The sequence below is a fragment of the Labeo rohita genome, chromosome 15 (genome assembly GCF_022985175.1).
Source record: "Labeo rohita strain BAU-BD-2019 chromosome 15, IGBB_LRoh.1.0, whole genome shotgun sequence".
Taxonomy (NCBI): Eukaryota; Metazoa; Chordata; class Actinopteri; order Cypriniformes; family Cyprinidae; genus Labeo; species Labeo rohita.
Window position 1 is genome coordinate 27,974,199 of NC_066883.1, and position 144,179 is coordinate 28,118,377.

The 144,179-nt window shown below is 35.3% G+C and overlaps 3 protein-coding genes across 12 annotated transcripts in view; all 3 read left to right on the forward strand.

The window, feature by feature from the left end:
• Nucleotides 1-8,825, forward strand: part of rxfp2b (relaxin family peptide receptor 2b) — a 23,586-nt gene extending 14,761 nt beyond the window's left edge. For all 3 annotated transcript variants that reach the window (XM_051130292.1, XM_051130293.1, XM_051130294.1), the window contains 9 exons: nt 559-630; nt 1,399-1,470; nt 1,569-1,640; nt 2,027-2,098; nt 2,411-2,482; nt 3,929-4,158; nt 5,063-5,473; nt 7,215-7,433; nt 7,520-8,825. In XM_051130292.1, coding sequence (XP_050986249.1) covers nt 559-630; nt 1,399-1,470; nt 1,569-1,640; nt 2,027-2,098; nt 2,411-2,482; nt 3,929-4,158; nt 5,063-5,473; nt 7,215-7,433; nt 7,520-7,782 — 1,483 coding nt within the window. In that variant the 3' untranslated portion in view covers nt 7,783-8,825. The remainder of the gene's footprint in view (nt 1-558; nt 631-1,398; nt 1,471-1,568; nt 1,641-2,026; nt 2,099-2,410; nt 2,483-3,928; nt 4,159-5,062; nt 5,474-7,214; nt 7,434-7,519) is intronic.
• Nucleotides 8,826-10,267: 1,442 nt separating this feature from the next.
• Nucleotides 10,268-100,075, forward strand: frya (furry homolog a (Drosophila)). Of its 7 annotated transcripts, none has more exons than XM_051128760.1 (63): nt 10,268-10,365; nt 34,858-35,048; nt 38,813-38,866; nt 41,759-41,898; nt 42,255-42,345; nt 44,417-44,496; nt 44,581-44,661; nt 45,323-45,491; nt 45,631-45,723; nt 45,893-45,991; nt 46,072-46,173; nt 46,251-46,354; nt 49,040-49,148; nt 49,452-49,538; nt 49,621-49,792; nt 50,936-51,068; nt 51,228-51,335; nt 53,838-54,093; nt 54,200-54,382; nt 54,467-54,553; nt 54,881-55,140; nt 56,676-56,865; nt 56,961-57,085; nt 58,956-59,013; nt 59,313-59,404; nt 59,500-59,672; nt 60,243-60,403; nt 61,958-62,068; nt 62,556-62,710; nt 64,117-64,216; nt 64,347-64,518; nt 65,500-65,756; nt 65,854-66,000; nt 66,120-66,288; nt 68,152-68,239; nt 68,517-68,599; nt 69,007-69,157; nt 70,388-70,491; nt 70,997-71,179; nt 73,187-73,388; nt 74,172-74,249; nt 74,991-75,112; nt 75,226-75,413; nt 75,824-75,915; nt 77,195-77,796; nt 77,925-78,022; nt 78,116-78,286; nt 78,605-78,745; nt 80,982-81,161; nt 83,607-83,777; nt 85,114-85,188; nt 85,270-85,440; nt 87,060-87,263; nt 89,393-89,536; nt 90,972-91,141; nt 91,297-91,537; nt 91,945-92,094; nt 93,105-93,203; nt 94,172-94,255; nt 95,121-95,138; nt 95,396-95,506; nt 97,356-97,561; nt 98,850-100,075. In XM_051128760.1, exons 2-63 carry the CDS (start codon nt 34,929-34,931, stop codon nt 99,106-99,108), a joined length of 9,024 nt encoding a protein of 3,007 aa, XP_050984717.1. In that variant the 5' UTR covers nt 10,268-10,365; nt 34,858-34,928; the 3' UTR covers nt 99,109-100,075. The 7 variants fall into 7 exon arrangements, with proteins under 7 accessions (XP_050984717.1, XP_050984712.1, XP_050984713.1 ...); XM_051128755.1 differs by lacking the exon at nt 10,268-10,365 and adding an exon at nt 18,235-18,704; XM_051128758.1 differs by lacking the exon at nt 10,268-10,365 and adding an exon at nt 26,017-26,245.
• Nucleotides 100,076-101,669: 1,594 nt separating this feature from the next.
• brca2 (BRCA2 DNA repair associated) lies at nt 101,670-117,830 on the forward strand. Of its 2 annotated transcripts, none has more exons than XM_051129973.1 (27): nt 101,670-101,780; nt 102,041-102,133; nt 102,234-102,455; nt 102,536-102,608; nt 102,699-102,742; nt 102,849-102,877; nt 103,190-103,301; nt 104,033-104,088; nt 104,221-104,302; nt 104,424-105,119; nt 105,198-108,881; nt 108,972-109,073; nt 109,185-109,254; nt 109,345-109,715; nt 109,855-110,045; nt 110,179-110,366; nt 111,149-111,319; nt 111,413-111,767; nt 111,850-112,005; nt 112,096-112,243; nt 112,334-112,443; nt 112,562-112,763; nt 112,846-113,012; nt 113,101-113,239; nt 113,342-113,595; nt 114,576-114,701; nt 116,063-117,830. In XM_051129973.1, exons 2-27 carry the CDS (start codon nt 102,100-102,102, stop codon nt 116,405-116,407), a joined length of 8,127 nt encoding a protein of 2,708 aa, XP_050985930.1. In that variant the 5' UTR covers nt 101,670-101,780; nt 102,041-102,099; the 3' UTR covers nt 116,408-117,830. The 2 variants fall into 2 exon arrangements, with proteins under 2 accessions (XP_050985930.1, XP_050985929.1); XM_051129972.1 differs by having other exon boundaries at nt 101,680-101,821.
• The last annotated feature ends 26,349 nt before the right edge of the window (nt 117,831-144,179 follow it).

Sequence of the window (144,179 nt, forward strand, 5' to 3'; positions counted from 1 at the left end):
ATTCAGGTCAGTACTAAATAAACAATGCATGCATGAGGTATGATCCCTCTTATTTTGGTAAAATAATTAACGTTTTGCAGATTCTGCAAGGTGTGTGTAAACTTTTTACATATAATGTACATCTTTAGCATTTCTTTTTGCATTACTATTAGATTTTTGGCTGTTTTCAGATTGCACACTGCACCATTAGATTTTTGGCTATTTTCAGATTGCACACTGGTTTGAATGCTACCAGGGGCTCATCCTTCTTTATACCATCTCTGTAGTACAAGAACAGTATGTTCTCAGTTGCTAATGCACTGTTATTCTCTCTTTGGCCATGGTGTCCGTCAGCGACAGCCAAGAGCAACAGAATGATTTGGATTTCACTGATGTGTGGACGTGTTTCTATGAGTAACACCAAATCATCTTAGACCTTCAGCTGTCATGTTATCTTTTAATATTATGTATATATGAAATACATGTCCTTTTGCCTGTATTTACTTAAAAGTTGAATAGCATTTTTATTTGCATTATGAATGTTTACTCATCAATAAACGTTGACATGTTCTTTTAAAGGGATTTCGAGGGGAATCAGATTCAAACTTTGGGCTTGTCGACTTTACTCGGTTGTGAACATCTGACTGTGCTGTGAGTGGTAATATTATTAGTATATTTTTATTAGTATATTAATATTTTTTAGTTGAAGCTAATTATACCATCTGTATGGTAGGCTTTAAAGGGATAGTTCACTGAAAATTTTAAATTCTGTCTTTACTCTACCCTCATGTCATTTCAAACCTGTAAGACCTTTGTTCATCTTCACACAAATTAAGATATTTTTGATGAAATCTGGGAACTTTCTGACCCTGCATAGACAGCAACACAACTGACAAGTTCAAGGCCCAGAAAGGTAGTAAGGACATTGTTAAAATATTCAATTTGACGTCAGTGGTTAAACCTTAATTTTCGGAAGCTACAACAATACTTTTTGTGCACAAAGAAAACAGAAATAACAGCTTTATTCAACATTCCTTCTCTTTCCATGTCAGTCTTTTGGGAACCACAGCTTTAGTTTTATAGTTTTTTTTATAGTTTTTTATTTCACTTTTAGTTTGAGCTATTTTAGTACTTAAAAGAAAATGAAAAATATTGTCTTGGCAACTAGCGGAACTAGCTGAAGTGCAAGCATTTTTTTTGGCAGTGAACTACAATAACCCTAATTGTTGCAAGTAAGAAAAATGAAACTAAATCTCTCCCCCTGCTTGAAAATCAGTTTAGGTTCTTTCTGAGCTCCAGCTGATAACAGATGGTTGTAAAAATGGAAACGATTATAGAGAGCAGATTGAGAAGTACCAAATCAGAACCCCCTTGATTCGCTTTATGATCTTCAGTTTTCTCATCCTTGCTGTCTTCTAGGTCGTTGAGAGCCAATCTCATCAAGAGTCTGCCAGAGAACACCTTCCAGTCTCTGCGCATGATGGGAGACCTGTAAGTGAAACATTGCTGTGAATGAGTGTGAATAGAAACCAAAGAGATTACTTAGTTATTAGTGAGTTTAATTTGACATGTCCTCTTCGCTTTTGCAGGGATCTGTCCAGCAACTTGATAAAGGAACTTCCAATCAGTATATTCAAGGATTTACCCTCATTGCAGATTCTGTGAGTAATAGTGATCAGATGAATAAAACTATTTGAATTTAGAATGATTTCTGAAGGATCATGTGACCAGAGTAATGATGCTGTAAATGTAGCTTTGATCACAGAAAAAAATACATTTTAAAATATTGAATATAAACAGTTGAAAACAGTTATTTTAAATAGTAAAAATATTTCAAAATTTTACTGTTTTTACTGTACTTTGGATCAAATAAATGCAGGCTTGGTGAGTCTTTAAAAAAACATTAAAAACCTTACTGTTCAAAAACTTTTGACTGGTAGTGCATATATCTAATTGTGCTGCTGTCTGTAAGTACACTTCATTATTACGTATAGTTTTTGCATTGAGTTTCACTACAAAATGACCTGCTGTGTTTTCTCATTTGTAGGAATCTGTCCCAAAACCCTCTGGACCACATCCACCCAGGCCAATTTAACCACCTAATTCAGCTCCAGTCTCTGTAAGTAACAGCATTATCTGAGTTTTAATGAGATTTCCAACAATAAATGTTAAAAAAAAATGTAATATGCTGTAGTGACCACACAACAAAGGTAGGTTTCCAAATGAAATGAGTCTCAGATGGAGTTGAGTTAGTGTTTGTGGGCTTGTTTCGGGCTGCAGCGCAGATTGACGATAAAACAAACAAACAAACAGCAGACCAGGCTGTGTTCCAGAATCGGAAATTCTAGTAATCACTGAGGCTCAGAGTTTGTGGACGGTGAGCGGATGGAGGTCAGCGGAATAACCGAAAGCTTGAATACTTTTTCTGCAGTGGCCTGGAGGGAGTGGAGATCCCAAATATCCAGACAAACATGTTCCGCCCCATGGATAACCTCTCCTACATGTGAATATCCCATTCTGCTTTCAATTAGTTTGAATATATAATTAGTTCTCCATTGTGAGGTGACACACTCACACAAAAGTTTTTGAACAGTAAGATTTTTAATGTTTTTTAAAGAAGTCTCTTCTGCTCACCAAGTCTGCATTTATTTGATATTATTAAATATTTTTACTATTTAAAATAACTGTTTTCTATTTAAATATATTTTAAAAATGTAATTTATTCCTGTGATCAAAGCTTAATTTTCAGCATCATTACTCCAGTCTTCAGTGTCACATGATCCTTCAAAAATCATTCTAATATGCTGATTTGCTGTTTAGGAAACATGTATTATTGCTATTATAATAATAATAATTATTGATATTATCAATATCATCAATATTTAAAACAGTTGAGTACATTAAGTACAAGATCAGCATATATATATAGAAATTAATACTTTTATTTAGCAAGGATGCTTTAAATTGATCAAAACTGATGATAAAGACATATTACAATATTATAATATTACAATATTTCTATTTCAGATAAATACTGTTCTTCTGAACTTTCTATTTATCAAAGAAACCTGAAAAAAATTCTATTCAGCTGTTTTCAACATAATAATAATAATAATAATAAATGTTTTTTGAGCAGCAAATCAGAATATTAGAATGATTTCTAAAGGATCATGTGAATGGAGTAATGATGCTAAAAATTGAACTTTGAAATCACAGTATAAACTACATTTTAAAATATATTCAAATAGAAAAGAGTTATTTTAAATAGTAAAAATATTTCAAAATTTTACTGCATTTGCTGTGCTTCGGAACAAATAAATTCAGGCTTGGTGAGCAGAAGAGACTTCTTTAAAATACATTAAAAATCTTACTGTTCAAAAACTTTTGACTAGCAGTGTATATTTGTGTGCTATTATGTGCTAGTTTTACACATTTTTAAATACCATGTATCATAAAATTAGTTATTTTTAAAAGAAAAATATAACAAATATTTTTATTAAATTTTATTAAATTATTAAATAATAATATCATATTTTAAACAGCAGTTTTTTTCTGGTCCTCAAATCTGATTGGCTGAAAGGACTGCAATATTTTAGTTTCACTGTTTATATCACTCTGTTTGCTGTATTTCTCATAGCAAGTGTTATGACAGACGCCCATTTCCATTATAATTTTATAAATATTACTGTTTTTGTGTCACAGAATGTAGTTTTAAGAGTTTTTAGGCGAGAACGTACTTGTTTAGACTTCAAATATGCAGCTACCTGTGCGATATTGCTCATATATAATATAATATAAAATAAAAAATAAATAAATTGAAATATATAAAATAATATTATAATAATAATATTTATTATATAATAAAAATAGCTTAAATTAAATAACTGAAGTATTAATTAAATATTCATTTTAAAATATACATTTATTATTCACATATGTTTTTTCTCAGATATTTCAAGAAGTTCCAGTACTGCTCCTACGCCCCACATGTCCGAAAGTGTAAACCGAACTCAGACGGTCTCTCGTCTTTTGAAGATCTGCTTGCTAATGTGGTTCTTCGTGTGTCGGTGTGGGTCATGGCTTTTATAACCTGCTTTGGAAACCTCTTTGTCATCGGGATGCGGACGGTACTGCGGGCTGAGAACAACCTGCATGCTCTCTGCATCAAGGTTTTGTGCTGTGAGTACCAGAGGTATACATTTTACCTACACCCACATTATACTAAACGCTGAATATGCTTTTAAGCATGCGGCTAAGTCTTTAAAGAGATCAGGGTTAATAACACCACAGGGCACATAGATCTGTTTTTAGAGTTGATTTTTTTTACTATAATTGGCTGACTGTTATGAAACAATTGTGATGCAAGCAAAAGCAGCTGGCAGCTAGCCGTTTTCTAGGGCAGCAAGCTCTCAAATTATAAGTGTTCCTGTACCCATCATGTCCTCTCAATCAATTATGTTGATGATTACATATAGCAAGTCTTTTTTATCTTACAAATGATGTGTATTTTTGTCCCACCCCGTGTGCTTTTAGCAATCAGATACATGTGACAGCAGTTGACAATATTATTTAGCTTTGGACGAGCATGTCTGAGATATCTGAAAACCATTTTCTCCAGGTCCTCTTGCTGTCAGTCGCCTTTAACCAAAGAGTCCCACTGTTGACAGTCTCCCGCCTGACATTCAGCTTGAAAGGCTGTCGTGATTGGACAGGAAATCTATAACCTTGTAACAATTCTATTCACACAGGATTCGCTCTCTATTACAATCACATTCAGTAATCAATTCTAACTCTTGTTGGAGTTCTTGAGCTGGTGCCATTAATCAATGCACCCTGTTTGGCATGGGAAACACTTCCATTTGAACCTGCAGTGTCATTAGCACATGTGCTTCTGTCACGTACCTGTGCTGTGCCTCGTAAAAATTGATTTCTGGCCTGGTTGTGATTTGTCTTTTAAAAATAACATTTTGTATGTGCATAGCTCTAACATTCTGGCGCAAGACCAAACTTGTTCATTAATGAGTTCTGCTACTGGCATCCAGTGAGTAATAGCTATTTACCACGATGCATCATTTGTCCCTAGGTGCAGATTGCCTGATGGGGGTCTATCTGTTTTTCGTGGGGGTTTTTGATGTGAAGTTCCGTGGCGAGTACAACAAGAATGCTAAACTGTGGATGGACAGCATGGAGTGTCGTATCATCGGCTTCCTGGCCATGTTGTCCTCTGAGGTTTCCGTCATGCTGCTCACTTATTTGACCATGGAGAAGTTCCTGGTCATTGTGTTTCCTTTCAGCCACTTGCGACCGAGCAAGTGCCAAACATTCATCGTTTTGACCTCTATATGGCTGCTGGGTATCTCTATAGCTGCAGTGCCTCTGCTTAATGAGGAGATGTTTGGGAATTATTACGGACACAATGGAGTGTGTTTCCCTCTTCACTCTGAACGACTGGAAAAGCCTGCTGCAAAGGGATATTCCACTGGAATTTTCCTTGGTGAGTTCTGAAAAATATTTATGTAGTTATGAAGATTAAAGGAGTCGTATAATAGATTTTCTTGACTTTATGAAATAAAAAAGAGCTACTCCAATGTCAGATACTCCTGATACTCAGATCCCCTCGCCAGTACATAAAAAACATTTATTACAATAAAACTAAGCTGCAAAAAATGGGATGTCACATCCTCAAGCTTATTAACATATGACTAAGTGGACTGATTTAATGGACTGTTATGCTACTGTTCAAAGGTACTGTTTAAGATCGGTTTAATTTTTAATGTTTTTAAAGAAGTCTCTTCTGCTCACAAAGCCTGCATTTTTATTAATCCAAAGTACAGCAAAAACTGTAAAATTTTGAAATATTTTTACTATTTAAAATATCTGTTTTCTATTTGAATATATTTTTAAATGTTATTTATTCCTGTGATTTCAAAACTGAACTTTTTAGCATCATTACTCCAGTCACATGATCCTTCAGAAATAATTCTAACATTCTGATTTTCTGTTACATTTTTTATGATTATTATGTTAAAGCTTGTGGGCTTTTTTAGGTTTCTTTGATGAATAGAAAGTTCAGAAGAACAGCATTTATCTTAAATAGAAATCTTATGAAACATTATAAATGTCTTTATTATCACTTTTGATCAATTTAAAGCATCCTTGCTATATATATATATAAAAAAATATATAATAACTGTTTCTTAAACAGCAAATCAGCATATTATAATAACTTCAGAAGGATCATGTGACACTAAAGACTGGAGTAATGCTAAACATTAAAAAAATAGATTTGATCACAGGAATAAATTACATTTTAAAATATATTCAACCAGAAAGCAGTTATTTTAGATATTTAAAAAAATCACTATATTACTGCTTTTGCTGTATTTTGGATCAAATAAATGCAGACTTGGTGAGCAGAAGAGACTTAAAAAAAAACAAAAAAACATTTAAAATCTTACTGTTCAAAAACTTTTGACTGGTAGTGTATATTTACAAATATTCGTGGGATGGCAAATCTGAATTTTCAGTAGCATTAGTCCAGTCTTCAGTGTCAAATGATCCTTCAGAAATCATTCTAATATGCTGATTTGCTCCTCAACAAACTTTTCCTATTATTATCAATGTGAAAGATGTGCAATATATATTATTTTTGTGTAAACTGGCATTTTTTCAGCATTGTTTGATGAATAGTAAGTTCAAAAGAACTAAAATAGAAATCTTTTGTAACTTAAAATGTCTTTACTGACACTTAATATCATTTTAATGCATCACTGCTGGATAAAATTATTTTAAAATCTTGCTAATACAATTTTTTTTTAAATGTCACATATTCTTAATGATATAATTTGTAAAAATCACCTGTCAGGGTCAGAAACAGAGTGGGATATGATGTGTAAAACTAAATTAGAGCTGTTTTTGATGCACGAAACTAACAAATGTGGACAAAAGTGTGGAATATGGCTCCTTTACAACAGTTAAATGTTGTCTAAGCTTCAATATTCTGAAGAATATCTGTCTTGTATTTGTGCCACATATTGTTAATTGCTACTGATGACAGTCGTTTATTCATGACACCAACCATACTGAACTGATGAAAGCTATTTTCCAGCACATTAAGCCGTACGCTCAGCAGCACACTTAAGAAACCTCTCAGTCACAGTGCAGAGATGGCCTTGACCTGTTTTCATTATACCTTATGCTGTTGTTCAATCAGAGATTTATGTATATGCTTGTAGGACTTAACTTGGTGGCCTTCCTCATCATTGTCGTCTCCTACTCCAGCATGTTTTACTCCATCTATAAGACAGGCATCAATGCCACAGAGCTGCGTGGACAGCTGCACAGGGATGTGGCAATGGCACATCGATTTTTCTTCATCGTGTTCTCTGACGCCCTCTGCTGGATTCCCATATTCCTGGTCAAAATCCTCTCCCTGCTAGAAGTTGAGATACCAGGTTAGTTGGTCCTAAAGTTACATGAAACAAACAATGCACTATATATTCACTAAAGGAAAATATCTTATATTTTATGTCTCTCTCAGGAACAATCACATCTTGGGTGGTGATCTTCATCCTCCCCATCAACAGTGCCTTGAATCCCATCCTATACACATTAACCACCAGTTTCTTCAGAGAGCAGGTTGAACTTTTATGGTGCCATTGGCAAAGACAGCCAAGACTCAAACAGGACCGCAAGAGCCTCACCAGCTCTGTTATCTACACGGACCCCTCAAGGTCTTCTTTCTACCATCGCAGCTACAACCCACAGACATCTATCTTAGACATAGATGGCAGGTATAGATGAAAATGTTCTATATTATGGACATTGCATTTGTCTGTAGTGGATCTACAGTTTTCAGAGTGCTGGAGCACTTAAAGACGATGCCCTGGTTGAGCCTCTGTGCTGGTGAAGAGGCAGAATCATGGACCGCAGTCAGATGCTATAATGAAGGCCTATGTTAGATGATGTATCTAAAGATAATATGGTTGGACAGTAATAAAAAAGCATTAAGAGTAAACATAAAGAGCAAGATATCCTGACACTGCTCTCGCCGTAAGGATTTTAAAATGGCCGAATCTGGTATAGCCTTGCTTTTCAGTAGGTTTTCTGACCTGTTTTTTCGTGAGTTGTGTTTTGACAGAGGATTGGTTGACTTTTAAACTGTGCAACAGCCAACAGTGGGCATATATTTGTATTTTGCATATGTATATGCTGTATTTTGCATATGTACAGAGGGTTTGCACTTACGTCACGATTTGGTCAGTTACACGGATACGTGGCCATATTGGCGATTCTTAAAGTAAACAACAGCATGGATTGCATGGTTGTTCTGCTAATTTAAGATGTCTAAACCACAGAAAAAATGGGTGGAAGCTGCTAAATCATACAGAGAAAGACTAATAGGTTTTAAAGATACTAACGAACAGTATTAATTAAGATATTAGCTTAATATTTCACCTACTTGACCAGAAATGATAAGAACAAACACAAATGTTGTCACGATTCTTGCCCTGGAAATCCCGGTTCAGTTTGGCCAAGCACAAACGCTCTTTGTTTCTCAGTTTTTAACACTTTTCTACTTGATTTGTTATAACTTTTGGCAGTCTATAATAATTCAAATGTTTTTCCAGTCCGACCGATTAGTACAGCCCAAAACATGTCAATAATTGAGCATTTTCAGCAGCAATAATCTGCAAAATATGCGAATTTTGTTCGGTTCAATTGCATTGTTTACATTAAGTTCCGCCAATATGGCCGAAACACGAGGCGTCGTAAAAACACTCTATATGCTAAGTTATTCTTTTTTATAGTGTATATGTGTGTTATATGTCTAAAAAATAAAGATAAATCCCAACAAATGTTTCATGTTGTTTTTCTGGAACAAAAATATTAATTTTGAATTCCTATTTGTTTCTGCTTAGTAAAAAATACTACAGTTTTACTTGGAGTAGCAAGTACACAAAATGGAGCTGGACTTAATTACATCCTACATTTATTCAATCATGACATTCCTCAGCAAGCCATAATAAACATTGTATTAATCACGAATATCTACTCGACGACCATCTTGCTCACGCCACCGGAAGCTGTTCACCGTGACGCAAGTACAGCTCTTATCTCTTTAAACAGGGAAACTTCTGAAACCGTTTGTTAATGTTACGTTTACATACAATATTTCAACTAAGGAATGAACTGACAACAACTGTTGTGAGGAAACTTCTACTTTAGCTTCTCTAGGACATGTGCATGGAAGAGTAAACAAACAGATGCGTCGACGCACAAAAAAACAGAACTCTGGTCTACTTAATTTTAGTCGGTCGATAGCAGAGATATATTTTTGTATGACAACCGCTCATTTCACGATTGTTCATGGCAACATATCCTATTTTCCTGGTATCGCTCAACGATTTCGCTTTTTCATACCAACGAGAACAGGTAAGTGGCGCCATCTTGTGAGTCAAAACGATTACTACTACGGACTGCAGCTGTTTGAAGGCCTCGGATTACATAAACACAACATACACACACAAACAGGTATTCCTATCGTTATGGGGACATTATATAGCCATAATGTTTCATAACTGTATTTTCTATCCCCACCCTACCTACCCTAAACCTACGCCTCACAGAAAACTTTATGCACTTTTAGATTTTCCAGACACTTAATTCTGCATGATTTATAAGCTTGTTTCCACATGGGAACATAAAAATGTCCCCACAAGGTCAGAATTATCTGGTTTTACTATACTTGTGGGGACATTTGGTCCCCATAACGTAGTGAATAGCACACACACACACAAACAAACTCTTCTAAAAACCGCTCAGATGAACACGAATCTGGTAAGAAACGCTAAAATGTTTAATGAGAATTTTAAAAATTAAAAATAACTGTATTAAATGTTATTTAACTAGTCCAAATTTAAACAAGTTACAGTTATTTATAGTAATTAATGTTCGTTGCTTTGCAAATATGTTGTGACGTACGTCACTGTAATAAAAATATTTACACTGAAATCAATATTTACGTTAGCTGAGTAGTCAGCTAGTCATAATATCAAAATATGTGTTTATTTTCTACATTTAACGGCTGACTGGACATAATAATCCATTATTTAACACAGCTTATAACTGTTTAATTTCATCTTCATGGTTGTCCTAACTGTTTGACAAGCAGAAAATTCATAGCCAACTTGTACCACGCTACTTTGAGGGCACGAATGGGAGGGGCTTAACAGATGGGAGGAGCTTGCGTCTTCTCGCTACTTGTTTGATTGACAGTCGTAACGAGGCAGAGGCTCCGCATACCTCGAGGCAAGTGAGAGAATTCACAGCAGCCGCAGCAACTTTAGGATGGTGCAATAGTCGAGAAAACTCGTCTCCTCACAGGTACGTCTATTCGCTTACATTGACGACATGTCATATGGAGCGGTTTAATCTGTCACCTCTGTAAATCCACACTTTGTATTAAATATTCATCACTCGAACCCTATCCTTAACATATTTCCTAAACTCCGTTCTCTGAAATGGTTCTGTACCTGCACGAAGGCTTAGAACAGAAGTTTATTATGGTCGTGGGAAATGTTGCGTGATGAGGCTTACAACATGTTGCGCATGTGTTTATTTGGGATAAACTGGGGCGAATCAAGCACTGACGTCTCTCCATTAACCAGCCCATTTAACACCTTTGAGGGAAATGCAACTATTTACATTATATCTGAATAATATCATATTAGTAATTTGCATTATGTAATCGACCAAACCGTTATTCGCAGGTGACTTATACAGCTGTCTTACCAAAGTAATATTTTTTTATTCCCTTATGTTAAGGGAATAGATCAAAATAAACAAAGGACGGAATGATGCACTATGTCCTTTTAAATAAATAAAAAGCTACCATTAAGTATGTAGGCGTACATATCTATAAATGAGCCTGTTAGAGATAATGAAAAAAGCTGCATGCTAAAATAAGTGGAATTTACTGTGCATGAACTGTAAAAGGGTTAATTTGTACACTGTATAAATAAAAATAAAAGACTGCTGATTTGTTTTAAATATGCTTAAAGTGAAAATAACTATAGGTGAACTATTAAAAGGGTTTCCAGTGTTTTGTATAACACTGTTGTTTGTAAAATATTACTAATAATTTAGTTTATGCCCTAGAACAATCCAGTAATAAGTGTGACATTTTAGGTGTCTTGGTAAAGCTGCTTATATGGAACTGCAAACCTGTTATATAAAGAATAAAAAAGCAATATGCAATTTTATGTAAATGAGATTATGCTGCTGGAGACACTGACAAACCTTAAAATGGAAAATGTAAACGGTTTTTGTTTTAAATAGGTTTAAAGTGGAATTTACTAAGAGTGAACTGTTAGTTACTAATAATTTAGTTTATGACCTAGAATAATCTAGAAAGTGGATGCATTTTAGGTTTCTTGGTGAAGCTGCCTATGTGGAACTGCGAAGTTGGTACATAAATAATACAATAGCAACATGCAACCATTCTGTATGTAGGCGTGCATTTATGTAAATAAATCCAGGCTGCTTGAAGGACTGTAAAATTGAATGTTTTGTTTAAAAAAATGCAATTTACTGTGCATGAACTTTGGTTTTCAGTATGTAGATATGAACATAAAAGTTGTAGCTCGTTCTCTTTAGCTGTCGTTCCAGAGTGTATTGAATCATTCTGACAGAACATTCTCAGACACCTCTTTGAAGTTCATCCTACAGAAGCTTGTTTCTCAGGCAACCGTGCTGGTTTTAGTGCACTACTATAAATATGCGAGTAGGTGGGCAGGAGCTTTATGATCTGGTATCATTTACATAGTCATGTTCCTTTTCTGTTTCTTTAATGTTCTTCATGTTCATCCGCCAACACATATTTCCCTTGCGTTTCATCTGAAGGTGCATGTGAGCATCGTCTAATTAGCCTGGATCGCATTCGCTTGCTGTTCAATTATGACTTGGCATGAACGTCGCCGTTCAGACAATGGCCGAGGCCTAGGGATATTCGCACACCAACGTCTTCATGTGTCACTTGAGACAGAGGGCGTCTTTTGTGAGTGTCAAACGCTTGATTGTTGAACCTGAGCCAGCGGCTGATTTCCTTTTCCCATCTTGAAGGCTGAACAATGAACGTTTGTGTGTATCGATGCTGGCCACAGAAAAAGAACAGAATCACCTGGCCGTAACCAGATATGAGCAGCGTTCCCGGTGTCAGTGGCACCGGTTCTTTGCGATGCAATAGGGTGATGAGATGTAAGCTCCGCCCATTAGGAGTATTTGATCTGTCTGATTGGATGTAAGGCATTAGCCGTGCCTCTGTTTGCTAACAGGCGAGCAGTTAGAGGGACAGGTGCAGGGTGAGGACCCAGATGCCCTGAAAGACCCCATTATCAGTGGAGCGGAAAGATCCGGTACTTTCATACAGCAAACACAGGCCTCAGCCATGAGAATGCTGCATTCATTGGCATGACCTTTGCTGTATTATTTTAATTATTATTAATGAATATTTGTATTGTATTATACATATTTAAATAAATATATATAATTGTAATATTTAAGAAACCTCTAACCCTTACATTAAAAACAAACAAACAAACAAAAAAAAAAAAAAAACGGCGGTTGGGTTAAATGTTTAACCCAAAATTCTGGGAAGTTTTATTTATTTACACTCAAATATTGTTTAAAAATGACTATACGCGTGGCTTAAAATGAACCTAAAATCAGACACATAATTATCATAGACATCAGCAATAATCAAAAGGTAAATATTTAGCAATTTTACAAATGTTCATTTTTTAAATATTATTTATTCAACTTACTAGTAAATGTTAATTTATTGAACATATTCATAAATGTTAATTTTCAACCTATTTTGGGTTCATATTAAGCAATAGTTGATTTTAATAAAACTACTCAATAAGTTGGGTTAAACATTTAACCCAGCTGGGTTTTTCTGTATTTCACCCAGCATTTTTAGAGTGTAGTATTAAACTTCAATTTGTGCTACAGACATAAATGAAACCTCAAGTCATGTGACTTGTTGAGTAGAGGAATGCTATTAATTTTTAAAGTGATCTGACTTATAATTTTTGCTGGGTGGATGATTAAAAAAAGGTGAAAAAAACCTAGGCTGGTAAGGCTTGGATTTTTTTATTTTATTTTATTTTATTTTATTTATTTTATTTTATTTTATTTTATTTTATTTTTTTTATTTTTTAATTTTGCCAGATAAAAACACATATCAAAAACCCAGAACACTGAAATAGAGTTGGAATAAAATATAGTTTGAATGAAAAACTGAAACAAAAATAAATTAATGCTAAATTGAAATTAAAAAATGTAATAAAAATGACAAAACCATAATGTAATTACTAAAACTTAAAAATGAAAACTGAAAATATAATTATATAAGCTATAAGTCATCTATAAAAATCGGGCGGTCAAACGACTAATCGCATGCAAAATAAAAGTTTGTGTTGACATTATATATGTGTACAGTGTATATTAATTATATATATATATATATATATATATATATAAAAATACACACACATTATATATATATATATATATATATATGTGTGTGTGTATATGTATATATATATATATATATATGTATATATATAATTTTATAATATATAAATATAAATATTTTATATATAAATCTTTTTTCTTAAATATAAATATGAATGTTTATATAAACACAAACTTTATTTTGCATAATCACAATTAATCGTTTGACAGCCCTAAAAAAATTATTAATCGTTATATATTTTTTTAAAATTTATAAATACTATAATAGTATAGAAATATTACTAAAATAACACTGCTAGAAACCACAAAGCAAGGCGCTAAAAAAACAGAACATGTTAGTAGCTCAAATACAGTGCTTAAAATCAAGTAAACACACAAACCTAGTAAAAATCAAGTTTTATTTCTAAAGCAGGGTTTAAAATTTGCTTTGAACCCTAGTATAGAGCACTTTAGATTCAGTAGCATTAGGGCAGTAAATTTTATGTTTATCATTATTATTATAATTATTAATATTATTAGTTTAATAAATAATTTATTTCATTATGAACTTCTAAAGCATCTTAATTTTAAAAAAAAAAAGTATCACTTATTGTAATTTGATGTTATGATATTCTCTTGTGTTAATATTGTTATCATTATTATTTTTTAAAATCTTTTTTTGTTTTATTGTAATGGAGGGCTGTAATTTTATGTAACAACATCCTGCACAGGAAAGCTACAGATGCAAATTAGCTAACTTGTGCATCTAAACATCCTAAAACAAAGCAGGGTTTGTAAGTATACAGCAGAAGTTAAATGTACAGTTGAGCTTGATGTTTGGGTTTGTACGTTTCGGTGAAGAGCAGGTATATCTCTCTTAATGTGGTCAGAGTCTCGAAGCTCCAGATGGCAACTGAAGCACTTTGACTGGACGTACGTGAGATCAGGTTGAAAGAGCTTCTTTGATGAGTCACATGATATGTTCTCACCATCCCCAGGCATTAAACTATTGGCTGGCACAGTGTTGTGGCTCAAAACTATTTAAAATGCTTTCTGCGTTTCCGTCTTAGTGGCCTTTACTGCTGGTTTTCCAAAATATAACTTGGGGAATTGATCTTCTAGAGGTCGTGTTGAACTAAAGCACTCTACGCTCAATATGCACATATGCTCCAAAGTGTTTGCACTTGTGCAAATGATTGAGAAATGACATGTTAAGTGGGTCAACAGAGACAAAGTACACACTCATCCAGCTAAGTGTGTCAGGTCGATTATTTGCAGTGCGGCAGATGTTTGTCGCTGTTGCTTACAATCGCTCCCTTTTTTCTCTGGAATTTACAGAATAAAGGCTAATCCAAGTACAGTTAACTTTAAATGAGTTTATTCTAATAATAGGCGTGCATCAATTATTTATAAGGCCCTTCTCTGCGTATGCAAATTCAGATGGCCCTCGCCATGGCAACAGCTTGCTGAATTCTATCAGTGCCCAGAGGTGTTGGCTTCCTTCACCAAACTCTTGCCTACTTCACTCAGCCCACAGAGACCTGCTCTGCATTTCAGAAGCTTGTGAAACGGCTTTGTACATTAAACAGAGTCTGAAAACTCTTTGAAAGCATGCTTTGTGATGATGATGATGAATTTATCACAAGATTGATATATGTACTCCAGTTTTTGATATGATATACTCCATTTTTAGGCCTATGCATGACATTATCAACTATGTCAGTGTCATTATTTTTATGAATTTTAATGGTGTTTTTTAAACATGCACGATTATGGCAAGTTGTGGGAGTTTTGCATATGCTTGTTTATACTTTTAACTCTAGAGGGCGTAGTTGCACCATTTTTTTCCTTCAAGATTCTACAATACACCTTTTAAACAGTCAGATTTGCATTTATGCAACATAATTTACCTTAAAAGTGCTATTGGTTTGTGGCCAAAATTAAAATTAAAATGGGTTTTGGGTTTAAAAAAAAATAAGATTTAACAATCAATTGATCAATCATTCAATAAAAGCATATATAGGACATTCTACAGAATTGGTCGGAGTGTGAAACGTCTTTTTCCAAAAAAAAAAAAAAAATGTATATATGCAAATTGTATAATATTCAAGGTACACATTTCTAGTAATTGAGCAGTTAATTCTCATGCTGAATTTTCAGAAAGTTTTTGAATATTTGTCCTCTCCCCAAATTTGTCACTACTGAAACACTGTGATATATCATTTAATTAGAAGGGTTTTATTGACAGATTCAAATTTTGCGTACATCTACATTGTAAATATATATTTTTGCTATTTTAGTATTTTTTTTTTCAGAGATAAATCAATAACAGTTATAATTTTAACAATATTTCAAGTGTAATTTATGAGAAATATTTGTATTTTGAATCCAATTTTTCTTGTAAAAGGCAAAAAGTTGATCATACTGATTTCAAAGTTAAGGATTCATTAGTTTGAATATATATATTAAACCAAAAACTATCATAACATCTCAGCTGATAATTCAGTATGCTTTATTTTTGACAAAACATCCCATGTTTCTGTAGTGACTGCACATTTTCGGTAGTGACAGTAATGCTTTGGCAGTGACATCACATTACAACTTGCATACTAAAACACTAATATGAGGATTATGTGTTCTGTCACTAACGAAACATGTTTTTGGTCGTGACTGTTTCGGTAGTATAACACCCAAAAAAATCAATGATATCACTACTGAAAGTCCACCAAGTGTTTCGGTAGTGACAATTTTAGATACTTTTGAACCTAGCTCAAAGATGCTGATCAGCACATGGTTAGCCAGCACTGTTCTGAACAGTTGTACAAACATAAAAACTACATTTTATAAAATTACTCCCAAAAAAAGTGCTTAATTCCAGAAAAAAAAATGTTTGGTAGTGACGTTTCTTAAAGTTGCACAGATTTTTCAGACTTTTGAACACATTGACCTCAAAATGTCAGGCCAAACTACTCACCTTGTAGCTATGAGAAAGTGGGACACATGTATATTTCCTGATCATAAATGTTTCATCATTTACAAAGAAAGTTTAAAATAAATATATTTTTTAACTTCACTCTATAAAAGAATCAAAAAGATACTTTTTAAAAACAACAATGGTAAATATATATATATATATATATATATATATATATATATAGACACACATACACAAATACAAATAAATATTTCAATATCATTTTCATAAGTTAAAGTTTAGGGGTTAGGGCCAACTCCTAATTAAAAAAAGTACCCAATAAATTATGATTTTAAATATATTAAGCTTACTAATAGTTTAAATATTATTGTGGGTTTCAACAGATAATAGAAGGATCTTAGTAAAAATCTAAGATTGGTTGTGGGACAGCAGTTTGCACCAATTCTCTAGAATGGTCCATATATACTACAGTTAAAGGTTTTTTTTTCTAGCATTGATAGGTTAAATTTATCAAAAGTGACGGTAAAGACATTTGCAATGTTACAAATTATTTCTAATTCAAATACATGCTGTTCTTTTAAACTTGTATTTGTCAAAGAATTTTGAAAACAAAAAACATTTTCAAATAAAATTTTAAGCAGCAAAACTGGTTAACATCGATAATTATTAGAAAATAGTATTATTTCGAGCAGCAAATCAGAAAATTAAAATGATTTCTGAAGAATCATGTAAGACTGAAGACGGGAGTAATGATGCTAAAAATTCAGCTTTGCCATCACAGAAATAATTACATTTTAAATAATATTAAATAGAAAACAATTATTTTAAAGTGTAAAAATATTTCACAATTTTACTGTATATTTGATGATCGTAAAGAGACTTAACTCTAATATTGCTGTATCTTTAATGCAAAATTAGACATACTAAAGACCTGTAGATCTGTCCCGAAACAAAACCTACCTAGTTCACATAATGTCCTCAAAAGTGCTTTACTCGTCTTCACGAAAAAACACCAACCCTCCTTTCATAACTGTAATTTGATTACTTAAGTGATATTGTGCGGTTGAATTCCTCTTAATTCAATTGTGGTTTTCCATGAGGTGCACAAGCTGACCTTTTTCCCTTTTTCCCTTTTTCCCTCTTTAAATTTGAATAGTATAAATTGTATTAACTCTAGTGTATTATGCAACATTACAGGGTGTGACTGAGCCAGATCGGGGGAAAAAGGCTAATTGTATTTTTCTTGTTGTGGCACACAGTATATCTATTCTTCAGCATGCTAGCTGGCAAAACAGACGTAGTTTTAACAGAAAACGCCTTAAGTGCACACAAAGTTGGTTTGTATTTCTCATGTAGGGTAAGAGTGGAAAAATCCATTCATGTAGGTGTGGACCATTCCTACTGCTATTTAAGTACAAATGAGCTTCAGAAGGTAAGAGTGTATTTTTTTACAAGGACTTCTCATTAAGTCTCTGAGGACTTACACCCATGATGCAACAATTCCCATTACACAGTCTGTGTTGAGCTTGTTTCATTGACTGAATAAGGACAATCCACATCAGAGGCTCCTAATTCAAGTGATTCCTCCATCCCAACGGAGTTGGGGATGCATATCCAAAAACCCAAGACGTGCAAGGATCTGTGTTATCTTCAGGGAATCCCACCCTCTGGACTATCACAGGATGAGGACTAAATGACTCAGACCAGCGGAAGCGGCTTGTTTGTGCTAACTACTCAAAGACGGAGAGCGTTTCCTACTGTATGTCTCTTTCTCTTTCTTTTTCTCCATCTTCCTTTTCCTGTCACTGGGCGGCACAGTAATCTAACACCTGCCTGTTCTCATACGTCGTACTGTAACTGGCTGAACTGCTTTGACAAGTGCGAGGGGGTTAAAACACACTTGCAGCGCAGAGCCAGACTCCTATCTGGCTGCATCTCTCCACGCACACACACCCAAACACACACTGGTATAAGCAACAGCCCAGGATCAAGACTCAGTCCTCTGTGAGAAGAGCAGCAGAAGGAGAGCAAACAAACTGGAAATTGCGAATTCAATGCTGCCGCTGTGGAAAGCCTGACTGGGAGCGGGCCGCTCGCCAACTGGAGATGTCGTACGGCGAGCGTGGCTGCAAGGAGCTGCCGGTGCATCAGGAGAGTGATGGGAGTGAATTGGGGAGCATGGCCAGCTTACCTGAAGACCTGATGCGGAGCGGCGACTTCCGCGGGAAGTTCAAGATGATCCGGACCAGAAAAAGGCCCACCATTCTGACATGTAGGTGATGATTTGCTCAAGCCCGCGTGTTTGTTTGTTGGCACCGTCTGCTAGGAAATTAGAGATTGGAGCAAAATTGAGAAGCCGCTTTGCTAGGGTGGTCAGTAGACATCAGTTCATAAGTCTTTTCGTCAAGTATGTGTGACATGCCTCAGCGTCTGTAGATATTTATTGGTTACCTCAAGAATGTGGCGTCATGTTGGTTAAAATAGGCTGTTTGCTTTCGGTTTATCAAAGCCACAGAATGTGTGTGGTGAAAACAGACATGGTGTGCTGAAATGGGAGGAAATTCAGATTAAAGTGGAAAAAAGCAGTATTCACTCTAATTTTTGGCTGAATTAAGAACTTGTTTAGTTGGTTGGTAAGTTTTTGAGAGAGGTTCTGTATGAATATATTTTAAGATGTAATTGATTCTGGTGATGGTAAAGCTGAATTTACAGCATCCGTTACTCCAGTCTTCAGCGTCACATGATCCTGATGAAATCATTCTAGTATACTGATTTGGTGATCAGGATTTTTTTTTATTGTCAGTGTTGTTTTAATTATTATTTCTTGTAGAAACATCAATTCACCTTTTTTGGTAGTCTTTACTGAATAGAAGTTCAAAAGAACAGCATTCATTTAAAAATCGTTTGTGATATTAGTCTCACTTTCGATGAATATAAGGCCTTATTAATTAAAAAAAAATTGTATGGACCCCAAACTTTTGAATATAGTATACATTAAATGACCTGTAAATGACACAGTCATAACTATATCTAAGTCATCAGGTAAATGTGATAAATATAGTGCCCTATGAAATCCATTTTATTATTTCCCAAATTCCATTAAATTTTTTTTTTTTTTTTTTTTTACAAATTCAGTTTTTTTCCACTGTATTTTTTTTTCCCCAAATTCTATTTTTTCCTTTTAAATTTCTCTGGATTCCATTTTAATTTGTCTGAATTGCGTTTTTTTGTTGTTGTTGTTGTTCTAGATTCAGTTTTAATGTTTATATTAAGAAATATTAATCAAAAAACATGTCTAATTAATTGAAATTATGAATTTTCCCAAATTCTGTTAATTTTTTTTTTCCGAATTCTATTTTTTCCATTTTAATTTTTCTGGATTCTGTTTTATTTTTTCTAGACTCTGTGTTAATGGATAAATAAAGAAATATTAATCCAAAAACATGTTCTAATTAATTAAAATTTTTCCTAAATTCCGTTTAATTTTTTTCCAAATTCCATTTTTTTCATTTTATTTTTTTCCAAAATTCCGTTTAATTTTTTTCCGAATTCCCTTTTTTTTTAGACTTTGTTTTAATGGTTAAATGAAGAAATATTAATAAAAATGTCTAATTAATTGAAAATAATAAAAGGTATACAATTTAACAACAATTTATTAGTAATGTAACAACAAAAATTACATTTTTAAGACCCTATGAAATATGTTTTTTTTTTTTTTCAAATTCAGTTTTATTTTTACCAAATTCTGTTTTCCGTTCATTTTTTGAATTCCTTTTTAATGGTTTCATTACATTTTTAATAATCAAAAGCATCTCTAATTAATTGATTTTATTAAAAAAATTATTATTATTTTTTTTTTCAGAAATGCTGTATTTACATTTTTCTGGTAAATATTCTGTAAAAAAAATAATGTTTTAATAATAAGTAATATTTATGAAATTAAGTAATATTTTCTTCAAGTTAAACCAACAGTAACAGTTTCTTCAAGTTAAACCAAACGTTTATTTTGACGGGTTGCTGTGAAGACCTTTAAGTTTCCATTTGTATATGATTAGACGATAGTTAGAAACTGTAAAATGCTCATGAAGTGACTCCCAGAGCAATTTTATATTTATGCGTTTATGTATTCATATATTGAGGCGGCAGAGGCTGAAAACACTGCAAGTGTCACATGCATTTGCACATTTGTGCCATTCATTCACACAGAGACACACAGAATATACAGGATTTATTTAAAGTGTTTTTGCGGCTTAATATTCACAGACATGCGTTTATTGTACTGACATTTTCAAAATTTAGCAAATTCCGTGACATTTCACATTATACAGTAAATTCCATTTTTATGACTGGATTCCGTGATTCCGTCAGTTTTCCGCTTCGTGGAAATCATAGGGCCCTATAAATTATAATAATCGTGAACTTTGTGCAGAAGTTTTTCTTCATTAACCCACAAGATGCTTTGTGCATCTGTTGTCGTTAAGTAGAACAGAAACATTTTCCCTGGTTGTATCAGACTTCTTGGACCCCACGGTATCTATCCTGCTTGTTTAACTTGATAAACAGTTGAATGTAAATTACAGCAGACACAGAGGCAGCTTAGACTGAGGAGAGACAAATGTTACTTGAGCCCTGTGTGTGTTAGTCTTTGTGTGTGTTTTCTTGAAAGAGTCTGAAAAGGAGGATAAGGTAAGAGTGTAAGGAGAGAAAGAGGGGCCAGAGGGTGGAGAGAGGGAAAATCAGCACAGGGAGGAAAAAAGGAGTGCAGAGCTGGTACTGATATCCACAGTGACGCCTGCATCAGTGAGACATGCTTCACATTCCATCACTTCATCAGAGCTTGAAAATGCTTTTAATAGGCCCTTAATGGGACTCAACCTGCCGAACAACCTGCTCCCACTCTCACAGATGGCTTAAGACTAAATATTTACACTCTATCTCAAAGAGAAGACATGCCAGTGTGATGGGAAAAATGATTTTGTTTGTAAGGTTAGGAAATATCTTAGAGGTCCCAGAATTGTAATATCTATTATTTTATTTTATTTTATTTTATTCAAGTTCTGTTTACGTGATTGATTTGGTAAGGTAAGGTTATGATATAATTTAGAGGTCCCAGAATCATAATAACTATTATTTTATTTTATTTTATTTTATTCAAGTTCTGTTTAAGTGATTCATTTGGCCAGGTAAGGTTATGAAATATCTTAGAGGTCCCAGAATCATAATATCCATTTTCTTTTCTTTTCTTTTCTTTTCTTTTCTTTTCTTTTCTTTTATATTTGTTTTGTTTTATTCAAGTTCTGTTTAAGTGATTGACTTAGTAAGGTAAGGTTATGAAATAATTTAGAGGTCCCAGAATACAAAAATTTATTTTGTTTTATTTTATTTTATTTTATTTTATTTTATTTTATTTTATTTTATTTTATTTTATTTTATTACTATTATTTTTTAATCAAGTTCAGTTTAAGTGATTGACTTAGTAAGGTAAGGTTATGAAATATTTTAGAGGTCCCAGAATCATTATTTTATTTTATTTTATTATTATTTTTTTTTTAATCAAGTTCAGTTTAAGTGATTGACTTAGTAAGGTAAGGTTATGAAATATTTTAGAGGTCCCAGAATCATTTTATTTTATTTTATTTTATTTTAATCAAGTTCTGTTTAAGTGATTGACTTGGTAAAATAAGGTTATAAAATATTTCAGAGGTCCCAGAATCATAATATCCATTTTATTTTATTTATATTTATATTTTATTGACTTTATTCAAGTTCTGTTTGAGTGATTGATTTGGGTTGTTTTGTTTTGTTTTGTTTTATTCAAGTTCTGTTTAAGTGATTGACTTGGTAAGATAAGGTTATGAAATATTTTAGAGTTCCCAGAATCCTAAAATTAATTTTTTTATTTTTATTTTATTTTATTTTATTTTTATTTTTATTTTTATTTTTATTTTTATTTTTATTTTTATTTTTATTTATTTTTATTTTTATTTTATTGACTTCATTCAAGTTCTGTTTGAGTGATTGATTTGGGTTGTTTTCCAATTCAGAGCTTTCAGCTGGGAGTTTTAATAGCTTGTGCCCTTTAGCTTTTTACGTCAGAAAGTTTTCGGACATTTCCACCCATCAAGACCTCCATTTGCACTGCGTGGTGATAATGGTCTGGTTGAAAGGTTGAGCGATAGTTCAGCCAGGACGTTACGTAATAATCTGTCTGGACCTGGCACAGCAAGGGGCTCTCATAACGTTACCGTGTCGGATGTGTGTGGGTTATGTTACTAGGATATCTCATCATTATCACTATAACAACTGTAGCAGTGTTTTACATTTTGACGTTTGAAAGATAAACAAAAACAGGGAAGCAGAAAATCCGTTGTCCCCTGTAGGCAAATTGTAGTTGTGAACACGAAACATGTGGCACTGGTGACATGCATTGCTGTCTGGACTGTCTAGGGTATTTGATTATAAAAATATCTTGTTATCTTTACAGTTGTTTGAATTAGTAGCACTGAAGATGCCACTGTTGTTAAATGTAGTGGATTTGTATTCAACAGAAATGGGCAACTTTGAAACTGACCTGATAAATCAATTGTGAGCATTATGTAATAAAGGGCAAGTTCTTGACATGGGAGGGATAGAGAGGGGTATGATGGGATTATGGAGTGACTCAGGATGTGTAGTGCTTGCCAGCAAATCAGCAGTGTGTAACATCTAAAGCTCAATGCAAAATCTAGCAGAGTTTGTGCTTATTTTTGTATGATATTAAGATCTGACCAGTCCCAGGAATTTAACAGAACGGCTATGCTGGTCTACCAGCTGATACTGTACGCATTTGTGTGGGAGACTTTTGCTTACTAGAAATGTCACGTGTGATCTTGTTTACCGCTGCATTGATTGGACTGGGGTTTGTGCTGTGCTGACCTTTGCTGCCTTCTTGTGAGCTTTGGACTTTGTAAAAAATTCTTATTTAGTCCCTCAGCAAAAACATTAAGAAAATGGTGTGTGAGAATGTGCTTATGCTGATGTTACTGTTGAAATTGCCTTGCACTTGTATCTTTTTAGCTCTCTACTTCATACTTGACTGACACTTGTGATGAATGGGGACTTTAGCATTGGTTCAAGCCAAAACCAACAGTGAGTGTGGAACTGAAGAGTCATGAAAGGTCATTTGTGTCGCACAATGAGTTGGCAAAGGCTTTGCAATATACAGTGGCCGAGCAAGTATTTTGAAACTTGTGACTTAGTTTAAAGTGTATGAATGTATGAAATATTCAAAGCTGATTTTATATAATAATAATAATATATTTTCTAGCTGGAATTGTTGTGCTGGTTAGTTTTTTGTGTAAAGTTTGATACATTTTTAAGGATTCTTTGATGAATAGACAATTAAAAAAATTATATATTTGTTTATTTATTTATTTTCGGGAGAGTATATAAGTATTTGTTGTCACTTTTGATCTATTTAATGTGCCCTTGCTGAATAAAAGTATTTATTTCTTTAAAAAAGTTAAAGGAACAACAATTTACAAATAATTTACTCCAAAATGTAGTTTAAATGCTTCAAAGGGCTCTGAATGATCCCAGCCGAGGAAGAAGGGTCTTATCTAGCAAAACAATTTGTCATTTTTTTCAGAAAATAAAAATTTCTGTATTTTTTAACCACAAAAGCATGTGTAGCACTAGCTCTGGGATGCATGTCCACAACGCTACATACTGTTGAATCACGTCGAAAAGTCATGCTGAACGTAGGCGGAACTACAGACCCAGTGTTTACAAAGAGAACGTGCAAAGACTAAGAAGGTACAACGATTCTGAAGTTGTAGGAGAAAATAAGATAGAGTTTTTTGCCATTCTCTTCCTTTTTGAGCCGGAGTACCCAGACAATGAACATAGATGTGATTCGTAGCGTCATGGATGCGCATCCCAGAGCCTGTGCTACATGAGCTTTTGTGCTTAAAAAGCATTTAAACTACATTTTGGAAGTTCAAAGTTCGGGGCACCAATGAAGTCCATTATATGGAGAAAAATCCTTTCCTCAAAAACCATAATTTCTTTACGACTGAAGACAGAAAGACATGAACATCTTGGATGACAAGGGGGTAAGTAAATTATTTGTAAATTGTTGTTCTGAAAGTGGACTTCTCCTTTAATGTGATGGACTACACCTCTGTGGTATTTATTTTATTTTATTTAGATTTTTTTTTTAGATTTTACTTTTCAAGCAAAATATTTAATACAAAAAAAGACATTTATTGGGTTTTATACATATTATTATTATTATTATTATTATTATTACTAGTAGTAGTAGTAGTATTTTTAGGATTGAAAAGGTTGTGCTGGTTATTATTTTTGTGTAAAATATAATACATTTTTTTAAGGATTCTTTGATGAATAGAGAGTTTAAAAGAATAGCATTTAGGCGAAATTGGATTTATTTATTTATGGAACAATATATGAGTATTTGCTGTCACTTTTGATCTATTTAATGTGCCCTTGCTAATATATATATATATATATATATATATATATATATATATATATATATATATATATATATATATATATATATATATATATATATATTTCTTTAAAAAAAAGTTAATGTGATGGATTACACCTCTGTGATTTATTTTATTTTATTATTTTATTTTATTTTATATAGAGAAATAATTTTAAAGCACAAAAAAAGACATTCATTGGTTTTTAAATTAGAAAAGTAATACATACACTACTGTATACTGCTATATTTCTTTAAAATTTTGAGGTCAGTAAGTCTCTTATGCTCCAAGTCTGCATTTAAAGTGTAATGCTTTTTTTAAGGATTCTTTGATGAATAGACAGTTTAGAATATAAATAGAAATTTCATTAATTAATTAAAAAACATTTTTTTGGACAATATGTAAGTATTTACTGTCAGTTTTGATCTATTATGTGCCCTTGCTGAATAAAAGTATTAATTTCTTAAAAAAAATGTTAATGGGATCTACTACACATTTGTGATCTTGAAGAAAACTGACTTCAATATCCATTAAAAGCCAGCTTGAGATGAGTTTGTTGAAAGTAATTGCAAAAGAGAAATAAAGCTCTGTCATTTGTTTGCTACTTGCATTTGTATCTAATGCAATGACATTCAGGCATATTTAGATGTGATTTCAGTGTTCAACACCTCCAATCTTTCTGGGGTGACTGCATCAAGGTAATATTTAGGAAATAAATCAGCCTTTGTTTTTCTTTTTCATGCCACAGCATTGGCTGCTAACTACCACCATTTGAAACATGTGCAGGTACATAAACTAAACCTACCAAATAGCAACCTACCAGATGCCCATTTCCTGGCTGTTCTCACATGCTCAAGCTGAGGAGGACAGTTAGGAGAGTCTCTTTCACTTGGGATGCAAGTAAACAGAGGTTATAATTAACCACGCGGGGCTAAGAGGATTTCTTTCCTGCTCTCCCTGCACTGCTTGCAGCCTCTGACTCTGGGTTATTTAAAGTGAACCTGCCTAGAGAGAGAGAGAGAGAGAGAGAGAGAGGGGAGGGTGGGTTGGACACACATAGAGGAAAGAGGAGGGGGAGAGCTTAGCGGATCTGTGGCGCTCTGTTCTGGCTCAGTCTGTGGCGGCAACATCTCTGTTTAGCATCACTTTCCCAAAGCAGCCGATTCCACCTGCCTGCTCCGGCCGCTGCTGCAGGCAGGGGGTGGAAGCGTTCAGGACCTCAGCATCCTCCGGCTTCACCGATCCGCAGATATGGCCAGCCAGCAGGACTCGGGTTTCTTTGAGATCAGCATCAAGTCCCTGCTGAAGTCCTGGAGCAGCAGTGAGTATCTTGGCGCTCGGAGCTGCGGGATCGCAGCCAGGGCTGGCGGGATGGATCCAGAATTAGTTTGCATGTGAGAGGGCGAGTTTGTTGATCTGTTGCACGTGCTCTGGTGTTGCTGTCCTCTTTTGTTTATTTAATATTCTGGGCATTTTATTAGGTCAGCATGCATTGCTATCTCTGTTTTACTTTTATGCTCATGAATCGGGCTTAAAGATACTTCATCGTTTAATCATCTTTATGTCATTACAAAATTTCTGTATGACTGACTTTGAAACTTTTGGAGTCCAAAACAACATTGAACCCCGTTTTTTAAAAATATCTTTGTTTGTGTTCTGCAGAAAAAATAAAGTCATACAGGTTTGGAATGACGTGTGATTTTGATCTCTTAAAGAACATATTGCTGTCTGTGGACAATATATAGGTCTTGTAAATGAAGATGGAGCTCTTCAAACATGTTTTTCATTTTTTATTGGATGCCATAACTTTGATATCAGTAAGTGAATAAAACAACAGCAAGTGGATCTGTTATGTTATGTCAACACTACTTTTATAAGATCTTTTTGTACAGAATTGACTGTTTGTTGCACATTTGTCATGAGTTATGAGGAGGAGGTGGCTGACATTTTTCTCTATATTGCTTTGTAATCCCTGTCCGGGTGTTCTGGTACACAGTATGCTCCCTAGAGCAGTGTGCATCAGGTGCCTGTTCTCACCAGCCTGACTGACCAATCAGCTGTGAGGGATGGTCAGCCCTCAGCCAATCAGCTTGCAGCAAGAGTGGCAGTGAGATTCTGTGCTGTTTTCTGATAACCTAGAAGTTGTTCTGATAACCTAGAAGAAATCAGTGGTGATTTACTTACAGTATAATAGTTTTAAATGTATTTTTTTTAAGAAATTAATGTTTATATAACATGGATGCATTAAATTGACAGTAAAGCTTTATAATTTTTATAATGTTATATAAGATTTTGATTTCAAATAAATGCTGTTTCTTTTGAACTTTCTGTTAATCAAAGAATTCTGAACAGAAAATGTTTGACACACTACCAGTCAAAAGTTTTTGAACAGTAAGAAGTCCCTTCTGCTCATCAAGCCTGTGTTTATTTGATCCAAAGTACAGCAAAAACAGTACAATTTTGAAATATTTTTACTATTTAAAAGAACTGTTTTCAATTTGAATATATTTTAAAATGTAATTTATTCCTGTGATTTCAAAACTAAATTTTCAGCATCGTTAGTCCAGTTTTCAGTGTCACATGATACTTCAGAAATCATTCTGATTTGCTGCTCAAGAAACATTTATTATTTTTATCAATATTTAAAACAGTTAAGTAATTTTTTTTCAAGATTCTTTGATTAATAAAAAGATCCAAAAGATCAGCATTTATCTAAAATAAAAGCTTTTTTTAACATTATGCACTATACCATTCAAAAGCTTGGAGTCAGTATAATTTTAAATTAAATTAAGAAATGATTTCTTTTATTTTACAAGGATGCTTTAAATTGATCAAAAGTGATGATAAAGACATTTATAATGTTACAAAAGGTTTCTGTTTCAGATAAATGCTGTGCTTTTGAACTTTATATTCATCAGAGAAACCTGAAAAAATTCTACTCAGATGTTTTTAACATAATAATAATAATAATAAAAATTTGAGCAGCAAATCAGCACACTTGAATGATTTCTGAAGGATCGTGTGACTGGAGTAATGATGCTAAAAATTCAGCTTTGAAATCACAGGAATAAATTATATTTTAATATATATTAAAATAGAAAACGATTATTTTAAATAGTAAAAATATTACCGTTTTTGCTGTACTTCGAATCAAATAAATGCAGGCTTGGTGAGCAAAAGAGACTTTAAAAACATTAAAAAGCTTACTGTTCAAAAACTTTTGACTATAGTGTAAGTATTTGTTTATACCATGTACGTTGCATATAGTTTTGTTTTTCCAGATCTTTTTGGAATTATGAAATATCGTCTTTTCAAGCCAGAGTGGTATCAAATATTAATAAAAACAATAAATTTTAAATATTTCAGCTTGACAATTTAATCCTCTGTTTTTAGACCAAATCATAATCTCTCTCTCTCTCTCTTTCTGCCTCAGAGTAAATGGGTGAAACGTTCTTATCACTAAATCAAATGTGCTTTGCACAGTGTACCAAATATATTTTTAGCACTGGCTCAGAGGTTTAGAGCTGCGAGTGTCTTTAGGCCTAATGGCTAAATCCAAGAAAAATGTCCTTGTTTTTTTAGCTGTCACAATCAGCACGTCTCAAATATCTGCAAACATATCTCATCTTTCATTTTTGTGTGTGTATCTTCCTGACCTTTCTGTATGACTCAAGGATAGCCAACTCTCATCAAATGGTACAGTGTGTTCGGGCAGTTACACAACCTGATCCTGTTACTCTGGGTTATAGTATACTATAGGTGTGGATGCCCATGGGCGTCCGATATGCCACCTTTGGATGGCTTTTATTCTTGAAAGGCCTGCAAGTCTTATTCTGTATGTCTAAAAAGTACTTTTAGTCATTGCTTATGTCAGTATCTTGTTTAGGGCACAAAGTGAGTCTTGACGCCCTTGGACTTTCATGTGAAATATCGACCGTTTAGGATTGTACATCATGGTTTTGAGTTTCAGCTAGATTCCACATCCATTCTTGCTGTGAACTTCGTTTTTTCTGTTCGCTGATGAAAGTAACCAGTGGGATATGAGTGGGCTTTGTATGCTAACTGTCTGATAACCATCTGAAAATGGATGGACTTTTATAGGTTCCGTTTATTTAGAATTATGGCGGTCATCCCCAGGGGCCTTTTGTACACAGTTGGGGTCTATGAATGTAAAAAGCTCACATTATTTACATCAGAGGGGGATTTTGTTAGATGTATGTTGTTCCCGTGCTTGTTTTCCACTCCCTGAACAAGAAAAATGTTGGGAGGACACAACGGGATTTGTTTTAGAAAGAAAAAAGTGGTGTAATAAATGTCTGCGTCTGTGTTTATGTGTGTGTCCCTGTCCCATGTCAATGTGTGTGTGAAATAGAGAGGCGTTGTTCTGGGTCTTGTATTGTCCCTGGGAGCAGCTCAATGCTCAGAGGCTCCTCTGCAGAGCGCTGATGTAATGTTCCGTCTGAGCCCATCTCTTGTTTGCAGAGTCACATGTAACGCATCAGGCTGCCGTCGTAATCATCCAGACTGGCACTGGAGCGCAGACTGTTTGCTATCACTGTTATAAACTGGTTTTCTGAAGAAAATGAGAGTGGTGCTTGGAAAATGCCATGATGGTAGTATGTTAGCTAGAGTGTTGCTGTCTGGTTGCTGGGGTGCTCTGAGTAGTGAGTCGCAGGGGGTAGTAAAAGTATTCTCTTGCTAGTTGGTTACACTTACAGTATTATGACAGTCATCTTGTAGCAACCTGATTGAATCGCATTTATTCACTAGAAACCAATTTTTTTTAGTTTCAAGACAGAATTATTGCTTTGTCTGAAGTCATCAGTCAGTGTAGTTTCAACTTTTTTAATAAAAAAAAATCAATCCCTGAATTTCAGTTGAAGTTACACTACTCGAACTGACCGTTCATAAAGACCTGCCCCCCTTCGTTGCAGTTGCAATGTCCAACAAACTATCCGCTATACGCCACACAGTGAAAAATACACAGCAAAGCAAAGAGAAAACTTTCAACGCGCCAACAGAGCAGGTTACTTTAAGTATGAAACAAAGTCTCAGGGCCCTATTTTAAGGATCTAAGCAGATGGTCTAAAGTGCACGGTGCATTTAGTGTGTTTCCGAATCCACTTTCACTGTTTTAAGGATGGGAAAAATGGTCGGCGCGCCCGGTGCATGGTCTAAAAGGGTTGTCCGTATTCTCTTAATGAGTCATGGGTGGGTTTTGGGCATAACGTGGATTAAACCAATCAGATTCTCATCTCCCATTCCCTTTAAGAGCCAGTTGCGTTTGCGCCATGGCGGATTTGCTATTTACACGGCGGAAGAGAGCAGGGCTGCCGTTAAGGGGGGGCATTCACAAACCGAGCCCCCTAAAATGAGTTATTGTTCACCCTTTGCATCCTCTCCCCTCCTTGCTGAACGTGATCGTTTTTGAAAGTGAAACCAAAAAAACAGCTTGAAATAATAAAGTGATTGACTATCCATTATGACATGTAGGCATTTTTATATTTCTGTAGACAATAATCATCTTTTACATTGTAATCCTTTCATTTTTAATATTTGGCATGTTTGTGTGCTGCTGCATGTCCCTGTGTGTGTAATTAGCAGAGTGTATGTGCGTTGTGCACCTGCCTAAAGGTGCATGTTACTAACATGCTCTTTCAATAACAAAAAAACATTGCGCCATTGACTTTCAGTTGTTCAATGGAGCAGTCTATTTCAGTTGCCTCAAAATAACAACACGCCAACAATGCACCTGAACACACCCCGTTTTCAGACCAGCACGCCCGTGGGCGCACAAATGGGCACAAATGCATTTGCTATTTGAAGAATGTGGCGCAGGACGTGAAAATGATAACTACGTCAGGCTGAAACTAGCAATAAACACTTTTTTTTTTTTATAGTGTGCCATTTTGTGGCTCTTTAGTGTGTCATGACAGATCACTATAGCGCCTCAGTTCAACCAGCATGTTAACCGATGATCTCTTCATCTTTACTAGTTATAGGATGAAATAAACATGAAGGAACATCAAAAGGTATTTAAACTGCTGAAAGACTTAAAACACACCATTTTCAAGTTCAAGTGTACCGATGTTAATCTAGCCTCCTGTCTGGTTTGTTTGTCGGACAAAAATGTTAGATTTGATGTTATGATTGATCAAACACCCTGCGAAGGGTCAATTACAAGGGTCAACAATCTGAGCGAAAGACCTCAGCAACAACCAAGTCTTTAAACTATGTTGATGTTTTTACACTACCTTTCAAAAGTTTTTGAACAGTAAGATTTTTAATGTTTTTAAAGCCGTTGCTTCTGCTCACCAACCCTGCATTTATTTGATCCAAAGTACAGCAAAAACAGTAAAATTCTGAAATATTTACTATTTAAAAGAACTGTTTTCTATCTGAATATATTTAAAAATGTAATGTATTCCTGTGATTTCAAAGCTGAATTTTTAATAAATAATAATAATAATAAAAAATGTCTCTTGAACAGCAAATCAGCATATTAGAATGATTTCTGAAGGATCATGTGACACTGAACACTGGAGTAATGATGCAGAAAATTTAGCATTTTAAAATATATTCAAATAGAAAGCAGTTGTTTTTAAATAGTAAAAATATTTCACAATATTACTACTTTTGCTGTATTTTGGATCAAATAAATGCAGGCTTGTTGAGCAGAAGAGACTTCTTTAAATAAACATTAAAAATCTCAAAAGTTCAAAAACTTTTGGCTGGCAGTGTCAAAACGCATATAGTATGAATATTTAGCAGTAAATGTAAAATGAATAGTTTTATATTAAAGTGTCATTTTTTATTTTGATTACACAAAATGCAATGCTTCAGGAAATTGTAGTTTGTTCATCTTTATTTACTGACATTTTAATGCTTGAGATCTGTTTGTGCATTTTGTTTATGCAATGTTTTTATTGCATTTACCAAACCTTGTTGGCATCTCATTTGCTCCCAATGGTGGTTTTCCCATGGGAAGCTTGTGTAATAGAGTCATTCGGTGGAATTCAGAAGCTAGATAGTTTATCTCACTTTACGCCGTCTGTGTTTCTACGTATGTGCAAACAAGGGGGTGAGAGAGAGTGAGTGGGTGAGTGAGTGAGTCTGTGCCCAATCGAATGATGTTTACACTGTTGGTTAGTGGCGGAGGGGAGATCAGGACGTATAGTGTGTACTCAGGGATAAATATAGCCCTGCAGCTATGCCACTGTAGCATGTCAGTCCTCCACACTTGCCCAGGCCTCAGCTAAAAATTCCAGCCTGACCTTCAGTCTCGAGAGGCACTGGACGTTTACACTGCAATAGAGAGCCTTCAGAAGAGGCGAGCACACGTGTGGATTTGTTATCACCTCATTTTCGGACTTTTGTTTCGACTCGTGCCGGGACCGTTACAGTATGGGGCAAGTGGAGGTTGGGAGAAGGTCTCGCTATCACTGAAGTGACTGATAAGGACGTGTGAGGTTTGGAAAACTGGATCCCGTATGCTGCTCTCCTACTATGGACAGCACTGTCATGTGCTGGAATAAAACCAGCATGGTGAACTTCATGAAAGGTCTAGGTAGGTGCTACAAAACAGAGCAGTGAATGAAGATGAACGTGTTAAATTAATAATAGAATTAATAAAATGTGAGTTGAACGAGTGCAAGGCAAGCTTCAAACTTATCTAAATGCATTTATTGGTTTTTAGATATTGTCATATATTGATGGGTCGATGACATTAGGACAGAACAATAAAGTTCATGAACAATAAATATTTGTTGCAGAGTTTTTGAGGTGCGGTGTGTATTAATGAATGATTGTGCGGGTAGGTATAATGCAGTTAAATAAAATTAAAAAATAATACAATTATTATTAGCATAGTATATTATTAACAAACTCCATTATTATTCAATATTTATGAATTAATCAATTTATTATTAAATAATATGTGATCCTGGACCAAAAAAACAGTAGCTCGGGTATATTTGTAACAATAGCTAACAAGACATGATTCAAAATTATCGATTTTTCTTTTATGCCAAAAGTCATTAGGATATTAAGTACAGATTGTGTTCCATGAAAATACTTAGTAAATTTCCTACCGTAAATATATCAAAACTTAATTTTTGCATTAGCAGTATGTATTGCTAAGAACTTGATTTGGACAACTTTACAGGCGATTTTCTCAATATTTTTTTACACCCTTAGATTAGCTATTTTCAAATAGTTGTATCTCAGCCAAATATCGTCCTATCCTAACAAGCAATACATGAATGGAAAGTGTATTTATTCAGCATTCAGTTTAACTTATGACTGGTTTTGTGGTCAAGGGTCACGTGTTACTTAATAACATTTAGTTTTAGCATTTGTGCTAGTATTTACTTCAAGAATATGCTATTTAACCATTAACAGGCATGTAGTGGTGGATATATTTTACATTTATGATTAATTTCTGAATCCTTATTAAATATATTACACTTTAGTTTGAAAAAAAAAAGTAGATTAAAAAAGTTTAAACACTAGTAAAAGTAAAAATGAACTTTTAGACTTGTTTTTAGAGGTGAAATACTGTAGGTGGCAAAGATCTTTTGTTCTATTCAAAGGAAAGCAAAACCCAGTTTAAGCTGTGTGGAACGAAGTCCGTTTTCATCAACATATGATAAGACTGTGTCTAAAACTAGATCCAAATTTGTTGTCAAAATTATCACCGCTGTGACTGTCACATGCCCCCTCTGCAACTCGACCACTGTTACTTACAGTACAGTCCAGTAAGTAGTTTGTGTGTGCGTGTGTGTTTGTGAGCTCTGGGAAGGAGTATTACAACCCCTTGATATGTAGTTGCACCTTCTGCTTCTAGAGTGTTGAAGAAAGCTGGGCGTTACTTTGTGTACACAGGTTGCAGTCGCTGGCAAGCTGCAGAATGAGAAGGAATGAGAAGGATTGGGAAATTCTGAAATGGATTTCACTGTCTGGATTAGGAAACGGTCATTGTCTGGAATACAGTAATGGAGTGTATTCATTCAAATAGTGTTTGACCTCTAAACTAGAACACTAGAAAATCCCTGTGATGTACAGTATCATGCAAAAGTTTGAGAACCCCTCACAGAATCTGTGAAAATGAGTAATTTTAACTAAATAAGAGAGAGCATATAAAATGCATGTTATTTTTTATGTAGTACTGTCCTGAGTAAGATATTTTACATAAAAGATGTTTACATATAGTCTACAAGACCAAAAAAAACAAGAATGTTCTTGGTTCTTAATACTGTGTGTGGTTACCTGGATGATCTACGACAGTAGATCAGAAATTCTCCAGGTCCTGCAGATTCTTGTTTTCCAGCATCTTTTGCATATTTGAATCCTTTCCAGCAGTGACTGTATGATTTTGAGATCCATCTTTTCACACTGAGGACAATTGTGGGACTCAAACACAGCTATTAAAAAAGGTTTAAACATACACTGATGCTGAAAAGAAAATCTGCATTATTTCAGAATACAGTTTAAAGTTTGGAAACCCCTTGCAGAATCTGTACAGAGGGAAACATGACGCATTAAGAGCCAGGGGTGAAAACTTTTGGAATTTAAAGATCAGAGTAAATTGTACTTAATCTGTCTTCCAGGAAACATGCAAGTATTTTCTGTTGTTTCCGAAGAGCAGTACTAAATGGAAAAAAATGATACTTCATTACAAGATAAGAAAAATTTGGACATTCATTCTGTTCAAAAGTTTTCACCCCCCAGCTCCTAATGTATCATGTTTCCTTCTGTACAGATTCTGCAAGGGTTTCCCAAACTTTTGCATTAAACTGTATTCTGAAATAATGCAGATATTTTTTTTATTGAGTTTAGGTATTTTAGGCACAGTAAGAACACCTCATTTCCACATACATGTTTATTTATAATGTTAATGTTTTTTATTTATCTATTTTTGTTTTTTATCTAAAGCTTCACCAGGGTACAGCAAGCCTCCTGTCCCGCCGGTTTGCTGCTCACAGGGTGAGAAGGGGCCTCCCGCCATGATGCCCGTCAGCGTGGACCCTGAGAGCCGGCCGGGCGAATATGTGCTCAAAAGCCTCTTCGCCAACTTCACAACCATCTCTGAGCGCAAAATACGGATCGTCATGGCCGAACCTTTGGTGAGTTACAGTTCTAAATTGTTGAAGGTCTAATTATTCCAGTAACAATACTCACCTGTCTCTGAGGACTGTGGAGATGGTTAACTATATGGACTGTGGGAATGGCTTTTTCAGACTGAATTTATCAAAGAAATATAAGATAATCTGGCTAATCCTTGTTGTAGCTCAGCAAAGGACATCGAACAGGGGTGTTTCCTCTGAGGAGGCAAGGGAGGCAGTGTCTCCTCAAAATATTGGATGAAAACAATTGTGTAGTACAAAAATAAAACAATGCCAATATTACACAACATAACATTAAAAAGTGTATAATTCACTCATTTTTCTAAAGAAACATTGTCCAGCGTCACAGGTAAAGTTAAAATGGAATTCCACATCTCTCTTGCCCCCCCTGAGCCCACTGAGTTTTAACAGACCATATAAAGCGTGCAGCAAGTTTCATGGGTGTAATTGAGAATTAATGGGGGAAAGTCACGTGAGAGGAGGCAGTGACTCCATCGCAATATGATTGGATATGACTGGTTGTGTTTGGCTGTGATTGGTTCATGCGATAAATCCCGCCTCTTGTGTTTGTGCACATTCCGCGTTCACAAATCAGTCAGAATGAACAATATAACGGCATTAATGGGAAGACTAATTTAACAAGTAAGATATAACCACTTTGTTATGTCAAAGTAAGACATAAAATGGTATGAAAACATAATCTGTGGGATTTTTTAGTGAGTAATCAGCTTGGTGAAATTTAAAGTAAATATAATAGTTAAAAGTTAACTATTAAAAAGAATAACTAAACAAGTTCACAAATAAAATATATTGTTAGCTGAAACCCTATTGTAATTGTTAGAATGGTCACAGATCAGCAATCTCCATGTAAAACTGCTTGTGCAGACCAAACAGTAAGTCGTAGAGACTTGAAACTTGGAGGCATGGTAGTACTCGCAATGTGACAACATGATCCAGGCTCGCCCCAATCTGCCTCATGGGTGCGTTACAGCAATCAAAAGTACGAAATCACTTATAACTCCTAAAACGTCAGTCGCAGGCTCAAGTTTCTTATGTCCTCAAGTGTCAGATTCCATTGTGAGCCTGGCGTAATTTTCAGGTATTTTGCATTTTTCTGAAAAACTACTTTTGTGAGCTAGTCTCAGGTTTTCCACCCAATCGGAACTAAACCAGTGCAGAAATATTCTCTGAAGAGTGAATATCAATAATTATTATCACTCACTGTCGCAAACGTTCAAAAGGGGCAAGGCCACTTTTAGTAAAATACCTATAAGTTCTGAACAGAATGAGATATCTCTGCCAAACACTTATGTAAGAGCTCAATCTGAGGTCACAGGCAGAAAGTGGCAGAGCTTGGCCACTTGGTGGCGCTATAAGATATAAAAATGACTATAACTGTGCAACCTTTTGTCCTATTAACACGAAAAATCGGTGTGTGCTGTCTTGGTCTGAAGTGCAACAGGTGTCTACAAGGACATTTGCGTATCTCAAAAAACATATTTAGAGTACCTGTTAGACAAGGTTAACGGAGGCCGATCAGAACGAAACTCTGTAAGTTGTAAGTTAGATGTAAGTTAGACAAGAATATCTCAGATTGAGGTGTTGTGTTGCTGGATGTAATAATGAACATCATCATTTACTCCCGACATCTGAGCCACTGAAGATGCAGTGGATTATGTTTGTTTGTGTAGGGAATGCAGCTCCTGATGTACATATATCCGTCTATGTCCACGCGAATCATTCGTGATCCAGCTTCACTTACAGCAGAAGTGAGTGTAAGGGTTTTTTTATGAATCTTTGCGTTCGCCTTTCCTAATAACGTGCTAATTAGCAAGTTTAGACACTAAACGCGGCTACATGCGGCTAAAGTAAACAGGCTCGTCACTCCACAGAGAGAAGAGGGGGCGGGGTGAGCAGAGCTCATTTGCATTTAAAGGAATAATCCCCTCAGAATGGGATGATTTTTGCAGAGCTGATTTTGACAAGGTAAAAAAGGATGTTGTTTTACATAACCATTGAGATTTTTTTAACCAAAGTATATTATAGACTTTTCATTAAGACCCTAAAGAATCATATCAACTTGTGGAAAATGGGCATCTGATGACCCCTTTAATGAAACCTGCTGAGCACATGAGACAGATGATTCTAAACAAACATGCAAAGTTTTAAGAGGATCAGACCACAGCTGGCACTTTAACAGTCATAAACATAAAAAAACCATATATTTTTATGGTAAATTACGTGGATCTGCCAAAAATGCTTTTTTAAATGACTGATTTAGGTGGTTACATGCTTGCTAGGTAATTTCCTTTTTTATATGTGCTTAAATGCCTTATAGTGCTTGATCGCTCCTTGCATCCTCTGGCTTCAGTTATTATGTTTGAATAAATGTAAAATGCTTAAAAAACTAACTTTCATACTTGGCTTTAATAAACAGAATATTGATTACATTGTTAATGTAAAAATATAAAATCGATTTTTTTTTCAGATAGGGTAAGTAATGTTTATTTAAACACAAAAATGCGAATAGGACATGAATTTTTATTTGATTAAAAAAAACTTTCAGTTCACTTTCCCTTCTCCTTTCAGAACACCACCGCACACCACTGACGTCTATGTATGGTTCTTGTCAATAGAAATTAAATTTATACTTGCCAGGCATGGAAAATACAGATGATGTTTGTGTTACAATACTTGCTCTTTACAAAGGAGATTGTTTATCTCTAAAGACCTTGTACACTTACCAGGCTTGTTAGTATTTCCCAGACAACAGGCAGATTTACCTGCATGCGTGTTTAACAGCGAGCTGCTAGTTTCATGGCCGACAGTCAGGCTAGTGTTAATTAACCTTTCCCAGGACAGATATATTGTATCCCCAAAACAGCTGCCAAAAGGATGAGCTCATCGTCTTTTAATTTTTAGTGAAATAAACAGAGATCAGTTTGTTTGATAACTGGTATATACTTATATAAAGAATAATATGACCTGGAGTATCTGCAATTTATTTGCACAACAACATCCCTGTGACTGACCGTATTTGAACCGTAAATAGAGCAATTCATAAATGCAGTATCTTTTTTTTTTTGTTTCTGAATATTATTTACTTTTCTGTTTCTTCGGATGCAAATGTTTTTATGGGTTGGACATGTCTGGAAATACCCCAGTCCTTTGATTCAGAAGTGGAGAAAGGTCCTGCAAGAGCATAAGGCGGTCCATTAACCTCTTATAAAAGCCTTGAGGGATATTGCCCTGTCCTTGTCTGCCCTCTCATCTGTTTCTCCCTCAAATGACTCAAGCAACTGAAATATTTATTAACCTAAGACAAAAGAGGTGCTTCAGTGGGTTGAATGAGCTCAAATTAAATTTAACACAGTCTGAAAGTGTTATGTCTGACAAGCCTAGTAGGGTCAGAGAAGGCCTAGAATCCGCATAACAAAATGATAATACTATTTGAATATCCAAATCACTTATTAGCATTGCTGTCACCTGAAAAGAAACCACACATAATTCTTAATTGTAGTATTTTATGTTACCTAAGTAGGAGAACGAAATCAGTTTCGTTTTTTATACAAGCTGTGTTGTTTAATCAGCACGTCTGATCTGTGATAGTTGCTAAGATTAGCTTATTCACATTGTAAGATTCTGCAGGTTGTCCTGTTTGTATATACACACTGTTGTTTAAACGTTTGGCGTCAGGAATATTTTTTCTCCTCAGAAAAAAAGTACTTTAAGAATGCATTAAATTCATATTGTTGTTTTTACAGGAAAAACCTCTGGTAAAGTCTCTTCAGAGAGGTGAGGATCCGCAGTTTGACCAAGTAAGTACTGTTTGCTTTCTGCCCCCCTGAACATATGCACAAGTCCCCACGTCCAGTATGTGGACAGATGTCCTAGCGGAAAGACAAGAGACTGCCTTTTAGCTTCCCGGCTGAGCCAAAAAATTAATCTGACTTTTTGAATTATTAAAAGAGATTCATGGATCTGTCTGGCCTTTAAAACATTCAAAGTGACCTCGGTAAAAGCCTGATGTGGTTTTTGGCTTGTCTGGCTGTCTGGGAGTGAACAAGTCCATTTGCATCTCTGATAGATTAGATAAGAAAGTTTTATGCCTCAAATTCGCAATACGTAGGAGACATTGCATGCTCCATCACATCAGTACACGAGGCATTACTTCTCTGTAATTTAAGCATAATTGCTTAAGATTATTTTATATAGGGCTCAACAAAAAGAACTATACATAATTTTCATTACAGACTTCTAGTTTTTTTTTGTTTTGTTTTGTTTTTTTGCCGTTTGATCCAAAAATGTGAGAACATAATTATATGAAATAAATATATAAATACTAGTGCTGTCAAACAATTAATCGTGATTAATCGCCATTAATCGCATCAAAAATAAAAGTTTGTGTTTACAAAATATATTTATGTGTACTTTGTATATTTATATATTTAAGAAAAGTATGTCGAAAGTATGTCGTTTATATATTAAATATATTTATTAGTACTGTCAAATGATTAATCGTGATTAATCGCATCTAAAATAATTTTTTGTTTGCACGATATGTGTGTGTACTGTGCACTTTTATAATATGTATATATAAATACACAAACATGCATGTATATACTTAAGAAAAACATGTTTATATATTAAAATATATTTATATATAATATAAATTATATGAATCTAAATATATACATGTAAATATTTTCAAAATATGTACTGTATATGTGTGTTGTTATATATACATAATGAGTATAGACAGTACACACACTTATATTAGGTAAACAAAAACTTACTTTGGATGCAATTAATTGCGATTAATCCTTTGACAGCACTAATAAATATAAATATATATACATGTAAATACATATAAATATTTTCAAAATATATACTGTATGTGTGTGTATTTGTACATACATAATAAATATACACAGTACACACATATTAGACAAACAAAAAACTTATATTTTGGATGCAGTTATTCACGATTAATCGATTGACAGTGCTAATAAATACATACATATATATAGAAAGAGAGACAGGCAAAAGAGGCAAAATTTGAATTTTTAAATTTCTAAATGTAAATGAAGAGTTCATTAGCAAAAACAGATAATTCCGTTTTTAAAATTTTCTAAAATCAAGTTTTTTCATTGTGCATTCCAACTAATCTCGATCAAACTGCATTTGGGATATTTTAATTAAGTAACACAATAAAACACGATAAACACATGATAACATTAAAAAAACATGATTTTTTAAAATAAAAAAGGAGTTATCTATTTTTGCAAATAAATTCTTCAAATATGGAATTAAATTAATTTTAAATTTTGCATTGTTGGGGTATGAGCAACCAGAAAAAAATCTTTATTGTTGAGCTTTGTTATGTGAATTTCAAACTCTATTTTTACAGTTAACTCATTTGTAAATGAATGACAAATGACAAATGTGTAAAAATATAAATATTATGTAAAATTAATGTAAATATAACAAAAACAGAATTATGCATATATTTAAAATATGATAAACATATAATAAAATGTAAATACGGAATTTTTAATTTAAATGCGTAAGAAGTATATATAATTCTAATAGGGCTGTCAAATGATTAATCGCGATTAATCTCACACAAAATAAAAGTTTGAGTTTGTCTAATATATGTGTGTGTACCGTGTGTAATTATTATGTATATATAAATACAAGCACATTCAAGTATATATTTAAGAAATATTTACAAGTATATGTATTTATTATAATTTTTATAGAATTTATAGTATAAATAAAAATATTTTGTACATAACATATTTCTCTTAAATATATACATTAATTTGTGTGTATTTTTATATACATATTAATTACACACAGTACACACGTATATAAGGCAAACTCAAACTTTTATTTTGTATGCGATTAATTGCAATTAATCGTTTGACATTCCTAAATTTTAAACTTGCAGCCAGTCAGGGCAAGTAAAAAATCTGAATCAAAAGCCAGACTAAGCAATCAGAAAAAAAACGTATTGTTTGCTATGTTATTTGAATATTATTCCTAAACTTTATCATTGCAATTAACTAATGTGTAAATGAATAACAAAAGTATCTACAATAAACAATAAATAGACAAAATGTCTAAAATACTGAGTTTATTTTCATATAACCTTGAGTAAATGTATTAAGAGCCCAGAATGAAAGGTCTTTTTATTGCTGGCTTGGGTGGAGTGTGTGTTCCCTACCCTGAGTTTGTAAGTTTGTTTCTGTATGCACGTATATGTGTGTGTGTTGAAGGCAGGTGAATAGCAGCCTCATTCAGAACTCACAGGGCTGCGTTTGTACCCATGATCCCCTGGGCTTTTCAGCAGCCTCTGTGAGAGGGGATTCTTCTCCCAGGATTCATCAGGGAATGAAGGGCTCGCTGTGTTCACCCTCGGCCCCTGAACACCACCCTTTCTCCCTCCCTTTCCTATGTGTTGAGTCCTCACGAGGGACCGCCTTTCCTTCCTGCACTCATTACCCAAACTCCCTCCTCTTTTCTCGCTTTCTTTGCATCTTGGATGCACATTTAAAACACATGTTTGCACAAAGTCCCTGCTTTCACCAACACCACACTCAAAATAACTTTCTCCTGAATATGCACTATGAAATACATGGCCTACATAGGTGTATTTTTAGTTTGTTTATGTGGAGATTAATACATGATCTCTTTTTTTTTTTCAGTTGATCAGCACAATGAGCTCCTTGGCTGAATATTGCCTACCATCGATCTTGCGCACCCTGTTCGACTGGTACAAAAGACAGAATGGAGTTGACGATGAATCCCACGAGTATAGACCGCGATCAAATACAAAGTCCAAAAAGTAAGTCCTTTTTGTAGATAAGGCAGATCATTTAAGCTTAAAGTATTGATTTCTTTCAAAAAATGTATTAAAAAGTCTTTCTGTGAGACTGCAATGCAATATTATCGCTTGACCTGATAATTTCAATGAAAACTGGATGATTTGACACAATAGTGCCAGAATAGCTCAGTGACATCAGATAGCCAAGTGGGTGTTGAGTGACTCAGATGTTTCTGTGACTTCTGCTTCCTGTAGCCAGAGTGCAAAACTCCATTTCATCATTGAGAAATGATATTTTAGTCTGTGAATGTGTGAGAGGGTGGGAGCAAAATTGGCTTACATAATCTGTTTACATTCTCTCTCTCTGTTTTTCCCAGTGATGAGCAGCAGAAAGATTATCTGCTGGAGAGGAGAGACCTAGCCATCGACTTTATCTTCTCTCTTGTGCTCATAGAGGTTCTCAAACAGGTAATGCGCACTTTGATTTGCATCTAAATAAGTTTGGATGCAAATGTAACTAACAGATGTTAAAGATGTAACCAAATATTCAAGAATAAGGAGAACTAAATATACAAGTTTTTCTGTGAATCATAGATTCAGTGATCTATGGTGGTTACTGACTTGCCAGACCATCAAAATTGTCCCAGTCATCTTTTAATTTTTATTTAAAACCAAAGCAGTACTGCTTATTGTTTCCAACAAAATGGCAAATTGAGATTTTTCTTGGCAAGTTTTATGCCGTTTGTGCCATTTTCAGGTGTTGTATTTAAACAAACTCCTCCTAGAGACTTAAATAGATCAACTTCAAATTTGGTCAGTCTAATCGAAAGTCCTTTGTGACATTAAATTGCGAAGATCTTGAGTGTTTGTTGAAGGGCGTGTCCGTGGCGGCCTGGCGAACTTTGATGTTTCGCCATGAAACGGAAAGTTTATTTAAATTCAGGCATACTATGTCCTATCTGCACCAAAATTAACGTTTGATAAGAGTCATGTCCTGAACACGTCCATGCCCATATTCAATTATAGACATAGCGCCACCTGCTGGCAACATAAAATGGCATGTTTAATGCTCCAACAAACTCCTAGAGATTTAATGACTTCAACATTATATTCGGTCAGTCTAATCTAGTGGCCTTTGCCATGTTAAATTGCGAAGATCTTGAGTTTTCGTTAAAGGGTGTGTCCGTGGCGGCCTGACAAAGTTCGATGTTTCGCCATGTAAAAGGAACTTTTTATAACTCAGCCATACAATGTCCGATCTGCCCCAAACTTCACCAGTTCGATAAAAGTGCTGGCCTGAACACATCTAAAAGCCAGTATTCTGTTCTCAAACAGGTAACGCACACTTTGATATGCATCTAAATAAGTTTGGATGCAAATGTAACTAACAGATGTTAAAGATGCAACCAAATATGTACTAAATGTACAAGTTTGTCTATGGATCATGGATCACCAGTGACCATCAAAATTGTCCCAATCAATTTAAAATTGTGTAAAACCAAAGCAGTACTGTTTATTGTTTCCTTTGGCAACAAAATGGCAAATTTAGCCATAGATTCGGCTTTTTCTCAGTAAGTTTTGTGTCGTTTTTGCCATTTTCAGGTGTTGTATTTAAACAAACTCCTCCTAGAAATTGAAACAGATCAACATCAGATTTGGTCTGTGTAATCTAAAGCCCTTTGTGACGTTAAATTGCGAAGATCTTGAGTTTTCGTTAAAGGGCGTGTCCGTGGCGGTCTGACAAACTTCAATGTTTTGTCATGAAACAGGAAGTTGTTATAATTCAGTCATACAATGTCTGATCTGTACCAAAATTAACGTTTGATAAGAGTCATGTCCTGAACACGTCCATGCCCGTTTTCAGTTATAGACGTAGCACCACCTGCTGGCAAAAGGAAGTGGCATGTTTAATGCTCCAACAAACTCCTCCTAGAGATTTAATGACTTAATTTAATCTAGAGGCCTTTGCCATATTAAATTTCGAAGATCTTGAGTTTTCATGGTGGCCTGACAAAGTTTGATGTTTCACCATGTAAAAGGAAGTTGTTGTAACTTAGTAATACAATGTCCAACCTGCTGCAAACTTCACCTGTTTGATTAGAGTGCTGGCTTGAACACATCTAAAGGCCAATTTTCTGTTTTCAAACAGGTGACACACATTTTGATTTGCATCTAAATATGTTTGGATGCAAATATAGCTAACAGATGTAACCAAATATTCGGAAGTGAGAAGAACTAAATGTACAAGTTTGTCTATGGACCATGGATCACCAATGATCTATGTTGGTTACTGCCTTGCCAGACCATCAGAATTGTCCTATTCATCTTAAAATTGTGTAAAACCATAGAAGTACGGTTTATTGTTTCCTTTGGCAACAAAATTGGCAAATTTAGACATGGATTTAGTTTCTGATATACAATTTAGTGATTATAATACAAAGATATTTGAGATCACAGAAAACCATAATTGGCCAATCAGAATGAAATATTCAAGAGAGCCATGTTATAAAAAGTGATATTGTTTGTGTTTTTTGGCCAGATGCCTCTCCACCCGGTTGTGGATGGTTTGGTCCATGAAGTCATTAACTTGGCTTTTAAGCACTTTAAGTATAAAGAGGGGTAAGAGACTTTTTCCTCCTTTGAATTCTCTATTGTATATGATTAATAAGACATAGAAATTAATCATTTGTTTTTTATGACCAGGTATCATGGTCCCAACACTGCCAACATGCATATTGTAGCTGATCTCTATGCAGAAGTAATCGGAGTCTTAGCACAAGCAAAGTAAGTACTTAATCCAACAATGACAACAGTGTTTTTATTTAATAGTGTCGAGCTGTGTTTTTGAAATGTGCAATAAACATACTTGGTCTGGAAATCTGCCTTTGAGTTTCTAGATCTTCAGAAGCACATGCTTTCAAGTGGTTTGGATGCTTAGCATCCTCCAAGTGTCATTCCTATAATCTGTATGCTACTCTACAAAACAACTCTGCCTTTCTTGTTGTTGCAGAACAGTTGCTTCTGTGTGTCTGTTTTATTTCCTCCTGGGTGAAATATTCTGGGAAACTGTTGTCTGTTGGTCCTTGCTTGGCGTAAGACATGTTACCAGGCCTCTGGTTGTCTTATTTGATAGCGCAGGGTCTAACTTGTGATGCTGTGCATTTTAACCTGCATTTTATTTGATTTTATTTTATATTTCTAATTTAAGGGTTCCCACAATCATGGAAAACCTGAAAGTTTACTTTTGTAAAACTTTTTTTTACCTTTTTAAAACTTCAAAGCCACAGAAATGAAAAAAAAAATCTTAAAAGGTCTAAAAGTTTTTTCCTGCCTTACATTTCATCTAACATATAATCACCTCGATTACTCTCTGTAAGTGCTTGTGAAGAATAAGGCTTGCCCTCAAGCCACTGATTTATCTGTCAATCATAATTTCTTTTTGTAGATTTCCTGCTGTCAAAAAGAGGTTCATGAGTGAGCTGAAGGAGCTCCGTCAAAAAGAGCAGAGCCCATACGTTGTCCAAAGCACCATTAGCCTCATCATGGGCGTAAAGTTCTTCAGAGTCAAAATGTACCCCGTAGAAGAGTTTGAAGCCTCCTTTCAGTTCATGCAGGTAAATGTAGAATATAAAGACATTTAATGATCTTCCTTTCCTAGTTTATCCTGAATATAGAGACTCAGTCCAGTGATATTAGCTCTCAGGAATATGAAAGCTAGACATTTTTCACTGCCGTACTCTTTTTTTGTTACAGGAGTGTGCGCAGTATTTCCTGGAAGTGAAGGACAAAGACATCAAACATGCTTTGGCGGGACTCTTTGTGGAAATTCTAGTTCCCGTAGCAGCGGTTAGATAAATGTTATAAAGATCTGTCAAACTGGATGTTATTTTCATGTGTTTTGCACATTACAAACCACTCACACACCGCCTTATGTGACCAGTTGGTAAAGTAATTGTTTTAAGAAAATTTCACCCTTTTTAATCATTATTTGTCATTTTGATCCTTTCTTTGATAGGCTGTCAAGAATGAGGTGAATGTTCCTTGTTTAAGAAACTTCGTGGAGAGCTTGTATGACACCACTTTGGACCTTTCAACAAGAAAGAAGCATTCTCTGGTCAGTCTGGTTTTCGTAAGTGTTTCATACTGTTTAAGAGCACTTTGAACACTGTGTACCCTTCTCGCTGTTTTTTTTAGGCTCTGTACCCTCTAGTGACATGCCTGCTGTGTGTCAGCCAAAAGCAGTTCTTCCTCAACAGATGGCATGTCTTCCTCAACAACTGCCTCTCTAATTTGAAGGTATGTAGTTTCATGGTGTTCTATTTGTTTTTATTCATTTTTGATTCAGCTCACTACATACCGCTTCATCATTACAGAGCAAGGACCCTAAAATGGCAAGGGTAGCGCTGGAGTCCCTCTACCGACTTCTGTGGGTCTACATGATTCGCATTAAATGCGAGAGCAACACTGCAACACAGGGGTAAGCACAGCCACTTGGCTACTTGTATTAAATCATATATTTAAAGCCACCAAAACGCCCATTCGAGACCCCCAGGGACCAGCCAGCTTTCTTGGTGGAGCTCTAGAGGGCTGAAAAACAAAAAAATAAAAACAAGTCTGTACCCTACCCCTCCCATGGCCATCAGTCCGGTGAACCCGGGGTGTGACCGCACCCCTCAGCCCTTCTTAGTGGCAGCGAGTAAACAAGCAATCCATTACAGACGTCGACGTGCCTCAGGCGGAGGGGTAATTACTGACAGTGCTGCCAGAAATGGGTGGAGAAAGGACAGAACCAGAAGGGAGGCTGGTGGTCATGGGTGATGGCTGTTGGAACGCCAAGATCGTCCACAGGGAGTCGAAAAATTGGCAAACTAAACCATATACACACCCATGTTTGATCCTCAGGGCAAGAGATTAACACTGAACAAGTGTAGATGTCTTATGCAGCTAATCCGTAATAGATTAATGTAATAAATGGTTGACGCTGTTTGGGAAAGGCTGTACATGCCCTTAGAGGATTTCAACACAAGAAGGGGAAGTTGTGGTGATAGTAGTATAAACTGAACAGAGATTTCACTTAGTAGTATGCTACCTAAAAAGTAATGTAAAATGGTATTTGGCATTTCATTTAGCTTTTAATTCTTTATACACTACTAGTCAAAAGTTTTTAAGATTTGTAATGTTTTTTTTAAAAGAAGTCTCTTCTGCTCACCAAGCCTGCGTTTATTTAATCCAGAGTACAACAAAAACAGTAAAATTTATAATATTTTTACTATTTAAAATAACAGATTTCTATTTGAATATATTTTAAAATGTAATTTATTTCTGTGATTAGAAAGTTGAATTTTTAACATCATTACTCAGGTCTCATGATCCTTCAGAAATCATTCCAATATTCTGATTTGTTGCTTAAAAACATTTATCATTATTATTATGTTGAAAACAGCTGAGTAGTATTTTTTCAGGTTTCTTTGATAAATAGGAAGTTCAGAAGAACAGCATTTATCTGAAGTAGAAATCTTTTGTAACATTATAAATGTCTTAATCATCACTTTTGATCAATTTAATGCAAAAAAAGGTATAGTAATGTTACAAAATCTTTGGATCTTTCTATTCATCAAAGAATCCTGAAAAATGTGCTCAACTGTTTTAAATATTGATAATAATAATAATAATAATTCTTGAACAGCAAATCGGCATATTAGAATGATTTCTGAAGGATCATGTGACACTGAAGACTGGAGTAATGATGATGAAAATTTAGCTTTGATCACAGGAATAAATTACAATTTAAAATATATTCAAATAGAAAGCAGTTATTTTAAATAGTAAAACTATTTCACAATATTACTGCTTTTGCTGTATTTTGGATCAAATAAATGCAAATTGGTAAATGCATAAAAAATCGTACTGTTCAAAAACTTTTGACTGGTAGTGTATTTCAACTTTTGGCAGTTTGTTTAAATAAAGAAAATAAAAAATCAAAAATATTATATTTAATTCCAATGAAACCTAAACTAGTTTGTTTAGTTTGGTGTGATTTTCTTTTTTTTAAATTCAGCAATGATGAATTAAATAGATCAAAATGACTTTCAGATTTTTATGTTTAATGTTAATGTTTATAATGTTACGAAAGTTTTCTTTTTGAATTAAATGTGTTTTTTAATGTTTTATTTATAAAAGAATCCTAAAAATGTATCAAGTTTCCTCCATTGATAATAATAACATTGATAATAATAAGTAATGTTTCTTGTACACCAAATTGGCATATTAGAATGATTTCTGAAGGATTGTGTAATAATATTTCACAATATTACTGTTTTACTGTATTTTTGATCATGTAAATGCAGCCTTGTTGAGCATAAGAGACTTCTTTCAAAAACATTAAAATAACTTACCGAACTTACTTAAGAAAACATATTAAATATCTAAAGCATGGGAGGGGAGGTTAGTTCTGGAACCACAAGGATCATAAAATGCTCAAATTAGGCAGGAAAATTGGTGTTGGGTCAATTTGCTGTTCTTGCGATGTATTTGGAGATGGATTGCATTATAGCAGGTCATAAATATCATAAACCTTGGATTTGCATGCCATATACCACGCTGTGATTTAGAGGTTTACAAACACTATGAATAAGCCCAAAGAGGACAAACCTCACTTAAAGGGATAGTTCACCCAAAAATTAACATTCTGCCATTAATTGTGTACTTCCAAACCAGTATAACTTTCGTTCATCTTCGGATCACACATTAGTATATTTTTATGAAATCTGAGAGCTTTCTAACCCTGCATAGACAGCAACTACCTCATTCAAGGCTACCTTAATACCTTTCTGGGCCTTGAATGTTTCAATTGCGTTGTTTTCTATGCAGTGTCAGAAAGCTCTTGGATTTCATAAAAAATATCTTAATTTGTGTTTCAAGGATGAACAAAGGTCTTACGGGTTTGGAACGACATGAGGGTGAATAATTAATGACAGAATTTTCATTTCTAGGTGAACTAAACTTTTAAAAATAAAATTTCACAAATAGGCTGGGCTCAGGCTTGCCGCTATAATGGAATGCTAATTATAACAAGCTCACAGTGTCACTATGATTTGACCTTCTTTTTGTGTATGTCAGTGCCTGATTCTAATCGGTAAACACTGTGATCTTGTCCCATCAGCCGCCTCAACTCTATTGTGACGAACCTGTTCCCGAAAGGATCCCGCAGCGTAGTTCCTAAAGACATGCCTCTCAATATATTTGTTAAAATTATCCAGTTTATTGCACAGGTAAGTCTATGTTTACATGACAGACAGATCTAAAACTGAAACCTGAATGATAATCGGTTGTTAGCTGTTAAATAATTATACAAGACCTAATTCTCGTTTGTTGTGAAAACAGAGCATGTGTCTAAGGACAAAGGATTTAGTGTTGTTGCTGAAACAAATGTGCAATGACAGCTAGATTCCCATAATAATTTGCAAGACTACACATATTTAGTATTCCTGATGCAGCTTGTGTTAAAATATTTACATTTTGCATACTGCATTGTTGCGGCTGTGAGTTGCATTTCCTCATTCTTCTTCTTACAGGAAAGACTTGACTTTGCAATGAAAGAAGTCATTTTTGATCTACTGTGTGTTGGGAAACCTGCAAAAGCCTTTAGTCTTAATCCAGAGGTACAGTATTGTCAATTTACAATAGATGTAGTAGCTTTATCTCAGCGTTATGGCACTCATATCTTGGTTTTTTGTTCTATAGAGAATGAATATAGGTCTCAGAGCATTCCTGGTCATTGCTGATAAGCTGCAGCAGAAAGATGGTGATCCCCCCATGCCGAACACAGGGGCCACGCTTCCTTCTGGAAACACACTACGAGTCAAAAAGACGTTCCTGAGCAAGCCTCTGACTGAAGAAGAGGCCAAAGTCATAGGTGAGTTCATCTGTTGTACTTCTAGGGGAATAATTCAATCAAAATTGAGTGATATAAACTCACAATTGTGAGTTACAAAGTCAGAATTGTGAGACATAAACTCGCTATTCTGAGAAATAAACTTGCAATTCTGAAACTCTGCCATGAGTTTATATCTCACAATTCAGATTTTTTTTTCTCAGAATTGCGTGATTAAACTGAGTTATAAACTCGCTATTCCGAGAAATAAACTTGCAATTCTGAAAAATAAATTTAGTGGAATTGTTTTTATATCTCACAGTTCTGACTTTATAACATTCAATTGCAAGTTCTTATGTCAGAATTGTAAAATATAATTTCTCATTTCTGAGAACATATCAGTCCTTTTTTCCCCCTCAAAGTTGGACTTTCTTTGTATCTCGCAATTCTGAGAAAAGCCATCATGATTGTGAGATATTTCACAGTTTATATCTCGCAATTCTGACTTTATAACTCGCAATTGCGAGTTCAGTTCAATTCTGAGGAAAAAAGTCTGAATTCTGAGTTTGTATCATGCAGTTCTGTGAGAAAAAAAGTCAGGATTGCAAGAACATGGAAACTTTTTAAGCATTTAGTTTCAATTATATAACAAAGGTGAAGGTACTTCATTTTCTTTGCTGTTTCTGCTGATTTTGTTGTATAATGCAATGAAATCCATACACTTTTTGTTTATTTATGGATAATTTTGGCAAAATTGAGGTGCATAAGCTCAGACCGATAAGGCCTACGATCAGTTAGTTCCAAAACGAAATACAAAATCTCGGCTAAATTAGAAAAGAAAACAATTTGTTAAAAACATTGAATCCAAGACTTGATAATAATACAGCACAACAAGAAATTTGCAAGCTATTTTGGTCCCAAAAAATTTCCAAAAAGTATTAAAAAAACAAAATTGAGAAGTTATGTGTTAGCATAGTCAGTGTTTTAGTCCAATGCATTAACATTAGCGAGCATTTTGGGGAGAAAGAAAATTCTCTCCGGGTCAAAATGACTAGAACACAACATGAGAGAAATGCAAGGTTTGACGAAAAACATAAAGATGAGAAACTGACATTATTTCCTTAAACTCTATTACTATTAAAGAACATACCAGCCTTTTACAGTTTTGCATGTTTCAACCATCAGGAATGTCCCTATATTACCCCCAAGTGCGGAAAGCTTTAGACAACATACTCAGACACTTGGATAAGGAAGTTGGCCGCTGTATGATGCTGAGTAACGCACAGATGCTGAACAAGGAACCCGAGGATATGATCACGTATGTCACACACAACACTTCGTCCAATAATCTTTCCTCTTCTGTGTCTGATACTCTGCACGCACCTGTCTGACCCATCAACCCAAATCCAACTAAGCTTGAGCTTGTCAGTGTACTCAGTTCTGTTTAAGCTTATATGACCTGTCTCTATACTGACAGGGGCGAGAGGAAACCCAAGATTGACCTCTTTAGGACTTGCATGGCCGCCATTCCACGCATCCTTCCCGATGGCATGTCCAAGTCAGAGCTCATAGACCTTTTGGCACGGTGAGTGTGTGTATAAGTTCAATGTAGGAGTGGGCGTGTAAGCAGGAAGCATTTGCATGCACGAATCGCCCCATGGGCCGGTTTCCTGAAGGCTTCAGTAATATGATCCCTCCCAGCCCCCAGCTTGAATAGGATGTCCCAGTGCAATCTGAGTCAGGGCTGGTCTAATCAGATTTAATTCTTCATGTTCAAGCCATTAAGTCAGCCAGCTAGGTGATCTCTCTGTGAACTTCCTTCACTGGAACTGGAGGGACTTCTGGTTTGTAATGGAGTATCTTGGAAAGTACGCAGATTATTTATGAGCATTGTGTATGATGCTGTTTTGACATGTATAAGAACATTTTATGAACACACACATCAAGTTACTATAATTAAAACCAAAACCATTAAACAACATTTTTGCTACTTAAATATGCAACTGGAATAAAATATGTTTTTATTTAGTTTTTATTTCAGCTATTTGTCAAGGCATCATTTCTCATTTTCTTTTAGTTTAACTTGAAGTACTAAAATAACTAATACTAAAACTGTAATTAAAAATGAATAAAAATACTGTATATAGACACATTTGGAAAAAAACGTAATAAAAATGACAAAACACAACAAAATTCGTAAAACTGGACCTAAAAAAAAAAAAAAATACTGAAGTAATATCAGTGAGACTAAAATAATAATTTCATATACATAGAAAACATTAAATGCAGGTAAAGTGTCTACTTTTATACAGTACTGTGCAAAAGTTTTAGGCCACTAGTATTTTCACCAGCTAAAAAATGGTTTAAAGTAAGTTATTTCTTATAGTTATTTATAAATATCTTTTGCTGTAGTGTGTCAGTAAAAAATATCGGTTTACATTTCCAGACATTCTGTTTGCCACAAGGAGTCTGACAACAGCCAGTGCTCCACACTGATCTAATCTCTTCATCATCCAGTCTTCCTGGAACGACATGAAGACACAGAACAAACTGAAACAGAGTAAATCCAGAAGAACTGTGGCAACGTCTCCAAGATGCTTCAAGAGACCTACCTGCAAAGCTACCTGAAAAATTTTGTGCAAGTGCACCTAGGGCAAAAGCTGCTGTAAACGCAAAGAATGGTCGCACCAAATGTTGATTTCATTTAATTAATAGAAGGTAATTGATAAAGAAAATCTATTTATCACAGCATCCTCATTTTACAGCATTTTTACACAAGTGCCTAAAACTTTTAACAGTGCTGCAGCTTTGCAGGTAGGTTTCTTGAAGCATCCTGGAGACTTTGTCACAGTTCTTCTGGATTTAGTCTGTCTGAGTTTGTTCTGTTTCTTCATGTCATTCCGGACAGACTGGATGATGATGAGATCAGATCTCTGTGCAGAGCACTCGCAGCTGTCAGACTCCTTGTGCAAACAAAAATCTCACTGGATTATTACGATTAATGGCAAAATGAATGTTTGGAAATGTAATCTGATATTTCCTACTGACACACTACAGCAAAAGACCGACTTTAACTGACTTTCAACCATTTTTTAGCTGATGAAAATACTAGTGGCCTAAGACTTTTGCACAGTACTGTATTTAAAATAACTTTCGTGAAAATAAAATGTCAAAATATGGATGAAATAATATTCTATCATCATTCAGCATAACAAATTGGCTTGTACATTTTAAAATATATACAAGAATAAGTGATCATACTACAGTACATTATATTTTAAATTATTAAAAACCTTTATTGCTAACAAAAGTGTATAACGTAGTGGTTAGAAGGATAGTGGCAAAGATTGGTAAAAATGTCAAAATAATATTAATTAGTTTATTTGGGGCTGCAATGTGTCTTTTCATATCATCTAATAAGTCTTTTAATATCATTTAATGATTCTTGTTCTAAATGTCAGATTTTGTGATATATAAAGCTCTTTTTGTCTTTGACCAATGGTTAGATATATATATATATATATATATATATATATATTAAAAAAGACAAATTACATTAAAATTCCTAAAACTGGACCTAAAATAAAAATAATACTGAAATAATATCAATGATACTAAAATAATACTTTTATATGCATACAAAACATTAAATGCAGGTAAAGTGTCTACTTTTATATTTCAAATAACTTTTGTGAAAATAAAATGTCAAAATATGATGAAATAATGTTCCATCAAAAATGTCTTGTATCAAATTGTCTTTTACTTTTTAAAACATATAAAAGAATATGTGATCATTCTATATTTTATTATGTTTTAAATTATTAAAAACCTTTTTTGCTATCAAAAGGGTATAACGTAGTGGTTGGAAGGATAGTGGCAAAGATTGGTAAAAATGTCAAATTAAAATTAATTTGTTTATTTGGGGCTGCACTGTGTCTTTTAATATCATCTAATGATTCTTGTTCTAAATATACATAGACTCGATTTTTTTGGTATATAAACCCCTTTTGTCTTTGACCGATTTTTAGATATTTCTATACTTTTTATGCACATATATATACATGTTTTTCTGTTTTTCAACTGCCAGGTTGACCATCCATATGGATGATGAATTGCGTCTGATAGCCCAGAATTCCCTGCAGAGTCTGCTGGTGGACTTTTCAGACTGGCGGGAGGAGGTGCTCCTGGGCTACTGCAGCTTCCTGCTCCGAGAGGTTCAGGACACACACCAAACCCTGCTTGACTCCTCACTTAAACTACTGCTTCAGTTGCTCACACAGTGGAAACTAGCCCTTCTCAGCACCAGCAAGAGTCTGGACACATCAAAGATCTGCTCCACTGAAGTAAGTGGCAAGAAAAAACTAGTCACAGTGTCAAAAAACAAAAAGATCTCTAATATCTGAGTTGTTTCTTCTAGAGAGCAAATTAAAAATGTTTTGTGCGCTTTAGTTGTTACAGAGTAGCTCTGGCTCCAGGCTGCCTGCCGAACGGACGCCTCACTCCACAGTCCTGCATGCTGTTGAAGGTCTCGCTTTAGTGCTGCTGTGCTCCTGCCAGACAGGCACACGCAAACTAGCTGTATCCATCCTTCGAGAAGTCCGCCAAATCTTCCTCACCATCGGGCAGACTGAGGTAAGAGCCTGACTTGATCAGATACAGGCATTTGAGTATACATCCGCTCATTTATGGTTGAATATGGTCTTTTTTTCCACACAGGAAGATGAAAGGCCTATGATAGATGTACTGGACCAGCTGAGCCCAGTGGTGCTCGAGAGCTTTGCCCACGTGGCGGTGGCTGACTCGGTGAGTGCCTCTCTGTTCGGTCCTTTGCGGTCTCACTCACATGTGAGTCTCGGAAGACATCTACAAAGTGCCTTCTGTTCTGAGTTTATAAGAAAGTCTGTTTTACTTCTCTGAGCTTGGAGTTTAGAGACTTAGGTGATGACTTGCTGTAGCCAAACAATGATCACATAGATAAACTGGCAGGTTCAAGAGCTGAATTTAGCATAGCTATAATCTATAATGTCATTATTGTCCAAAAAATCATGTTATTTGACCAATTTCCTTCATTTCACTGCTGAGTTCTCTATAAGTAGCCACAATGATCTCTTCCCTTCCACTTCCCCAAAGGCGTCCCTCCCCGCTGGGCAGCAAGCGGACCTGCAGTGGCTAGTGGAGTGGAACGGATCTCTGGTCGGCAGCCACTATGACGTGCGGAGCCCGTCTCGCGTGTGGATCTTGGCACAGTCTCTGAAGGAACCCTGGGCTCTGTGCCTTTTCAGCCTTCTGAGACAGGAGTACCTGCCCAAGCACAGTCCCACAGCACTCAGCTACGCCTGGCCCTACGCCTTTACCCGTCTGCAGCTCCTCATGCCTTTACTAGAGCCCAGGTGAGGGATGGATAAAACATTTACTGTAAGGCTGTATTTGACCTTTCAAACATTCTCCCATATCTGTATGTCAAATCTGAGGTCAGTGGTTTGATTTGATTGATCTGCATTGTAGCTTTAATTATTGCAGCAGCGTAATAGGTTATGCAAGCATTTAAATCTAGCTGACCAGGCTTTAACCTCAAAGTGCAGGATGTGTTTTTTAAGCATTAACTTTATCTTTAAGTTTAAGCTCTTAATGGCTTCCTGTAGCCACTTTTTATTATGTTACTGCACTTGTTTAAGTGGTTCTGCTTCTGATAGCAGACTCTGCTATCCGCAGTCCTCTTCTATTTATGTACAGTACATTCATAATACGTTAACTCAGCATAATGTCAAGTCCTGTTCAGATATAATACACAACTGATCAAATGTTTGAGGTCAGTAATTAATTAATACAAAAATAATTAGTTCTTTTATTCAGCAAAGAGGCGTTAAATTGTTTAGAAGTGACAGTAAAGACATTTATAATGTTACAAACAATTTCTATTTCAAGTAAATGCTGTTCTTTAGAATTTTCTATTCATCAAAGAATCAATTTTCAACAATAATATTAACGGAGTGTCTATTTACACTAAGTGCAAATAGCCTGATTGTTGGCAGAGACTATTTACACTAACTCCGCCCATAAACGTGTGATTGGACTAGTAAACACTACAAAAGACGGTAACAACAGTTCCAGTGGCGCAGATGGTAAAACGTGTGCCGTAGTCACTTTTGATGCAATCGACCCAGGTTCAAATCCAACTTCTACCAAACTTTTTTTCTTTAAATGCCAAGTTCTGTCATGAAACTCTAGGCAGGCGGATCGTTAACGCAAACTGATAATATTCACAGTGTTAAACTAATTGGCGCAAGCTGATTGGTTCATGTTGTATATGCAGCCAGTGAGCTTGCTGGTTTACATTTAAATGGCATTTACTAGAGCATTTCGCAGCACGCTTTCAGAGTTCCTCTGAAACCCTCCACCTCCCCAGCTCCACCTGTATAGATCTGCTTTGGGTTACTATATATAGCAGCAGCAGTATGTTTTACAGTAAATACTCACAGCAATGTATTGGTGTATGTACTGGCAATAGCAAGTTCCTGTACTTGCTTTACAGCAGCAGCAGCAATAATCTACAACAACAGCAATAACCAACAGCAGCAGCAGTTCAGCAGTGTAGCAGATCTGTTCTGCCAAGACCAAATGCATTAACATTGTCATATCCATTACATGCTAAAACCTTCAGAGAGTTGTCATGATTGAACTGTATTTTTAATCAAATAAATGCAGCTTAGTTGAGACTTCTTTATATATAACTGACTCCAAACTAGGGTTGCAAAAAGAACATTTTTCTGGATTTTTTGAAAAGTTTCTGGAAATTTACCAGACATTTTCTACTCCTTTGCAACCATACTCCAAACTATTTAATTTGGTCAATATTTGACTAGTTTTAGTATGCTTATTTTTGACTTTACGTCAGTCAGTTCATTCGAATGTTTTCATCTCTTAGCAACCCAGTTAATGCCAAGAAGACGAGCTCGGCTGGTTCAGCAGACACTTACGTGTCTCTCTGGAGGAACTATCTGATTCTGTGTTTTGGTGTGGCCAAACCCAGCATCATGAGCCCGGGTCATCTACGAGCTTCCACCCCTGAGATCATCACTCCCAGTACAGACAGCAACAGCAGCTATGACAACAAGGTGGGTGGGGCTTCTCATGCATTACGCACAAGTCATGTCTACAGTCATACGCCCATTGACTAGATGGAACTACTGATTAACATCTGACTCATTAGATCCTGGGCACCCCATCCGTGGCCTGGCTTCTGAAGCAGTTGGTCCCTCTGATGCGTTCAGAAAGCATTGAGATCACAGAGTCTTTGGTGCTCGGATTTGGACGCACAAACTCACTTGTTTTCAGGTACTGTTCAGCATAAACATTTAAGATCTGTAATGATGTAACATTTAAAAGGGTCAAGCATGACATTATGCAAACAGCTTGAACCAAAGTGCACTCATTTTGGGTTATCACACATCACATCATACTGTGTTTTATTGTTTTTAATGTGTCATGTAAGTTCAGCAAGATTTTTTTCAGATAAGGTGTGAGGAGCATCTGATGTTCACATTCTAGTCATACCTCTGTTTTGCACTTGTCAGTGTTTTTGAATTCCTTACCTTTGATAAGGCGATGCACAAACACTGTATACATATAATTATGAAACCATAAATGGCCTAAGAAAACATTTAAATGTAAAACTGATTGTGCAGACCAAGCCATAAGTTGTAGAGACTTGAAACTTGGAGGGATGGTAGTACTCACACCGCTTACAACTTGACCGAGACTTGCTAGTGCGAACTAGTCCTAGGTTTTTCGCACAATCGTAACCAAACCAGTGCAGAAAGATTCTCTGGAGAGTGAATATCAATAATTATTTTAAAAAAATTACTTTTGACTCATCGTCTCAAAGGGACGACAGAGCGTTTGAAAGGGCCGTGGCCAGTTTTAGTAAAATGCCTATAACTCTTGAACAGAATGACATATTTTCACAAAACTCAGAACACTTATGTAAGAGTTCAATCTGATATCACAGGACAAAAATCGCAGAGCTCGATGGCGCTATTAGAGGGAAAAAACACTGCCTTTAACTGTGCAACCATTTGTCCTTTCAACATGAAAATTGGTGCGCATGGTCTTAATGCCATAAGTGTTTTTAAGGACATTTGCGTATCTCAAAAAACATGGCCACCATTGGCTTAAGAATTTTGAGCACCTGTTAGACAAGGTTAATGGAGGCTGATCAGAACGGAACTTGGCGGGCCAGTTCGACTCACGGCAAAGGTCTGAAAGAAATTTGGGGAGCGATATTGCATTTTTCAAGTGCGTAAACAATTGTACATTGCACAATTTTTCACACATACATGCAATATTCATATCATATGATAGAACTCTTCATTCCCAATAACTTTGCCTCTAAACCTGCTGTCAGTCAAATCGTTTGTTAAGTGATTGAGAAGACATCAAAAACCTACTTTTGCGAAGTAGTCTTAGGTTTTTCGCTCAATCTGGAAAACACCACTGCAGTACAATTCTCTGGACTCTCTAGGTCAATAATTATCAAAAAATGTTGAAATCTACCCTTTGGGAATCTATACCAGGCTTTTTTAGAAAAGGGGCCTGACCAAATTTACCAAAAATCCTATAAAGCCTAAGGAAAAACTCAAAACTTCACAAAACCTGCTGAGCACATACGACAGGTTATTCTAAACAAGCATGCAAAGTTTTAAGGAGATCAGACCACAGCTGGCACTATAAAAGTCATAAATGTTAAAAAACGTTATATTTCTATGGTAAATTGCCTGGATTTGCCAAAAATGCTTGTTTAAATGATTGATTTAGGTGGTTACAGTCTTGCTACATAGCGTCTTTTTTCATATGTGCTTAAATGCCTTAAAGCCCTTGAACCCCGCTAATCGCTTTGTGTATATATATTTCTTTTGTTGTTGTTGTTTTGTTTTGTTTTTCCTTTTTTTTCTGGGGGTGCTTCATTTGGCTCCTTTTTGTTTTTTCCTGAGCAACAAAATTTTGACATCATCTCTAGACAAACCTCTTTTCCAAAGCAGTGATCAGATGTCATATTACATTAGTTATGTCTTCTAAATTCCAGTTCTTGGAAACATAAAAAAAAGTATTTATGGGAATAGGGCAATTATTGCTCTATAAACACTGGCAGCACGGTATTGATTCTTCTTTAGCCCTATTGATTTTGTATTTGATGTGTCTCGTACAGAGAGCTGGTTGAGGAACTGCATCCTTTGATGAAGGAAGCTTTGGAAAGAAGACCTGAGGTCAGTTATATACAGTTGTACTTTTTTAGGGGGGGATTTTTCAGTCACATCAGCTGGTATGTGTCATAACTTGTATTGTAAATTGCCCGCTTAAGCAATGCATACATGACTTATCTTGCACTGACAAAAAGCAACAACAAAGAGCAAAAAAAAATACCAAAGTAGAGTTATTACTAACACAGAAAACATTAAAAATATCAGGGATTTTTAAACTGTGATTTTCAGACTTGTAAATTTATAAAATATTTAAAAAATTGTGGAAGTTTCCATAGTCATTTTTCTCTTAATATGTCTTCTAGAATAAGAAACGGCGAGAGCGAAGAGATCTGCTGAGACTCCAGCTCCTCAGGATCTTTGAGCTGCTGGCGGATGCCGGTGTCATCAGTGACAGGTGAGAGGGATGTTATTATTATGGATTCTGTTCTTTGGACTCCTCCATTGCGGTGGGCGAGAAAACATGAAATGATCCCCGTCTCTGTCTCTCAGCACTAATGGAGCTCTGGAACGTGATACGCTGGCCCTGGGCGCTCTCTTTCTTGAGTATGTGGACCTGACCCGGATGCTTCTGGAAGCTGAGAATGACAAAGACATGGAGATTCTCAAAGACATCCGAGCTCACTTTAGCGCCATGGTGGCCAACCTCATACAGTGTGTCCCAGGTGAAGAGAAAGACATCTCACAAACTCAGTATACGATGTCAACACAAAATCAAAATTTAGCTCATTTACCTTAATGCACATTCACGTTAGTACACAACATGTTTAATTCATAATTAGTCATAATGTTGTTCTATATACTTTAAATATTTATTCCTCACATCATACTGATGGTCATGAAGTTATATTTCAGTCTGGGAAGCGCTCCACATGTTCTTTGTTTAGGAAATGGAATTCATTGCTAGGTTACAGTGTATTCGGTCACAGGACTTCTGACGTCAGTCTTGATTTAGACTCCACAGTGGAGACACTGCTCAAAATAGCAGTAGATTAGATGAAGAGACACTTCGTGGGCAAATGATGAGTTGCAAAATGGCCAGTCACCTGGCCTTTTCTTTCCTATAAAAAAATGAAAGTAAAACCATTAGGTTTTAAGGCATTTAATGATGAAGGTGTTCCTGTAGCCCAACTTGCTTTGCTAAAATTTGTGGCCTTGGATATAAAATGTATGTTTTTAAAGTTTTTTTAAAGGCCTAATATCTCTCTTCTCTCCTTGTTTTGTTTGGTTCATAGTGCATCATCGACGTTTCCTCTTCCCTCAGCAAAGCCTTCGGCACCATCTCTTCATCCTTTTCAGCCAATGGGCTGGACCCTTCAGTATCATGTTCACGCCCCTGGATCGCTATAGTGACCGGAACCATCAGATTACTCGATACCAGTATTGTGCTCTTAAGGTAGTACCGACTACGTTGATATAATGTATATTTATATATCATTGTGATATTTTCATACTGTGTAATCTTCATGTTTTGTTTTACAGTTGAGGTCAAAAGTTTACATCCCCCTTGCAGAATCTGCAAAATTAAATATAACTTATTCTGTCTTTTGGGAAACATGCAAGTATCTTCTGTAGCAAAGTCTGTGGGACCTGAAGGATTTTTCTGAAGAACAGTGGGCAGTTTAACTGTTCAGGACAAACAAGGGACTCATAACCAACTATCACTAAACAAAAAAAAACACAGCTGTGGATCAATCAGGGAACAACACAGTATTAAGAATCAAGGGGATGTAAACTTTTGAACAGAGTCATTTTATGACATATTATTTTCTCTTGTGACTATATGTAAACGTATTTTGGGTGAAATATTATATATACAGGTCAGTACTAAATAAACAATAACATGCATTTTGTATGATCCCTCTTACTTTGGTAAAAGATTTAACATTTTGCAGATTCTGAAAGGGGGATGTAAACTTTTGACCTTTTGATGAGTTTTTATTCAATAAAAAAAAAATGTGTATTATTCATAACAGCCAGTTTTTCACAAAGGCTTCATTAATTTGATCAAAAATACAGTAAAGGCATTAATAGTGTTGCAATTTAAAATAGCGGTATTATATTTTAATATGTTTTAAACAAAAATACAGTAAAAACCCATTAATTTTATCAAAGATACAGTAAAAATAATCTTGTGAAATGATATTATAATTTATAATAACTGTCACATAATCCTTAAAGTGATAGTTCATCAAAAATATGTTCATTTGTGTTCTGAAGATGTTCCTTACAGGTTAGGAACGACATGAGGGTGAATAATTAATGACAGAATTTTCTTTTTGGGGTGAACTATCCCTTTAAATCAGGCTCTATTTTAAAACATTGCTTGTGTTGCTAATTCAGACCGCAGACATATACTGCTCTACTTTTATCTCCAGAGGTCTACTTATAGCTTAGGAAGCGCTGTAGTCATTTACAGTACAAGACCTAAATGTGGACACACATGCCAAAGAGACAAAAGTGGGTCCACTAGGTGACGAATGAGTAATGTTTGTGATGACAGCGCATGTGTGATTTGTTTTGTCTGTGGGAACCCCGTACACATAATGTCAGCTCTCCGTAAACATACAGTTCACGTCAGGTTTGTTCAGGTTAGGATTTCTGGAAAAATGACACCCACCTCTAAAGCTGTATTGTTTGTGTGTGTACGTATAGCTTCTTGTGTTGCCGTAAACCCCTTCCTCATAATGGAAAGGCGGGTGTTGTAAGACGATCATATATAATGTTGTAGCATTTGTAAAAGGTGTGTAATTTCAAGACCCTGGCGTCATTAAAACACACAAACTTTCAGAACATGATATGAACCCTGTGAGCCTGTTTCTTTGAAGTATTTTTTGGTTTTGTTTTGTTTTGCTGGACACGATAGGACGTGATTTCCTCAAAACAGGAAATTCCAAGTTTTGCATGAAAGCTTTGCATGAAAGAATGTTGTTTTCTCTTCCTTTCATAGGCCATGTCGACTGTGCTTTGTTGTGGCCCCGTGTTCGACAACGTTGGGCTCTCTCCTGATGGCTACCTCTATAAGTGGCTGGATAACATCCTTGGCTGTCAGGATCTGCGGGTATGCGGCCGAATGCTCTGAAACAACATGACCCACATTCGTTCTCAGTCGCTCCTTTAGTGTTGATAGCACTAAACCAACATAACAATCTTTGAAATGATTCTCAAACTGTGCCTTTTAACCCAGTGCAAATTTGCTCAGGGACTTGTCATGAGACTTTTCTGAGATGTCTCTCTCACTCTCTCTTTCTCAGCTTGTGAATGAGGGATGTTTTCATTGTTCTGCAAATGTTGGTTCTTGAAGTGAAAGTCTGGCTTTGTGCCCTGAGTTAAAACAAGACACAACCATTCAAAAGTTTTGGGTTTAGTAAGATGTTTTTAATGTCTTTGTTGAATAGAAAGCTCAAAAGGACAGTATTTATTTGAAATAGAAATACTGTGTAACATTATAAATGTCTTTGTTACCTTGTTCCTCCATCAAGGTGGTTTTGAAACACCATTCACATCAGTGGATAACATATGTGATCCTCTTATCTGATCCTCCTCAGGTGCATCAGCTGGGTTGTGAGGTTGTGGTTCTTCTGCTGGAACTTAACCCAGATCAGGTGAATCTGTTTAATTGGGCCGTGGACCGATGTTACACCGGCTCCTGCCAGCTGGCCTCTGGTTGCTTCAAAGCCATCGCCACTGTCTGTGGTAGCAGGTACGCTGGGACCTGAAAATCTAAATTTTGAAATCAGGAAGATGTTTTGAAAGTTTTTTAAAGAATTCTCCATTGTTCACCAAAAATATATATTTTTATTTCTAGTTTATATACTTTATATATAGTATTATATTAAATGTAAATAATATATGTAAAATATTTTAACTAATTAAAAAAAGAAAGTTAAATTTTAAATATATTATATAATTTTAAATATTTTAATTAGTTCATTTTGATTTTACATTTTTTATTTTTTTGAGTTTTTTAAAGAATTCACTTGTGCTCACCAAGCCTGCATTTATTTGATCCAAATAAATACATTTTATTTTATTTCATTTCATTTCATTTTATTATTTTATTTTAAAGTGGGACCCTCTTATTCAGCAGTCACATTAAAATGTTTTTGAATTTTAAAAAAAGTATGCACTATACCATTCAAAAGCTTGGAGTCAGTATAAACATTCTTTCTTTTTTTTTTAAAGAAAGAAATGATAGAAATTGATACTTTTATTTAACAAGGATGCTTTGATCAAAAGTGATGATAAAGACATTTATAATGTTACAAAATATTTCTATTTCAGATAAAAGCTGTTCTTCTGAACTTTCTGTTCATTAAAGAAACCTGAAAAAATTCTAGTCAGCTGTTTTCAACATAATAATAATAATAATAATAATAATAATAAATGTTTTCAAACAGCAGCTCAGAATATTAGAATGACTTCTGAAGAATCATGTGACTGGAGTAATGATACTAAAAATTCAGCTTTGAAATTACAGGAATAAATTATTTTTAAAATATATTAAAATAGAAACAAGTTACTTAAAATAGTAAAAAAAAATCAGAATTTTACTGTTTTTGCTGTACTTTGGATCAAATAAATGCAGACTTGGTGAGCATAAGAGACTTCTTTAAGAAACATTAAAAATTTCACAGTTCAAAAACTTTTGACTGGAGTTGTGTGTATTTAAATAATATAATAAACTGTATTTAAAAAATTGTAACAAATTAAAAAAAAAAAAAATTGTGATTTTAAATAGAAATGTCAAAAGAACAGCATTTATTTTAAATAAAAATTTTTGTAACATTCTAAATGCAATTATGCCACTTTTGATTAATTTCATGAGTCCTCAAGGAATTTTGTAACTGTAAATTTCACTTAGTATGACATACAATACAATTTTTTGTATCATCAGACTTCTCTTGCCAGATTTCCCACAGCAAATAAAACCCTATTCAATAGAGCTTTGGCAGCACTTATCAGTTTCCTTTCTCATCATAATTTGTTTACAATATATAGTGCCAAGACTCGATATGTCTGGACTGAAGCCCCTCTTTTACAAATTTAACAAAACCAATCTACGTGTAACTTGTATTTATGTATGCGATCTTTTGTTTTCTGTCACAGAAACTACTCCAGCGATATTGTGACTCTGCTGAACCTGGTTCTCTTCAAAGCGTCCGACACAAACAGGGAAATCTACGAGATCGCTATGCAATTAATGCAGGTCAGAGAGAGAACAATGTCTGCCAAAGACGTGTTGCAATAATAGAAAGTGTACTGGATTAAATGGTGTGTTTGTGGGCTAATCTGTTTATGTGTGTGTGTGTGTGTGTGTGTGTTTTCTGGTTGAATAGATTCTGGAGGCCAAGCTGTCTGTGTATTCTAAGAGGATTGTGGAACAGAAAAGTGGTGCTATCCTGAATGGGACACACGGGCCACTTCCACCTCTCTATAGTCTCTCTGTAACCCAGCTTTCAAAACAACTTGCCAGGATGTACCCTGAACTCACCCTGCCCCTTTTCTCAGGTATAAAATGGAAGGAGATAAAACGAGATGAACATAGTGTATATGTGTGTTAATGCCACTGCTTCTCTTATAGGTGAAAATGTGATCTAGTTGGAAAAAATCACTTCCAAAACAAAAATTTTGAAATAAGGTACAGTACTCACCCCCTTGTCATCCAAGATATTCATGTCTTTCTTTCTTCAGTCGTAAAGAAATGATGTTTTTCGAGGAAATTTCAGGATTTCTCTCCATGTAGTGGACTTCTATGGTGCCCCCAAATTTAAACTTCCAAAATGCAGTTTAAATGCAGCTTCAAAGGGGCTTTAAATGATCCCAACCGAGGAATGAGGGAAACAATATGTTATTTTCTAAAAAAAAATTACAATTGGTATACTTTTTAATCTCAAACTCTCGTTTTTTCCCAGTCGTGACAGTTAGGGTATGTCTAAAAACTCACATCTCATTTTCTCCTCTAACTTCAAAATCAACCTACATCGCTGTTTTTACCTTTTTATATAAAGGGTGTTTGATATAGGATGATTTTGAAGTTGGAGGAGAAAATGAGATGGGAGTTTTTAGACGTACCCTAACTGTCATGACTGGAAGAAAATGGAGTTCACACAGAGATGGGCGAGACAAGCGTTTGAGGTTAAAAAGTTATATAAATTGTAATAAAAAAAATAAAATAACCGATTGTTTCGCTATGATAAGACATTTTTTCCTTGGTTGGGATGGTTTAGAGACCTTTGAAACTACATTTAAACTGCATTTTGAAAGTTCAACCTCGGGGACACCATAGAAGTCAATTACATGGAAAGAAATCCTTAAATGTTTTCCTCTAAAAACATAATTTCTTTACGACTGAAGAAAGAAAGACATGAACATCTTGGATGACAAGGGGGTGAGTACATTATCTGTAAATTTTTGTTCTGGAAGTGGACTTCTCCTTTAAGTTCTATCAACAGTCATAAAGATCTATCTTTTTGTATCTCTCATCTTTAGAGGTGAGTCAGAGGTTTCCCACCACTCATCCAAACGGGCGTCAGGTCATGTTGACCTATCTGCTCCCTTGGCTTAGTAACATCGAGTTGGTAGATGGAGGCCTGCTCCCCACGGTTTTGAGTCCGAGCAGCTCTGGGGACAGCAGGAAGGGATACACTCACAATACCTCAGCACCTCACCTGCTCCGAGGCACAGGCTGGGGGTCACTGCAGGCCTCCTCTCTGGTTCTAAACAACCTCATGTTCATGACTGCGAAGGTATGACTATGAATTTATTTTTCTTTAGTCTTTGGTAAACTATAAAGCTATGGATACCAAAACACCATATTGAGTTGTGTGTCTCTGTGTGAGTTAGTATGGGGATGACGTCCCAGGTGCAGAAATGGAGAACGCTTGGAACGCTCTGGTCAGTAATGAACGGTGGACTAATAACTTACGGACCACCCTGCAGTTCCTCATCAGTTTATGTGGAGTCAGCAGCGATACCTCTCTGCTGCCTCATGTAAGTTGTGCATTTATTTAGTTCATTATATTTTGGTTTGGTGTCAGATTTGATCAGATTTTATTGATAAAGCAGGTTAAAGAATGAGGGCTAGGTTGTAAAGTTGTGTTTGTTCTCAGATTAAGAAAGTGGTGATCTATCTGTGTCGAAACAACACCATTCAAACCATGGAGGAGCTGCTTTATGAACTTCAGCAGACAGATCCCGTGAACCCTGTAGTGGTGCACTGTGACAATCCTCCGTTCTACCGCTTTTCAGCAACAAGCAAAATTACCACCACTGCTTCAGGTATGCATGGTAGTGAATTTGTGTGAATATATACATTACAGTGCTGTTCAAAAGTGTGGGGTCAGTAGGGACAGTAAGTTTAAGATTAATGTTACAAAAGATTCTATTTTAAATAAATGCTGTTCTTTTGAACTTTCTATTCATGTTTTGTTTTATTTTATTTTATTTTTATTTATTTAATTTTATTTTATAAGTGGGACCCTTTGTTCAGCACGGTCACATTAAATTGACCAAATTTGACAGTAAAGGCATTTATAATGTCTCAGAAGGTTCTATTTAATACAAAATAATGTCACAAAATATTCTATTTCAAAAAAATGCTGTTCTTTTGAACTTTCTATTTATAATTTATTTTATTTTGTATTTTATATTGTATTATATTTTTTTATTTTATTTTATAATATAAAGTAGGACCTTTTTATTCAGCATAATCACATTAAATTGATGAAACTTGACAGTAAAGGCATTTATAATGTTACAAAAGGTTCTATTTGTTACAAAATAATGTTACAAAAGATTCTATTTCAAATAAATGGTGTTCTTTTGAACTTTCTATTCATGTTTTATTTTATTTTATTTTATTATTTGATTTGTATTTCATTTTGTATTATATTTTTCCATGTTTTTTATAATATAAAGTAGGACCCTTTTATTCAGACAGTCACATTAAATTGATTTAATTTGACAGTAAAGGCATTTGTAGTGTTCTATTTGTAGCAAAATAATGTTACAAAAGTACTATTTCAAATAAATGCTATTATTTTGAACTTTCTATTTATATTTAATTAATTAATTAATTTAATTATTTTGTATTATATTTTGTATTTATTTTATATTATATTTTTTAATTTAATTTAATTTAATTATTATTTTATTTTATTTTATTAAGTGGGACCCTTTTTTCAGCACGATAACTTTTTAAATTGATAAAACTTGACACTAAAGGCATTTGTAGTGTTCTATTTGTAGCAAAATAATGTTACAAAAGTACTATTTCAAATAAATGCTATTATTTTGAACTTTCTATTTATATTTAATTAATTAATTAATTTAATTATTTTGTATTATATTTTGTATTTATTTTATATTATATTTTTTAATTTAATTTAATTTAATTATTATTTTATTTTATTTTATTAAGTGGGACCCTTTTTTCAGCACGATAACTTTTTAAATTGATAAAACTTGACACTAAAGGCATTTATAATGCCTCAAAAGGTTCTATTCATATTTTATTTTATTGTATTATTTTGTATTTTATTTTGTAGTATATTTTAATTTTTTTTTTTTTTTTTTTTTTTTATTTTATAAAATAGGACCCTTTTATTCAGCATGGCCGCATTGATCAAATTTGATAGTGAATGCATTTATAATGTTACAAATGGTTCTGTTTTGTTACAAAATAATGTTACAAAATAAGTAAATGCAAAAAAAATCACAAAACAAATAAATGCTGTTCTTCTGAATTTTCTATTCAACAAAGAATCCTGATACCATATGATACCATTTTTTTTAGCACCAGATCAGTGCATGATTTCTGATGGATCATGTGACACTGAAGTCTGAAATAATGGCTGCTGAAAATATTTTAACATTTAAAAATATATTAAAATAGTAAACAGGCTTTTAAATTTGTAGCGGTGTTTCACAATATTACTGTTTTTACTGTATTTTTGATAGACTTATTTTAAAAAAATGGGGAAAAAAAATCATACCAACCCCAAACTTTTGAATGGTAGAGTATATGCATATAGAAACTGTCTGTCATAAATACACAACATCAAATGTCTAAAACAGCATTCATGTGTTGCATGCATATCACATGATGTATTAATAAATACTGTATGTCTCTAAACCTTCCAGTACCTTCCAGTGGCAAAACATTAGTATGTGGCCAGGAAAACATCCCTGACACAGATGACTCACCAATCACAAAGGAGTGTGATGACAGGTATATGCCACAAACCACACAATTTACATATGTACCTTAACACTCTTTCTATTAATGTCATTTTTCCTGGGTCACGTCTGATGACAGTTTGAGTTACACCCAACAGAAGCATGACTAGCATAACTCATTAAAATTCATCATAAAGCAGACACCTTTATCCAAAGCAACTTGCCGTACACTTCCCCTGAAGCAAAACAAAGATTAATTGTCTGAATCAAGGGCATGTTTATATTTAATACATGCAGTGACAAAAGTCATTTTTTTATGTCTACCAAAGGCTAAGCAACATCTTACGAGCACATAACCGCTTGGAGTCTCGCTACAGCAGCAGTTCTGGAGGTTCCTATGATGAGGAAAAGAGTAAGTTAAGTTTCTAACAGTTCAGATTGATTGATATTTACTGTTTGCAGCTTCTGAACTGGAAGTCTGAAATGCTTCCCTTTTGGCCATGAATGTCGAGACAGTTCTGGTCCGAGAATGTTAAACAGTATCAGTAGCTTTAAAGCAGAAAAATAGTTCAGACTTCACTTGAATTTGAGATGATATTTCTGATAGCCTACTCAGGTAATACATTTCAGCTTGAAATAGCTTAAGCTTAATGGTTTTTGAACATGATTGCATTAGACAGGAAGTATGGCAGTAATGGAGTTTGTCTGTCTACATACCACTCATACTTTGAAGGTAAATTCCAGTTTTATTGAAAGTCTCACGGATGAAAGGCACATATGTTAGGGATGTTGTTTTGACCCTTTTTGCTTTGTCTGCAGGTGAGCCGCTCCCACCGTATGCCATGTGGCTTATGAGCGTGCTGGAAACCAATCAGCCGCTTCCTCTTCCTATGCCAGTTAATGGAGGCTGCTGGGCGCCGCTGGTCGACTATCTACCTGAAACTGTCACCCCACGAGGACCCCTTCACAGGTCAAACTTCTGGAGTTTCAGAAAGTTTTAATTTTATTTAATTTTATTTAATTTTTTTATTTAATTTAATTTTATTTTATTTTTTTATTTAATTTAATTTAATTTAATTTAATTTAATTTAATTTTATTATTTTATTTCATTTCATTTCATTTCATTTTATTTTTGGTAAACCTGCACAAACAAACCAAGAAATGAAATTATGTATTATTTTATTTTATTTTATTTTTGGTAAACCCGCACAAACAAACCAAGAAATGACATTTTTTAAATTTGTTTTATTTATTTATTTTTTGTTTTGTTTATTTTTATGTTATATTTTATTTTACTTTTTTATTTTATTATTTTATTTATTAGTTCATTTTTTTGTTTTATTTTTTACTTTTTTATTAAATTTATATTAATTTTGTATTTTATTTTATTTTGTATTTTATTTCATCTTTGGTAAATGTGCACAAACAAACCAGAAAATTACAATATTTTATTTTATTTTATTTTATTTTATCAAAATTTACTCAGGAAATTGTCACATAGAAAAGTAATTCCACCTCAGGCAGACAATTTTGTATACTATTTTATAGCAAATATCAAATATTTGATAGTGTAGAATTAATAAAATAAAATTATACAATTAAAATAAAATTATATATATATATATATATATATATATATATATATATATAAATTATTGAAATAAATTACATTATTTATGTGTTAAAATAAAACAGCCATTAAGTAACAAAAATAAATCTATACTTTATATTATGTAAAAACCTTTCATTCAGATTTGGATTAAATTTCAAAGTCTGTCGGGTCACCCAGACTAGAATTACATACTAGCCTTAAAGCACTGTAACTTGATGCTTTAAATTTAATCTCTCATCATACGAACAACATTCTTATCAACCCAATGGATTATGCAATTCTAAAATCTTAAAGCACGTCACTCAGCAATTATCAGACAGATGGAAAATAGATGATCAGAAGCTGCAGTGCTGTCGTCAGAGTCCCTTTGACCCGAAAAAAAGATAACATTTTACCAGTGTTCTTCTTAACATCTACCTGGGAACTATGATAACAATGGCCATCATCAACGAAATGACAAAACTAACATACTCCCTTTAAAAAATTAGTTTTGTCACTCAGTCACAGCTGTAAATATGTTCTGTTCTTTTTGAAAGGTCAACACTGGTATGTGTTTTTTCGTGTACTGAAATGTGTTTTGTCTGCAGGTGTAACATAGCAGTTATTTTCATGACGGAGCTGGTGGTGGATCACAGCGTGAAGGAGGACTGGGCCCTACACCTCCCTCTACTGCTCCATGCCTGTTTCCTAGGTCAGTAGAGCCTCCGTGTGTAGTTCTCATCACAATTAGGGTATTTTATCAGGGATTACACCCTAGATTAAGGCTGCAATGCTTGCAATGCAGTTAAAAAGTGCTGCTTTTACTGCAGTTCATGGTATTTTTGTCCAAAATAGATTTACTTTTGACATATCTTTTTTATCTAATCTCATCTAAACCAGTGCATCCCTAAATGTGTCTTATGACTACAACTATGTGGCTTGCTATGAGAACAATGTTCTCAGCGAAAGCAGTTGCTGTTATCTCCTGAACATGTAGGATGGACCGACCTTATCATTTTTAGAAATATGTGAAATACTTGCATCCATGCAGTGTGAGAACGTTATTCACTTCAAATCAAAACAGGTGTTGAAAGACTCAAAAATAAAGGCTAGAACCAGATATCACCACTTATCCCTTTCACAAACCCCCCCAAATGGATCTAAACAATAATGAATGAGTGTAAGTATAAATGTAAACCTTTAACTTTTTTTGTTAGGTATGGACCACTACCGCCCAGAGGTGTTTGAACACTGTAAAAGGCTCCTCTTGCACCTTCTCATCACGTTATCTTGCAACAACAATTTCAGCCTCATTGCCTCTGTTCTGCTAAACACCAGAGATGCCAACAGCAACAAGAGCTTGACTTTCAAACCCATCTACCAGCCTGAGTTCTACACAGGTACTAGATTAAAAGGAATAGTTCACCCAAAAGGTCCAAACCTGTATGAGTTTTTTCTTATGTTAAACACAAAAGAGAATATTTTGAAGAATTCTGTAGAATCAAACTGTTGTTGGACCCCATTGACTTGAATAGTAGGGAAAGATATAGTATGGAAGTCAATGGGGACCAGCATTCTTTAAAATATTCTCTTTTGTGTTCAACATCCACGAGACAAAGTAGTTGAATTTATAAAAATGACCCCGTTCAAAGGTTTACATACACTTGATTCTTAATGCTGTCTTGTTACCTGAATGATCCACAGCTGTTTTTTTGTTTAGTGATAGTTGTTCATGAGACTTGTTTGTCCTGAACAGTTAAACTGCCTGCTGTTCTTTAGAAAAATCTTTCAGGTGTCACAAATTCTGTGGTTTTTCAGCATTTTTGTGTATTTTAATCCTTTCCAGCAATAACTGGATGACTGTCAGATCCATCTTTTCACACTGAGGACAACTGAGAGACTCATATGCAACTATTACAGAAGGTTCAAACGCTTACTGATGCTTCAGAAAGAAACATGATGCATTAAGAGCCGTGGGGGTGAAAACTTTTTGAATTTGAAGATCAGGCTAAATTTAACTTATTTTGTCTTCTGGGAAACATGTAAGTATCTTCTGTAGCTTCTGAAGGGCAGTGCTAAATGAAAAAAAAACATGATATTTAGGCAAAATAAGAAAAATGTACACATCTTCATTCTGTTCAAAAGTTTTCACCCCCCAGCTCTTAATGCATCGTGTTTCCTTCTGAAGCATCAGTGAGCGTTTGAACCTTCTGTAATAGTTGCATATGAATCCCTCAGTTGTGTGAAAAGATGGATCTTATAATCATATAACCATTGTTGGAAAGGGTTCAAATACATAAAAATGCTGAAAAACCACAGAATTTGTGGAACCTGAAGGATTTTCTGAAGAACAGCAGGCAGTTTAACTGTTCAGGACAAACAAGGGACTCATGAACAACTATCACTAAACAAAAAAACACAACTGTGGGTCATTCAAGTAACAACATAGTATTAGGAATCAATTGTATGTCACTTTTATAGATTCAGCTATTATTTTCTCTTGTGGACTATATGTAATTTTCTTTTATGTGAAATATTCAGGTCAGTACTACATAAAAAATAACATGCATTTTGTATGATCCGTCTTATTTTGGTAAAATATTTAACATTTTGCAGATTCTGCAAGGTGTAAACTTTTGACTTTAACTGTAAATATACTAAACATACTTTGTAAGTCTACTTACTGAAGAGCAGGTATAAGAGCACCAGGGAACAGAACTTTAGAATGTTCAAATAAGTACATTGAAACCATTTTGCAGCTGCATTAATTTTGCAACTATGTTTTTATACAGCTGTTCGAGCTGGAAATGAAGGGCAAATTCAATGATGAATGCTTGGACATTTTGTGAAGCTCTACATTTTATTAAATGTTGTGAAATTCCGCCTTCAATAAGACAAATTTAGCAACTTTTCATGAATCTTGTTTATCACACCCTCCTTGCATGAACACTTACTCATTGGCTTTGGTATTTGACACATAGCTTCGGAGAGTGCAGTCATGTTGAAATCCCATCGAGGGGTGGAGGGTGAGAATTCTTATCTGTGCAAGAACAACTTCTGGAAGTGCAGCCAAAAACAATTATACGTACACAGAGCATCTAAAGGTCTGATTAGAGCATTCCTATGGACTATTTTTATCTTCTTGAACCGAACGGACGGTGGTCTCAATGTTTATATGCTGTTAAAGCATGTCTAGGCAAAGTCAAAACGATGCTGATAAGATGTCATTCGCCAGCCCCTGTCATAACAGCATAGTGATTGAAGTATTGTTCTTTAATGTTCTCGATTTGGCTCATATAGGAATGTTATCAAACTGTTTGGTTCTCTTGCCCAGCCCAAATATTTCAGTTGAGAAAGTTAAAATGAGGGTTCATCTTCAGAGCTTGTTCCTTCCCAAACATGTTCAGGTGGTGTGGACTTCCTGCGGAATGGCCAGGCATCTCCGGTTCCAGATTCTGGCCTTAGTTCCTCCTCTACCTCATCCAGCCTGAGCCTCGGAGGCAGCAGCTCTAACCTGCCTCACCTTGCCCAGGAAGAGGTGGAGCAGATGGAGAGCAGCACTGAAGATGATGAGAAGAGCAGCAAACTCATTGAGTTTCTCACTACCAGGTACAAGAACCTACAGTCAGTCACGCAAGTTTGGGGTCATGTTTGTTTTTGTTAATTTTAAATTAATATTTTTATTCTTTATTCTTTACATTTTTTATTTATCAAAGAATCATCAACAAAACTTTGTTTCAGTGGTTTCCACAAAAAGGTTCAAAACGCTCATTGATGCTCCAGAAGGAAAAAACATGCATTAAGAGCCAGGGGGTTGAAATCGTTTCAAATTCGAAGATCAGGGTAAATTTCACTTAATTCGTCTTGTGGGAAACATGAAAGTATCTTCTGTAGCATCTGAAGGGCAGTACCAAATGAAAAAAAATATGATATTTAGGCAAACTTAAAAAAAAAAGTACACATCTTCATCCTGTTCAGAAGTTTTCACCCCCTGGCTCTTAATGCATCATTTCACTTTTGAAGCAAGTGAGCGTTTGTAATAGTTGCATATGAGTCCCTTATGTGAAATATCTAATTCAGGTCAGTACTAAATAAAAAAACAACATGCATTTTGTTTAATCCCTCTTATTTGGTAAAATAATTAACATTTTGCGGATCCTGCAAGGTGTATGTAAACTTTTGACCTCTACTGTATATATTATGATAGGTACTATAGATACAATGTTTTTATTATATTAAATGTGTAATATTGAACTTAACAAATAAAGTGTTCAAATATTAAATATATTTAAATAGGGGCTAGATAACTTCAAAGTGTGAAATCTGCAGTGTTACTTGTTCTTTACTTGTTATGTAACTAAAATGAAAGGTCATTTCATGTGAATATTCCAGAGCTGTTCAGGAACTGATTCAGGAAATGACACATCTGACACGTCTTACATCTGACATCACTCAAGATATTACAAACTTGTATGTTGCATTTCATCAGTCTACATCAGAGCGGTTCTCACTGGGGTGTTATTTAAAAGGGCGTCCGTCTGATGTTGGTGCTGGTGTTGGTTCTTTCAGACTATGTTCACACTGCAGACAATTCCAGATAGGTTTTCAAATGCCATCTTTAAAACTGGAAACACTGTTATTTGCCCATGATCAGTACTGTATTTCCAGTACGGTTATTTTCTGCCATCATCTTTGATTGCCATAGTAATAACAAAGGCATTTTCACACTACCAAGTGACTTTCTTCTACAATAACTGGAAATACTGAAGCTTTTGAAGCTATGGTTAACAGAAAAAAGCAGTCGGATTTGAATTGGATATGGAAAGAACTGGATTTGAGCTGCTAGTGTGAACATGTTTATAGTATGTATACTACACTATGGGAAAACATTTTTTCCAGTTAAATTTTGATTCAAACTATTTCTCATCTCATCTCTAAAAGGTTTCATGCATGTTAATCATGCATGTTTAAAATATTTAATATACAGCAGTCTGATTAATAGAAACTTTCAAGAAACACAGTAACAGGTTTGGTGGTTTGAAGGTAATAGCATCTTTTGGCCTAGTCTGCCATCTAGTGGCAGTTTTGGCCACAACCAAGTAATAAACAAACGTATGACACTGCTTTCAAGGCGAAAGTAGCTTTTCCTGTCATTTACAATTTATATTGTATGTGTGAGAGATTATATAAATAAGTGTGTGGTTTGTTTAGGCCTTTTGGACCATTGTGGAGCCACGAAGACATCACTCCCAAGAATCAACACTCAAAGAGCACCGAACAGCTCACCAACTTTCTGCGACATGTAGTTTCTGTGTTCAAAGAGTCCAAATCAGGTAAGTCACATTTGTCTTTAGTCATTCCAGTCATTCATCTTAACAGGGTGCAGCTGATTACTTTTTATTGCTGTTTTTAATTTTTGCACGTCACACGTTCTGTATGCTTGTAGACATTAGGCTTGAGCAGCAGTTGAGTGAAGTGGCGTTGCAGTTGGCTCTGTGCAGCTCCTCCAGACATTACGCTGGACGTTCCTTCCAGGTCTTCAGAGCTCTGCGGCAGCCCCTCTCAGCTCTGGCTGTGTCCGACCTGCTTTCACGCTTGGTGGAGGTGGTCGGGGAACCCGGGGAGGAGGTTCAGGTGAGCTTCTGGTTCCTTAAAGGGATAGTTCAGCCAAAAATTAAAATTCTGTCATGGATTACTCATTCTCATGTTGTTCCAAACCTGTAAGACCTTCGTTCATCTTCAGAACACAGATTAAGATATTTTTGATGAAATCCGAGATCTTACAATGTCCTTACTACATTTCGTGGCCTTGAACGTAGTACTGTAGATGTGTTGCTGTCCATGCAGGGTCAGAAAGCTCTTGGATTTCGTCAAAAATATCATAATTTGTGTTCCGAAGACAAATGATAAAGGTCTTTTTGATTTGGAACGACATGAGGGTGATAATCAATGACAGAATTTTCATTTTTGGATGAACTAGCCCTTTAATGACAGTTCTGACTTATTCATTGAGTGAATAAACTTAAAATGCATCTTCTCCACAGGGTTATGTAATGGAGCTTCTCCTCACTCTTGAGTCAGTGGTGGATAATCTAGCTGACTGCTTGAAGAACAATGACTTCTTTGTCATACTACGGTAAGTTTCTGCCTGAGATATGAAATAATCATGAAAAATCTAGAACTTTGCATGCTTGATTAGAATCATCTTTTGCATGTGCTCAGCAGGTTTTGTGAAGTTTTGAGTTTTCCCTTTGGGCTTTATTGGATTTTGGGTAAATTTGGAAAATCCTCTTTTCTAAACGACCCCGTTATAGCTTCCCAAAGGGTAAATTTCATAGGTTTTTTTTTGATAATTATTGACCTAGAGAGTCTAGAGAATTGTACTGCAGTTTTTTTCCAGAATGAGCAAAAAACCTAGGACTAGTTTTCAAAAGTAGAATTTTTTTTTTTTGACATTTTCTCAATGATTTAAAAAACTATTTGATTGATAGGATTGGTTCTAGAGGTTGTCCAGAATGAGGAGTTCTATCATATGATACAAATATTGCGTATATGTGCGAAGAAATGCACAATGTACAATCGTTTACACTCTCGAAAAATACGATAATGCCCCCCCGTGGCCGATTTCTTTCAAATTTCTCACAGACCTTTGGGGCCATGAGTCAAATGGGCCCACTTAGATAGCCTTGTCTAATAGGTGCTCAAACTTCATCGGCCAATGGTGGCCATGTTTTTTTTTTTGAGATTTACAAATGTCCTTATAGACATTTGTGGCACTTTGGACCAAGACCGTGCACAGCGATGTTGATAGGACAAATGGTTACGGAGGCATAGCCATTTGAATGTTTTTTCACTCTAATAGCACCACCAAGTGGCCAAACTTCACAATTTTTGTGCTGTGAACTCAGATTGAGCTCTTACAATAGAGCTCTGAGTTTGGTGGCGATATCTCGTTCCGTTCAGGAGTTATAGACATTTTACTAATAGCCCCTCCGCTTTCGAACGTTTTGGCGTCCCTTTGCGACGGTGAGTCGAAAAATCCAAAATACTCAAAAGTTTTGCCAGGCTCACGATCGAATCTGTAGGCTGTAGCGCCCCCGTCAGGCCGATTGGGGCGAGCTTTGGTGGCGTTGTTGCCAAATTTCAGGTCTCTACGACTTTCGGTTTGGTCTGCACGATCAGTTTTACATGGCGATTGCTGATCCTTGGCCATTTTTACAATTTTTTAGTTTCAGTGCTTGAACCCTTAAAAAAATCGAATACGTTTGCATATGTATGTAGTAGTTTGTGTACAAGTTTTTTCAAATTTTGATAATAGTTGATTATTTTAAAGCTTTAGAAGTTTGCGTATGAAATATGACAGGGTAGGCTTTGTAAGGTTAAGGGCTCTTTTAACTTAGTCCGTGTTCCTGCAGAGCATCTTCGCCAGATCTTCCATCCAGCGGCAAGTTAACACTAAACCGTAAAAGCACCAGTCAGCTGGACCTGATCCCAGGAACAGGCACTGCTTCTGAGCGAATACGCCACCAGCGTAGCTACTCCGTACCTAAGCGCTTCGGCGAGCCTGAGCGTTCCTCCGAGGTTCCCCGGAGTGCCACCTTGGACCGCATCCACCATCATCAGAGCAATATCTCCAAGCTCCGATCCCTGTCCTCATCATCCTCCAGAGACAACGTGGTCTCTACTGACCCATCCAACGCCAACCATCCTCGCAACTTGCTGGCCACCATCTTTTGGGCGGTGGTGTCACTCATGGAGTCAGACTTTGAGTTTGAGTACCAGATGTCCCTCAGGTTATTAGGGAAGCTGCTAAGCCACATTTCACTGGATAAGCAGGAATACAGAGAAAAGCTGGAGAAGATCCAGATCCAGCTGAAATGGAAGGAGTTCTCTGGGCTTCAGCAGCTGCTTCTGAAGAGCTTCACCTCTGCAAGCACTACAGAACTCACCTTGGAGATTTTCAGCCAGCTCACGGCCGTCTCACGCCTTCCTGTGGTGGACACCTCACAAGTCATTGGTAGAACTTTTCATTTCTACTTCCAGTGAATATGTCATTCTAACATAATTCTCCACTAATCCACCAAAATTCATTTTTATCGTCATTTTAAGTGGGATTATTAAAGTAATTCTGCTATTACCTTTCAGGTTTTCCATTGAACGTGCTCTGCCTCATCCCCCATCTTGTGTTACACTTTGACTCACCTACTCAATTCTGTAAGGATGTGGCTGAGAGAATTTCCCAGGTCTGTTTCTTGCACTTTTATAGCTAATCAAAGAATCTGAATCACATTTGTTGGCTGAAAATCACTCATTTTGATGGACATTTTGATTGACAGGTTTGCCTTGAGGAAAAGAACTCGAAGCTGTCCAACCTTGCCCATGTGATGACACTGTACAAAACGCACTCCTATACCCGTGACTGCTTCTCTTGGGTCAATGTGGTGTGCCGCTACCTACATGAAGCGTTCAGCGACAGCACACTCAGCATGGTTACTTACATGGCAGAGGTAGGAAGACCACAAACTGTTACAGTGTCATTATATATTTAAGTACTGAGTAATGTTAATTAACTACATGTACTTACTGTATGGTTAAAGTTAGGATTCGGGTTTAGTTTAGGGATACTTGCATGTAATTATACATAATTTGTTATTTTAATAGTAAGTACATGTAACTTTTGTAACAAAGACACCTTAAAATAAAGTGCTACCAAAGTTAATTTTACAACATTTGAAATTTTAACTGTTTTGTTATGATAAACAAGACAAGAATGTGAACATACGCATACTTTGCGATCAGTAATACTTTCTGTGTTTTGTAAACAGTTGTTGGAGAAAGGATTACCCAGCATGCAACAAACTCTTCTGCAAATCATCTACAGTCTACTGAGTCACATGGACCTGAGTGGTATTCAAGCCAAACTCTTCAACATGGAGGTTCTAACTACCATAGAGAAGTTTGTGCAGGTGTGACTCTTTTAATTTATCATATGCAGAATTTATTTATGGGATTTGTTCCACAACTTGCATTAAAATTTAGTCATTTGCAGATGCTTTTGACCATAATGACCTACAATGCAATGTTATTTTATATACTATTATATAAAAATAGTAACTAGTGTTTTTTGTAGTATTGTAGTTAGTGCTGTCAAATCGATTAATCGCAATTAATCACATCCAAAATAACATTTTGCGTTTACACAATATATTTGTGTGTTCTGTGTATATGTATGTACATATAAATATACACAGCACACACACATATATTATGTAAACAAACTTTTATTTTGGATGTGATTAATCGCGATTAATCGATTCGACAGTATTCATTTTAGTATTTATTCATATTTTGAATGAGCTTGAATTAGCATTTTCAGTTATCTTTTAAATGTAATTTCCTATTTAACTTTAATTTATCTTTTTCAGTTTTTGTGATTATAGTACCCTAAATTTAACTTATATTATTTCGGTTAGTGGCCAAAGCAATATTTCTTTTATTTTATTTTATGTACAAAAATCAATTTTAATAGTTCAATTTTTATTTAACAACACCAGAGTGCATTTGAAAAATGTGTATATTGTAACAATGTATATTTACACATACACAAAGTATATTATGTAAACACAGACTTTAATTATGAATGCGATTAATCGTGATTAATTTATTCGACAGCACTAATTTTATTAATATTTAAATGAGCCTGAATTAGCGTTTTCAGGTATCATTTAAATTTTATTTTAATTTTGTAGTGTGCTTTGATCATTTTTATTATTATTATTTTTATTTTTTTTTTAACTTTATTTATCTTTTACAGTTTTTGTAATTTGAATACTTTAAACTCAAAAGCTATTTTTTTTTTTATTTAAGCCTAGGTTTTTTTCAGTTAATATATATATTTTATTTTATTTTATTTCTAATTTTTATATTTTATTTATTTTATATGCAAAAAATTATTTTAATAGTTCAATATTTAGTTAACAATACCAACACTGCTAGAGGGCATAAAAAAAGTATATTTATATTGTATGTATGTATATTTCTACATAGTGTACGGTGTAAATATACATAGTACGCACACATATATTATGTAAACACAAACTTTTATTTTGGCTGCTTTAATTGATTCGACAACACTGATTTTTAGTTATATTTTGAATGAGCTTAAATTAGCATTTTCAGTTATCATTTAAATTTAATTTGTAGTTTTGTAATGTGCTTTGATAATATTTTTTTATTAATTTGTATTAATTTTTTTAAATGTTTTTCAGTTTCTGTTTAACTTTGGTCTTTTTCAGTTTTTGTAATTATAATACTTTAAATTCAGCTTATTTTATTTCAGTTAGTTGACTATTTTTTTTATTTATATTTATTCTAATATTATATTAATATTTAATAATATTTTATTTCTATATTTTATCTTATTTTATATACGAAAACCAATTTTAATAGTTCAAGTTTTAGTAAATAATACAAACACTTTTTTTGCAGTGTCTATTGAATGTGATACAATAAAAAGACTTTACTGCAAGATAATAGTAAGAATATGTCAAAATGGACATCATAAAATATAGCCAAAATGAATCAGAATCCAATTTGGAATCAAGAGCTTCTGAATCTGAATCCAACTGAAGGAAAATTAAATGGTTAAAGGAAACACAACTTAAAGACACAACTAATCTGTAATCATTTTTGTAGCTTTTCACAAAATATTTATTGTGAGCGCTTCTAAAATTATCCTCAGTGATCGCATTTAACTGGCTCAGGTCATTCAGCCTAAATTTACTCATGACATAATAGTGTTTTATAGCATTTCTGCTGTAAAACTTCAAGCTGTCTTACATCCTTGGTAATACCACTAGTTTTCCATCTCTCAGCCCTTCCTTCTGAAGGAGTAAAAAAGAGAATTAAAAAACACGTCCTTGTGCCAGGGCTATAAATCTAAAGGCACACCCAGCAGCAGTCTATAAACAGTCAGTCCTATTGGCTGCTGTCCACATTACTGAGGCCTTCAGTGTGGCCTCACAGCAAAGACGCTCTTCTGAACTACTGCTTCTCTCGCCGGGCTCTTGTGTTTATTCCAGCAGAGGAAGAGACTGCTACTGCTCGTGAAGATGGATTGACTGTGTGTAATGCTTTGTGAGGTGAGCAAGTTTCTAAATGCGTTTGTTGAGGAATAACTTTTGTTTGTTTCTGTGACTTTAGACTGCACACTGGAAGGAAGCCTTGAACATATTGAAGTTGGTGGTCTCCCGCTCGGCGAGTCTAGTTTCGCCTTCGTCCCCACTGAGTAACGCATCCACTGTGGATGTCAGGCGTGTTTGGGACACACCCTCTAAAGCCCTGCCTGGAAAGACCCTTGACTTTCACTTTGACATTTCAGAGGTATGACATGTCTGTATCTGTTTTACTTTCTTTGTTGTCATTAAACAGTTCAAGTCAAAAGTTTGGACACTGGATTTATGTTTCCTTAAATGCTTGAAATCAGTTTTACAGCAACCAAAAAGTATCCAGCATGCATGCAAACTCTTCAGTACTGTTTAAAAACCATCCCAGGATGCGCCTCATAAAGTTGGTTAACAAAATGAGTGTGCAGAACTGGAATGTAGGGAAAGGGTGGTGACTGTGAAGGAGCTAAAAATGGTTTTGAACATTTTTTGGTCACCATATAATTCCCATACTTCCATTTGCATTATTTTTAGTGTTGTCAAAACTTTTCCAGGTTAACGGCGTTAAAAATGCTGTATTTCTGAAGGGGCGGAGCTAGGGTTGGCAACCCCACTCACAACTGCTGCTTGTCTCTTTTTTTCTTGACAAGAATTGCATTTATTTAGATGCAGAATGTCTTTATGACCACATCAAACGGGGGACTTTTCAGACGCGCACTACGGCGGCTATTTGTGTTAAACTACAAGCATGTGTGTCAGCAGCAGCAGCTTTTAAAGTAATACCAGCCAAAAAAACCCAGCTGCTGTAATGTCTTTTAATCAAGGAACAAAAGAAAAAAGAATAAATCAATAACTTTTGTAGCTTTAAGGATTCGTCTATATTTAATTTAGAATTTAGTGTTTGAAAACTATTCAATTTCTGTATATTTCCTACTTGCTGAAGGGCACAGGTAAATATGACATTTATTATAATGGGTTTATGTGTAGATTGTTTTAAGTTTGCTTAAATTAGAAGTTTATTTTAGTAGTTTAATTACAAAAAAATTGATAGCTCTCAATTATACTTTAATGTTGAATGGCTATAGTCAATGGTTAAATATTAGGGAAAAAAAGAGCAATTTCGTAGAGGCATCAGTAATATTGGTATCATTGATAACCTTTAGTCATAAAAAAGATGCCATTAAACAAATATTTAAAAAAAATGTATTTATGTTGTTTCAACAATAATTTGAAGATTGAATGTGAAATTAATGCAATATAAAAGTATAATGTTAATATTAGATTGGATTAATCACAGTTAATTTAAGAAAAAGTGTGTGAATAATTTGTAATTTTTTTTTTATCAGTTTACCACACTAGTTATTTCATAATATGATTATTTAAAAATACATATTATATTGTATTATATTATATTATATTATTTGATTTTATATAGTACTTTTTAATGCACAACACATGAAAAAATAAGACTGAAAAATCACTAAATATTATTTTTATATGAGCAATATCACACTCGTAGACGTGAGATATGGCTGTATATTGGCACGGCTGTGATTTGGCTATAGGTAGGTAATCACAGCGTGCCGATATACAGCCATATCTCATGTCTGCGAGTGTGATATTGCATTTATACAACAGTTCGTCGGCACGAGTGTGTAAATACATAAGAAACAACAGCGGGGTGCCTTTAGAAACCCTCTTTTGTGCAGAACTACTTCCTTCTGCCACAGATTCAAATCTCATTTTGACAGTTGAACAGCTGAGCCCAAGCCTCCATCTTTTATTATTAGTATTATTATAAAAATGATAACGTTGTTCTTTTAGTGGTGGTGTACATTTAAGCATTAAGTCAGTGAAGATGAGTTGGTACATAGTGTGTAAAAGTGAGCCATGCCCGCAAACCACCTAATGCTGACATCCTCTATGGATTTGTTCACATTTTCCAAGGTGGAGTCATGCTTTTTTCATGTTGTTGTTTTTTTAAAATCATTATTTTACAGTAACATTTGTTTTAATGCAACTCTAAAGGTTAGGTTCTCTGTTTAAAACTTGCTGGAAATATGAACAACCTGGTCTCATTAAAGTGTGGGAACCAAACAGGGAGCTATTTGTGTAGTGCATGAATTCCAGGAAATGATGTCAGTCCGGCTGTGGCGCTTTGCATCCAGAGCAGCGAGTGCTGGACAGCCCTTCCAGAGTCTCCAAGCAGACTCCTCTGCCCTCTGTCAAATACCTCTGGGACGCATTTAGCCTCTAGCAAATGGGCGAGACAGCAGGAAAAAAACCTCAAAACTGACAGGGAACTCAAAACATGCTTGATTCCATCCCTGCAGAAAGGATTTCACAGGAATTAAGAGCAGGTGAACCCAATAAGGGAAATCCTGACATTCCCCCAAGCTTTGTTTGGCTCACTTTATTGAAGTTCTGTTTTTCAAAGCTCCGCTACGAGACACAAAGGAATAGGACCATTGAAAAAAGACGTCCACTTTTTCCAGCAGGTTCTGGATTGTTGCTCGGGATCTGAGGCAACTTGACGTTAGCGAAGGGAATGTGTTGGAATAAAGACTTTTGGGCTGAGAGCCACAAGCTCATGACATGAAAAGAAAAGAGCAGACGTGAAATCCCTGGGATTAAATGGTGCGTGATGTTGTGTGTGTTTTAGACACCGGTGATTGGCCGGCGGTATGACGAGCTTCACGGTTCTCCGAGGCAAGATGGGAAGAATGGAGGAGGGGTTACCGTGACACGCAGTACCTCCTCTACATCCTCGGGCTCCTACCAAAACAACCACGTGCTGGTGCCTGTCAGCTGGAAACGACCACAGTCCTCACAGGTGAGCGCTCACAAATTTGACACACTCTTTGAAGTTCTTTTATTTGCTGGAGAACAGTGCATAAGTAATATTTGCTTTTAAATATCTCCTATATTTTAATATACAGTTGAAGTCAAAAGTTTACATACACCTTGCAGAATCTGTAAAATGTTAATTATCATATAAAATGCATGTTATATTTTTTATGTAGTCCTGACCTGAATAAGGTATTTTACATAAAAGACATTTACACATAGTCCACAATAGAAATAATAGTTGAATTTATAAAAATGACACTGTTCAAAAGTTTTCATACACTTGATTCTTAACACTGTGTTGTTACCTGAATGATCCACAGCAGATTTTTTTAGTGATAGTTGTTCATGAGTCCCTTGTTTGTCCTGAACAGTTAAACTGTCCGCTGTTCTTCAGAAAAATCCTTCAGGTCCCAAAAATTCTTTGGCTTCCAGTATTTTTGTGCATTTGAGCACTTTCCAATGACTGTATGATTTTGAAATGCATATTTTTATGCTGAGGGACTCATATGCAACTATTATCAAAGGTTCAAACACTCACTGATGCTTCAGAGGCAAACACAATGCATTAAGAGCCAGGGTGAAAACTTTTGAACAAAGTGAAGATGTGTACATTTGTGTTATTTTGCCTAAATGTAATATTTTTTCATTTAGTACTGCCCTTCAGAAGCTACAGAGATACTTACATGTTTCCCAGAAGACAAAATAAGATAAATTTACCCTGATCTTCAAATTTAAAAAGTTTTCACCCCCGGCTCTTAATGCATCATGTTTCCTTCTGAAGCATCAGTGAGCGTTTGAACCTTCTGTAATAGTTTCATATGAGTCTCTCAGTGTGAAAAGATGAATCTCAAAATCATACAGTCATTGTTGGAAAGGGTTCAAATACACAAAAATGCTGAAAAACCAAAGAATTTGTGGGACCTGAAGGATTTTTCTGAAGAACAGCGGGCAGTTTAACTGTTCAGGACAAATAAGGGACTCATTAACAACTATCACTAAACAACAACATCATTCTGGTAACAACACAGTATTAAGAATCAAGCGTATGTATACATTTGAACCGTGTCATTTTTATAAATTCATTTTCTCTTGTCAATAACATAACATGCATTTTGTATGCTCCCTCTTATTTTGTTAAAATAATTAACATTCTGCAGATTCTCCAAGGTGTATGTAAACTTTTGACTTCAACTGTATATATATTTATTTTTTATTTAATTACATTTTTATCAGTTACATTTAAATATTTTTTAAATGTAATATTATTAAGTTTATTTATGTTTTTTTTTTTTTTTTGTGTCATTTTTCTCCCAATTTAGAAAAGAACTCGTGAGAAGCTGGTGAATGTATTAACTTTGTGTGGCCAAGAAGTTGGACTCACCAAAAACCCATCTGTAAGTGAAGCATATATGTTATCCATCCACTATTAAATATTTAAAAACATGTCAGAAATCATTCCAAAGCACTTCCTACAGGTGATTTTCTCATCCTGTGGAGAACTGGACCTGATTGAACACCAGCCCAGTCTGGTGTCCTCTGAGGACAGCACCCGGGACATTGAAAACATGGATGACACCACTTCAGAACAGCAGTTCCGTGTATTCAGGGACTTTGACTTCCTGGACGTAGAACTGGAAGATGGAGAGGTGAGCAGATATTTAAAAAATGAAACCAAAATGATCAGTGCTTGTGAAATCTTTTGACTTCCAAATTACTTGGGCGAACTTTGTTTTGACTGCAGTAAAGTGGACCTTTGGGGCTAAGCATTAAACTTTCGCAAAGTAGTCAGAGATAAAGTGTTGCACTGTTTGCGCAATACCGCTGTAACTTTCTTTAACTCTTTGTAACACATTCTCCTCTCCTTGTTTATGTCTGTGCCATCAAGGAGATGCAGGTAAGCCCAGGAATCCACCAGTGTTGTGCTGTGTGCAGTATGTATGTGCATTGTGATGCATGTTCATAACTCTGCCTGGAAACATAATTTGGGTTTAAGCAAGTTCACAGTGGCATGTCAAAACGGAATAATCTAAATTTGCACAATTAGATTGGATAGATGAAATTGAAATATAAGTTATTTTGACATTTCCTCATTGCTGAAATGTGCGAACGTTACCACAGAATTTGTTTTACATTGTTTTAAATGCAAATACATTTTTTTTTCATGTTGTTATATTTTTAAGTGTTATAAACTTTTATTTAATTGATTATTTTTTACATTTATTTATTTTAAAATCACACTATTGTTTGTGATTTTTTTTTAAATGGTTTGAAAGACGTTTATAATGCTGCAGAAGGTTTTTTTTTTTTTTTTTTTAATTAAGTAGCATTACTGACAATTATAAGAAATTATAAGGGAATAAGGAATCACGTGACACCCATGACTGAAAAGTTCAGCTTTGCCATCACAGGAATAAATTACATTTGAAAAGATATTAGTGTAGAAAACTGCTCGAATCGTAAGAATATTTCACAATATTATTTTATAATATTGGTGGGCATAAGAGACTTCGAAAATCTTGCCAGCCCTAAACTTTTGAACTGCAGTGTACACTTATGCAGTTTTATTATATTTCAGTATGTCTGCATTTTAATAGCCTGGCCGTCTTAGTTTGCACTCTCTTACGAAATCATTAGAGTCAGTTCATTGAGGTCATTCCTCAAATTTGCTGAAGCTGCAATGCCACAGAGACATTTAAAAGGGCAGATTCAGCCTTTCAAATAAATTCTTCCTTCTGGATAAATTTGAAGTGTGTTTTTATAAAGCCATATTCTCATATGGAATGAAGGTCATATTTTCATTCCAACCTTCCATGTAACAGTATCAAAGAGTTTTTGCTTCTTTACCACTTTGTTTTGGTCAAGTATGATTATAAAAAATAATTAAAGCACAGTAAAAGTACATTTTTGCATTCAGTGTTTAAGTAAACTGCCAGGGGAAAGCAGTTTCTAAACTGCAGAGCTGGATCCGTGTAGGAATGTGGATGTTGACTCTTGACTGTTGATGTCAAGGCATGTGGCTGCAGTGAGAAGTTGAACTTGAGCCTCCTCCAAAAGAAATGGCCTTCAGGCACTTTATTACTTACTCTACAAGAATGTTTTAGAATGTGTTCCTGTACTGCGGTTTCCCTACTGTGTTAATCCTTTATATAACTCACAGACTGAGCACCTTCACATATAGAGCATGACTGTGTGAGTTTTGAAATGTGGTTGTGTGTCATATACCAATTGAGAGGGCTCTGTGTTTCTCTCGCTCTTTCTCTGACAGGGTGAGACAGTTGACAGCTTTAACTGGGGTGCGCGGAGGCGTTCCATTGACAGTCTGGACCAGGCTGAAGCCCAACCAATGGAGGAGGACAGCCAGCTCTCAGGAAGTTCGCCAAGCCTGTGTCCAATCGTCCATGATGATTCTGATGAGTCTTCTGAGGAAGAATCCCTCACAGCCAGCCAGATCCTCTCAGCCTCACAACTAGTAATGTCGAATTCGTCCTTCTTTTTGTTTTGTACACTAACTTAAAGGCTTAGTTCACTTCCAGACTAAATGATGTTCAGTCTTTCTTTCTTCAGTTGAAAAGAAGGTTTTTTTAGGAAAACATTCTAGGATTTTTCTCCATATACTGGACTTCAATGGGGATCAGCGGTTTGAAGGTCCAAATTGCAGTTTCAGTCCAGCTTCAAATGACTCTACATGATCCCTGCCATGGAGGAAGGGTCTTATTTTGTGAAACAATCTGTCATTTTCTAGAAAAATCAAAATGTATATACTTTTCAAACACAAATGTTTGTCTTGCAGTAGATCGACCCAGTGTTTACAAAGCGAACGTGCAAAGACAGTCAGACGCCGTTTACAAAAAATTGTCCAACAACGATGTTAGACAATTTTGAAGTTGGAGGAGAAAATGAGATTGTTGAGAGTTTTTTGGCCAATCGTACCTTTCTAAACCAGAATACACAGACAAAGAACTAACTGCGCATGACCTTTCCAACATGGTTAAGTAATGCGTGAAGTCGAAAAAAATGCAAATGATAAAAAAAACTCAAAAAGAGAAACAATTCTCAGTGTGAAGAGTTTTAGCTTTGAAAGGTTAGTGAATATTTTTTTATAAATATATGTGGATTTTTTGGGTTGTTTGTTTTTTTTATTATTATAGTATTATAGTATTATAGTATTATTTTTATTTCTTTATTTTATTTTATTTTATTTATGTACATATATTTTAAATTAATATATGTAACATTTTTATTAAAAAATATAGAGTTGTATGAGTTTTATGAGACCAATATGATTGTTTTGTTTTGTTTTGTTTTTTGTTTTATTTTAATATATGTAATATTTTTATTAGAAAATACAGAGTTCTTTGACCAAAATGATTATTTTATTTTATTTTATTTCTTTTATTTTAATATATGTAATATTATTATTAGAAAATACAGAGCTGGTTGACCAATATGATTATTTTATTTTATTTTTATTTATTTTAATATATGTAATATTATTATTAGAAAATACAGAGTTGGTTGACCAATATAATTATTTTATTTATTTATTTATTTTTTTTTAATATATGTGATATTTTGATTAGAAAATACAGAGTTGGTTGACCAATATGATTATTTTATTTTATTTTATTGTAATATATGTAATATTTTTATTAGAAAATACAGAGTTGGTCGACCAATATGATTATTTTATTTTATTTTATTTTATTTTATTTTATTTTATTTTATTTTATTTTATTTTATTTTATTTTATTTTATTTTATTTTATTAAATTTTTGTAAAAAATCGTTTCAACCACAAATGCTCATCTTGCAGTAGATTGACCCAGCGTTTACAATGCAAACATGCAAAGAAAGTCAAACGCCCTGAACAAAAAAAGGTAAAACAATGGACAATTTTGAAGTTGGAGTAGAAAATGAGTTCCTGTCATTTATTTTATTTTATTTTATTTTATTTTATTTTATTTTATTATTTATATACATATGTTTTAAATTAATATATGTAATATTTTTATTAGAAAATACAAGAGTTGGTTGACAAATATATTTATTTTATTTTATTTTATTGAATTCGAATTTGAATTCAGATTTAACTAGCTTTCTGAACTGAAGTACACAGACAAAAAACTAACACGCATGACCTTTGCAACGTGGTTACATAATACGTGGGTCGTGGGTTGCGGGTCGAGGTCAGCTGGGATCGTGTAGAGTCCTTTGAAGCTGCATTGAAACTGCAATTTGGACCTTCAACCCGCTGACCCCCATTGAAATCCACTATATGGAGAAAAATCCTTTTTCTCAAAACATTCAGTTTCTTTCCTGCTGAAGAAAGAAATACATGAACATCTTGGATGACATGGGGGTGAGTAAATTATTAGAAAACTTTTATTCTGAAAGTGAACTAATCCTTTAATGTGATGTATGAAATAGGATGTTCACAGTAGGGAGGATTTCTTCATTAGAATTTGTTCGGGTCATGAAAAGAAAACTTTCGATCAAAGATTAGAAAAACTTCTCTTTTATGGTATTTTTTATAATCTGTTTTATAGGAAACTATATTTTATGTCTATAATGTCTAATCAAGCTCTATTTCTTATTTCAGAATGTCAGCCTGTCTCCTACTGAGGAACTAAACCCCATGGACTCCCCACCCATCTCCTTTGACAACTCTCAAGCTGATCCACTTCCTCTTTCCACCCCAACGCCCAGCTTTGAGATCTCAGTACCCGAGGGCTCGAACCATCGGGTGAATAAGAGCTTCAAAATGGCTGATCTTTGGGGGCAGACACATTCCTACTCATACCGCACTTCAGTTCTTGAGTTTTTCCATTAACACGGTTGAAAAATAACTCTTTTTCTGCGCTTGCTTTATCTGTCTGGCTCTGCTTTTAGCATGGGTAGATTTTAGGTAGTTGGCTGATGTTATTTTCATGGGTGCATTAAATTAATCTGCAAAACGGCATGGAATTGCAAGTATTTCTTGCTCTTCAAGAAGCTGCCCGTTTCTATATGCTAACCATTTCTCTGCTAACCGCTTTTTGTCTTTGAGGCCTACCACTGCCTACCACAGTCTCAGAAAGAGGCTCTGGATGAGCCACTAGGGCAATGTGTATGGCTTCTCTGTGGGTGGCAAGGCTGTAACATCACTCACATGCTAAATGCTAGGGGTGCAAATAAAGAGAGTGTACCCATTGCCTGTGGCCGTAAATATGAGACCAGACCAGATTTTGGTCCTGCAATTTTTTTAAAGGTCTCTTAATATATGAATTTGACATTATTGAAAATTATTTAAATTTTTTTTAATTGTAAATATTTTTGAAAAAAAATTAAATGATTAAAAAGCACTTGAAAAAGAAACGATGTTCAGCGTGAAGAGTTTTAGTTTTGAAAGGTTAGTGAATATTTATTTATAAATATATGCATTTTTAATTTTTATTTATATGCATATATTTTAAATTAATACAGAGTTGGTTGACCAGTATGATTTATTTTATTTTAATTTATTTTAATACATGCAGTGTGTTTATTTTAGAAAATACTGAGTTGGTTGACCAAAATTATATTATTTTATTTTATTTTATTTTATTATTTTATTTTAAACTAATACATGCAATATTTCTATTTAAAAAAAATACGGAGTTGGTTGACCAAAATTATTTTATTTTAGTTTATTTGAAATTAATATATGCAATATTTTTATTTAAAAAAAATACGGAGTTGGTTGACCAAAATTAATTTGATTTTATTTTAGTTTATTTGAAATTAATATATTGCAATATTTTTATTTTAAAAAATACAGAGTTCGTTGACCAAAATTATTTTATTTTATTTTATTTTATTTTATTTTATTTTATTTTATTGTCTGCTGTCTAAATATCAGTATACATTTTCAAAATATTTGATGACAGAAAATGTTTAGCAGCTAGTAAATTATGGAATATTTGGAATTATCTGTATTTTAGCCACAGACGTGTCAGTCTGTCACTAATATCATCTTACTGCTCAGAATGAGAAAGTCAGCCACACAATCTGTTCTTTTCTTAATAATATATATTTTTTTATAATAATAGTTTTCGTTGCCACAGCGGTTTCCATTGTATAACTAATGTGTAATGCATTTGCATTGGCGATAAATACTTACCAAGCTTTTCTTACTTTTTGTGAATCCTGTCCAAAACTAGACTGAGGATTCAGCTGATGAAGAAGAAGAAGCCAGCGTTAATGAGAACGATATCTCGCTCTGCATTTGCGAGTCGCCGCCAGTCTTTAATTGTTCTGACATCCTAACAGCAGACACACCCCAGAGGGAAAACAACTTCTTTACTGACATCGAGACAAACTGTGTACCCAGGTACTGCATATGAGTTTCAAACTCTCAACATACACACTTCTGTTCTAGTTTTAGTAGAAAAGTCTGTAAAAGTCAGACGTATCTCAAGTTTCTCATAGCTTCTGTTTGAAACTTTTTTTCCCTCCCCACATAATTCTATCCCTCACTTCCTCCAGTGGGTTTGGAGACCAGCAGATCTCTGTGGCACAGGCAGAGGAGGAAAAGGAAGAGCTGTTGCTAGAATCCCGTTCCTCCCCTCCGCCTTCTCCTTTTTTCTCTGCCATCCTGGCCGCCTTCCAGCCGACTGTGTGCGACGATGCCGAGGAGGCTTGGCGCAGTCATCTCAACCAGTTGGTGGCCGACTCGGATGGTTCCTGCGCAGTTTACACCTTCCAAGTCTTCTCCTCACTGTTTCAGGTAACTCATAGATTTATATCAAGCAGTTTCAATAAATATAAAGTGAAATTAAATGGATAGTTCACCCAAAAATGAAAATTCTGTCATTCATTACTCACCCTCATGTCATTCCAAACCCGTAAGACCTTCGTTCATCAACACAAATTAACGCATTTTTGATGAAATCTGAAGGTGTTAAGGGTTTGGAACCACGTGTCTAAGTTGTCTAAGTGTTGCAGGCTGTATTATTGATGTCAAATGATGTTGATTTTATTCATTAACTTGGATTTTCTTTGGTTCATCACACAAAGCTGACAACTCAGTAGTGCCAGAGTTTTAGAAGACGTGCAGCGTCTTTGAATATATTCTGTTGGCACTGACAACATGCTGGGACAAATTAAACTGGATATGTTGTTTCTGACCTCCAGAGCATACAGACCAAGTTCTGCACCTTGACCTGTGACGCTGCTGGTTATCTTGGTGACGGCCTTCGTGGAATTGGAGCCAAGTTTGTAAGGTCATCCCAGATGCTGACATCCTGCTCCGAATGTCCCACGTTGTTTGTCGATGCGGACACTGTGAGTTTCTAGTTTGAATACGAATTATGTCAATGCTATATCCAGAATACAAATTAGTAAAGAGCCAGCCTTAAAGGAGAAGTTCACTTCCAGAACAAAAACAGATAATTTACTCACCCCCTTGTCATCCAAGATGTTCATGTCTTTCTTCAGTCATAAAGAAATTATGTTTTTTGAGAAAAACGTTTCAGGATTTTACTCCGTAATGTTGACTTTAATGGTGCCAAATGAAGTTCAACTTTCAAAATGCAATTGAAATGAAGCTCCAAAGGGCTATAAAGGGTGTTATCTAGCGCAACGATCAGTTATTTTCTAAAAAAAATTACTATTTATATACTTTTTTAACCTCAGTCGCTCGTCTTGTCTAGATCTGCCTGAGCTCTGTTTTTTTTACGGTTCATGACAGTTAGTTATGTCTCAAAACTCCCATCTCATTTTCTCCTCCAACTTCAAAATCGTCCTACATCGGTGTTTTACCTTTTTTGTAAAGAGTGTTTGATCTTCTTTGTATGTTCACTTTGTAAACACTGGGTCGGTACTTCTGCAGCAATGTAGAATGATTTTAAAGTTGAAGGAGAAAATAAGATGGGAAGTTCAGGCAGACTTAGACAAGACAAGCATTTGAGGTTAAAAACTAAATAAATAGTATATTTAAAAAAAAAAAATAAAACTTCGTTTTGCTAGATAAGACCCTTCATCCTAGGCTGGGATCATTTAGAGCCCTTTGAAGCTGCATTTAAACTGCATTTTTGGAAGTTCAAACTCGCGGCCACCATAAAAATCCACAAACTGAGAACATTCCTGAAATGTTTTCCTCAAGAAACATAATTTCTTTACGACTGAAGAAAGAAAGACATGAACATCTTGGATGACAAGGGGGTGAGTACATTATCTGTAAATTTTTGTTCTGGAAGTGAACTTCTCCTGTGATGTTCTAATCAGTTTCTCGTTCAATGTGTATGTGTGCAATGTAAGTATTATAAAATGTATGTCTTAAATATGTGTTTCAGATTGTGTCCTATGGGCTCTTGGAGAAGATGAAATTCAGTGTGTTAGAGATTCAAGAGTATCTAGAGACCTACAACAACAAAAAGGAGGCAGTCATATCAGTATGTACAGTAAAACAATATAATTAATTTCTTAAAGGGATCCCGGTATGGCTTAATTTAACATAGATTATGTCTGAAATAGGTAGTAGAAAACTCATGAAATATTTACGTTATTTTAAAAATCCACATTGTTGTATACATATTTTGTACTATGGGGGGTGCCATTGTTTTGATTATGTAAAATGGTTGCACTCGGTGAACTACCGGCACTAACTGTTGCTATTTTTACCATGGAATGAGCAACTTGGAAAATAAAAAACTGATACAATGACCACAGCTCCTGAAAGAGTTTTCAGCTGGCAGTGAGGCTTAAACCAGATGCCGTACCATTGATTTTCCCCACAAGGAAGTCTAAACGCTCCCAGATATTAAGTGAAATCCACACTGAAAAACTCTGCAGCGTCACAAGCAGCTTCGGCATGTTTACATCCTGCCAGGATGGCATCTGGCATTTCTTGTCTCTGTTGTTTGTAAGCTCTTTCAGTAGCTGTGGTCTACTAAAAGCCCCAAAGGCATCAAATCTGAAATGGAGAGAACAAAGATGCGGGTCTTTAGGAAGTTTTATTCATCCACAGGCATCTTCCCATTCTTTTCTCTTCTTATTATCACTAGGAAAGCAGTGAAGACTTGTATCGCTACTCTTGTTGCCCTCTGACTGAAAATTAAAACCAAAAGCTGCACAATGAGACAAAGTATCAGTATTTTATTTTCTGAGTTGCTTATTCTGAGTTGCGTAGCAGCAGTAGCTCAACGAGTGCAATCATTTTACATCAATGAAATAATGGATATAGTGGATTTGAAAGTGAAAGTGACAATGTATTGTCAAGTATGTTGACCCATACTCGAAATTGGTCCTCTGCTTCCACCACGAGTGCACACAGACAGCAGTGAGAAGTGAACACACACGCACACACACACTGTGAACACACACTGTGTGTTAACTTACTTTTATGCCTGTGATCTAACAGTGGCTACGCAACTGCAAGGCCAGTTTCCCCAAATGCACTGGAGATGGCGTGATCACCTATCAGCCTGCTGAAACGGAAGAGAAGGTACAGTATTAAACTTCAGCTTTTTAACATAACAGTTAAATAGTCAGTCATTCTGGAGAAAGGAGTGTCATTATTATTAAAAGTACATTATCAAAATTTCAACATTTTGCAGACTGGAGCTTTAATTAACAGTTCTGATGTCTAACACTTTGATGCACCTTATAAACTACGGTGTACCACAAATAGTGCATGAGTTTCTTTATTCCCTAGTTCAAAAATATTACTCTGTGTGAATGTTTCAGTATGGCTGCATTGTCCACTGATTGATGCCACTGTAATGTCAGTTGTGTCTTGAGATATGAGTGAGATTAGTTGACCAAAATGTCTTTCAGATTCCATTTCAATGTTCCTCTTATATTTTCTGCATTTCGATTGTTCTGTGATAGCTCTGTGAGTGACATCTCTTTTCTATCTGTCTGCTCTTTAAGCCTGTTACAAACGCAAGCTGTGTTACTTCACAACAGCGCTTCCTGTTTTTATGTTTGATATGAGGGTCTTTCTCTGCTGGGCTTTGAAGAAGTTTAAAGAAACCCTAAAACGTTTTTTTCCTCATTCTGAAATATAATCTAAAATATTCCTTCAACCCTTTAAGATCCCTTCGAGACGTAACCAGTTAAAGCAATATGAAAAAGCATTTTTTTGCCCAGCATAGTCCTCATGCAAAAATAAAAGTAAGAGGGCATTGTGAACATGTTTTTCTTTCTGTGCTGGTCTATTCACTTTTTATGCTCATGCATGATGGAGCCATTGTTTGCTCATGCTTTATATATTGCTTGTGCCACTGGGCTGCATGATTTCACACTATATTCAAGACTTTTCTTCCTTCTCACTTCTCACCTTTTGTCTTGCAATGCCTGCTTTATAGCAAATGGAATCTCTTGCAGTAAGTTTTATCAAATCTTTTTAATCTCATGTCTTTGTTTTCACTTGTTCCAAATGCCCATATTGTCAGAACAACGTCAAATATGAAAAAGCATGTCAGATTTTTTTTTCACAGGCCTCATGTGTTTTTTTAAAACGAAAGCACTGTTTTAACACGCTTGTATCCTTGTTAAAGATTTCTTTGGTTTTCTATGCTGTAACTGAAAATTTGAAAAACAAGATTTTGGTGTTAATTTACATTTATGTGTTTCTTCACAGCAACTGGAGCTTTGTCAAAGACTCTACAAACTCCACTTTCAACTGCTGCTGCTTTTTCAGTCTTACTGTAAACTGATTGGCCAAGTTCACGCTATAAACTCAGTACCAGAGGTATGTTGACATCATTGTTTCATTTTTGAATTTAAGACATTTTTTACTGAAATAGAAAAACAAATGAAGAATTTATTCCCACAACTTATTAATTTGCTTGTTTTAGTTAAATTGTGGTCATTGCTAATTTATTCCCTTGTTAAAGGGATAGTTCATCCAAAAATGAAAGTTCTGTCATTAATTACTCACCCTCACCCTCATCAAATCTGTAAGACCTTTGTTCATCTTCAGAACACAAATTCAGACATTTTGATGAGGTTCAAGAGCTTTCTGAGCCTGCAGAGACAGCAATGCAACTACCACATTTAAGGCCTAAAAAGGTAGTAAGGTCATTGTTAAAGTAGTCCATGTGACATCAGTGGTTCAACCTTAATTTTATGAAGCAACAAATGTCTATGCAGCGTCAAAAAGCTCACAGATTTAGTCAAAAACATCTTAATTTGTGCTCCAAAGATGAACGAAAGTCTTACAGGTTTGGAATGACATGAGGGTGAGTAATTAATGGTAGAATTTTCGTTTTGAGTGGACTATCTCTTTAAGGTGTGGCCAACTTAGAGCTATTTTATTTCAATTTTATGGGCCAAAAATGTCAATAATGTAGTGATGTATGAAGCTCTGCTCAGACAGAACATACTTTAAAACCAACCAGCTTTCTGTTGGTCTGCCTGATCAACTTAAACATGAGCGAAATCTTTGTGGGCAACTTTTCCACACTAATGCAAAACTACTGAATGAACAGATTCCTTCTCCTGTACTTATGGTACCACCACTCGATCTTTTTGGAATGATTCAGTCTTTCTCAGAAAAGAAATAACACATGTACATGTTCAATAGAGGTGTAACGGTACACAGATGTCACGGTTTGGTCGTACCTCAGTTCGGGGGCCACAATTCGCTACGATTTCGGTACAACAGGAAAAAACAACAAATCTACTATGCAAGGTTTCTTTTCATGTATTTTGAACAGACAGTAGTACAAATTACAATTTTTTTCACCTAGATGTCAATATTATATCAAATTATAATGTTATATATAAAATCTGCAGTATGTATATACATACAAGGAATAAATACTATATATACTAAATATATATACTATATATATACACTAAATATATTTTATTTAGTTAACAGATAAACAAGGGAAAAAAACACGTAAGAGCCTATATATGCTGAGTTTTAGTTCATTTTTGAGATAGAAAGGAAACTCGAATGGCAGAAAGCGACATCCTATTTGTTTTCTGTATTTTACAAAAGAATTTTACAGTGATTACTTATAAGACAATAAACAATAGTGATTTTGCTGGTACAAGAAAACAGTTGTGCCGGCGCACACACACACAAAAACATCAGTTTCAGTCTTCCAGCATTGCTAACTTGACAGCGCAGTTGGTACTTTATCAAAATTAAAAATACTGTGAACCAAACATCAGCACGCCCGCCTCATTGTGTCTCCGTTGGAATGCGACGGAAGTACAAAGTCTATAATTTATATAATGCATAATAGTTTAGCATTTGGATGCGTCGCAAATATGGAAATATTAAGGAATATTTGGATTTGTGCCGAATGAGAGAGGTAGGGATACAAGAGTACAAAGCTCCATTTCGTCCACAGTTGAGTGTGCAAGCCTTTACTCCTTTGTCAGTGAAAGATTCGTTCAGAATCATAACTGCATTACTGCGAGCACCCCCTTCTGGATTGAGGGTGAATTGTGTGTATTCGTTGTAAGGCCTCATGCACCAAACCGAGATTTCCTTACCGTGACGGTTCGATACGAATACATGTATCGTTAAACCCTTAATTTTCACATATATGTTCATGCGTGTGTGTAAATGTTCTCTTTTCTAGCTGCAGAACATGTCCAGGGAGTTGAGTGATTTGAGGAGTAACCTGCGGGCAGCAGCAGCTTCAGTAGCCGATGAGACAGCAGCCGAGCGGAGAGATGCCATCGCTGAATCCCCCTACAGCTCCTCTGAAGCTGCTGTTCAAGCTATTCTAGAGAGCCTAAAAACCAACGAGTTCTCCAGAGCCATCCGTTACATACAGGAATGCAGGTACACTTCCCACCAAGAGAAATGACAGTAGTTTTTTATTTTGTACAAAAAGTTTATTAAGTTTTAAAAATTTAATTTACTTTAATGAAGGGATAGTCCTCACAGAAATGAAACTTCTGTCATCATTTACTCAAAAAACTGTATTCGTACTGTGGCATGCGAAAGTTTGGGAACCCCTTGCAGAATCTGTGAAAATGTGAATTTAACAACATGAAAGAGATATTACACAAAACGGATGTTATTTTTCATTTAGTACAGTCCTGAGAAATATATTTTACATTTAAGATGTTTACATATAGTCCACAAGACAAAAAAAATAGCTGAAATGGTTAAAATAACCCCTTTCAAAAGTTTGGGAACCCTTGGTTCTTAATACTGTGTCCCTTGTTTGTTCTGAACAGTTAAACTGAGCACTGTTCTTCACAAAAATATTTCAGGTCCTTCAGATTCTTTAGTTTTCCAGGATCTTTTGCATTTTTGAACCCTTCCAGCAGTGATTGTATTATTGTGAGATCCATTTTTGCACACTGAGGACACCTGAGGGACTCAAACACAACTGTTAAAAAAAGTTCAACCATTCACTGATGCCTCAGAAGAAAACACGATGCATTAAGAGCCGGGGAGTGAAAACTTTTTGAATTTGAAGATCAAGGTAAATTGTACTTAATTTGTCTTCCGGGAAACATTCAAGTATCTTCTGTTGCTTCCGAAGGGCAGTACTAAATGGAAAAAAATAAAAATTTAGACATCTTCATCCTGTTCAAAAGTTTTCACCCCCTGGCTCTTAATGCATCATGTTTCCTTCTGGAGCATCAGTGAGCATTTGAACCTTTTGTAATAGTTGTGTTTGGGTCCCTCAATTGTTCTCAATGTGAAAAGATGGATACTAAATAAAAAATAACATGCATTTCGTATTATCTCTCTTATTTTGTTAAAATTGTTCACGTTTTCACAGATTCTGCAAGGGGTTCCCAAACTTTCGCATGCCACTGTATCTTTCTAGGGAACACAGAAGACAATATTCTGAAGAATGTTAGTAAACTAACAGGTTCAGTTTCCACTGACTTATATTGTTTGGACAAAAAAATACAATTGAAGTCGATGGAAAATGAAACTGGTTACTAACATTCTTCAAGAATGTCTGCTTTGTGTTCCACAGAAGAAAGAAATCGACATGGAATGACGTGAGAGTAAACAATGATGGAATTTTCATTTTTGATTTACTGATAAACTGTTATATGTGAATAGAAAATGAATGCATTTGAAGTAACATGGAAAAATGTTTCAGGAAAATGTGGCCAAGTGACATCTTCGGCAGCAACTCAGAGAATGAGATTCAGACTCTGCTCAACATCTATTTCCGGCACCAGACTCTGGGTCAGACGGGAACCTTTGCCCTGGTCGGTTCCAAACAAGACCTATCGGAGATATGCAACCGACTCACTGAGCTCAACTGCGAGATCCGAGACATGATTCGACGGGCACAGGGCTACCGGGCCATCACTGCCTTCCTTCCTGACTCCAGCGTGACTGGTATCAGCCTTTGAGTCGAACTTTATGGGATTGGGCTGCTGGCCTTCTTTCCACCACTCCTGTCTGAAGTTGCTGCTGCCTTCATTGTTCTCCCCTAGTGCACTCATTACTGACCAGCCTCAAGAGCTTACAGGATGCTAACACAGCTTGGAAAAATGCAACACGGGACAGAAAAAGAAGTCGAAACCTTGGCTTTTTTGCACTACTGTATGTAAGGGGCCGCCCCCCGCCTCTGAAATGGGGCCTCTACTACTGCAGGCATCAAAGGTATACCAAAGCTCCACGAATGGCTCCTCCTGCCCACATCTACCATTATACGTTACGGGAAAATGTGCAATGCCTCACACCAAGTGAAACTTTTCATCTTAGAGAGAATGTTTTGAAACGTCAGTGCTCTCAGCTACTTGATGATACGTAAATGTTCTTGTTTTTTTTTAAGTTCAAATAAAGCTGAAAGCTATTGTTGATGTGGCTTTTTAAGATATGTTTAACAAAATCAGTTCACAGTGCGCACCCCTGCCTCAGCTTTTATCCGTACAGACAGAATGTCTCTAACACAATGCAATGCTACTGTCGGAGAGACCTGGATGCGTAAAGAGGTCATCCAGCACTTATTTATGAATGGGGGTGTTTGATTTTACTAATGTCTTTCTACTGTTTAGTTGCTCCTAGAAGGTTTATTTATATTCTTAAAAGAAAGATCATCATAAAATGGTATAGTTTTATAGGATGGAATTATGTCTTTTCTGTCTGTTGAAATGGCCAAGCATGCAAACGTATGTACCATAAGACGAAATAGAGATATTTATGGAATAAGAAATTATTTTAAATGAAAGATACATTTGTATATAGTAGTGGGAGTGTAGCCCATACTTGTAAGATTTTATTTTTATGGTTTTATTTTGCTGTCTGCTGTATGAAAGTGTGCATGCAATAAATAGATCAATAAATAATATTAATAAAAAAAATGTGCATAGTCAATGGGTGTGTTTTTTAATGTGAATACTTGTGTTTCCATGTTTTTAATTAAATTTAGATTTTGGTCTGTAATGAAAATTATTTTTATTGCTGGACTAAATTATGCAATTTATATTACTTTTCCCCCAAAGGAAATCTTTAAAGAGAGGATCTGAAATGAAATTAAGCTGTGCAGATGTTTTATTTTTATGGCAGTGCGCCCTCTAGTGCCACAACAATGGAAATTTTAAAGATACTCAAAGTCAAAAGTTGTATTTGTAAAAAAAGCAGTGCTTGTTGATAGTGAAATGGCACAATATTCAAATATGTATATTACTTTACAAACACAATTCAAATTCTTTAGCTATAATGTGTCAGAACTGTTATGTAACATAAATATATCTAAAAAAAATGTTTGCAAATGACCTAATATTATATATATATATATATATATATATATATATATATATATATACTACTACCGTTCAAAAGTTTGGGGTCAGTAAGACTTGTAATAGTCTTTAAAGAAGTCTCTTATGCTCATCAAGGCTGTATTTATTTGATTAAAAAAAAAAAAACTGTAATATTGCAAAATGATTTTAAAATATAAAATAATGTTTTTTATTTTAACATACTTTAAAATAGAATTTATTCCTGTGATGAAAAGCTGAATTTTTATCAGCTGTTACTCCAGTCTTAAGTGTCACATGATCCTTCAGAAATCATTCTAATATGCGGATTTATTATTAGAATGATCAATGTTGGATAATATCAACAGTTGTGCTGCCAAATATTTTTTGGAACCTGTAATTTTTTTTTCAGGATTCTTTCATGAATAACAAGTTTAAAAAGTACAGTGTATGTTCAAAATATAAATATTTTATAACAATGTAAATTATTTATTATTAACTTTTAAGAAACTTTTAATTATTAACATAAGTACATCCTTGGTGAATAAAAGTATTAATTTCTTGAAAAAAAAAAAAAAAAAACAATAAAAATGTACTGACCCCAAACTTTTGAACGGTAGTGTGTATATATATATATACATACATATATATATATATATATATATATAATTTTTTAAGAAATCTCTTATGCTCATGAAGACAGTATTTATTTTATCTAATTCTTTATCTAAATCTAATCTAATTTATTCTAATTCTTTGATGAATAAAAAGTTGAAAATAACAGCATTTATTCAAAATATAAATATTTTCTAACAATGTAAATCTATGCTATCACTTTTTTATTAATTTAACACATTCACCTTGGTGTGAAACAGAAAGAATAAAAATTTACTGACCCCAAACTTTTGAACAGTTTTTTGTTATTTTGTTAGAAAAGATTTCTATTTTAAATAAATGCTATTCTTTTAAACTTTTTATTCATCAAAGAATCCTGAAAAAAAGTATCACAACTTTATAATACGGATCAGAGTAGATCATATGCAAAGAAATACGGCTCTCTCATTGTTATAGATCTGTAATGAACTATTAACAGTTTCGATTTAGTGGTTCACGTAAGTCCGCCCCCTGAACTGACGCTCGCGTTTTGATTGGTCGACACAACTTCTCTTCCGTTGACGACACGGCGCTTATTGGCGGGCTGTGTTAAACCAGCTTTATCCACGCGTAGGATGAACACATCCTCACAGAAGTCTTCAGGAAATAAAACATCCTAAATCGGAGATGAGGAAGACATTTCAATGAACTTCGAAAACTTAGAAGTAACAAAAACCTTTCATTTGTGCCAACACGTTCATTTACGGTAACTTCCAGTCGTGTTTTCCTGTTTGTAAGTTAACGTTAGCTAGTTCAGATAGCTGAGTAAACAGTGATATTCATGACATTGAATAGTTACCTAATTACAGTTGCTTAAATCTCGATGACAAACTGTTCCTTGATAACTACACAATGTAATCCAGACACATTATTGTCAGAGATACAAGATACACCGAATTATGGTTTTATGTTTGTTTATGTGTAGGTCCAATGACAACATAATTGTGCTTGGTTCAGATTTAACCCTGTCAGACTCATGGCAGCATGTTTGACAATTTCCTTCATCGAATTGACAAAGGTAGACATTTAAAATAATATAAATGATTTAAAAAATAAAAATATATATTGCGTTAGCATATTTCATGTCTTTGAAACCATCTGATTTATTGTCAATTAAGAACTTGGACCTCTTTATCCTGACTGGTTTGAGGAGTTGACTGCAAAAGTTTCCAGAGATGAAGGACGTCCTGACATTTCAAAAGTTGAGGAGGAGGAGGCGGCTGTCAAAGTACCAGAGACATCAGCCCTGGCCAGTCAGCTGTTTTCTACACCCAAAATATTTAAGCAACAACGCTTTCAGTCCCCTGCCTCCATTCCTAATGAAGAGTCCCCTTGTGAAGGTATCATACTTGTTGTGTGATCAATGAAGTATGTGTATGTAAAGAACATAGTTGTGTATAATTGTTTTGCTTCCACCCAGTGGCGAATGGAGACTTGTCAGCTTTTCCCTGGACAGAATCAAGCCCTTGTTTGTTTGATTCAGCCAAAGACAGGTAATTATGTTTATGAGTATGAGAATATGAATTTCATGTGTAATATAGAAGTCAGGCAGAAGGTTAATGAATCTCTCCTCTCCTTCGTAGTCAAAGGTTTGACAGATCCTGTGAAAAAACTAGAGATTGCTTTGGTAAGCAAGTCCTAGACTGCCTTTCATTTTTCTTTCTTTTAAAAGTTTAAAAAATAAGCTTGTTTTCTATTCTGTTTTTTAACAACATCCGTATGTGACATCAAAGGCATTCTGGATACACCAAAAAGGACTTTGGTAAGTCAACACAGTTTTACAAAACTGGTCTTGTCATATTTTTAAAATGAATTTATGTTGTTGGTTTTGTTTTTTGCATGACTCATTCGTGGCGTGTAAGTAAAATCTTTCAGCATAATTTTAAAACATTTTAATTTTGGCTAATGTCACTCTTATTAAAGCAGTAAAGCCTCTTATTTATTAACTCTCCTCTTCAACCATCCTGTTTCAGGATCATGTTCAATTATGTAAATTGGTTGCAAACACTGTTTCACATTAAGTTCATATGGCATTCTGGACATTAATCATAATACTGAGTTTGTTCTGTTACAGGCACGTTCGGCAAAACAGATATCGGAGAGTCTTGGGGCACAAATCAACCCTGACCTGTCCTGGACCAGCTCCTTTAACACACCGTCATCTTTGACTCCCACTGTGATATTACGTATGTATAAAAAAAATGAACTTAAATCCCGTCTCTTTGATGAATTTATACTACCAGTCACAAGATTTTTAATGTTTTTAAAGAAGTCTCTTCTGCTTACCAGGCCTGCATTTATTTGATCTAAAATACAGCAAAAACAGTAAAATTTTGAAATATTTTTACTATTTAAAATAACTGTTTTCTATTTGAAAATAAAATAGTTTTAGAAATTATTACTTATATTTAGCAACAATGCTTTAAATTGACCAAACGTGATAATGAAGACATTTATAATGTTACAATCGGAATATCAGCAAATCAGAATATTAGAATAATTTCTTTGAAATCACAGGAATAAATTACATTTTAAAATATATTAAAATAGAAAACAGTTATTTTAAATTTTACAAATATTTCAAAATTGTACTGTTTTTGCTGTACTTTGGATCAAATAAATGAAGCCTTGGTGAGCAGAAGAGACCTCTTTAAAAAACATTGAAAATCTTACTGTTCAAAAACTTATGGATGGCGGTGTAGTAGAGGAGAATGTAAAATGTAATGTGATGAAAATAAAAAAAATTGAAACAATGAAAACATCAATGTCGAATACAAGTCAGAGTGTTAAAGTCATTAAAAATCAATTTTATTAATCCATTGTATCTTGAATCCATTGAATCGCATGTGTTGCAATTCCCTTGGTCTCCTGATCAGATATGGGATATTCAGCAAGAGTTATTCTTATTTCTCTTTAGCCAAAACGGAGGACCGCGCTCCATCATCAAGTGGCCTCAAAGACAAGGAAGCAATTGTAAGTGCAAATCTAAATTTCTGTATATATAATGTAAATAAGTTTGGATTATAGTGCCTGATATGCTGACAGCTTGTTTTAACCAACATGTAATTAATGGTGATTGCTTGTTCTTACTCTTATACACACTAGTTTGTGCGGAAACTATTTCCATCTCTCTCGAAAGACTCTGCAAGCAATGCAACATTGAGTGATGCAGCACTAAAACAAAATGGTGAGTTTGACTCTGTATATTTAAAAAATTGTACAAGAAATAAGTAAAATGGCTAATTTGAAATGTATACACATCAGTAACGATAATGCAAATTATTTTGTACTTTTCTCTTCAATGATAGTCAAAAGTGAGACACTTCAGGCTGATGACCTGGTAGAAAAGTCTGTTTGCTCTCCAAATACATCTTTCGATACAAGTGGACTATGGAAGCAGAAGGTTCCCAGCGCTATAGAGGATGGGGATGTTCGCAGCACAGTGCAGAATGTTCTTGATGGTGCTGAGGACGTGTTGTCAATATTCTTCAGCAACAGCACTTCAACTCTGCGAAAAATCAAAACCAAAGAGAGGATCAGAAAGAGAATAACAGATTGCTCAAAGGATGTCAGATCAGTTGTTCTCACTTCAGAGCCAGAAGAGATATTACAGGATGACGTAGAAACAAAAAGCCCAAGCAAAAATAAAGACATCATTCAGTGGACCCCACTAAGTTTATCAGAATCCATTCTCAACGATTGTTCAGACGCATCTTTGATAAACAGTCACAACATTGAAGCATCCAGTGAAACTAATGGCGGTACTGTTTTCAACTGCATTGCAGAAAGTAGCCAAACATTTTCACAGAGTGTAAAACTTCTTATCCCTGGATCTTATCCAGAAGGAGCTGAGTGTCAGAAGACTTTGTTAGAGAAATCATCTGCTTTCATGCCTACTAGAAAGACTAGAAAGTTTGTGTATCAAGTGCCAAGTTCAGATCTGTCAAAGACAGTAATTGGACACAAAGAAACTCAGCCAGTATGTTTGGACCAAACGCTCAAAGGTAAGATTGTTCTTGTGTTAAATTCTTATGAATATTGTGTGCGTATTTTAAACAACATTTTTGCATTGCATTTTACAGAAGATCCCTCAATAGAAGAAGTGTGTAGTGACCTTACTGAGTCCAGAATCACCAATGAAAATGCTGTCAATAATCATCCACAGCCACAAGATGTCAAAGAGTTATCTATAGAACCCCATGATCTTGACCATGGACTGGATATGACGCAGCTTTCCAAAGCATTTGCGGAGGATTTCACACAAGAAAAGATGCTAGGAGCACTGCCTGTACAGAGTGATCAAAATATCCAAGTGCAATATAAAGCAGAACTTGAGGAGAAGAATGAAGATGTTAGTCACAATGACGTCTCTAATTTAGCAGACGTGACTGTGGACTCTTCAAACAAGTCTACAGTCATGCTTAAAACTTCTGAAATCAGTCACGACAGTGGTTGCCCCACCACCTTTCCAGATTTGGATGGTATGACAGCCTCTTGCACAGACATCAAAGAGCTTTTTCCTTCTTTTAAAACGGCAAACAATAAGTCCATTTCCATATCAAATGAGGCTATAATGAAGGCCAGAGCATCGTTAGATGAAGTTGCAGGGGATGTTTTGATCAGCACCTTAAATGGAACTAGTCCAAAAGATTATCAGACAATAGAAACATTGTGCAAATCCATTTCAGGAAGCACTAATGCAAACAGACCACCCTTGGGACAGTCCAGCTTTCCTACCCATGCATCAAGAGTGCGTGTTAGTGATGCTCCGAAGAGTGACAGTCCAAAGAGCTTTAAAATTAATATTTCAAGTTGCTCTTCACCACAGTCAAATGAATCTGATTATAAAACTGGTTCAAAGAGGAACATTACAGTTTCAGATGTTGGCTTTAAAACAGAGACTCTTTTGAAAGAGAAAGTGGGGAGAGGTTCAGATTCATCAAAGTGCATTCATCAAAAACTGGATTTCAAAAGTAGTGCTGAAAGACAGACTGTGTTCGAAAAACCCACCGCAGTGGACTCCAGCCGTGACGATGATGAGAAGAATGGCACTTTGACAGCATCTCAAAAGGCTGATGTTACAGAATTGTGCAATCTTTTAGAGGAAGCAAATAGTCAACATGAATTTACACAGTTCAAACCGACAAATCCTGGCTTAGACAACCACACTACAGAAAAAGAGTGGGATCCAGATATACTCAATGGCATCGACTTTGACGATAGTTTTAACTGCGATGGTGTGAAAGGAAAGCATCCCATCAAGATGGATGCTTCTTCAGTAAACAGTTCTGATCATATTCAAATTGCTGACAAATTAACGTGTACCATGTCAAAGGAAACACAAAATGGCACTGTGCCTTTGTCAGTGGCTGAGGACAGGCAGAAGAGTGCTCCAATCCATTGTTTTGGTTTTAAAACTGCTAAAGGGGAAGCTATAAGCATCTCAGAAAAGAGTTTAAACGATGCGAGGCACTTTTTTGAAGAGGATGATCAAAAAGCCATATATAATAAAGACGTCAAGATTGGCATAATAAAACCAGACTGTGCGGAAATAGTGCCTTCAGTCAATACTTCTGACAGTACGAACACAGAAAATAAAACCTATGTTCAAACTGCAAATGATGGAAATTTCAGCTGTGGAGATGTAAATGCAGCTTGTAAAGAGATAAATAAGCAGCTGGCAGGAAATGAAGGAATGGAGCAGAATTGTTTAGGTGGAAAAACAGATGTTGTTTGTGTTGACTCCAATAGTCATTTTGGATTTAGTACAGCTAGGGGAGCAAAGCTGAAAGTGTCTGAAAAGGCTCTTCTGCAAGCAAGAAGACTTCTTAATGATGTTGACAGCGTGGAGTCGCAAACTCACAAACCCGCTCTCCATGAATCTGGAAAACTTGATGCCTCTATGTCAACAAAAACAAAAGCTGTTTCTAGGAGTAAAACCTCCATGAAAATAAGTCAACCACACTTAGTAACTGAAATATCTGATAGTGTGGATAATCCTTCCTTCAGCAGTGAGAAGGTCTTCCAAGAATGGAAATCTAGCAATGATTCCAAGGAAGTTTTTGCAAAGATTTGTCCCTCAGAAACTTTTTTGCCTCAGTCAGAGGAAAGCTATGGCTTTCAGACTGCCAGTGGGAAAGGAGTTTCCATTTCTGCCAGTGCCCTTAAGAAGGCAAAGAACATATTTAAAGACTGTGATGAAAATATTGACTTGGAATCTGTGAAAATGGAGGGAAAGAATGAGAAACTGGATGTTAAAAGTGCATTTACTCCAAATTCTAAAAGTGTGACATTTTCAAATATGTCTCTCATTGAGGCCAACACTGTTTTTAGAGACTCTGACCTGACTAATGCCTTCTCACTGCAGCCTTCTTCAGTCCAGCAACCTCCTCAGGAAGAACTATTTAAGGAGAAAAGCCTTCAAAGTGAATTTAAGCATCCTTCTGAGTTGCTTCCTCCTAATGGCAACTGTGGTTTCAGTACTGCCAGTGGTAAGAAGGTGTCCGTCTCAGCTGGAGCACTGCAGAGAGCTAAGGACCTGTTATCTGAGTCTGTTGATGGTTTCTCATGTGCTGATGGATCTCCTAAAACAAAGCCGGTTGTTGATATCCAAACGGACACTAGTTCTATAGGAATACACAAAGGATTCTCAACAGCAGGTGGAAAGAAGGTGGCTGTCTCTGCTGTTGGGCTGCAGAAAGCAAAGAATCTCTTCAGAGATTGTGAAGAGGAAAGTTTATCATCTGAAGATCCTCAACACCAAAACTTTAAAGGTTTCAGTGATGTCTCAGAAAAGCCACTGACGGCATTTGCAGGTTGCAGTCATAAGCATGAGACTGGGGATTCTTCAGGAAGAAGTATAGGATTCAGTACAGCCGGTGGGAAGAAGGTTGCCTTCTCTGCTGCTGCCCTGCAAAGGGCAAAAAATCTTTTTAAAGATTGTGAGGAGGAGAGTTTAGCTTCTGGGAGTCTTCAGCACCAAGGCTGTCACGGTTTCACCACTGCCAGTGGCAAAGATGTTACTGTCTCTGAAAAGGCACTGAGTGAGGTTAGAGCGGCTTTTGCAGGATGTGATGACACCTTCTTCCGTCATGGACCTGAAAATTCTTTAGGAAACAACACTGGTTTCTCTACAGCAGGTGGGAAGAAGGTGGCCGTCTCTGCTACCGCACTTGAGAGGGCCACGAGTATCCTTAAGGATTGTGAAGAGGAAAATGTGTCATCTGAGGACGTTCCACCTCAAACTAATAGTTCTCATAAAAGCAGTGAGGACGTAGTGGATGGAAACCTACTGTTTGAACATCTAAACAAGAATAATTATGGTTTCAGCACCGCAAGTGGGAAAGGTGTGTCTGTATCAAAAGTTGCCCTTGAGGAAGCTTCTAAATTATTCAGAGATTGTGATGCCCAAATTACTGCTACTGATAGCCAGCTTCTACAGGGTGATTCCTCAAAATGCCATCCTAAAGACAGACAAACCAAAACCACTGTACATCCTTTGCCATCTAAAGCAACTCAGAATGAACCTGCACAGCTAGACTTGCACTCTTTGGATTTTAACAGTTGCACGGACACCCAGCAGAAGTACTTTGAGCAGGAAGCAATGGCTTGCACTAAGGCTTTACTGGCAGATGATGACCTAAATGAATCAGCCAGTTTGGCAATGACAGAGGACAAAAAAAGTCCATCTGTTCATGATCTTCAGGCTCAGGGATCTTTTGGCCATAACAGAAGGAAGCGTCCGTTTGATGCCAGAAATGCAGCAGGTATGGGCAACAGAATGTTTCATGTTTTGAACCATGTTATTCATGTTATTCTTTAACCTCTTATTTTATATAATACTTTGATCTGTTTAGATTCAGGTCAGCCTCCTTTGAAAAGACAACTTCTCTCAGAGTTTGACCGGACGTTAGATGCAAGGACCTCAGGCCTCACACCACTGAAAAGCTGTCCAAATGGTTAGATCTTTTATTTATAAATAAATAAATAAAAATTAAACACTTAAGCTTTTTATTTTATTACGAGGTGCTATATTTAACTTATGCATGTTCATGTAATTCCTGTTGTAGGAACTCTAAGAGACAGGCGTGTCTTCAGTTACAATGTCCACCTCAAGCCAAATGTCACTGGTCCAGATTGGTAGGTTGTTTTATTGTTTTAATAGTCAACTCTTTACCATTTAATATCACAAGATATCATTAATTCTTACAAATTCTTTTAAATATGCAGGTATCCTGTGAACCAAAAGTCAAATGACCTCAAGCAACAGTGTTCAACTGTGTCTGTCCAAAACAGATGCAACTCAGACCCTAAAGGAGGTGTGTTTGTGCCCCCTTTCCAAAAGGGTATAAAGACTAGGACATCAAACTGTCAAGATGTCTCTAAAGTGTCCACTGGTTTTGTCCCACCTTTCAAGAAGGACAACAAAGAAACAACTGAACATAGCAATCAAATAGACCAAAATATGACAATTTCTACATCACATAGTGACAGTGTTGCACAATATTGTGATGAGAAGAAGCTACTTGAGGGTTCTAACCCTAAACCAACCACTTCAGTGGAAAGCGTGCCTTTGAAAATCATGGACTCTGAAGAGAAAGGTAGCCATTTATTCTGTTTTAATTTTGTATTTTAAATATATATTGTCTCATCATTGGGGTTGTAATTGAAAATTAATGATTCTGTGAATAGAGCAATGAATCCTGATTTTTTTTTTTTTTTTTTTTCTTGGGATGTTAGACACAGAGCCTTGCCAGGAGACCTTGAGCCTAGCCAGGGATATGCAAGACATGAGACTCCGAAAGAAGAAAAGGCAGACTATTCGTCCTCTCCCTGGCAGGCTTTACCTTGCCAAAACTTCTGGTAATCCCAGAATAGGTCTGAGAGATGCTGTGGGATGCAAATGTCCTGGTCAATACACACAGGAGGAGGTACATTTTGATAACTTTTTGTGATCGTTCCACTGTGTTTTAAGTCATTGCAGTACTATACTTTGGAGAAGGTACATTTCACTTATTATTATTATTATTATTATTTTTTTTTTTTAATCTTTCTCCATCTCAGCTGCATCAGCATGGAGTACCTCACAAGATCTTACAAATAACAAGTGAAAATGCTGAATCATTCAGATTTGACTGTAATGACTTCTTCAAACGTGAACTCCTCAATGAGTCTGGTGCTGTCCAGCTGGCAGATGGAGGCTGGTTGGTTTCAGACAATAAGGGTACTGTGGGCAAAGACGAATTTTATAGGTAAACATATGGTGCATTTTAACACTGCGTGACTCTACATGATGTACAACTAGTGCATCTAGGAAAAACAATGCATTAAGAGCCAGGGAAAACTTAATTTGAAGATCAGGGTAAATTTCACTTATTTTGTCTTCTGGGAAACATGTAAGTAGCTTCTGAAGGGCAGTACTAAATCAAAAAATAAATATGGTATTTAGGCAAAAATGCATCGTTTTTTCTTCTGAAGCATCAGCGAGCATTTGAACCTTCTGTAATAGTTGCATATGAGTCCCTCAGTCGTCCTCAGTGTAAAAAGATGGATCTCAAAATCATACAGTCATTGTTGGAAAGGGTTCAAAGACCCAAAAATGCTGTGGGACCTGAAGGATTTTTCTGAAGAACAGTGGTCAGTTTAACTGTTCAGGACAAACAGGGGACTCATGAAAAACTATCACTAAACAAAGCAAATAAAATAATCACAGCTGTGGATCATTCTGTTAACAACACATTATTAAGAATCAAGTGTATGTAAACTTTTGAGCAAGGGTAATTTTTTATAGATTCAAGTATTATTTTGTCTTGTGGACTATATGTAGATGTCTTTTATGTGAAATATCTTATTCAGGTCTGTACTAAATAAAAAATAATATGCATTTTGGTAAAAGAATTAACATTTTGCTGATCCTGCAAGGTGTATATAAACTTCTGACTTCAACTGTACATGCTAAAAGGTACTGTTATCTTGCAGAACAACAGTTTTCATTAAGTTATTTGGATAATGTACCTTTTTTTTTTTTTGTCAGAGCATTGTGTGACACGCCTGGTGTTGATCCCAAACTGATCAGTGATGCCTGGGTGTTCAACCATTACCGATGGATTGTATGGAAACGGGCCTCCATGGAAAGAACATTTCCAGATTTGATGGGTGGCCTATGTTTGACTCCAGAGCAAGTACTTTTGCAGCTAAAATTCAGGTATTCTTAGAAACTCTTCAGGAAATCTTAGAAATACTTTTTCAGACAATATTTCTCAAACATAACTCATAACTGTTTGGTATTTGCAATTAGATATGATGTGGAAGTGGACCACAGCCAGAGATCCGCTCTCAGGAGGATCATGGAGAGGGATGACACTCCAGCTAAGACATTAGTGCTCTGTGTATGTGGTGTTGCTCAAACTCCTCAAAATCCAGAAAAGCCAATGAAAGATGACAAAACTCCTAATGCAAAGATGGAGTCCTGTGTGGTCTGGCTCACAGATGGCTGGTACTCCATCAAAGGCTTGTTAGACCCTCCACTCTCTGCCATGCTGAACAAGGGCCGTCTCAGAATCGGTGATAAGATTGTGACCAGTGGAGCCGAGTTGGTTGGTTCCCAAGAAGCCTGTCCTCCACTGGAAGCTCCTGAATCTCTGATGCTAAAGGTGAAGTTGGAGTTTAACTAAGGTGATACATGTGATCTATATCCTATCAGACTTGATTTGATTTGTCATTTCTGAATTTCAGATTTCAGCCAACAGCACAAGACGAGCTCGATGGGACACTAAGTTGGGGTACTACCGTGACCCTCGGCCCATCAGCCTCACACTATCATCACTGTTCACTGCTGGAGGTGTTGTGAGCTGTGTGAACATTGTGGTGTTGAGAAGTTACCCCACTCAGGTCTGCTCCACCTCAACAGCTCTTTGATGTGTAAAAGCTGAGTAATTTTGCTTTTGTACCAAACAAATGTCTGGTTTTGTCATCAAACAGTGGATGGAGAAGAAGCCCAATGGTGTCTTTATATTTCGCAACGATCGTGCTGAAGATCGAGAGGCCAGAAAACACAGCAACTCCAAGCACAAATCCATGGATCTTCTTATTTCCAAAATACAGACTCAATTTGAAAAAGAAATGGAAGGTAGGTAGTTTTTCTTTTACATTAAGCTTTATAAGGTTTGTATGTAAGCATTTAAGGATTGATGAACATTTTTTTTCCTCCGTGTATAAGGTAAAAAGAAAAGTCGAGGACAAAGGAGGACATTTGGTCGACATGAGATTGAAGCTCTGCAGGATGGGGAAGATTTGTATGAGGCAATGGAGAGGGATCCTGCTGTTGAGGTTCCTCTTTGTTAACACTTTAATGGATTTTTTTTTTTTTTTTTTTTTACAAATAGTAGTAAATATAAAGAAGTGGTCAATAAATCAAAATTTTAAACTTTTTGTACCTTTCGAGTAGACCCATCTAAGTGCAAGGCAGATGGATGCAGTGAGTAAGTACAGACGCTCTTTGGAGGAAAGGAGGCAGGCAGAGCTACAGGAGCGTGTGCAGAAGGCTGTGATGGAAGCCCAGGAGGCCGAGGGTGGGTGTCCCAATCGAGATGTCACTCCTGTTTGGAAGCTCAGCATTACTGATGCCAATGACCTGCAGAGCAACTGTGGTGAGCCAAGTGGATATCATCTTTACTATTTGTTTAGGTGTTGAAGTAGCCAGTTTAACCTGGGTGCTATTTCATTTCCTAGTGTACACCCTGAATATCTGGCGCCCGTCACAGGACTTGTATGGCTTGTTAAGAGAGGGCCACAGATATAGGGCGTATCACCTTGCCACATCAGAGGGGAAGAAACGCTCAGGCATTGCTCACATCCAGCTCACTGCCACCAAAAAAACACTCTTCAAGGATATTGAGGTAAAGTAAATATTTAGCAACTCAGATTACTTCCCTGTTTTCATTACAAGGATGTGAAATGGTCATACATAAAATGTGATTGAGCCAGGTGTCTCCAGAATGGTTGCATCAGCATTTCCATGCTCGAGAATGCGTACGATTCAAAGATCTTCAAAACCCTCAATTCAGCTCACCTTGTGGGGAGGTGGACATTGTGGGATGTATTGTCTCCATAGAAGGCAAACAAGGTAAGTTTTGTTAATTCATCATTTACCCAACGAGTCTAACACTTAGTTTCCTCAATCCTTAATATCTTCAAATGCATTGTGACTGTTTGCATATCTTCTCAGGCCATTGCCCATTACTGCATCTTGTGGATGAGAACTTTGACCTGGTCTCTGTGAGAACCTACTGTAGTCTAGAGCAGTTATCTGTAGAAGAGCTAGTAAAGCCACGAGCACTGGTCGCTCTTGGTAATCTTCAGGTGAAACCGCTCTCTGGACCTGTGCCAAGCCTTTATGCAGGAGAACAAGCAGTATTCTCTGTAAACCCCAAAGAATCCCATCTGCAAGAAGCTATGACCCGTCTGAAGACTTTTGTCCAGGTTAATGAATCAGCTTTTAAACTTTTGTTTTTAAAGAATCAGTTCACTTCTGGGATAAAAAATTCCTGATAATTTACTCACCCCCATGTCATCCAAGATGTTCAAGTCTTTCTTCAGTTGAAAAGAAATTAAGTGTTTTGAAGAAAACAATCTGGGATTTTTCTCCATATACTGTAGTGGACTTCAATGGGGATCAACGGGTTAAAGGTCCAAATTGCAGTGTCAGTGCAACTTCAAAGGGCTCTACACGATCGCAGCTGAGGAAAAAGGGTCTTATCTAGCAAAACGATTAGTCATTTTTTAAAAAAAACAAATGTATATTCTTTTAACCACAAATGCTCGTCTTGCACTAGCTCGACTTCACTCATTACAGTCATGTTGGAAAGGTGTGTACGATATAGGCGGAAGCACTGAACCAATGTTTATAAAGCAAACGTGAAAAGAAAGTCAAATGCTTGTTACATTAAAAGATAAAACAACGTTAAACGATTTTTGAAGTTGGAGGAGAAAATGAGATGGAGTTTTTCGCCCTACCCTATCTTTTTAAACCGGAGTACACGGACAAAGAACTAACCATGCGTGGCTATGTAAAGCATGAAGTCAATGTAGTGCAAATATGCTTTTTGTTTTGTTTTTTCAAGAAAATGACCAATCGTTTCACTTGATAAGACCCTTATGTCTCAGCTGGGATCGTGTAGAGCCCTTAAAAGCTGCTTTGAAACTGCAATTTGGACCTTCAACCCATTGGCTCCCATTGAAGTCCACTATATGGAGAAAAATCTTGGAATGTTTTCCTCAAAAACCTTAATTTCTTTTAGATTAAAGAAAGACGGACATGAACGTCTTGGATGACATGGGGGTGAGTAAATTATCAGGAAATTGTTATTCTGGAAGTGAACTAATCCTTTAAGTATGTAGAATCAAAGGGTGATTCCTCGTGTCTTTCGTTATTGCTTATTAGACGCGTTCGTTGTTTACAGACTTGTGAGCGGTTTTTCAGCATTGCGGAGGAGAAGCTCTCAGATGTGGTTCCTTCAGGTGTCTTGGGTTCTTTTCAGTCTCCAAGAACTCCTGGTGTGCAGTCTAATCCAAAAATTAACGGCTGGGTTAGTATGAGTTTTCTTTTTATGTGGTGAAAGATTGGTTTTATTAGTGGTGCTCGTTAAGGCAACCATCACTGTAATTATTAACTCCAAACCGTTTTTCTTCTATAGACATGAAAGCACCTACTTCTTAAGAAAAATAAAAAAAAAATGTAGCTGTAACTGTTATTGTTTCAGTTACTAATTGTATACAGATGTTCGCACTAGGGCTGCCCCCCTATTAGTCGACAAACCTTTAGTCTATTAGAAGTTGCTTAGTCGCAAAAATTCCACAGGAAGTGGTGAAGTCATCCTGCAGTTCGTGACGGACAGATCATTAACAGTTGGTAATATAGTACATCGGACAGGACATCCAAACACTCAGCTATCATTCATCGACATCAAATATGGATTTTCATTTAGAAAGTGGATGTAGTAGCAGCTTTACATAGCAGCTCAATCTAATGTTAACCTAGCAAAATGTGTGTGGATTGTGGAAGCTGAATAGTAGCCTCTCACTGCATGACCGATGGAGGTGCCGGTGTGGTCACTTGCTCTTAAAATACTCCGTCATTTTTGGTCATACTGATAAAGTAATACATCTTTCGAATCTGTAAAGACTCTTTTTATCTGTTTAGACTCTTAAGTTTATTTGTGCACACTCAGAATAACAAAACGTTGCGCTTTTGTAAAATAATGAAAGCAAACAGATGTGCTTTATGCCGTCTCACTCCCTGTGAACTTGAGTGCAAAACTTCAAAAACACTACAGACATGAAAAATATATAGGAGTGAAATGTCTACTTTTAAAAAAAATTATTTAAAAAAGACAACAAATGTTCTGCGATTATGTAATCTGTATGAAACATGCATGCATGCGCATACACTACTGTGAAGAATACGAATTGGTGTCACCGACTTGATCTCTTAAGACAAAAACAAGGTTTATCAATAAATTGTTAAAAAGTTAGAGAACAGACAATACAATTAAAACTAAACGTGGCTGCTCAGTGCAGTGTGCCGAACGACAGTCGCATCACAGATCAGATTTCATGTCAAGCTGACTGACAAGAAGAGAGAGGAGAGAAAGAAGACCATGACGGAACAGTTTCAAAACGAAATGCAAAAGCGCCTGTTTTAAAAATATTTTGGATTTTGAAAAGCCTGTTGACTTCTGCTATTTATCTAAGGTGATAGTGGAAGTTTCATGTTTATTTGGTTCCACAGTGTTTGCTGATTTTTATTTATGTAAACTGTGTATTTTTTTTTTTTTTTAAATATATATTACATCTATGTGCCTTAATGGTCCGTTCATTCTTACTTTACATTTATGCATGTTCACTAGATCCAGTATCCATTTATTATGCCTTGTGTTGAAATTCCCAGGTAACCCCACAGCAGAAAACCAGCATGTTTTCGCCTTTCACTCCACTAAATAGGAGAGCTCCTGCACCTGCATGTAACAGCGAGGGAAAAGACCCCAAAAGTTTGAAAAGAAGACGCGGTTTGGACTACCTGTCACGTATCCCATCTCCTCCACCCATCAATCCTCTGAAAACCACTGCTTCTCCCTGCGTTAACAGGACCTTTAATCCCCCAAGGAGATCTGTGACTCCCAAACCTCCGCAGAATGAATCACCTCGAGCCTCACGTCCCCCACCAGGAGAGGAGAAGTGGGTGAACGATGAAGAGCTGGCGATGATAGACACCCAGGCGTTACTGGAAGGCTGAAGGGGAAACTTACGACTCTCATGGTGAAACACTAAATGTGAGTTGAAACTCAAGAATGAATTCCATCATTCAAGGCTTTGACAACTATGGGTAATGAAAGCACCGTTTCTACTGTTGAGAGAGAAAGCAAATGGCTCGGTTGTGTCTTTGCTTTCTAGTTGCCTGGTTTACTGTGGTTCTCGGATGGTAAATGCACCTTTTTACAACTACTGTAATCATTTTTAAACCTTTTTTCTTGTTGTATGTAATTGTACTACAATAGTACGAAAGCTAGCAATGTTCAGGGGGGTAAAAAAGTGAAGTATATGTAAAAAGTATATGTAAAATATGTTTATATATTTTAATTTTTATTAAAAGATGGAAAGTAATTTTGTGCGAAGGTGACATTAGCTGCATTGCTAAGACAAGCATTGCTTACTAATATTGCTATACTTGAAATATTAAACTTTTGCACTTAACATGCACTGTTTGTGCTACAGACATTAGTAGATCAAATTGTGCAGTTTACTGAGAAGAGGTGTTATTTTTACGTTTACACTCGACATTTGCTTTCTTTTTCAAGAAATATAAAAATTTAAAAACTGAAATCACAATCTGTTATTTCAAAATGCTTTTTTTATTAATGAACAGCAGGTGGCGCTTTAACACTTGCATTTGGCTTGCAGCAAACTGTTCAACTCTGTAGGAAGATTGTGAAATCCTGTCTGCAATTTTCATATTAAATCTAAAGAAATGAGAATGGAACAAGTAATGTGAATATATTGCTTAATAACCACCAAATATTGGCAGCGAGGAAGAAATGGGCATGACAAACACAAGTCTGGCATACTTTTCTTCATCTCGCTGGCAAACTCACCGTCAGAGCTTATTTAACAGACCGCAAATGCAGACAAAGGGATTTCTTCTCTTCCAAACAGAACATTGTCATATTTAATAATCTGCGTTCCTAATATTACAATTCCAATCATTCACTCTAGAGAAAATATAGAATGTGGTCGTTTGCTCTTCAGATCAGTTTTAAGGATTTTTGAAATTTAGAAGCAACCCCATAATCTGTTTGCTCGTCAAGGAATGCTTCAGAAAACCACAGACATGCCAGATTTGCAGTTAGCTGCCATCAGTGGCTTTCCTCCACAGTGTTCAGTTTTACATCTATCATCTCGTCATTGAGAATGCGCTGACTCAGCACATATCCAGCTCTATTTTAAGATCTCTGGCCCACAATGATAAAGATAGCTGACACTCCTGTTGTGTAGCAAAAGAGGCACTGAAGATGATATCTGTTAGTGGTTGACAGAGAATAGCATTATTGTGGCCAAAAATGTTTCCATGAGTCCAGTCTGAAAATACTTGTGGTAGAATAAATTGTAAAGACTACAGCTTTTTTAGTTTTTCTTGAACTAGTATTAAGTACTAAACTGGAATGGAAGGTAATTGTGACTTATTTCATATTTTTGCCTCTATTATTTTTCTCACAACTGTGAGTTTACATTTCGCAATTCTGACTTGTTTTTCTCAGAACTGTGTGAGACAAATTCGCAATTCTGATTTTTTTTTTTTCTCAATTGCGAAAAAGTCAGTACTGCAGGAAATTAACTCAATTCTGAGAAATAGCCACATTTTTGAGAAATAAAGTCAGAACTGAGACAAACTCAAAAATCGGACTTGTTTTTGTCAGAATTGTGTGGCAAACTTGCGATTCTGGCTTTTTTTTTTTTTTTTTTCAATTGCGAGATATAAAGTCAGTATTGCATGAAATTAACTCGATTCTAAGAAATAAAGTCACAGTCAGAATTGTGAGAAGCAGGACTTTGTTTCTCAGAATTGCGAGTTTATATCTCACAATTGTGACTTTTTCTCAGAATTGAGATATAAACTTGCAGTTGCAAGTTTTAAAGTCAATATTGCATATTATGAACTCGAAATTCTGACAAATAAACCTTTTTTTCACAGAATTGCGAGTTTATATCTCACATTTGTGACTTTTTTTTTCCTCAACTGCAAGTTTACATCTCACAATTCTGACTTTTTCTCAGAACTGCGAGATATAAACTATAAAAGTTTTAAAATCAGTATTGTGTAATATGAACTCGCAATTCTGAGAAATAAAGCTTTTTTCTCAGAATTGCGAGTTATAGTCAGTACTGCGTGATATAAACTAAATTCTGAGAAATAGCCACATTTTTGAGAAATAAAGTCAGAACTGTGAGACAAACTGTTGAGTTTCTCAGAATTGTGAGTTTAGCGAGTTTATATCTCACAATTGTTACTTTTTATCAGAATTGTGAGATATAAACTTGCAGTTGCAAGTTTTAAAGTCAGTATTGCATATTATGAACTTACATTTCTGAAAAATAAAGCTTTGTTCTCAGAACTCATAAACTCACAATTGCAAGGTTTAAAATCAGTATTGCTTAATATGAACTTGCAATACTTGCAAATATCAGTATTGCAATACTTGCAAAACTGATAAATAAAGCTTTTTTTCTCAGAATTGCAAGTTTACATCTCACAATTCTGACTTTTCCCTCAGAACTGTGAAATTTAAACTTGCAGTTGCGAGTTTAAAAGTCAGTATTGCATATTATGAAGCTTTTTTTTCTCAGAATTGCGAGTTTATATCTCACAATTCTGACTTTTTTTCTCAAAACTGCAAGATAAACTCACAGTTGCGGGTTTAAAAATCAGTATTGCTTAATATGTACTCGCAATTCTGAGAAATAAAGCTTTTTTTTTCAGAATTCCGAGTTTGTATTTCGCAATTGTGACTCAGATTTGCAATTTTCTCAGACTTGCGTATTTATATCACGCAATTGCGAGTTATTAAGACAGAAACTCACAATTCTGAGAACGTATCAGTCTTTTCCCCCCTCAGAATTGGACTCTATAACTCACAATTGTGAGATTATTTTTCACAATTCTAAGAAAAAAAGCCATAATTGTGAGATACAATCCTAAACTCACAATTGTTAGTTTATATCACGCAATTCTGAGAAAAAGTGACAAGTTTATATTGCAATTCTGACTTCATTTCTCAGAATTACAAGTTTATATCTGAATTCTGAATTGAGAATCTCAATTCCAAACTGTGAGAGAAAAAGTGGTAGTTACTCCTTTTATTTTGTATTCAGTGGTGGAAACTTCCATATTAAACAGTCATGGTATTCAAATGATTGGGGTAGGGAAGTTTTCAAAATTTAAAAATGTAACTCTAGTCTTTAGTCACAGTTGTGTTTTTTTTTTTTTTTTTTTTTTTTTTTTTTTTTTTTTTGCTTGCTTTTTTGTAATGAATGTCTTTACTGTCATTTTTGATAAACAAAAGCAAAAAAAAAAAAAAAGAAAGACAGTGGGATACTGGAGTCTGGGAGTAATTAAAATAGTGTTTTGTTTTTTTATTTATTTTTTTGCTGCATGAGACTAAATCTGTTTAGCATTTGTCATGTTTTCCCACATTTAGGTTTGTCTTTCCACATGAGAATCGTTATTTTTGTGAATTGCCTCTAGAGGCCTGATGGGCTGCTTTCAGGCAGCTGCTCAGAATTTTGTTTTCTCTTGTGCAGCCATTTAAATTATGGCATTTTGTATATAATCCCCAGTATTGTTCTGTTGTAAGTTTTAAACTTATTTTCAAGCGCTTGCTAAGGCGATGACTAGCGTTATTTTAGAGTTTATCGCTCTAAATGTAAAAACTTCCATTATCTTTTTAGAGCAATGCGTCACTCAGCCATTTGTCCGACCCAGAATCAAACCTCCGGTCTTTGTGTTTGTAGTCTTGATCTTAACCCATTATGCTATCAGGGCCCCATGATCTTTGACTATCAGTACATTTGTAGTTTCCGAGAGAGTACATAAAGCAGGGCTTAATTACCACTCTTACAACATAAAAACTAAGGCCGTCTTCATCCGCTCTGAGCTGCCCTAATCCACCCTCTTAGGCTGATTCTGGCTGCCCTCTCCCTCGACTCTGCTCAATGAGATCTGATGGAGAGGTGGAAAGAGATGAATGAAAGAACCTAAAGGGGGACGGTGATGGGGAGTGGACATTTGATAGTCCCATATCCTCTTTGCAACCCCACCAGACTGAATGAATTAAGGGTCCCGTTTAGCTGTAGCATTGGAGAGCCGGATACCAGAGCTGTGATTTAGACTAGACTATGTATCTAATAACAACTGATTCAGGAACTGTCGTCTGGGCAGATTTTTAGCAGCAGCTGTAAAACAATGTTATAAAAAGAACCAAGAAATTCCCCCACAAGAACAGAGAGGGACAATGACATTGAGTTTTAGTGGTATAAAGACAAATAGCTGTTGGACTAGTAAGTGAAGCTGTAGTTAAAGAGTCACTGGGATGTTTATATCCAACTTGTATAAAAGTTTTACTTCATGAACATAAAGAAAATGACTTGAAAAGTACTGCAAATTATATTCAAAACCAGTTCCATTTTTTCACTTGCGGTCTTTCACCATACCAAAAAAAAAAAAACCTCACAGAGTTTCTTGCACTATTTATTCAGCGGAGCCGCAAGGCTGCTACTGAATCTACACCGTAAATGAGTCTTTTTGAGTAGGTTCTTTTTAGTGTATCAGAAACATACATTGCAACCAATGTAGGGTTTTTTATTTTTAATTATTAATTATTGTGATTTCACTGTACATTCTTAAAAAAAAAAATAAAGGTTCCAAAAGGAGTTTTCGTTGCGATGTTACAGAAGAATCATTTTTTTGATTTAACCAAAAACCCTTTCAGGGACTTTCTTGCACAATTTATCCAGCAGCGCTGTATATTATGACTGAATCTGCAGCTCAAATGACTCCTTTGAACAGGTTCTTTTTAGTGAATCAAAAGCATACCAGGGTTCTTACAAGGTGCTTAAAATGCTTGAAGTACTTGAATTTGACTTTTTGACATTTAAGGTACTCAAAGTACTCAAAAAGGGTGGAATTGTTGAAAGTGTTTAATTTTTTCAATAAGCACACATCTTTTCACGCAGAATTGACACAATTCAAAAAACATGATTTTTTTGGTCATTTCAGTTAATGACAGAAAATTAGCGAGCTAAGCCAGTAGTACTGACAGTGTCATGTAAACATGGCTGAAGATGCAAAAAGAGTAACAGATGAACCAAATTAATTTACACTGGAACCACTCTGATTGATTCAAACTCATGACTTAATTTGTTCATTTCAAGCGATTCACTGACAAAAACTAGATCAAATTAAAAGAGCCATTCGTTTTTGAGTTCTTTCGTAACTCTGAATCAGTTCAACCATTGTGTCGCAAAACAATTCACTGTTTTAGGGGTTTCAATTGTAAATCTGAATTTGTTTTAGATCGGGACTTCAAATTGCATATTGCGAATCGTTTGAATTAGATTGCAACTTTGGAGCGATTGACTTAATCAGAACTTCAAATCGCATATTGCAAATCATTTGATTTAGATCGAAACAGGTTTGTGAACCATTCTGCGAATTGAATGTTTCAAATTAAATGATTCACGATATGTGATTTGAAGTCCTGATCTAAATCAAATGATTCGCGATACGCAAAGTTCCACTTAAGATCGAGACTTCGGTGCGGGATTCACAAATCATTTAATTCACTTTGGGACTTCAGAGCACGTATGGCGAATCATGCGTTTCAGATCAGGATTTCGTAGCAAAATTAAAATCTTTTTTTTTTTTTTTCTTAAACAGTTGAAAATATCAAACCATACAGTACACTCTTAAAAATAAAGGTGCTTCACGTTGCCATAGAACAACATTTTTTGTTTAAATGGTTCCATAAAGAACCTTTCTGTTTCACAAATGGTTCTTTGTGGTGAAAGAAGGTTCTTCAGATTGTAAAAAGGTAAGAAAGAGATGGTTCATTAAAGAACCTTTGACTAAATGGTTCTTTATGGGACCAAAAATGGTTCTTCTATGGCATTGTTGTGAAGAACCTTTTAAAGCACCTTTATTTTTAAGGGTGTACAGTGATTTAAAAAGAAAATGGGGAGAACGTACAGTATACACATATACAAATCCCTTAAGAAAATGAACCATGGTTTTACAATAGTAAAAGTGTAGTATACTTTGTAATACTTTAGTATATTTTTATTTATCTATTTAAATTTTTTCCAAATTTAAAAGACAAGACGTTGTAAATGAGAACTCTGATTGAAGTCCTTGAAAATTACAAAAGTAGTTATTGAAAGGGCCTTGAATTTCATTTTACACTATCTGTATAAACTGACACTGTAACCAGTATAATCGAGTTATCAAATGAGTGACTTTTATGAACCAGTTCTTTTTTGTGAGTCAAAAACACAACACACAGTTAATTGTGAGGCTTAAATCAGTATTGAGACAACCTTGCTGATCATATGACAAAATGTAGTCAAAGATGCACATGCATTTTTTTTTTTTGTTTTTTTTGTCAGCAGTATTTTTATTCAAATTAAGTTAGCACTTTTTTTTATTTGTCTAGTATTGTTTAATATATAGCACATCTTGTGCAATAACTTTTAAATGTAGGCAATTTATTATATAACCATTTATATATGATTATATAATCATCTTTTGGTTTTGGGCTTTTTTTTTTTTTTTACATTTTATATTCTTTTTTTTAATTATTTTTTATATATTTCTTTTCTTCAGAGTTCTTTTTTTCAGAGTTCCTTTTCTTCGGATTGCTTTAATTAAGCCCCATGATTGGCATTTGGTCAAGCACATGGTGATCTTCCTGTTCCGTACCTTTGACTCTTTGAACCTTCGCTCTCAAATCATCCTTTCACTCCTCCTCTTTTTATTTAATTTCCATCTCTTCCTCCATAACCCTCCGTTGCACCTCTCCCGCCCCTCTTCCAGCAGATTTGCCGTGGAAATGAGCTTCACAGGCTGTTGACCTTGTAGACCCGCCACCTGAGGTCTGGACCAGCGGAGCTTGCAGATTGACCCTCGACTTCACCCCGCTGTAAATCTTTTTTTGCGCTCGCTTTTTTCAACTTTAATCTCATGAACATGCACAGGGAGAGAAGGATGTGCAATTTTGTTCGGGATTAGGAGTTTGGGATTTTGTGGCTGGGTTAGTTTAACTATCATGGTTTATTTTCCATCCCGACCGAGGTTCCATTTGATTCTCTTATGAGGAAGCAGAGTATCGATGGTCCATGCGGCTAGTGGAGAAAAAGATTTTGGAGATGCTGAAAGTCATAAAACAGAAATTAAACACAGCTGTTAAGTGAAGTGTCTCGTTCCCTGGGCAACATTCGTTTTTCCATCAGAACCGTTTAGAGCAGATTGTCCTTGTAAATAAATACCACTTTAATGGAACTCAATCCTGGCATCTTCTCCTGACCTCAACACCTCATATGTTTCCAAAACCATACAGTCTTAGAAAGGTTCAAATAAGGGTTTTCGCACCAGTTTTGTTCCCCAAGGAAGCTTTCCGTGAACGGTTCTAAAAAGAACCATTTTTTCTTGTGTGAAGAACATTTTAAATATTTCAGAAAGAACTTTTTTGTGGAATGGTTCTAAACGAAACCTTCCAAAAAAAACTTCATAAGAGCGTAGAATCCAAAAAACACTGGCTTTTATTAATCACTTGAAACACTTTGTAGTCACAATAACAAATGTTAAATATGTTTTTTTCTGTCGATGATGTGGAAAAATATCGCTGGATGACCTTTTGCCTCATCCTTGCTTCAATTCTGTTGATAAATTCTTCTCTTTAATCCTTCCCATATGTTTTCTGTCACTAATTATAATTATCTTACACATTTGTTGTGATTCGTATGTGGCCTTGTTGTTATGTCAAGCTAATGAAATCATCGAGATGTACAATCAGAGTTTAATCAGTTCGAGGCTTCTCAGGATTAAAAAAAAGGTGGCGGAGAGGTTGGAGGGGATTGTGGGATGATGTCTCAGCTGCTTCGAAACAGCATGAGATCTCATGACGTACACCAGCATGACACATCCGTGGAAGAAGGGGTGAAATATCATACTGGAAGAGAAACTCGGAGACTAGTCTAACAGTTCCGGCCTCAAGCTGTTTATTCCATCCAGCGCTAATTGTGTTACACACCTCGAGATCTTCTGCTTTTCTCTTCGGCATGTATACGAAATCCTAAACGCCTTCCTGTATGAAAATAAATTTTGCCTTCCAATTTAAAACCACGTTTGCGGTTTATGGTTTCTGTGTAACAGATGGTGACTTGCTGTATTGTTTTACCCTCTCCAGTCAGTGTCTTGGATGCCCACACACCTTTCTTGCAGTGGGTGATCTCATATCTTCCACAGTAAATACTCAAGCTGCGAGTAATTCGGCCAAGCATCATTATGTCTTGCTCCTGGCTGTTGTGCCTCATTAGAACCTGTTACCAGAGTACTCAGGCCTCCCAGAGGGCCCTGGAGGTGTTTTCTTAAGCCCTACACCAGAGGAAACCGCGTGGCATGCGCACCCTGCACAGCCTTTTCCGGCCTGTAAATGCTGCATTTATTTTCAAAACTTTCTTCTGAAAATATCTCCGCTCTAAAACAAGATGCCATGCTTCGAAAGACTGCCAAGCGCTAACCATCTGATGTAGAGAGAGGGGGAATAAAATAAAAGCAAGCATGTGAAAATTAAAAAGAGTAGTGTTAAGAAATGTTGGGTGTGTTGGGAGTCTGGTTGGGAAACGCAAGTTTCCTGCATTGTTTGTTCAGTAATGATGCAACGCTGCTACCGAAAGTTCACCGCAACCACTGTAGTGTGATTCCCATAGAAATGATTCTTTTGAGCTGATTCACTTAGTGAATTAAAACAACCATTCTTTTTAGGGTATTAAAAACATACTGTTTACAGCTAACTTGGAAAAGCACACTCTGCATTCTGGCAGTGGTATTTCAGAAATGTTAATGAATTAAATATGTTAACACATTTCGTTCTGTTGTTTACCATGCTGTTTCTAAAATGACCATGAAATGTTATTTAATAGCTCTAAAATGTATTTTTTGTTAAAACCATTTCATCATTTGGCAACAGAATTACATTTCATTGTCCAAATAACTATTTCTTTTTTAATATTCATCAAACTTAATTTGTGTTCTGAAGATGAACGAAGGTCTTACGGGTTTGGAACGACATGAGGGTGAGTAATTAATGACAGAATTTTAATTTTTGGGTGAACCATCCCTTTAAAACATTTGGTATTGCTACCATTAAGTAACCAAATCATTCAATTCTTCATAATTTCCATCCCTAGTTTTGGATCTTTTCCAGTCAAACTAAACGTAGTATTGTCCGTTGGCTTAAGGCTTAAACCTTAACTAACAAAATGCCCCAAAGTTTTGCATCTACACTGACAAATTTGCCATTTTGAGGGTTTGCATTTACATTACGGTTTGGTCAGTTACCTGAAAGTGTGGCCATATTGGAGATACTCTGATGTAAACAACATTGATCGTACAGGTAATGTACTACTGTTGTTCTGCTAATTAATGTCTCAACCACAGAAAAACGTGGAAGCTGCTAAATCATATAGAGAAGGACTTAGTAAGTAGAAAACTAATATTTTGAAAAACTAAAGTTAATAGGTGGTAAAGATATGTACGAGCAGTATTAACTAAGATATTAGCCTAATATAATATACACCTACCTGACTGGAAATGATACAAACAAACACAAATGTTGTCAAGATTCTTGTCCTGGAAATCCTGGTTCACGGTGGTCAACCACAAACGCCTTTTGTTCGTCAGAGTTTTCTGCACTCTTCTCCTTTATTTGTTATAAGTTTTGGCAGTCTATAGTACTCAAAAATGTTTTTCCCGGTCCAACCGATTAGTAAAGCCCAAAACATGACAGTAACTGTCCATTTTCGGCAGCAATAATCAGCAAAATATGCGAGTTTCGTTCGGTTCAGTGGCATTGTTTATATTCAGTGCCGCCATCTGATGACGCGTCGTGAAAACATTCTATTGTGACCGTTATAGAAATTTTGAATAGCACCATTCCAAGTCCTTTTTTGTTTTTTAAAGGGGACAGATGTCAGTTTTACACAGGTTAGTATGATTTTAGGGTCTTCATGAAATGTCTGCAACGTACTTTGGTTAAAATTCCTCAATTGTTGTAGCTGTCGCAGCTCGAAAAAATGGCGGACGACGTACAACTGACAGGGCTGAAATTTACTACGGGACAATCCGTTAGCGGTCGTCAGAGAGGTCTGAGCGGTTTGACGTAATACTGCTCAGAAAATCAAATAAGTGAATGGATTTTTATCATAACCTTTGTTGTTAAACACTTGGTTCTTTTTTTGTCTGAGGGAAGTGCTTTCTTGAAATGGAAGTGAAATATGTTTAGTATTTTGCTTCCAGAGAACGTCCCGTCCGCCTAAACCGTCGCCACAGCAGCAGCTGTCCCGATCGGAGCGCGCCACAAGTTTCACAGTGACGTTGTTTTGCCTCGGCTGCGTGCGGCTGGTGTCCTGTCATGATAACACGACAGCCAAATCTGCAAAAGGGATCAAAGATGCGTTTCCTCCTAACAAACAGCCCAACACATTACAATTACAAACATCTGGCGTCTGCTGGGTACAGATGTCAGGCCGTGCCCACACCCCTAAAACCATCAGGATGCGGTCCAGATGTGAAGAGGTCCATCTCACGTAAGATACAGATGTTGCTGTTACTCAGACCACCGCAAGGCAAACTGCTTTTGTCTCAAGTACTTTTTAAATTTAGATTGTTTTGCTACACCCAGTTTGCATGTGAAGCTGTGAGACAGGCTACAAACAGCCACTGTGAATGTGATTGAATTAGAGTCGATTGTTTAGCAAAACAACGCTGAGAATCTGCATTTTTGACGTCAGTCCGTTGGCTTTGCTTTGCTAGGCTTGTATTTAATCAGTCTGGAGTAGAACAACAACAAATAATGCTGATTGTAACATCAAATTTTGTTTTACAATTCATAAGTGTGATACAATTCCATTTTGACTGATTTGACTGATTAATTTGGCAAATTTTAGTAGTGATGTCAACAATAAATGCTTCATACGCAGCTCTTTGAGAAGGTTTGTGATTAGTAAGATATTTTTTTTAATGTTAATGCTCACCAAGGCTGCATTTATTTGATCATAAATGCAGTAAAAACAGTAATACTGTGAAATAGTATTAAAATTTCAAAATTTGTATGATTTAGTGCTGAAGAAATGATCAGTGTTGGCCTTATTGTCACCTGTTGATTAATTAAAGGCATCCTTGCTGAATAAAAGGGTTTTTTTTTGTAATTATGTTAAAACCTATTGACTCCAATATTTAACTATGTTGTTTATTGTTACTGTTGAGGTCAAAAGTTTACATACACCTTGCAGAATCTGCAAAATGTTAGTAATTTTACCAAAATAAGAGGGATCATACAAAATGTATGTTATTTTTTATTTAGTACCGACCTGAATAAGATATTTCACATAAAAGATGTTTACATATAGTCCACAAGAGAAAATAATAATTTAATGTATACAAATGACCCTGTTTAAAAGTTTAGTTTTTTTGTTTAGTGATAGTTGTTCATGAGTGGTAAAATAAAAATAAAATAACATTGGTAAAATAATTAACATTTTGCCGATTCTGCAAGGTGTATAAACTTTTGAAGTCAACTGTACATACATGCTTTAAATATGCCATTTAGTTTTATAGCAGTACATTTACTTATGCATTCAGACGTTTCTTCTATCCACTTCAAGGACTTCAAGTGCATTTGTGGTATGTATTTCATCAATGTTTCTGTTCCATGTGAAATGAACTTAGGACTGTGTCGTTGGTTCGACCTTATTCGACCTTAAATAATATTTTCTCATTATGTCACTCTATTCAAAATTGCAGAGCACTTCCCTTGCAAGATTAGACATCTTTCTAAATTGGATTAATGCAGATGGGAAATTTCAGAGTCACAAATGGGAATCTAATGAAGGCGCAGGTGCAAATGAAATCATTCCTGAAATCTCCTCGGATGTTTTAATCAGTCCACTGGTTACTGTCAGTTCCTGAAACGGAGTCTCAAAGGACATAAAAGACACCAAATCAGTATTCCCTGTGTCGGCTGTGACCGAGGTGACTTCCTGTTTCAGATGCTTATCTGATTATGGGTTTATATCATCGCATGCAACCTGCCTGCTTCACAGGAAAGAACAGTGGAAATTTATATTTTTCATATATCATTTACATGCAAGATTAGACATGAGATACAGACAGACACCTGTGGACTGATTTGAATTCATAATCTCCTATGTGTGGGAAATCTTGACTAAAGTCGGTAAGAATTTTTTAAAGAAATGTATCCGTTTGATGCATTAAATTAAGGTGAAATTATAATATTAAAAGATATATTTATTTCAAATACATGTTGTCTTTTGAGCTTTTTATTTAGCAAAGAATAATAAAAAATAAGGTTTTCACAAAAATGGTAAGTAGAACAACTGCTTTCAACATGGATAATAGTAAGAAATGTTTCTTGAGCACCAAATCAACATATTAGAATGATTTCTGATGGATTTCTGGAGTAATGCTAAAAATGTATCATTGCCTTCACAGGAATAAATTACATTTTAAAACATGAAAGTGAAAAAAAAATCATTGTGAGTTTGAGAAATTTAAAAAGACCTCACTGAACTTTTGAACGGTAGTGTATTGTTACAATTCATTAAATTATGGCCAGTTTGTCCATCAGCATTACTGTGTTGGACTCCTTTAACCAAAATGACCTTCCTACATGTGTGATTAATTCTAAAGGGTATAATTAATGTAATAGGATTAGTTTGTGTTCACTGAAAGTCAATGTTGTGGTCAGGATGAGTGGAGACATGATGAGATGCATTACAGATCATTGAAGAGCTTGTACCTTAATGTGCCGTGCATGAGTGATGTTAGCACCAGATCCGGTCCAGACTGATCCTGCTCTTCCGTTTCTGTAAGTTCCCTGTAGGGATTGGAAAAACACTTTGGTGGATATTACACCCTGTTATTCTTTCTCTCCGCAGTCCCTCCAGCAGCTTTCTGTCTTTGGGCCATTAGAATAATATCTCAGTGTCTGGGTCAGAAGGAAAAACATCACAAGTCAATTTCGGAACCCTCTCCAACAAGACTCGTGTCAACTGGTAAAGCTGTGACATTATTTTTAAAAAATTATATATATATATATATATATATATATATATATATTCAAAGCTGCTGAGACAAATCTTTACTAAAGAGTAGAGAGAAGTCTTAAGCTAAGTGTACGGGCGGGATTGACCTCAAGGCACATAGGAATACTGTAGTGTAGAGTGCAATATTATGTGCTATATTCAAATAAAGGTTTAAAAATAAAATTATTGCCACAATCAAATAAAGATTTTAAAATGCAGGCTAGTATCTATAAGTATATGTTCAGCAAATTGTCAGCCTCTTACATGTGTGCTTCTAGTAAACAGTTAGTGGATATGCATATAAACAGCCTTTTAATTAACAGAGTAGAATAATCATGGCTGATATTAAGACATGCAGACGTAAAAGACAGCCAGACTGGACACAAGAACAGCTGTTACCTTGTTAATGCAAACAAGGATGTAATCAAAGGAAAATTTAGAGTTGGGATAACCTCCAAAACAAAAAAAGATGCGTGGGAAAACATATGTGCAGATAAATGCAGCATGTTTCTAAAATGTTTATGTTCTGAGGCAGATTGCTGGCAACAGCCATTTTGGCCTTGCTGAAAAAAACGAGTAGAAACCATCACAGAATGTGTAATGGTTTTACTGGTTATTCTGGGAATTGTACTGGTTTTAATGGAAACTGGTGCCTGTTGGTCTCTACTGGTAATTGGTGGCCTTCTGTTGTTGGCTTGATAAAACCACTAAATTCTAATGGAACAAGTCCCAAAACACACTACAGGAAACCATTTTTTAAATGGTTTTAATGGTTAAAAGTTGATGGTTTGTAATGGTATTTGTAGTGGAAACCATTAGTTTCTGTGATAGGAAGGAGGATAGTTTTGTGATTTGGTCTTAGTGACTTAGGAGTTCTCTTTACTACTCCTAACTTTTCACAGATTTAGGAGCTAGTTTTAGTGCTAAAAAACGCTTTGTGAAATACTCTTAGAGCAAAAATTTGGGAGTCCTAAATTTAGGATTGACACGCCCATGATTTTTAAGATTTTCTCCTAAAACAGCAAGTCATAAGCTAGTTTTAGCCTTAAGATGTTTTGTTAATACCAGTACATTTTTTTTTTTTAAGATTTATTTCTGGCCTTTATTATTATAGGACAGATCATAGCAGACAGGAAGCAAAGTGGGGAGAGAGAGGGAGAGAAGGGGGTGGATCAGGAAAGGTCCTCAAGCCGGGATTTGAACTCGGGACACCCGTAGCGCAACAGTGCTGTATGTCGGCGCGCTGCCCACAAGGCTATCGGCGCCGACAATACTATTTTATTTTATTTTATTTTATTTTATTTTATTTTATTTTATTTTATTTTATTTTATTTTATTTTATTTTATTTTATTTTATGTATGCATGGGTGATTTATAAAAATAGGGTGAATCAAGATATAACTTTTGTTATGGATTGTGCATTAGAATTTTTTTCTTATTCAAATCATTAAAATGTGCCCCAATAGTTCAACTTACATAAGCATACCATTGCTTAGAATTTATATTTTTATGACTGTATTTTATTGATGCTTTCTACATTTTGAACTATTAGCCATACTAATTGTAGTCAGTACAGGGATAGTTTGCCCAAAAATAAAAATTCTGAAAAACGCATGTCAAGCTGACACAGAAGAGAAGAAATTTTTGAATAAAGTCATTATTTTTGTTTTCTTTGCACACAAAAAGTATTCTCGTAGCTTCATAACATTTCGGTTGAACCACTGATGTGCTTACTACCTTTCTGGGCCTTGAACGTGTCAGTCGCATTGCTGTCTATGGTTTATGCATTGTCAGAAAGCTCTTGGATTTCATCAGAAATATCTTCATATATGTTCCAAAGATCAGTGAAGGTCTTACGGGTTTGGAACGACATGAGGGTGAGTAATTAATGACAGAATTTTCATTTTTGGGTGAACTGTCCCTTTCAATATAGGCATACATTAGCAAAATTTCAGGGGGAAAATTGCACTATTGTCTATTGTTATTAGCGTAGAGATGTATGAAGCTCAGTTCACAGAGAAGTTAGAACTTTAAATCCAAGAAGCTTTCCTTTAGTCAACATTGCCAATTCACATGATGAGCCAGTTACGAAATCTGCGTGGGAAAAGCTTTTGCCCTCATGCGAAATTCCCGCTTGAATTCCAATTGAAATGACTGGATTTGGCCCAGGTAAATGCACCGTACAATGATAAATGTTACTCTTAAAGGCAAAAAATGCCACAGCTTATACTACTTTCCCCTAAATATTTTTTTCTCCTCCTCTAGAATTCCTTTCTGAAATGAACATTGTTTAGATAACGGCAGTACTTCTCTCCATTGTCATCATCATCACCATCACCATCATCAATGCTCATTACATCCACCCAAATTCCCTCTTTCCTTGTTTTCCGTCTGTAAGTAATCATTACGAACAAGGTTCATGTGGTGAGTGCTCCACATGTAAGCTTCAGGTATGGCTGATCTCCAGTCTGGGGTTCTTTGTCTTGATAGGTCTGGGTCCGCAGAGTCTACGCATGACAGATTGCAGGGCCGCGTCGAGTAGAAGATGAAGTTAAGTTGTAAACGATGCCTTTCTCAGCTGTGTTGATTGATGTTGTTGTTCTGACATGGATGAATAACTTTTCAATGAGATGTTGCCAAAGATCTCGATTGTAATGCTATTATATTATCTTTTTAATTCTTAAGGGGTATTTTGAAATTTTGCTTGGTGGATTTCAGAATTATCTTGTGCATGTTGTATCGATTAGTGTCAACAGGATTTAGGAGATTGAGGATGTGTGTAATTTATCCCAACCCATTTGATTTTATCATTAAAACGAACCCAACACTATCAGAAAGGATGTCCACATGCGGAAAGTTCAACGTGAAGTGGAAAATTTGTATCCCGAAAAACCCATCTAATCGTTTCAAAACGGATGAAGTTCACATTTTAAGCTTAAGCAGGAACCGACTCCGTCTTTCAAGTGGCTTTCACTAGGTCCTTTTAGCAATGTGGCAGATAATCAAACGTCCCTCATCGACCTCTGATAGACGTCTCTGATCTTTGGCCCATTTGATTTCCTTCACAACCGAAACCCTTCATTTGTTTACGGCTTGGCCCGCCAGATATGATGCTTTTCCAAAGCGGTGAGTCATGGCTCCCGTCTGCTCGTGTTTTGCAGCGCTGTCCAAAACCTTGAAGGACTGGCGAGGGAAAATAGACATCCTGACATCAATGGTCCGGAGATTCCCTGATTTGTGTCCACGTCTACATTGGCGACTTGTTTCAAATCATCTTGTGTTTACAGGACTGTAGGTAAACCTCTGACGGATGACACAGGAGATGTATTTTTAGGGTCGGCCTGGTCAGCAGACCTAATTGACTGCTACTGATTATAGTATTTATGTAAACCAACTCGCCCTCAGCCATAGTGCAGCCTAACGGCGCTGCTCGTAAAAACATCTGTGCATGACTAATGTTGTTACGTGACGTGACTGAGCGGACTTCCCATGGGCTGTCTATCTATTAGATTTACTCCAACCCCACCCTAGATTTGGATCCAACATGCACAGCTAACAGGTTTGTTTGGTTCTGAAGGTCTAGCACAGTACTTTTCCTCACAACATCATAATGGATCAATTAAAACCATGTAAGACATTCACTGAAATGGTTCCAACCACATTTATGAGTCATTTATAAAAGTTAAAAGCATTGAAATGAGCGACCATTGCCATTCTTTACAATTTATTCTTTTGTTTTCTTCACAAAAAAGTTTTGGATTGACATGAGGTTGGGTAATTTATGTTTTGAGGTAAACTAACCTTTTAAACTTTGGGTTGTAACTATTATTTATTTATTTATTTACATGAAGTCAAAGTCATTCTGAATCAGCTATGTATATACTTATCTGGTAACACTATATTCTGTATTTAATTCCTGGTATACCTTAAAATGTATTTAAAAATGTAAAGATCTATATGTATATACTACGGCTGTCAGTTTAACATGTAAACTTAATTAATCAGTTATGAAAAAATAACGCAATTAAAATATTTTAATGCAGTTAACGTGCTGGCCCCGCCCACAGACCTGTACTTTATCTTATATTTCATATAGTTGACTGTTGTCAAATATGATGCAGGGCAACAACTCTACAAATGCAGTTGTGCCCTAAAATTCAAGACATTGGTGTAAAAAATACCCCTGTATATGTTTTGTCTCATATTTATATATATCACGTCACACGATATCAACAGGCAGCTGATTTTTTTCCTGATCTATCACATGCTTAAATGTGTACAACAGTTCAGTTCAGTAAATAAGAATGATATGGTATTATAACGCAATATTATATGTTTTTGCTTACTTTTGCAGAGAACATGTTACTTTTCAAGCCATAGCAGAATTGAGTAAACCAATGATTCAAAAGCCCACACTTTATTTGTGAATTAATCAGCCATTTGAATGAATCAAATGAATAAATGCATGACTCATAAAGACACTTACAGCCACCTGCTGGCAGATTTAGTTTCTTATTTAGAGTATCATTTCAGTATAAAAGGTAAGAAGAATAAACATAAAAACATTAAAGGGATAGTTCACCAAAAAAAAAAAAAAAATCTGCCATCATTTACTCACCCTCATGTCGTTTCAAACCTTTTTTTTGTGGAACATGAAAGAAAGTATTTTGAAGACTGGCTGATTGAAAATGAAAAGTCATTCTCTGCCAGCAGAAGGCGTTTTTGGAGTGGCAGAAATAGCGTATGGCTAGGCTTCTGGTTCATCGACAGCTATACAGAGTTGCCAAGTCTGTACTTTTTCTGCAGAATTGAGATACTTTTAAACTGTAGCTGCAGGATGATTTTCCCCATGCGGGTGTCAGACCGCAAGAGTTTCGCATTTTGCATTCCAAAGACATCTGTAACGTCAATTTTACATACATCTAATAGACATCTATTTGCCATCTGATAGGAAATGTCCTATCGACCCAGATAGCAAATGCATGTCTGCAAAATGTCTGTTAAAGATCTCTTGATCTGGAAAGCATCTACTGTGTACAAACATCTGATAGACGTCTGTAAGTTGTCAGTTTCACATACATTCAAATCATAAACATCTTAAAGACATCTAATAGACATCTAATTGACATCTGATAGGAAATGTACTGTAAACGTATTGCTCATGAGCAAACACTCTAAAAAATACATCTTCCAGATGTAAATGCAGACGTCAAATAGACGTCTCCGTGATGTATCCCTGATAGCACACATACATCACAGAGACATCTATTTGATGTCTGTATTTACATCTGGAAGATGTATTTTTTAGATTATCTGCTCATCTGCAATACGTCTATAGGACGTTTCCTATCAGATTTCAAACAGACGTCTATTAGATGTCTTTAAGATGTTAATTATTTAGAATGTATGTAAAACTGACATCTTGTAGACGTCTGTCAGATTTTTGTAAACAGCAGATGCTTTCTAGATCAAGTGATCTTTAACAGACATCTTGCAGACGTACGTGTGCTATCTGGGATATGTGCTATCGGGAAATATTGCAGACGAGCAAACACTCTAAAACATACGTCTTCCAGATGTAAATGTAGATGTCAAATAGATGTCTCTTGAGATGTACGTGTGCTATCAGGGGCGCCTTTGAGCTGTGTGTATGATCACTATGATATAGTGGTTTTCCATTTGCAGAGTTTGTAAAATATGTATTTTAGGTATAGGAAGTGCTTATTTTGAGTTTTGATATTTGGGATATGCTCACTGGGCTACTTTTGGGCTATTTTTGAATGACCATTGGGTTAGTTTTGCTACACCTGGCAACCCTGCCACTATAGGAAAATAACGAGAAGAATAACAACGTGCAGTTGTTTGCACTGTTTGCATTACAAATCAGTGTGTTTATAATTAAGATAATACATTATCAATGCAATATCAAGTAGCTGTTTTGTACAGCTGTATGAGACCAGACACATAAAATTTACAAATGGCCACATCCACTCTTACAGGAAAATAAGGTGGATAGAAAGGAAGAAATAAAAATGACATCAAGCTTATCTGAAAGTACATTCAATAAAACAGGTAAACTAACCCTTAAAAATAACTAGTTTAAACAACAGATAAGCTCACCTTAACGCTAAGGCATTTCATGCACTTGCTAATGCTGCTCTGCAAGTATTTACAATGTTTGGCTGGATGTTAAATATAAAATTGGATTTAAGTAAAAGACGTAAAAGCTTTCACTGTGATTTATTGGGATATGTGGCTCTGGCTCAGGGGAGGATGAAACACAATAATAAATATATGATCCATGGACTGCTACAGGAGTGATTTCCTCTGCTCTTCTCCAGGGGTGACACTGATGCTGCACATCACTGAGGTAATGCTCTCCACAAGAAGCAGCTAACAGTGAACTGGCACAGATAATCGCAAAGCTTTGTGACCAGTTCAGATGACGTAGCCCTTAAATGTGATCTGGGAATCTTTGGAACTACATACTGTAGTCTCCTCTTATTTCTTAATCCTACTGATGTGAATGGAAAAATTCTGGTTTGTCTAAATGGATAGGTTAAGTGTAGTTATAAAAGAAGTGAAATTTTAGCACCACTAGTAGCATCAAACTGAATTTGCTTGATTGGCTGAACATAAAATTTTGGATCGACCAATGGCATGATTGTTTAAAAACAACTGCATGTGGGAAGTAAATGTAAGTGGAACTGAAAACACTGAAAGCAAAATGGCCAGCAGATTGCCAGATCTGACCAATCCTTCTATACAACAAATAATTACAAAAGGTTTTCATTCTGAATATTAAAGTAAGTAATGTCTTTGTTTACATTACACTGTTCAGAGTAAGGATTTTTATGGGTTTTTATGTGACAAAGGTAAACCTCTTTAATCCCATTGCTTACTTGTCTTCTTCAAATGTATAATGTTCCACCCGACCTCCCTCATTTTGTTGTATCTAATTCCCATTTAAACGTAGGTACTTCTATAGACAGAAACATGCAGTATTTCATGCATGTCACACCACTCTTTTAGTACACAAAGTGTACGTGTACAAACCTGTGGCGTCTTCCGGCGTCTAAACAAATGCGTTTATACGAAAAATATGGAGTTGTACACGTGGATACCAAACAGTTTATCATTCCAGATAAGAATTTGGATTAAGGAATAGATTTGGTTTAATTTCAGGAAGGCCTCCAGCCACTCTGAGTACGCTGGAGCTCTTCAGCACCCCACTCACATCTGTCTCGTCACCTTCCTCTCAGGGAGTCAGCCAAAAACACATCACTCAGTCAGATCCCCACGGACCAAATGACCCGAGACAGCCGTTGAGTGCCAGAGCATCCGTCTGGGATACAGCTACACAGAGGTTGTTGTCTCATTGTGTTTATTCAAATATGTCTTGTAAGTAGTAAAATGAGGATGTCAGTTATGCCATGCTACTGCTTGTTTTCCTTTCGGTTAATTTATATCACGGTGGCAAAAAACAACAACACTTTCTTTACAGGGATTTTGCAGGTCTTGAAAAGTTCTTTAAAAGTCTTGATTTGTACTTCCACAAATTAAAGGGATAAATCACCCTAAAATGAAAAATATGCCAAGATTTAGGCTATTTATTTATTTATTTATTTACAATAAAGATTTAGATATGGATATTTTTCTTACAGAATGCATCAGAAGGCCTTTATTAACCCCCTGGAGCCATGTGGAGTACTTTTTATGACAGATTTATGCACTTTATTGGACTATTGAATCTCAACAGCCATTCACTACCAATATAAAGCTTGGAAGAGCCAGGACATTTTTTTATATATATGTAACTCCAGTTGTATTTGTCTGAAAGAAGAAAGTCATATACACCTAGGATGGTTTGAGGGTGAGTAAATCATAGAGTAATTTTCATTTTTTGATAACTATCCCTTTAAGGCCTTTACAAGCATTTATATTGTAGCAGGAAGGCTTGAAATGATAGTTGCTGGTAGTTGTTGACTTCCATAGTATGGGAAAAAATACTGTAGAAGTCGATGGCTAATGTCAACTATCATTCTTTAAAATATCTTCTTTTGTGTTCAACAGAAGAAAGAAACGTATACACGTTTGGAACAAGTGCAGGGTGAGTAATTGATGACAGAATTTTAATTTTTGGGTGAACCATCACATTTCGTAAAGTTACAGCATTAAATGTTGCATGTAATGCAAAAAATTAGTAATATAAACTTCCTTATCCTTAGAAGTCTTGTTTTCTGTCCATTTATGCTCAAAAAGAAGGACAAATCTGTCGATGGGGTTTGAAAACATTTTCTCTTGAGTTAGGTTTATTTTCTGAGCCTGTTAAAAGATATTTGTTCTTGTTTTTAATCATTAACTTTATTTTGATTAATTTCTCATAAAAAAAACAAGATATCCTATGTTATTTTTAAGGATGTAACGATATCAAAATGTTACGATACAATATTATCACAGTGTGAGGTTCACTATACAATATTATTGCAATGTTTTTTGTTTTGTTTTTTTAAAGTCCAAAGAATTTTTTTTTTTTTAACATTTTAAAGTTAAATTATTCTATCTAATGCACTTTGAATGTTCAAAATTAAGAGCTCCAATTTATGTTCTTAACTAAGAAAACTTAAGTAAAAAAAAAAAATGAAGGGACTTTAAAGGGGACTCAACCCTCTTTTTATTTATGATATACTGTCTCAGTCTAATTTACATTCACACTGGTGTTTTAGGAAACAAACAAAACGTCGGAGCACGAGCTGATCACCTGAACGACGTGCGCGCTTCACTTTGAAATGGGCAGCGAGATCACACTTGATGAAGGTATAATATTGTGCTTTCAGTTTTAGTTTGTTTGACAGATACTGTCAAAGCATAATGGCCCAAAACAAATGTAAAGATCTTTTATGTTAGAATAAGAAGTTTATATTTTAAATACTACATTTTTTGCCTGGAGGAGCTGTCGGTTCATATCGTCCTATGACCACGATAATATCGAGACCGTTTTGCTTTACCACGATATTGATAGTAGCGCTAACGTTACATCCCTAAGTCATTTTGCTTTTCAATTAAGACTTTATGTAAGAATCTTCTGTACTGGAAAGGCAAAAATACTGAGGAAGAACATCATTTTTTGCAGGTACGCTAAAAGGTACGCTTAATTCTATGGTTATTTTCCATAATCTAGTGGTTGGGAACAGAATTTTTCAAGCTTACAGCTATTTTTGCAAAATGAATTAGTGTTAACTAATGGTTGGTGATCTGTTAGAAGCTGTATTTCTATACTCCAGTGCATTTAGAGAACATACTGACCTATTGTTTTCCTTTCAATTTGTTCTTAAAATTGTCTTAACTTGAAGTCTTAAATTTACCATCGTAAAACCTGTTGAAACCCTGCTTGAATGTTTTAATGCTCTTATGTAGGAGACAGGAAGGATTGGCTGTAGAAGCATAAAGCTGACGAAGGGTATAGATCAAATTATTTGCGCTAAATTTGCAGATACTTAAGCTTTATTTCTCTTAGGGGTCTTTTTATTTAATAAAAGATCATCATTCCCAAATAGTGGATTTAATTAGCTCTGAGATCTTCCTGTATCTTGAATTTCAGAGCAATTCTGAAAATCAGTCATAGCCTATAGCACTATAACTCGAGTGGAAAATGATGTTGTTGAGTATGTTAATGTCCTGTGACGTTTGCTTAGGAAAATCGAATCACCCGTTTCAGCAAGAGCAAATGTGTCATATTAAAAGTAAATTGCAAAAGCACTGGAAGCGCACAAGTTGTTGTGGAACATGTTTAATGCCACATTGCGGTTTGTTGCATTAGTGGAAGGAGGTTTTGTGTTTCAGTTTACTTTGTCAGTCCGAGGACTGTTGGCAGTCATGATGGAAAAATACATTTTGGCTTAATGTGGATTGGAAGTTGATTGTTCCTGTTTTTGTTTTTTTTAAACGATTCCCAATGTTTTGAGGAGGCTTCGTTATCCATATATTCTTACCTTTGAGAGCAGATATACGTTTCCTGCGAGACTTTCCACACATTCTCTGAAAAGGGTCAATTCACATGCCAGTCAGTGTATATATGTTATGGCACTCATGCAATAGTACTTAAATTGTCTTTTCCTGCTTGCAGTGTGATGTTGCGTTTAGAGAAGTTTTTCTCTCTTCAACATTCTGCTTCGTTAACGCTGAATTCCCTTTTCATACATTAATCTTTTGTTTGGAGAAATAATCACACCTTTAAAGTCACAAAACATGAGGAAACTCCACATCTGTAATTCTCTGTTGGTCTCTAGTGGACAAAAGGCTGTTTTGAGCATTTAATTAATTAATTAAATAATTTTTTAAATATCTATGATATCTATATCATATGAAGTATAATAAATAAAGTATAAAGTATAAAAATAAAGTATTTTCCCCTAAAAAAGTAACAGACAATCACATCAAATATGAAGTTAAAAATTACTTTTATTAATTGTAAAACATATATAAATAAAGGACTATAAATACTATTTTTAATTTTTATTGTATATTCTGAAAAGCACCAGACACAAACATTAAATTAGTGGCTAAAATATATTTATTTATTTAAAATCATAGATAGATAAAGCACAAATACTATTTTTATTTTCCCCAAAAATACTGAAAAGCAACAGACACCAACATCCAATATATCAATAAAAAAAGTTTACATAACAATATATTTATTTATGTATTCAATGTACTTAATTTATTTAATAACTAAACAAAGTATTATAGTTTTTCTTTATTTTCTCCTTAAAACAGACACCCACATCAATATGTTGTTAAAAAAAATTATTTATTCATTGTTTGTTTGTTTGTAAAACATATATAAATAAAGTGCTATAAATACTATTTTATTATATACACTGAAAAGCACCAGACACCAACATCAAATTTATTATTTTTTTAATTAATTGAATGATTTGATTGATTGTCATAAATAAACCACGTATAAGTACTATTTTTATTTTCTACTAAAACACTGAAAAGCAACAGACACCAATATCAAAATTGTAATAATTTATTACAAAAATGTATATTATTCATTTGATTATCTGTAAATTGAATATATTGTTTGCCCATTGAAAAAAAAAAGTATGAGTTGTAAAAAGAAATTGTTTGTTTTAAAAGTATTATTATTGATTATAATGAAATATCATATATAACTAAAGTAATTTAAAACACATTTTTGAAATGTTGCATATTTATTTATTTAAAATCATAGATAAACAAAGTACAAATACTATTTTTATTTTCCCAAAAATCTGAAAATCAACAGACACCAACATCAAATGTATGGGTAAAAAAATGTGTTTATTTAACAATATATTTATTTATTTATTCGACAATGTACTTAATTTATTTAATAACTAAATAAAGTATTATAATTTTTTTATTTTCTCCTTAAAAACTGAAAAGCAACACACCCACATCAAATATGTTGTTAAAAAAATTATTTTTTTATTCATTGTTTGTTTGTTTGTTTGTAAAACATATATATATAAAGTACTATAAACACTATTCTATTATATACACTATATACACTATATACATAAAACAATGTATAGTACTATTTTTATTTTCTCCTAAAACACTGAAAAGCAACAGACACCAACCTCAAAATTGTAATAATTTATTACAAAAATGTATATTATTATTTTGATTATCTGTTTTTTTTTTTACATTTATTATTATTGATTATAATGAAATATCATGTATAACTAAAGTAATGTAAAACACATTTTTGAAATGTTGCAGATTTATGTACGTATTTAAAAAAAAAAAAAAAGAGTTGGTCTTACTCCCGTTGTACCCTACCTTCAAAGAAGTGCTCTCTGAGTTTCCAGAGTTTTATCATCATCACATAAAAGCGTGTCCTCCACACATTCAAGCCTTAACTCTTTTCCGTGTTTATGTTCACACATGCATTTTATGCAACACATTTGTCAGTTTCCCCATAAAGTATCCTGGCTTGAAAACGTGCGAATGTGAGTTTCTCTAGTTTTAAAGCTGTAAAGTCCAAACGAACATGTTGCTCACAACCAAACGCCTAGGCTCCATGTGGAGAGCAGTGGCAGTTAGTCAAAATCAATCAGCAGATGCTGAGCAGGGCATGAGTTTGTTAATCGTTCCCTTCCGTCCCACAATTCCTCTACTGCTTGTCTCAACCAGAAGAGCACTGGCATCTGTAGCCAGTATGAAGTACTACAAAGGGGCAGAATAAACTATCCTGCGTTTAATAGCCTCCCCCTCGCTGAAGTGAAGTGTTTCTGTCCCTCTGTTTACGCTTTATGAATCCGGTGATGATTCTCATTGTGTGGGTTGGCACATGATTTATATCTTGAGTGGGATTATGCTGGCTGTCAGGATGTGGTGGAGGAGGACAGGGGGCATGCGGTTTGTTGGGGATGGTTGTTTTTTTGTTGTACTGAACATCAAAGCGGGACATGATCTCTGAAGTGAGCTGACCGTTTGCTGTCAGTAAATCTTTGGAAATGCTGTGATATTTGGTTAGGTCTGTTTCTTCAGTTGCTCAGCGTCCATGGAACCAAAAAGCACAAGTGACATCTCTTATACATCTCAATGTTTTGAGCAAATGAGGACTGAAGTTCCCTGCTGAACTTTTCACTTGGATTTTGAGCTCTAAAATTTTTCATTCATTCTTGTAATATCAAACAGTGCTTCATTCTTATTTTCCTTTTTAACAGTGAATAATTGTGACATTGTGACAAGTGTATTCTGAATCACCAAGAAAATGACTTATGAGCTGGTTCTTGTTAGTGAATCAAAAACATACTGTGGAACCTGTGTTGTCCAATTCCTGAACAAATGACTCATATTAGCTGGTTCATTTCAGTGAACCACAAAAAAAGTGACTAGTGTAGTTCGATTCCTGAACAAATGACTCTTATGAGTTGGTTCTGTTTAGTGAATCAAAAACCAGCACTGAGACAAGTATAGTCCAGTTCCTGAACAAATGATTCTTATGAGCCGGTTCTTTTCAGTGAATCAGAAACGTACAGCGTGACTAGTGTAGTTTGATTCCTGAACAAATGACTCTTATGAGCTGGTCCTTTTCAGTGAATCAAACACACACTGTGGAACCAGTGTTGTCCAATTCCTGAACAAATGACTCATATTAGCTGGTTCTTTTCAGTGAACCACAAAAAAAAATAAATAAAAAAAAATAAAAAAAAGTGACTAGTGTAGTTCGATTCCTAAACAAATGACTCTTATGAGTTGGTTCTGTTTAGTGAATCAAAAACCAGCACTGAGACAAGTATAGTCAGATTCCTGAACAAATGACTCATATGAGCCGGTTCTTGTTAGTGAATCAAAACATACTGTGCAACCAGTCTCATCCAATTCCAAAACAAATGACTCTTATGAGGCAGTTCTTTTTAGTGAATCAAAAACATACAGTGCAACCAGGGTCGTCCAATTCCTGAACAAATGACTCTTATGAGCTGGTTCTTGTTAGTGAATCAAAAACATACTGTGCAACCTGTGTTGTCCAATTCCTGAACAAATGACTCATATGAGCTGGTTCTTTTCAGTAAATCAAACACACACTGTGGAACCTGTGTTGTCCAATTCCTGAACAAATTACTCATATTAGCTGGTTCTTTTCAGTGAACCACAAAAAAAAGTGACTAGTGTAGTTCGATTCCTGAACAAATGACTCTTATGAGTTGGTTCTGTTTAGTGAATCAAAAACCAGCACTGAGACAAGTATAGTCTGATTCCTGAACAAATTACTGTTATGCACCCTTTTTTCTTTCTTTCAGTGAATTAAAAAGTACCGCATAGTGTAGTCAGATTCCTAAACAAATGACTCTTATTAGCTGGTTCTGTTTAGTGAATCAAAAACCTGCATCGAAGCAAGTACTATATAGTCTGATTCCTTAAATGACTCTTAGGAGCCGGTTCTCGTTAGTGAATCAAAAACATACTGTGCAACCTGTGTTGTCCAATTCCTGAACAAATGACTCTTATGAGCCGGATCTTTTCATAGAATCAGAAATGTACAGTGTGACTAGTGTAGTTTGATTCCTGAACAAATGACTCTTATGAGCTGGTTCTTTTCTGTGAATCAAACACTCACTGTGGAACCAGTGTCATCCAATTCCTGAACAAGTGACTCATATGAGCCAGTTCTTTTCAGTAAATCAAACACACACTTTGGAACCAGTGTTGTCCAATTCCTGAACAAATGACTCATATCAGCCAGTTCGTTTCAGTGAACCACAAAAAAACAAACACACACGAAAAAAAAAAAACAAACAAACAAAAAAGTGAATAGTGTAGTTCGGTTCCTGAACAAATGACTCTTATGAGTTGGTTCTGTTTAGTGAATCAAAACCAGCACTGAGACAAGTATAGTCAGATTCCTGAACAAATGACTCATATGAGCCGGTTCTTGTTAGTGAATCAAAACATACTATGCAACCAGTCTAATCCAATTCCAAAACAAATGACTCTTATGAGCCAGTTCTTTTTAGTGAATCAAAAACATACGGTGCAACCAGTGTGGTCCAGTTCCTGAACAAATAAATTTTATTAGGCGGTTCTTTTCAATGAATCAAAAACGTACAGCGTGAGTGTTGTCTGATTTCTAA

Bases quoted from the DNA above. Each gene is read 5' to 3' on its own strand.
- frya (XM_051128755.1), top strand. From the start codon at position 18,539: ATGTCGTACGGCGAGCGTGGCTGCAAGGAGCTGCCGGTGCATCAGGAG. The intron at 51,336-53,837 runs GTGAGTGTGTGT...TTCAACTGCCAG, and splicing joins CTCATAGACCTTTTGGCACG to GTTGACCATCCATATGGATG. The intron at 68,240-68,516 runs GTATATGCCACA...TGTCTACCAAAG, and splicing joins ACAAAGGAGTGTGATGACAG to GCTAAGCAACATCTTACGAG.
- brca2 (XM_051129973.1), top strand. From the start codon at position 102,100: ATGTTTGACAATTTCCTTCATCGAATTGACAAAG. The intron at 102,878-103,189 runs GTAAGTCAACAC...GTTCTGTTACAG, and splicing joins ATACACCAAAAAGGACTTTG to GCACGTTCGGCAAAACAGAT. The intron at 105,120-105,197 runs GTAAGATTGTTC...TGCATTTTACAG, and splicing joins TTTGGACCAAACGCTCAAAG to AAGATCCCTCAATAGAAGAA.